The 144,179-nt window shown below is 35.3% G+C and overlaps 7 protein-coding genes and 2 long non-coding RNA genes across 15 annotated transcripts in view; 4 read left to right on the plus strand and 5 right to left on the minus strand.

The window, feature by feature from the left end:
• Positions 1-5,375, plus strand: part of LOC130054725 (uncharacterized) — an 8,767-nt gene extending 3,392 nt beyond the window's left edge. The window contains exons 3-5 of the mRNA XM_056165284.1: positions 1,547-1,631; positions 3,441-3,719; positions 4,730-5,375. Of these exons, the coding sequence (XP_056021259.1) occupies positions 1,547-1,631; positions 3,441-3,719; positions 4,730-4,959 (594 nt within the window). The 3' untranslated portion in view covers positions 4,960-5,375. The remainder of the gene's footprint in view (positions 1-1,546; positions 1,632-3,440; positions 3,720-4,729) is intronic.
• Positions 5,376-14,824: 9,449 nt separating this feature from the next.
• Positions 14,825-20,120, minus strand: LOC130054727 (uncharacterized). Its single transcript, XR_008803027.1, has 5 exons — positions 20,038-20,120; positions 18,782-18,839; positions 18,508-18,690; positions 18,177-18,323; positions 14,825-14,922 (listed from the first exon to the last, which is right to left on the minus strand). It is a non-coding gene; the product is annotated as an uncharacterized LOC130054727 (long non-coding RNA).
• An 11,685-nt stretch (positions 20,121-31,805) lies between these two features.
• LOC130054728 (phospholipid phosphatase 1-like) lies at positions 31,806-44,520 on the minus strand. Of its 7 annotated transcripts, none has more exons than XM_056165285.1 (8): positions 44,028-44,520; positions 38,216-38,311; positions 36,326-36,590; positions 36,014-36,177; positions 34,240-34,508; positions 33,484-33,541; positions 32,966-33,148; positions 31,806-32,720 (listed from the first exon to the last, which is right to left on the minus strand). In XM_056165285.1, the coding sequence occupies exons 3-8, from the start codon at positions 36,387-36,389 to the stop codon at positions 32,550-32,552; spliced, it is 909 nt and encodes a 302-aa protein (XP_056021260.1). In that variant the 5' UTR covers positions 36,390-36,590; positions 38,216-38,311; positions 44,028-44,520; the 3' UTR covers positions 31,806-32,549. The 7 variants fall into 7 exon arrangements, with proteins under 7 accessions (XP_056021260.1, XP_056021262.1, XP_056021261.1 ...); XM_056165287.1 differs by lacking the exon at positions 44,028-44,520 and adding an exon at positions 38,817-39,192; XM_056165286.1 differs by lacking the exon at positions 44,028-44,520 and having other exon boundaries at positions 38,216-39,192.
• A 3,619-nt stretch (positions 44,521-48,139) lies between these two features.
• On the plus strand, positions 48,140-59,624 carry LOC125651059 (uncharacterized). Its single transcript, XM_056165293.1, has 11 exons — positions 48,140-48,206; positions 48,365-48,406; positions 49,025-49,101; positions 49,413-49,484; positions 49,809-49,941; positions 51,498-51,592; positions 51,677-51,745; positions 52,203-52,347; positions 57,763-58,170; positions 58,256-58,624; positions 59,186-59,624. Exons 1-11 carry the CDS (start codon positions 48,191-48,193, stop codon positions 59,563-59,565), a joined length of 1,806 nt encoding a protein of 601 aa, XP_056021268.1. The 5' UTR covers positions 48,140-48,190; the 3' UTR covers positions 59,566-59,624.
• A 12,580-nt stretch (positions 59,625-72,204) lies between these two features.
• Positions 72,205-80,427, minus strand: LOC125650984 (uncharacterized). The gene is made up of 6 exons (XM_048879577.2): positions 80,077-80,427; positions 79,659-79,755; positions 77,517-77,693; positions 75,900-76,277; positions 74,719-75,144; positions 72,205-72,632 (listed from the first exon to the last, which is right to left on the minus strand). The coding sequence occupies exons 1-6, from the start codon at positions 80,392-80,394 to the stop codon at positions 72,247-72,249; spliced, it is 1,782 nt and encodes a 593-aa protein (XP_048735534.2). The 5' UTR covers positions 80,395-80,427; the 3' UTR covers positions 72,205-72,246.
• A 2,018-nt stretch (positions 80,428-82,445) lies between these two features.
• Positions 82,446-89,399, plus strand: LOC125650986 (uncharacterized). The gene is made up of 4 exons (XR_008803028.1): positions 82,446-82,614; positions 86,051-86,116; positions 86,720-86,774; positions 89,178-89,399. It is a non-coding gene; the product is annotated as an uncharacterized LOC125650986 (long non-coding RNA).
• A 1,668-nt stretch (positions 89,400-91,067) lies between these two features.
• Positions 91,068-95,078, plus strand: LOC125651058 (uncharacterized protein K02A2.6-like). The gene has a single exon (XM_048879654.2). It carries the CDS (start codon positions 91,068-91,070, stop codon positions 95,076-95,078), a length of 4,011 nt encoding a protein of 1,336 aa, XP_048735611.2.
• Positions 95,079-101,142: 6,064 nt separating this feature from the next.
• On the minus strand, positions 101,143-116,226 carry LOC125648968 (uncharacterized). The gene is made up of 11 exons (XM_048876057.2): positions 116,152-116,226; positions 116,023-116,064; positions 114,961-115,037; positions 114,802-114,873; positions 113,305-113,431; positions 113,090-113,184; positions 112,689-112,757; positions 112,475-112,604; positions 106,123-106,500; positions 105,299-105,670; positions 101,143-101,576 (listed from the first exon to the last, which is right to left on the minus strand). The coding sequence occupies exons 1-11, from the start codon at positions 116,165-116,167 to the stop codon at positions 101,194-101,196; spliced, it is 1,761 nt and encodes a 586-aa protein (XP_048732014.1). The 5' UTR covers positions 116,168-116,226; the 3' UTR covers positions 101,143-101,193.
• Positions 116,227-122,194: 5,968 nt separating this feature from the next.
• The window catches only part of LOC125648970 (dipeptidyl peptidase 3-like), a 43,303-nt gene continuing 21,318 nt past the window's right edge, over positions 122,195-144,179 (minus strand). Inside the window, exons 9-22 of the mRNA XM_056166147.1 lie at positions 143,903-143,977; positions 143,069-143,159; positions 142,166-142,314; positions 140,512-140,642; positions 140,352-140,410; positions 138,513-138,707; positions 134,800-134,906; positions 134,457-134,549; positions 134,165-134,227; positions 132,011-132,135; positions 131,649-131,769; positions 131,235-131,414; positions 127,502-127,664; positions 122,195-123,333 (exon numbers count right to left, since the gene is read on the minus strand). Of these exons, the coding sequence (XP_056022122.1) occupies positions 123,194-123,333; positions 127,502-127,664; positions 131,235-131,414; positions 131,649-131,769; positions 132,011-132,135; positions 134,165-134,227; positions 134,457-134,549; positions 134,800-134,906; positions 138,513-138,707; positions 140,352-140,410; positions 140,512-140,642; positions 142,166-142,314; positions 143,069-143,159; positions 143,903-143,977 (1,692 nt within the window). The 3' untranslated portion in view covers positions 122,195-123,193. The remainder of the gene's footprint in view (positions 123,334-127,501; positions 127,665-131,234; positions 131,415-131,648; positions 131,770-132,010; positions 132,136-134,164; positions 134,228-134,456; positions 134,550-134,799; positions 134,907-138,512; positions 138,708-140,351; positions 140,411-140,511; positions 140,643-142,165; positions 142,315-143,068; positions 143,160-143,902; positions 143,978-144,179) is intronic.

Here is a 144,179-nt window from a genome sequence, read left to right on the forward strand (position 1 = left end):
TGGTGCTACGATAGAAATATTTTTTCTGGCGACTGCCATTTATTCAATTGGCGATCCACAATTAGTTCATCTGCGACTGGAACTTGTCTGTGACAATTTGGCAATTACCATTTATTTTTCCGACTACGGCTGGTTAATTTATTTGTGGTCGCCACTTTTAATTTTGTGTGATCGCCTCTAAATCCTGTGGCAACCAGTTAATTTATCAGTTACATGCAATTCATATGGAGACCCTGAATAAACTGTGAACAGAGGGGAGATAACTGGGGACCTTTAAATGAATAACACAAATTTTTACGAGTAGAAAATAACGAGAGAAAAAATGAATGCCAAATAAATAGGAAGTGGCTTCCGCCAGATAATTTTGGCAGCCGGCATATAATTTATTTTAATTTACAAATACAATCTTTGCAGACCCAGTAAACCAAAGAGACAGTCGGCCAATGCCAAGATACATGTATAGCCCCGTGCAAACTGTTCTAATTATTTTCTAACCGGTCGCCGTGGCTCAGTGGTAGAGCGTGAGTTTGAGCCATGTCAAACCACAGACTTAAAATAGGTAGTCATTGATTCTTTGCCAAACGCTCGGCATTTAGAAGTGAGAATCGCGCGAGAGGCGATGGCACATGAAAGAACCCTCACCGCTACGTCCTAAGCGCTAAGCATAGGTCTAAATTCGTGGTACACCTGCGTACAACTGGTGACGTCTCAGTATGAGTAAAAACCTCTCGACAGGACGTAAAACAAACAAACAAACAAAAACTTAACCGATAACCTGCATTGCTGCCACTTTTATTGCGGATAATGAAATATATGCGCGTTTGGTAACGTATGTACACGTTGTAGGTAATCTTGTGGTAAAGAACGTTAATACAAAACCCCTGAAGTTAATGCTGACTTCCGAAGTACAACTAACGAAGCGATATTTCTATGGCACTTTTCTAACGATAAATGAGAAAATTTCTTACTTGATTGATTGTATCTTGTTTAACGTCTCTCTCGAGAATTTTTCACTCATATGGAGACGTCACTATTGCCGGTGAAGGGCTTCAAATTTAGGCCTTTGCTCGGTGCTTACGATTATTGAGCAGTGAGGGTTCTTTAGCTTGCCACACCTACTGTGACACGTCCATCCAGTTTGAAGGTCATTTCTGAAGACCCGTGAGATTCACACCTGATGCCGAGCGTTTGGCGATGGAACTGTCACTACCTGTTTTAACGACTTACGTCTGTCGCGGCCGGGATTCAAACCTCGGCCTTCCGCATGTGGGACGAAAGCTCTAACCTCTAGACCACCGACGCTTTCTTACTTGATGTGATATATATTATATTGCAAAATAAATGAATAACGATTTGGTCTCGGGTCGAAAATGCGAACATCAACCCTTTACATTTTCTTACCCATGCTCAAATTTCACGCATCATTTCAAGACATATTTCATACGACGGCGGCCAGATGAAGTATTTTTCTTTTGTGGCACCAACAGGCTTCTGTACAGTCGTAAAATTCCATTTAAAAAATAAATCCCCCCCCTTTTTTTTGCAGAATGTGTATTGTTTTGGTGGATCGTCATGCATTATTTCCAAATCTTGTAGCAGAGGGACATGCAGACTCGATGCTTCTTGCAAAGGTATGAAATAACTAGGCAACAGATCTTTTGAGTAAAATGCTGTCTCAAGGTCCACATGAAATCCCAATTTGAAAGATTCACGTATATGTAACAGCAGATCTGTGGCCTCTCTGGGGAAAATGTGATAAATCAGAGAGCTACAGACCCAACCATTATAAAAACCTGGAATTTATGGGACAACTTATTTTTTCGCACGATACGGGTGTCTATATTTCCGCATTTTAACATTACCGTGCCTGAAAATTTGATGTCAAAGAATCCTTGGCATATTTTACCTCCATGCTTATTAAAAAGTTCCATTCGAAGGAAAATTGCATAACTTCAACGAATTTCGCCAGTTTATGTAGCCATATTAAGTTGCCTGTCATTTCGAACCCCGTTGATTGTTGTAATTATGTATTGATGTAAATTCCCATTTTCCGTCTTATTTTTGATGATGAATTGAGCATAATGCACATACATCCTTTAACTCCTCCTCCAGACATATAATCAGTTAATTGTTGAGTTGATTCTTGAGATTATCCAATATTCAATCCTCTTTATACAACAATTGTTTTTAACCGAACTGGATTTAATTCACTCGAATTATACAACTGAAAAAGACGCATATGAAGAAATAGTTAACACAGCCACCGTTTCTCGTAAATATACATGGAAACATATGAATATGGAAACCAACGTGGTTGAAATTGATAGGCAACCTAACATGGCACACAGAAATTAAAAAGGATATATATGGTATCGATTTTTTAAAATAAAATCATGAGGCAGTTATGTAAAAATACGGATCTATAACACCCGACTCGTGTAGAGGAAAAGTTACTACGTAAATTGCAGGTTCTAGAGAGCTACAAATCTGCAGTGACCGTATAGCACACATCATACAAGATGCCTTGCCTCCAAACTATAATGAGAGTATATTAATTACATAGGTAATGAATGTATGAAACTTTGAAAAAAAAGTTTCACGTCTGTGTAGAATTTTTTTCTGTAGACAGGCGACATATGGCGCCTTCTGGCTACAGGCACCACTCTATTAACAAATCTTCTCACAAGATATAGCACAATTCTAAAGACTCGCCACGTTAAAACGGATATCATCAAAGTTTTAAGTTGATGATATTTACGCAGCAAATCCTGATTTTAACAAGATCACCTTTCTTCAGAAAATGCGAAGAAACATTTCTCTATTAAATTTCCTAATAATAGACACGTTTTTTTGGTGAATTTATTAGCCATCTAATGTTCTTTATAAAAAGAAAGTTTAAAAGGGAAGATAAAATCTAGGTTATGCGTGCTTTATTCATCAATGGTGTACTAATGTTTTCAGCATGTCTTGTGTAATCATCGCTAACAAGAACACATTTTTTATAAATATAGATCTTCACATGAGGCTAATTCAGAACGGTAGATTACATCCAATAGAAATATTGATGCTAATTATCCTGTTATGAAAAGAAGTATTCAAAAATCGCAATATATATCTGCACTTTAGTTTGGAATCCTATTGAATTCATATCGACAACATAGAAGTTTTCCCAATCATTAGTTTGCACTTTTATTTATAACTATGTTCTGTAGTGATAATTGGAAAGCTGGATACAATATGTGACAACATATTTTCCATACCATTCCATCTGCACAAACATAAAGTTCTCGTTAATTTATGTCGTGCTATAAATACGCTGGAATGCTTGAACTAGAAAGTTCCATTCAAGCAGATGCCAAATAAACCCCCCAAAACCCAGAACGTTTTATCTCTCAATTAACCCTAAGGATAATTTTTTAAATAAAAATTTTATTGTTCAGACCCAAGACCTCAGAAAGACACCAGTTCCACATCATCTCCAAAAAGTCAGGGTTACGGAGACGCTACGTATGACACTGCCAATTTCGTCCGAACAAACGCAGTTACAATCTGCAGCCAGCCTCTGTCCAACGACATCTTCAACTGCCCCAAGCGAACACGACGTTATATGTATGATACTGGCAAGGGCCGATGCGTTCGATTTTGGGGTTGTAGGAAACCTGGAAACAACTTCGACAAGAGGAGGACCTGCAAAGAGACGTGCATTACTCCTTACAAAGGCAAGTAGTGGGTTTCCTCTTAATCCCCATCGCAACAAGATTTGTGTGTGTACGTATATGACATTCATACCAGTTGTGATTCAAAAAGTAAAAGTGAGCTTAGAGCCCCAAGTGGAATCGGTGCAAAGTTATGTAGGGGAATTCAATACAATTTTGTTGCCAGACTTGCTTAATCCCATACCCAGATGTTTTTCCTCTTTGCTAGTGTCTATCTTGATTAAGATCGAATGTCCTTGTAAATAACTTTAATGTTATCTCAACGAAAACGAGATAATAATGTTAAATCGTAAACAGGTATCAAGGCCAACTTAAGTATATTTTGATTACTCTACACCCACGTGACTTTTAAAAAAAATTCTTCGATGTGAAAGACTACAAAACGCATATGTAGGCGTATCACTCCGGGGGGTTCGGACAAGAATGTCGATGAACAAAGGTCGACCTCTTCCTGGCTCAAATAGCTGGTCAATTTACACAATTACCTCGGACAAACATTTTTCGAATTACCCAATAATTCGAAAGCTTGCTCAGGCCAAACCTTATATTACACAATTCTCCCCTCCTATCTACTTTTATCTTTTTATTGATGCAATTTTCTTCATTTTTGTCAAAGTCATATACTCTTTAAATCGTTCGTAATTATTTTCTTCTCGTTAGAAACACGAAGTTCAAGGGAAATATGTGATATCCAGGAGAATTTAAGCTATAGATCGATAATTTGTTGTAAAACTATATTTCGATAATTGAATGAAGTATCATGTTTGTTCCCTACGCCGTCAGAAGCTAATTATGGGGTGAAATAGAGATGCACATTTATCAAAGGCTTAAGAGACATAGTGTTTAGAAGCAAATTCAAGGTTCAAATGCACCTCGTAAATAACGAGTATCATGTGCATGCACAATGTGTGTTTTATGAAGGAGGGGAAAACCAAACTTCGACCTTCTTATTGCTCTATCAAACTAAATTTTATAGTCAGGATTTTTTCTAACCGATTTTTTTTTTCAAACAGGCAAAATTAAAAGGCATCGGCTAAGACCAAGAAATGAGCAATGTTCACTTCCTGTTGAGAATATGATCGTTGTTTGTTCCGGAAAGCTGCGAAGACGCTGGGTCTATGACGTCATGAAAAACAAGTGTGTGAAAATCAAAGGATGTCCACGACACGGAAACAACTTCAAAAAACGGTTAGAATGCAAATTCAAATGCGTGCGCCGCAGGAAATGGAGGAAACTAAGTTGAAAATCTTACAGGGTTATTTAGTGTTAATAACTAAAGTTATAATCGTAGAGACAACTGAACGAAAGTGTTGCCTATCAAACATTCAATCGCAGCAAAACAAGTTCCCGTTAGTTGATTCAGTTTATTGGACTTGATGCGTTTCTTGAGTAAAATGGCATGGAGTGTTCCTTGAAGAGATGTCACTCGACGCCCATTCCCGTTCCTGTCAGCTATGGCGGCAGGACCGCCATTGTCACCGACACGGAGTCTTCTAGATTCTACGCATAAATAAACCACATCGAAGTACATTGTTCTCATCGCTGTGTGCAAAGGACGAGAGATTTTTTTCCCCTTTTTACAATCTTGTTATTTTTATTGATTTATGTTTTATATATGTTTTTTTTTAAATTGTTGACAATAAAATGAAGAAAACCTTTCTTTCTTAGTATTTATGACCGTTTAAACGATATTCTCACACCGGGTGAAAGGTAAACAGCTGAGAAACGCAATAAAAACATGTCACTCTTGAAAGAGAACGAACAACGATGATTTTTACTGTCAGCTAACAACGATGCCAATTAGAATCATATTTCCTTCCAAAACAGGTAGAATGTCTATTGTGTATTATGTAAAAATGAGATGGTGACACATGGTGTCAACAGGTCGTGACCGGAGAGACAAGGTGCGACTTCAAAATAAATGAAATAATCCTCAATCCTTTCTGTCAGATAGGATATAAACCAGAGATAAGTTGTAATACTCAGAAAACTAAACGACATACAATTCAAAGTTCACGTTATGACAATTTCGGAATCGTTGACCGAAATGTATTGTATATTTGGTTTTGTATCTATAAACATTAATTGTGAGTGACCACCAGCCTTGAAAATTACTCCGGTTCAGTGGTCAAGACTGGTAATCGTGTACTAAGTACATCACCTATTATATTCACCTACATGTAACTTCATCCATAACTTATTTGCCAACACTCGAGCAAGTGCTTGCTAGAGTTTCATTCACTATACATTCCTTGTACATGGCAAAAACGACCTTTAATGAAAATAATGCAATTACAAAGTGATTTTTTGATAACCGTCCTCGTGAATTATGTAAGATTTTACAAAACGACTTGTTTTTGTCGATGATAGGATGTGGTTAACCAGAAATTGTTAGGATAATATAACGTAAAGAGAATAAAGCAGATCTCCAAGGCTCCAGAAATCTCCGAGGCCAACATAGCATTGAAAAAGTTGGTATCCACGCACTTCTTACAGACGAATATCTATACAAAGAGCGTAGTGGAAAAAGCCATGGACACTAACAGATAAGGAAAAGAAAACCTTAAAGTTAAAATATTAAGTTTGTTCTTTAATATGATACCATTGCAAGCACACGATGTTTCGAGAACATACATATACATGTATGTATATATATATATATATATTATATATATATATATATATATATATATATATATATATATATATATATATAATGGATGATACATGTATCAAAAGGTATGTGCACTCACAAGACGGTAATTTAAAACATTTAGGTGCGTTTGAAATAGTGTTAAATATACTGATGTTTCTACTCAAGTCACTATAAATACATCTCTTACCGATCACACAGAGGCTTTTCTTCATATACATATACAGTTTAAATGTTTTAAAACAACTAACACGTCGTCATAAATCAATAACTCCACCCTCACGTGACTTCGTATTATTATGGGTTCAAAGTAGAAAAAAAACACAACTTTTCCACTTAATATAGTTTAATCAATTATATACCGGTATATACATACATACATATATACATACATATATATACACACACACATACATACATATATATATATATATCCACATTTTTAAAGCTGTCAGACAAACTGAATATATGTCAGCATCAGAAAATCACACATTTTCGTTACACAGCATAATACAAAATACATAAAAACTGAATTTTTAAAAGTTAAAAAAACAAAAAACCCGCTGCTTTATGATATAAATATATTAATTGTGAATATCATGGAAATCATTGTATAATAGATATATAATAGAGAAAATAGCAGTAAAGGCACTATTGTCCTATGTTTTCAACATATTTTATTGATGAAATCAAAAGGATTGGGAACAAGTTCTGACAACTTACTAGTCCCTCTCCTAAAATATTATATGTCATACAAGGTAATAATTTACAGGTAAAATGTACAATAATTAAATGAATCTACTAGTTTCATCTATTTTGTGAACAGCTGAAAAAATATTTATATAAGTTTGCAAAGGCAAATTAACATCACCGCACAACAATAGATTTGCAGCAATATTGACCAAGTCAAGCATAAAAAGGCGATTAAAAGAATATTTCTAGCTCTAGAGTAATTTTTACAAGCAAAAAAAGAGAGACATCTTGGTCATATCCACATGATCATAATGGAGAATTTGTAAAGTTTCGTTCATGAAGATCATAATGAAGTATAAAGTTGTGCCTTAGCTTTGTATGAATAATGTTGATGAATCGTTTCACAACAGAAAAATACGATGGTGGACTTGTGATGTCTGTTATTATATTTTTGCGGAATGAATTGATGGAGAGGGCTTCTCTGGCCTCTTCACTAATAAATTTCAATGTTTTATCGAATCAGGTACAAATGATTTTTTTAATAACTCTAAACTGCATCTTGGAATATAGAACTGGTCTTTGTTTCGTGTATTATAACGGGACATATTTTATAGAACTGGTCTTTGTTTCATGTATTATAACGGGACATATTTTAGAACTGGTCTTTGTTTCGTGTATTATAACGGGACATATTATAGAACTGGTCTTTGTTTCGTGTATTATAACGGGACATATTTTAGAACTGGTCTTTGTTTCGTGTATTATAACGGGACATATTTTATAGAACTGGACTTTGTTTCGTGTATTATAACGGGACATATTTTATAGAACTGGTCTTTGTTTCGTGTATTATAACGGGACATATTTTCATGTTTATTTGGAATATTATCATAAGTATTCTGGGACGCTACTATTGCAAATTTTGAACATAGTAGTTATTTTTGCGATATAACTTCTGCTCTGTAAAGTTTGCCAGCCTGTTTCTAAATAAAGGGATTCTCTAGATGCAAAAATTGGAAGATCAGTAACAACTCTAGCTGTAAATGACTGACTTTTTCAAGCTTGTCAGTATCTTGAACAGAACAGCCATTCCAAACAATTGAAGCATTTTTAAGAGGGTAACGGGTGGTTTCGTCCTGATTACCTATTCGCACTGAGTGGACAGTAGAAATACTCTGCTTATTCAAGGTTTTGAGGTTCACCACAAGCCGGTGCTCAAAGTCGTCATTTCTGGGGTCCCTCTTTCAGTGGACGACAAAGAGATCATACAAATGCTGATAAAACTAGGTGTTAAAACCAAAACTGAAATGAAATATAAACATATAAGAAATACCCTCACAACAACAAAAAAAAAAAATACTGGGGTATTAAACGGCAACCGATTCATTTACATCGAACCGCTCAAAGAAGGTACTTTCCTACCTAAAAAGAGCTACTGTGCTGGTCTGTCATGCAAATTTTATCAAGGAGGTCAGCCCAAAAAAGACACAAAGTTTTGCACTAATTGCTGGAGTAAAGATCATATCAGCTCGGAATGTCCGCCGGAACCGAAATGCAAGGTCTGCCTGTCGGAAGGTCATGGGCCTGGACAACAATCTTGTCCGGGTTACATTCATAAGCAAAGTGGAGTAAGACCCTTCTTTGGTAAAGAAGACCCACTGTTCAATTTCTATCCATGCGACATAAATGTCTTTAATGAAATCATCCGAACACGCATTCCAGTGTGTTAAAGCCCTACGCTCGGGTGACATTGTTGTCACAGAAAAAATCAGGGAAGCGCCCACCGCACGGGATGCCAAATTCATTGGTAACAAAATAGTACTAGTACTATCTGATAGTTGGTTAAAAACCAGAGAACAAGCCATGGAAGAAATCCTATACAAAAAAAGCTACCCAAGTTGAACATTTTGCAAAGGCGCTTGACAACAATATTGATATTGTTTTCTTGCAAGAAACCCATTATAGTGAACAAAATGTCTTAGAATTTGATTCAAGATGGCAAGGCAAATCCTTGCATTGTTTTTCAGATTCAGCTCATAGTAGGGGCGTGTCAATTCTGATTAAGAAAACTTTTGAATGTGAAATAATTAATGTTCATAGATCAATTAACGGCAGAAAAAAATCTTACAAACATAAAACATAATGATAATACTTGCTGTCTGGTAAATGTATACGCCCCAAACAATGAAAATGTTCGAACAGACTTCTTTAAAAGACTTAAAACCTGGATTATCAAAAATACTCTTGATAGGGACAATATCATTTTAGAAGGAGATTTTAACGGTGGTCTTTCTTCAGACGACAGACAAAATAGAGACAAAAAATTCAAAGTTTAAATTGATATTTTAAAAGAAATAGATTTTAAAGATCTATGGAAAGAACAAAATAATGGTAAAAATGGATATGCGTGGTGCGACGGGAATGGTAATGCTAAAAGCAGCTAAGATAGATTACATATTTATTTAAAAAATTGTCAATCTGGAAACCCAACAAATCTTCTTAAGAAAAGTGCCGAATTCAAATGGCAATAGGTCAACTGATCATTTAGCAATACGTTTTAACTTCTCACTGAATATTAACTCTCGAGGTCCGGGTTACTAGAAGTTAAACACATTCCTGTTACTGAATACAGATTATATTAAAGGATTTAAAGATTTACTCGCTAGCAATGAAAATGAGTTAAATGCTATTCGTAATGATAGAATGAAATGGGGAAAAATTGAAATATTGATAAAAAATTATTCTATATCTTTCGCAAAGCACAATAGCAATTGATATCGAGGACGAGAAAAAAAATGTGCGACTCATTCCCGTCTTTAGAGGAATGCTCAGCTGTAAAAATAATGAAAAACAATAAATCACCAGGATCCGACGGTATTCCTGTAGAGTTTTATAAGATTTTCTGGAACGATATCAAACTTTTTTTCTATAATACCTTAAAAATGGCCCATGAAACGAGAATGATGTCTTTTACGCAAAGAATGTCCATTGTATCGCTTATACGCAAAAAGGGAGATAAGGCAAATATAAAAAAAATTACCGACCAATTAGCTTGACTAATACAGATTACCGCCTTTGATTACAAAGCATATATAAAGGGGAGATATATCGGGACAAACGCAAGAACAATTTTAGACAGTTTTGAGTATTGTGAAGTATCAAGAAGGAATACTGATATTCTTAGATTTCCAAAAAAGCTTTCGATTCAGTAGAATGTAATTTCATATTGACGTATTAAAAAAGTTTAACTTTGGAAATGAATTTATTAAATGGATAAAACTTTTATATAAGAATCCTTTATTTCGAATAAAAAATAATGCTTGGATTTCGGAATCTTGTGAGATGCAAAGAGGAATTCTACAGGGATGTCCAATATCAGCTCTTCTATTCTTATTTGTTGTTGAAATTCTATTTTTAAAAATAAAATCTCGTGATGACATAAAAGGATTTTAAAAAAACAAGCCCACATGGAAAATGAAATAAAAATATTGCAACACGCGGATGACACAACGTTACCTGTAGCTGATGCAGAGTCTTTATAAAAGTAGTTAATAAGTACTTTCTGCACTAAATCTGGTATGAAACTGAATATTGAAAAAAACTATTGGAATTTTACTTGGACCTTTAAAATATCGATATCAATATTTTAAAAATATTGAATGACAAATGAAGAAGTAAAGTATTTGGGGATATACTTAGGACACGATCATGCTAAATGTTATAAACTTAACTGGAACGAAAAGATTGAAAAACTCACCAAGACACTAAATACATGGAAATCTAGAAAACTAACTCTTTTTGGAAAATGCAGTAATGAATACATTAGCATTGTCTAAATTATTATACAGTGCAAGTATTCTTGTGGATCCAAATGAAAATACACATGTACTACAAAACAAATCAACAAAGCTATCTTTAATTTCCTTTGGAATAAAAGAGAAAAAAAAAGAAAAAGAAAAACCCTTATTGGACAAATAGAAGATGGGAGGATAGGAGTAGTAGACATTGAAAGCAAATTTCAAGCCTTAAAAGTCATGTGGATCAAACGTCTATTTAGTTCAAATACGCCACAAAACGACTTTTTAAATTCTTTTTAAAGAAAATATAACATAAACCCAAGCTATATCCTGAGTCTAAGCACAAAGAATAAACAAGAAATAATAATATAAAAAAAAAACCTGTTGACAAATATTCCTACATGCTATTGCAAAGTGATCAGCTATTTCAATAAATGCTAAGCTTTACAGAATATCACACTTATATCGACCGATGAAATTTTGTCTCAACCAATTTGGTTAAACACACTCTTTAGGTACAAAAATGACACACTATCTTTCAAAAATTGGATTCAATGTAAAATATTTCATGTAAAGGACCTTTTTGATGAAAACGGAAAATTAAAAAAACTAGAACGTTTCAGTCAAACCTTAAAAGTGAAAGCCAACTGGCTATGTGAATACACAATTCTGGAAAAAAAATTCAGAAATATTGAAACACAATTTGCCTGCCAAAAATCCATATGTATAAACATGAAGGTTGTCGTAAAATACGTTTAAGAAATAACACAACTGTATTAATTAAAGAATTAAAAAGTCAAGAAATATATAATATTGAAAATTGTCTAATGAATGGGTTCGATCTCAGGGAGTACCAGGTGTGACGTAGAGCATACAGAGTAACTCGTACGCTGTAGCAGATCAGTCACGTAGACCCGACATACATAGTGTATCTGAATTAATACGGACTATTTGATATAAAATCAAATAATTTCGATTATTGTGCTTATGAAATTTGTTTTGCCAATATGTGAAAACAAATGGTCTAGAGAATTACACTGTAGTTTTAAAGAATTTAGAAATTCAATTTATATTTCTAAAGTAAGAAATATTTTAAACAAATCAGTAGCGGAATTCAATTACAAATTATTACATAACTTGACAAGCTGTAATTTGCCACTGAGCAAATGGCAAAAGGAACAATCCAGTTTTTGCCAATTATGTAAGGTTGTAGAAAATTCAAAGCATTTACTCTTTGAGTGCAAAAATGTACAATAGATTTGAAACACTGTTGGAAAATATTTCAATTCTAAAATTACATGGAAATTAATTGTTCTAGGTTTTTATTTACAAAAAAAACAACAACAAAAAACAACAATACAACAAACAGCTATAACAATGTGATATCTTTTATTGCTATGAAAATACATAAATTTAAAAAGAAATGTAGATTTGAAAATTGTGAAGAAAGCATACGTCTCACGACGAGACAGTTATTGTATGAATTCTATGCATGTGAAAAAATCAAAGCAAATTATTTCTATAAAATGCTAAAGGATATTGCTGAAAAGATATAATGTCTAATAAATATATTTTGTTTGTTTATATGCATTGTAATAAGATGATAAACTTGAAGGGGACAGTCCTTCAAGATAAACAGGTCAGGGACACAAACTTGGACTCTGATTTATGTGACCCCTGACTATATGTATAATATATTATTGTACAATATTATCATTCTTATCTTTTTATTTCTGAAATTGTATATACATGAATTATATGAACTAAATGCCTTTCGAATCCAGGGGGCCCCTGATCATATTGCGCCGCCATTTTAATTCGACAAATTTTACAGTAGTTATGGGACTTTGTTGAATTTGTACATGCTACACTATAAAAACACTCTGTGGACGCAACTCCTCAGAGACCGCTGTACGGATTTTGTTCAAATGTTGCAGGATTATTAGTTAAACTATGTAGTTGATCATATTCCACCTTAATTTTGATTCTACAAATGTTATAGGAGTTGTGGAACTTTTGTGCTTCAACTTTTTTTTTGCGGCGGTGGATGACATATAACTACACGTAGCAATCTTGTTCATTATCATTAATGGAAGTAAAATTTTCTGTTGCCAGTTTTAAAGTTTCTGCTCCGTTGATGATATTTGCCCAGTTAAAATTTTCAATTAAAGAATTGAGTTTTATAAATTAGTTAGCATTTTTATAAACCCATACTTTACGCTTGTATGCGCGGTAGTAATATATATTCTAAATAAGCAAGCTGTATGTGACACTATGATCACTAAGTGACGATTTCATTCTTAATATACCCGCTTCACATGATTGAATGTCTGTAGATGTCAGTATTGGGTCAATCAGTGCCCGATTCCGATTAGCTATTGTCTTTGATAACATCTTAAAAATATGGATAATTCATTATTAATAGAAAATATAAACTTTCCCAGTTTCAAATAGCTTTATACGAGATTTTTTTATTATGTCTAGAAATAAAATTCCTACAAAGGATATATTTCTATTATGCACAAAGTTTAATTAAAATATTTTGCAAAATCCTATCACGACGATTGACGTCACATGAGGATATAGCCACCTTAATGTCTGGCGATTCTCACGATGAAAGTTACCAATTGACTCGGAAATCCCCTTTACAGATCGGAATCTTCAGTAGCTAGAATTTATAGCAAATACATACTAAACAATTTGTCAACTTTTTAAAATTAAAAACCATAAAACATTCAAAAAAAAAAAAAATGAATAAAAAGTTATCACGCAATAACCTCCTTCCGCACAAAAATCAATGGTAGCAGAGGAAATTCAGAGATCAGTAGAGAAACCTTACTCTTAGTTTAATCGAGGACAGGGGAAGAATTCCGACAACCAAATATATCTAGACAAAATTTTTCATTGTTGTCAGAATCAACAACAACAGTGACCACGGATATTGTAAAGCAATGGCACAAAATAATGAAGAGGAGGATGAATTAAATAACCACTGAAGAATTAACGGCAAAATTAAACAGTAAGGTATCTACTTCATCAAGTATTTTCAACGCAGTGGAAGGAGTATCCAGATTTGCAAGGAGAGAATATCTTATTTCTAATGGAAACAGGTGATCTCTGCAATAAGACTTGGTAGATGTAGATCTGCCAAATGTTTCTGGGACTTGCGTTATTTCAAACAAAAAGAGGATGGGAAGATGCCCACACAATATCCCTATGTGATATTTTCATGTGCGCAGTGCGTGATGGCCCAGGAAAGTTGAACGAAGTTAGTCCCAAAATACAGGCATGGATATGTAACGTTATATTACATCACACAAAGTATTTGATAATAACAAATTGTTTTGATAAAATATAAAAACTACAAATAACCAAAAAAAAAAAAAAAAAAAAAAAAGTGAGAGGAAAAGGAACTACATAATCGTTTACACAGATAGAGAGCAATCTCTCACCAGAGGGCGTTACGCTACGCTCCACAACAGTGAAAGTGAAGCTTGCGTAGCACGCCCTCTGGTGAGAAAATGAGATAGAGAGATCGGGTTCGGGATACACCAACATTGTATCTGACTTGAACGGGAAAAATAAAATAAATTTTAAGGTGGCTCACTACACCCAGAAAGAGTTTCTCAAATCAGTGTACGAATTGATTTAATTATAAAAGCTATGATGATATATAATAAGTATATATGCCAAAAAATATACAAATTTGGATAAAAATATGATTTTCAAAACAAAAAAATTCAACACATATAAATAAAAGACTCTGGGGAATTTGAAGTCGAGATCTGCAGTTCACCAGCCCAATGCTTTAACCACTGAGCTACGATGACAGACAAACAAATCGGTCGGTACAAACATTTTCACAAAACATTTAAATCGCCATCTTGTGACGTGGTGTCATACAGCTTTAGTGTAGTGAGCTACCTTAAAACACTAACAGTAAATTAGAAACCAACACAATAGGATAAGTTCATATATTTTATTTTTCTTCTACGTCTTTATCTTCTTATGAAAGGTGGTGCAGCGCGTTCATTTTGGAGAAAATGTCGAGATCGACTTTGACCTAAAAAGAAAAGAGGAAAAAAAAAAAACCCACAATAAATTCGAACCATACAGTGTAAGTATACTCCAGAAAGTCATTGTGTAAATTTATATATATCATATACTTATCTTTTGATGAAAAGGTAAATTAAAACAGCTATTGAGGGGAAATGTCGAGACCGGGGTTGGCTTTTTAACACTGACGATTTTTATTGGTTGGTCCCAACGGTCACAGAGTTTTCACATGTTATTTAGAAAAGATGTTAAAAACCAGACAAATATTTTGCCAGTATAATAAACTATCAAAAATAATACGATTTGACAATTTCGACAAATTATATACGGGTATTAAAGGATCACTGGACAACCCAATGTAAGGAGATCACTGGTCAACTCAATGTAAGGAGATCACTGGTCAACTCAATGTAAGGAGATCACTGGACTACTCAATGTAAGGAGATCACTGGACAACTCAATGTAAGGAGATCACTGGACAACTCAATGTAAGGAGATCACTGGACAACTCAATGTAAGGAGATCACTGGTCAACTCAATGTAAGGAGATCACTGGACAACTCAATGTAAGATCACTGGACAACTCAATGTAGGAGAACACTGGACAACTCAATGTAAGGAGATCACTGGTCAACTCAATGTAAGGAGATCACTGGACAACTCAATGTAAGGAGATTACTGGTCAACTCAATGTAAGGAGATCACTGGACAACTCAATGTAAGGAGATCACGATGATTTCTGATGGAATGACGTTCATGGTGGAGCAAGCGCGCGAGAAAAAATATTATCAGGAACATCATGGGAGATTTACAGTATGTAGTCGTACTGAATGATGATTTCATGTTAGACATGGAATTTACATTAATTCCCCCTCTATCTGTCTATTGCTCAAAGTGGTTCTCTCTACTCTGCTTCCGGGGTACTGGTTTTTTTTTTTTTTTTTATCGCTGAATGTTTCCCACTAACAGCCTGCAGGTCGTCCATGCTTTCACGTCACAATATAATTGTTGACTTTTGAAATTTCGCGTGTAACGTTACGTGATCATGAATATTTCGAAATGGGGCGTTCTCTATCCGACTCGGAGACTATATAATTAAATAAGAAAATAGCTTTATTACTCTTTAATCCGATTGAGTTAAATTTAATAATTTGCATAAAATGTATAACTTATATAGCTTGATATAAAACACATATTTTAAAATTCCTATCATAATATCCAAAGATACATTTTTGGGGGTCTAGAATGAATCGCCTGATTACTCCTTGTTAGTTTACAGGATAGATATTCTAAAGAAATCGAAGACAATAACACACGTTTTCATAAAATCTCTGTAACTCTCGATTGTTGTAAGTTTCGCATGCACGTGATTCAGACACCTGTAATCTATCAAATGCATGGGTTGTCGATCTTTAAATATAACTACTTTTTGAGAAATGTCGCGCCTCAATGATGCTCAACGCAATTGAACGACTGGAAGCAGATGTATCACAATTTGCAACTGCAAGAGATTTCAATGTTGCCCAAAGCACCATATCTCGCCTTTGGAATAGAAAATCAATAGCATCGTTCAACAAAATATTGTCAAAAAGCGGATCGCTTCATCCAATTCCGTCATCTTCGTCAACAGCGTCATCTAGATAGCATATGTCATTACTGGAATTCGTCGAATATCAATCAGACTATTCGCAATCGACTACGGCATGCTGGGATTAGACCCGTTCCTGGCATTGTTCTGACTTCACAACATCGCCGGAACAGACTTCAATAATCTCAAACTTATAGAGTATGACCGCGGCGACGCTGAAGAATAGTTCGGTTCAGCGATGAATCTCGAATTTTACTACAGAGGCCTGATGGAAGACTCAGAGTGCAAAGTATGTGAACCAATGCTGTTATATCTGTAGATGATATTGTTGCCCGCATCGGGATCCGGGTTAGAATAGGTCCTCAATACTTCTTGCTTCTCGAAAAAGGCAACTAAATGGGGCGGTCCTTCGGGTGAGACTGCAAAAACCGAAGCCCCGTGTCACAGCAGGTGTGGTGCAATAAAGATCCCTCCCTGCTCAAAGGACATAAGTGCCGAGCATAGGCCTAAATTTTGCAGCCCTTCGCCGACTATGATGACATCTCCATGAAAGTTTTTCAAGCGGGACGTTAAACAATATACATCCATCCATTCGGCTTTTAGATGGTTGATAGACAATTTTTATTCTGTCCTGCACATTGATTTTGTCACTAGAAAAGCATTTTGAGCACTTGTATTTTGGCGCCCTTTAGTGTCCTTGTTAGGCCTATTTTAGCTTACTTTCTTGTTATGATGAATAATTTCTGTATGATTTGTGTACGCTTTTAAAACGTCATATTGCTCATCCAGACTTCAGTCTCATTTGTTAGAACCAGTATCAAGTCTTCTTAAAGTGTATTCCTTGCTTCAAAGAAAGGAAGCTGCACACTACCACTGACAGAATAAGGGATCATTGCTTTAAACACTAATCACCTGTAAACCACAGCGAAAGGTTTAATGTGTTAAGCGTACCAAATTTAACAGATGCAGATTCGATTACAGTAACTAAAATTGAATATGTTGATACACTGTAAAATCAAAGATCTCATTTAAAAACTTTTTGGAATACATGTAATTAGTAATTTAATTTTTTTTCTAACTAAACTGACTATCACATAAACTTTCATTACTGTTCTGTCAAATGAAACAGTTTTTACGCAAAGATCACGATTTTTTACAGAGTTATTTCTATTTGAAAAGTACCACAATGCCTAATGGAGATATAAATAATGATCGTCCTGAGGGGAAGTCAATCGCCGTTTTCGTCAGTTATGTGGCTTCTATCGATGTCTGCATAGAATATACTACTTAGTATTGACTTAATGAAACGGGATCTTGCTGTGTAAATTTGACTTTTGATTAGTTGTTTTCAAGGTATCATGTACGATTCTACTGATTCAAAAGGCCATTTTTCCCATGCGCGATTTTTTTTTTCCATTTATCTTTTCCCTTTTCGTAGAAATTTTTTTTTTTCACAAAGGAACTATTTGATGTCGGTAGCTGAGACTACTTCTTGATGTCCACCTGGGTTGTTTACCTGCAGTTAGTCTTGTTTGCGAGAAGATGCCGTGTGGGGTGGTGTTATTCCGGTGTCGACAGGTAAAACAGAACATTTCCGACTGAGTTATTTCTCATCAATTTAACAAACCGATTTCTAATTATTTCTCCAAATAGGATGTAGTGAAAATAATTACCGATGTGCGATACCTTTACAGCTCCATCTTATTGACTGGGTGTGACAGAGTTACGGCTCTTTCTCCGATATACTCTGTTGTTCCATTTTGACCATGTGCATAAATTAATGTTCGTATATCCTTGAACAATATAGGAGTTGAAAAGACCTGAAATAAAATTAGAATAAAGTTACTGCACCCAAGCTTGCATGGATGACGTAATCTTTCACGTTACACTTATTCACTTAGCTGCAATATTGTAGCCCTCTCTGATTTTCTTTTTTTAGGGGAAAACGTCAGAATTACAAAAAATTGGATAGGGCTACATTATTGCAGCTATTATTCACTATACCGTTGTCAGGGCAAAGATGATTCCTATTACTGCACCAGCAGAGATGTCTATTGGACGATGAGCGTTGTCCTGGAAACGACTCACTCCGGCATACAAAGCAAAGCAAAGCACCAACATCTGTACCAAAGCACAGAATAGACGCAACCTTCTCCATCGACGTGAGATACGTAGATGTATGTAAATCTGAAAACGAAGTATGCGTTATAATGTAAGGTTCAGGTAGGGGCTTACGTGATGGGAATTGTGTTATAATCACCTTTATACATGTACTTACTGCCAGGAACGTCATTCCATACCAGGCAGAGGCCGTATGACCCGAGGGAAACGATTTCCTGCAAAACATGAAGGTCAGGATACTCTTACATTCTTTACATACCCCCGTAGGATATTGACCAGGGGTCATTTTTCTACGAAGAAATTTGACCCCCTGGTCAATATTCTACGTAGAAAAATGACCCACTTTTTGTAGAAAATATGGCCTTGGGGTCATTTTTCTCCGTGTGGATTGTAGAAAAATGACCCCATAGAATAATGACCCTGTCATTTTTTGATACAAAAAACTGTTATGGTAGGAATATTCTTGTTAGGCAAATACATAGGGGTAAAACGACGCAGCCTTGTGATATGAGGTGTTCATTTCTAAAAACGTTAAAGTTTAAATAACAAAATTAAAAGGTTATACTACACTTTACATCAATAATACAAGATGTTTTATCCCCATTAAAGGAAAACAAATAACAAGGCTATAATGATGATATATTCTACGGGGGTCACTTTTCGTCGTTACACCAGCATACATACGACTGAAAATTTTATATAGAAGTACAGTGAAACATGTCCAATCTGATCTGCACTGAGATACAATTTCTTGGTAATCACGAGTCTTTCGGATATGACTATAAAAACGAACGTTCCGTGTCGCAGCAGGTGTTGGCATGTTAAAGAACCCTCACTGCTACGGCCCTGAGCGCTAAGCATAGGTCTAATTGATTGATTGAATATTGTTTTACGTCCCTCTCGAAAATATTTCACTCATACGGAGACGTCACCACCGGTGAAGGGCTGCAGAATTTAGGCCTATGCTCGGCGCTTATGGCCATTGAGCAGGGAGAGATCTTTATCGTGCCACATCTGCTGTGACAAGGGAACTCGGTTTTTACGGTCTCATCCGAAGGACCGCCCCATTTAGTCGCCTTTTACGACAAGCAAGGGGACACTGAGGACCTATTCTAACCCGGATCTCCACGGATGCATAGGTCTAAAATTGTGGTACTTCACCTACTGCTGTTGATGTCTCAATACGAGTACAATTTTTCGACGGGATGTAAAACAAATAACCATGTTGTTTCAAAGCATGTCAGCAGAGGCCAATATGAGGAAGGTTTGTAAAAATTCATTTAACCGAGATCTATCTATCAAGTGATAATGGGCTGCGGTCTCTTTCTTTGCTCGCTAATTTTATCCAATGACGAAATTTCTGTCACGGGTTGATGGTTATCCTGCAGTTGTAGGAGATGAAGTGTCACATACCTATCGTGCCAACACTCGCCGCAACATGGGACTTCAGTTTTTACGGAAGTACACTACTACATCGTCACAATGGCTGACTTCCTTTTAATACATGAATGAAAATATAAAGATCAGCAATATTTGTTTTTTCATTTTAAATTCATTGCTAGTTGAGTAGTTCAGTCATTTGACGTGTCGACTGCTGATCTGTAGATCGCGGGTTCGAGTCCAGCAGGGATTTGTTTTTGTTTTTAAAGATTACTTTCTACTAAAACTGCATTGTTTGATCAAATAAAGAAAATTAGAAAGTTTTCAGTTTCAAAATATTATTGCACACATCCTCCACTTTTCATTCATATCAAATTTTTTCCTCTTTAAGGTTACTTCCAAATGCCTAACGTTTGGCAAAGGAACACTATTATCATTTTACATCTTAGGTTGGACGCGGTCAAAACAGGACGGGGCTCGAACCAACGATATAATAATAATAACAATATCCTTTATTTATACAGGATTGAACAAATAGTTATATAAACTAGTTTACATTGTGGTCCTGTCTATAACATATATACATATCGAGAACATATATCACAATACATGGAAATACCACTAAATGAAAAGAGACAATACATAAGTATCACTGAGGATAAAAAAAATGTTTGAGATAGGCTGATTTAAAAGATGTCCCGGTTATTGCGGTCATTAATGTAGAATCAGGGCCGTAACTGCCGATGAGGCAGACGAGGCAACTGCCTCGTCTGATTTTTTGGCAAAAAAGAAAATAAAATTATATAAATGTTATATTATAGGATATATGTTTAAAATGAAGACAAGCACCTTTGTCTTTGACACCATATTACGATTCTTTACATAGTACAAATGAAACACAAACATGATAAATTGGGATTTAAAAAGTGTCATTTTCAGTCGTAAAGTCAATCGGCGGCCCCCAATCCCCTGCCTCCCCTGATTTAGAACCCTACTTACGGCCCTGGAAGAGGATTCGGGAACGTCACGAGTGAAAGCAGGTGATTTGATCGACGGGGGTCATTCTCTCACCAGAGGGCGTGTTAGTGCGAAGAGCGCACGAAACTCTGGGTAGAGAATGCGACGGGGGTATGACATACATTGAGGGGACTTTAGTGTGTGTGTTAGAATCCGGTAGGATGAGATTAGGTCCCCCTACTCACTCCCACCCCCTCCCCCCCCAGTGAATCTACAACAAAGAAGGGAATTAACTGCAGCCAGAGTTTGATATTACATGTATTGCTTACTCCTCCTAGGCACTGATCCCACCTCTGGTATATCCAGGGTCCATGTTTGTCTGATCCCACCTCTGGTATATCCAGGGTCCATGTTTGTCTGATCCCACCTCTGGTATATCCAGGGTCCATGTTTGTCTGATCCCACCTCTGGTATATCCAGGATCCATGTTTGTCTGATCCCACCTCTGGTATATCCAGGGGTCCATGTTTGTCTGATCCCACCTCTGGTATATCCAGGGGTCCATGTTTGTCTGATCCCACCTCTGGTATATCCAGGGTCCATGTTTGTCTGATTCCACCTCTGGTATATCCAGGGTCCATGTTTGTCTGATCCCACCTCTGGTATATTCAGGGGTCCATGTTTGTCTGATCCCACCTCTGGTATATCCAGGGGTCCATGTTTGCCCTCCTAGGCACTGATCCCACCTCTGGTATATCCAGGGGTCCATGTTTGTCTGATCCCACCTCTGGTATATCCAGGGGTCCATGTTTGCCCTCCTTGGCCACTGATTCCATCTCTGGTATATCCAGGGGTCCATGTTTGCCTAACTCTTTATTTTGTATTGCTGATAGGAGTTATAAGATTAATCACTGTTCGTTATCTTCACCTTTCAGTGAATTTATTGAAACGGGCTATTATTAATTGCTATCAATAGTCTGACAAATAGCAAAGTGAAGCTCACTGATTCAGAGTTTTATCTATTTCTAATCTACTGATACATTTAGTGTATTCGCTGTGGCCGTGTGGGTTGATATGCAGCCTGCCGACGAACTATGAACAACACTGAAGTGCAAAGCGTATGTGATGAGGATAATTAACTTACAAAATAGATTCTCAGTACATGTTTAGATTCATTATGTGTACATACCTCTCGGCGGAATCAACGGTCTAGTGGGGACTAGGAGAGTCAGCTGTACGTGTACCGAGCACTTCACACAAAATTAAATCCATGAAGATTTACAATACGCCGGTGAAACGGAGAGGGAGATAGAGAGAGATAGTCGACCGTCACCCTTATTTTTATTTACAGGTGAAAGATTTTGGAATGGGACAAAAAAAACACGACAACCTTTAAGATACTTTGGTGATAAGAGGATATTTGGGGGATGATAAAATAAGCGTAAACGAAGCCGTTAATGGGACATATTAAATTATACAAACGATATGCCACGCGCAGATTTGAATTTCTTCTGTAGTCATGTAAGACATGTAAAATAAATACATATTTTAGGAGATTTAAAACCAAACTAATGCAACGCTTTATGACACTAAATTAAAAAACAAATCAAACATTTACTGAAATCTGGGAAGGTATTATATATTTATATTATTTACTTTATTTTCTTATCTGACACTGGTTCAATCTCAAGTAACGTAGTAACTTTCACTATACATCTACCCTCGGTGAGTCTTCTCGTTTTACATAAATTTGGCTGATTTTGAATTTTAGTTTGACTTTTCAAACTATCAAAATCAAAATTTGACTTCTCATATAGAGTTTAATCCAGCCTCATTCTAGATCTGATTCTCCAAACATTCGTAGGCTAGTTTGTGGTTAGCACATTCCATCACAAGGTACTGGGCAAAAGAAAACTTAGAATAGCACCCGATAGGAAGTAGTTGTTCTTGTCGAAATCTGAACTTTTCGAAGTCATTGTCATAATACGAAATTTGACCTGACAGAAAACTTTCGTAAAGAATATGTCTAGTTTCAAATGAGAATACTGCATGTAGTTGAGGGTAACATTGAAAAATTTCACCCCTCGAAAAACCAGTGAAAATTTTCAATGTTACTCTCAACTACACGCAATATTTATATAGTGTGTAACACAGAAGCACTGCATTATCCAATGCATTGCTTGTTGCTTGTGCAAACTATCGATGACCAATTCTACACCAGCAATGTACATGTATATACAGTCAAAGTAAGTACACGTACGCGAATTGCATGAATCTATTATATATCGCTACCTAATTCACTATATAGCTATAAATTACGTCATAGAGGGACAAACTACAAACGTTCTATATTGCAATGTTAAAAAGGGAGATAACATATCGTCGAAATTGTCCTCCATATACCGGTATAACGGATTAGACACAAATCCCCCCATAATCCCCCGCTCGATAATGGTGCGAACATCCCTTTCAAGAGGAAGCAAACTACTTCAAATTTCGAAATTTTAAACATTTTTCTTGAAAAATGTAAGCAGACTGTCGAAGAATTTTTACTGTATATCAAATTAAAGCCCCTGTGTTGGCCCCCACTCACGCCCTGAAGATAATAGTCAAATCCAAGCCCCTGCTTTGGCCCCCACTCACGCCCTGAAGATAATAGTCAAATCCAAGCCCCTGCTTTGGCCTCCCACTCACGCCCTGAAAATGATAGTCAAATACAAGCCCCTGCTTTGGCCCTCATCCACGCCCTGAAGATAATAGTCAAATTAAAGCCCCTGCTTTGGCCCCCACTCACGCCCTGAAGATAATAGTCAAATCCAAGCCCCTGCTTTGGCCCTCATCCACGCCCTGAAGATAACAGTCAAATTAAAGCCCCTGCTTTGGCCCTCATCCACGCCCTGAAGATAATAGTCAAATTAAAGCCCCTGGTTTGGCCCCCACTCACACCCTGAAGATAATAGTCAAATTAAAGCCCCTGGTTTGGCCCCCACTCACACCCTGAAGATAATAGTCAAATTAAAGCCCCTGTTTTGGCCCTCATCCACGCCCTGAAGATCATAGTCAAATTAAAGCCCCTGTTTTGGCCCTCATCCACGCCCTGAAGATCATAGTCAAATTAAAGCCCTTGCTTTGGCCCCCACTCACGCCCTGAAGATAATAGTCAAATTAAAACCCCTGTTTTGGCCCCCACTCACGCCCTGAAGATAATAGTCAAATTAAAGCCCCTAGTTTGGCCCCCACTCACGCCCTGAAGATAATAGTCAAATTAAAGCCCCTGTTTTGGGCCTCATCCACGCCCTGAAGATCATAGTCAAATTAAATCAATTATACCCAGCTTTTGTAAGCAATAACTCCACTACATTAATGCACTCCTCAAGTGAATTGATGAGTTGGTTGAAATGATGCGCGCATCAAATCAGTTATTCCTCTCGTGGTTATTGACCTTTCATTTGAACCAAAGGAGTTTGTCTGAAAGAGCTTCGTACATTTAGCCCCATTTTTCAGTTCAGGGAAATTTACAGAGAGATAACGAAGAAATGATCTGGATCGTAAAACCTGGCACAAACTCTAATGTCAAAATCGTGAGTACTATTTTGATATGATATGCAAAAGATGTAACATTATTATAATTATCATGCTGGCTATCGGACTCCCCCCCCCCCCTTTTTTGTTTTCGTTTCAACAGATCAAAGGTCAATCACTCCGAATGTACTTCCAATGGAGATTGACACAGGTATTTTAAGCGCGTTATCGATTACTTTGTTATTTCATCAAAAAATAAATTCATCATTTTAATCAAATATCTGGACAAGCTTTCTTTATAACGATTATATAAGTTGGTGGTAAACTTTAGATAAAATATATTATTTCATCGGTTCCGTGGCCAAATGGATGGAACGTTCGCCTGGCAAGCTCATGGCCTCGAGTGCTAATTATCTGTATTTTCTGAATTCACCCTCCTGTGACGTCATGAGATTTTGCAAAATCAATGATTTATTTAGATTTTATGCATGATATTACCATAAATTTTGTTAGAGTCTTTTCCAATGGTTATTGTAAAAATCTTGTTAATCATAAAATGTTTCAAAAGTCTAAGTTATATATAAATAATCAATATGTTTCAAAATATTGATTCCAAGGGCAATAACTATATTTTAATTGAATCCTTTATCAAGTTCGTTATGCGACATATTTTCTTTATTTTTTACAGAAATACTCTTATATCGTTAAAACCGGCTTTTGTGAAATTTTGATAATGATGTTGAAGGAAAATTGCAATTTTTTAAAGTTGATGTCTGATTCTGTTTATCTACGTCTCGCATCTTAAAAAGTGTGATGACCTATATAACTTATTTGATAATTTGTTAGTTTTAACTCTATAGACCAATATTACGGATATTTTAAAATGCTTCATTCAATTGTATCTAGGACATCGTGATGTTGAAATATTCAAAACTTTGTGCAAATGATAAAGTATCATACATTTTGTGGATTCCTTTATATAAAATGAAATAAATTAATCTCATTAAATTTATATAAAATAATTTCATTTACATAGTTTTACTTTAAAACACCTACATATAAACATACCTATGATTAGAAACCTGTTCAGTACGGATTACTTCCGGTCTCCGGTATAACGGGTACCGATTATAACGTAAAATTTATTTTAATCTCATGAGATACGCTATAAAAGAAGATTATCAAATATGAAAAAAGATTGTATATGTCGAAGAGGAAAAGACATAGAGAAGAAATAGTGCTAGTGTTTGTTCGTGCAGTATGAGGAAATAGAAGGTTAGAGTGCAGAACTAAACTGACAGGAATCGTAACACTATTCTCTTTAGAGAAGTCGAGAGGCATAGCCTTCATCGACTTCTCTTCGCAAGCATTCATGTTTTGATTTCTGGAAAACGTGTAAATGCCGGAGTCGGTGACGGTTTATGCTTCGACCGACGTTTCGACTTAGATGTGTCTGGATTTACGCAATAGACAACTTGTTTTCAAACATTTAACAGTAATGCACAAAACCGTCACAAGGAAATCAACACTTGCTTGCTTTTAATCCATTTTCAACATGCCCCGGTCTCGGGTTTAAATCACAACTCCGTTTACGTGAGCCTACTTTCTCTTAACTGGTCCCCTATTGTGACAGCTCCCACGACACATCTCGTGTTTTCAAAGTGTAGCCGTGTGAAAATTTTGTAAATAACTTTTAAGTTTTATGATTAAAAAGAATTGAATTTGCAATTGATAAGATTGTATAATAAAGTTCTACTAGAAACTTATGCCAAAACAATGGCAAGCAGCTTTGATTTTATTTAATTTCCAATTTGATGTAATTAGTATTTTCCCGCCAAAAGTTTGGTGAGCGTTTGGCGCCTCTTATAGTCATGTGACTTTAGACCAGGGTTGGATTTTTTCATATTGTCCAGTGGGTTTGAATTGTTCAGACGTTTGAGTTTTAGTTATAGTTGGAGTTATTTCGCCATCGTGGTATGTCTGGTTTTTCTTTGTTTTTATGGAAGCAAAAGCATCGCAGTTGGCGCTCTTAATTATATTGCTAATATCTAACAAAGTGCATGTTTAACTTTTATTGCAGTTGCACCAAAGAAGCATTGAAATATAGTTTACAGCTTTACATTTGATAAATATCAAGCCTAAAGTCCATAACTTTGGTAAGTTATACTATTTAGACTGTTTAAGCAATATAAAAGTCAACTAAAGCAATAATATCAATATTTTGTAATTAATAATAATAATTATTATTATTAATTATAATTATTTATAACTTAGCATAAAGTTATATCAAATGATATTCAAGCACTTTAATCACAATTTTATAAAAGTGATCCACCGAACTTATTTATATTTAATAAGTGAGAAAAATAAGATTAAAAACAAAATATTGATATTATTGCTTTAGTTGACTTTTATATTGCTTAAACAGTCTAAATAGTATAACTTACCAAAGTTATGAACTTTAGGCTTGATATTTATCAAATGTAAAACTGTAAACTATATTTCAAAGCTTCTTTGGTGCAACTGCAATAAAAGTTAAACATGCACTTTGTTAGATATTAGCAATATAATTAAGAGCGCCAACTGCGATGCTTTTGCTTCCATAAAAACAAAGAAAAACCAGACATACCACGATGGCGAAATAACTCCAACTATAACTAAAACTCAAACGTCTGAACAATTCAAACCCACTGGACAATATGAAAAAATCCAACCCTGGTCTAAAGTCACATGACTATAAGAGGCGCCAAACGCTCACCAAACTTTTGGCGGGAAAATACTAATTACATCAAATTGGAAATTAAATAAAATCAAAGCTGCTTGCCATTGTTTTGGCATAAGTTTCTAGTAGAACTTTATTATACAATCTTATCAATTGCAAATTCAATTCTTTTTAATCATAAAACTTAAAAGTTATTTACAAAATTTTCACACGGCTACAAAAGTATACAGAATTATGTGCATTTTATCTTCCTTATGCTTATAGAAATTAATTGTAATAGTTCGTTCACTAAAGTATTGCGATAATTAGCCACAATATGGACTTAAATCTAAGCCCCGATTTCAAAAGCCAAGTTAATCAGATAGGTAGTCACGTGGTACAGTGACGTCATATGCGACCTTCGTCGATCAACTTGTTGTAATAGTAGTGTTAGATACTTTCAAAAATCGGGTTTTAGGGGTCTAATTTATTTACCATGGATAACATTTATTTCGATGTTGACAAATTTCCCGAGTCTTATATCTTTTAGCCACCAGTGCATACAAATAGCGACCCAAATGTAGCGAGGAAAGCGAGTATGAAATCTGCATAAATTTGCGAGTAAATAATGTTTACATGGGATCACTGTCTAAACACTATTTGGTAATGCCATTTCTGTAAACAACTGTAATTAGCGTTGTTGCTTTTCTAAAATAAACAGAGCAATTATTATTAAATTTATTTTTGGAGAAGTTAGATAGGCCTAAATTATGATACGATTATGTAGCATTGACAACTAGGCCTACTGTCACGGGTGCATTTCGGAAAAAAAAAAATATAATAAAAATGATCAAACTTATTGTGAAAATCACAATACTTTTAAATTATTTTATTCAAGCAATTTTATTAATCATTATTATTTGTTATCTACACATTGTTACTTAGGAAGTGGGAGCGCGGCGTGCTGTTGTTGTAAACACGTACGCGTTCCTTAAAAAAAAAAAAATGAAAGCATTATAATTCAATTCAAGGTTGGGAAATATAATATTTTATTATTTATAATTGAAAGTTCTATTATCTTTTATCTTTAAATTTCTTTTTTAAAACTACCAGTTGGTAGACACTGCTAGCAAAGTTCTGCCTATATGTTGTTACAAGGTGAAGGTCAGTTGGTGCGAGTGTGTATTGAATGTGATAGCAGAACGGAAAGCATATGCGGTAGGCCTATATGTAACAGTGCGAAGCTTCGATAGAACCATTTTCTCGCAGTTTATATACGTCTTTGTTCAAGAGCTTGTTTGAAAAAGTATAGGGACAAATTCTACTGGTTTTTTTTTTTATGGCAAAGTCGTTGTGCCGACAAAAAATATTCACGTCTTGTCCCTCATACCTTCCTTCGAAAATTGAAAAAACACAGTCCAAATCATCTCTACTGACAGTAAGTACACCCTTAAACGGCACAGAACACCCCAATGCAGTGTTATTTACAAGCCGTTAATGTGATAATTGTTTGTTTGTCAATTAAATCTAATCTGTTTATGAAATGGCTAACAACTGTTTTCAAATCTTCTCGCTCGAGGTCGCATATAACGTCACAGATAATGGCGCGTAAAATATCGAAGAAAATATGCATATCGTAAGATTTGAATTTCATCACTATCAAACTCGAAAACTACGCAATGTTTCTTTTAAAACACATGTAAAGTAGTTTTAGGCATGAAATGAATTAATTTTGCTGAAAAAATTAAAAAGTTTAAAAACATGCGATGTGTCCTTTAACGAAAACCCGGGACAGGAGACATGTTGAAAATGGATTAAAAGCAAGTAAGTGTTGATTTCTTTGTGACGGTTTTGTGCATTGCTGTTAAATGTTTGAAAACAAGTTGTCTATTGTGTAAATCCAGACACATCTAAGTCGAAACGTCGGTCGAAGCATAAACCGTCACCGACTCCGGCATTTACACGTTTTCCAGAATCAAAACATGAATGCTTGCGAAGAGAAGTCGATGAAGGCTATGCCTCTCGACTTCTCTAAAGAGAATACCGTAACACCAGAGTTACGCGAGCACCACTGATAGATTTGGTCACCTTAAACTACGGACCCATTTGTCGATGTTTCTGTATCAGGGGTTTATCTTAAGGTTGTAATTACATGTATGTGAAAATGACATAAAAAGTTATAAAAAATATCCTCAAATGGTTACTTACTTTGGTTTTCAGTGCCAAGCGAGCCAATAAATACCTTTTCGTCATATGATTCACGAACCCGAGGGAATGACACACACACATGCTTTACTTACATACTGTACATTGCTCAGTGTGGATTTGAAATTGTTTACATTCTGTACATGATAATATGGAAGCATATTACTCCCACGTTATATTTCTTTTTTCGTTTTGCCATCTTCAATTTTAGCTTTTTAACTGTTTTTGGGGCTTTTCCCAATTTAGTCTACGCTTTTCTAACATTTCCCCCCGGGGCTTTCTTCTGGGCTCTTCCAAATTAAATGTAGACTTTTTTCTTGACTTTTTTAACTTTAGTCTTGGCTTTTTCAACTCTTCTCTCATCGTTTCTAAGTTCCATCCAAGCTATCTAAATAACGGAATTAAAACACTCATGGTGCTCAATTCCGATGACAGGTTGAAGTTCATTTATTTTTACTCACACCATCCATCAGTGGTACATGAGGTACAATTACTAATAACAGAAAATGGTAAGTCGTCTTAATGAATCGTGAATATATAATAAGGTATACGAATAATAAAAAAAAAATACAAGAGATATACATACTACAGCTAGAACAAAAGTTTAAACTGTCATTGAGTATATTACAGTGGTGACTTGTCATGATCCCCAAATAGAAAATAGATCAATAAAAGAAAATTAAAGAAAGAAAAAGCAACAATAAATAAAAGACCCCCAAACACTTTTAAAGAGACACTACAGCTCATTTTGCGCAAAAATCATTACATGACAATTTTCCCAGCGCTTTTTCAATTTTTGTTGCATTGTTGAATGTATGAACTTTGCGAAAATAACACTTATCTAAAGTCAAAAATTCTCGTTTTAACGTAAAATTTAATACTTTTTGATGGCCTATACAAAAAATATCGAGTCTCCTCCTTTCGGTCTTCAGACGCATGCGCACAGACAGTAAACAGTGCAGCATGTCGTCCAGTGAGGAAGTGTAGTGGATAGATAGATCCAGAATTTTGACAGATTCTGTAAGAAAAGAGGTAAAAATAAAATGAGATAAAACTAATATGTGAAATAAAATTGACGTTGCGATCAGTATGACTGTTGGAAAACAAAAGGCTAGGAGAAACGATTATAACTCAGTGGCGGATCTAACTAGGATTTCCGAAAGGGAATGAGAAAATCAAATATTAGCCAAAGTAATCGGCTTTCTGGGTGCAAAATTTGGATTTTCACTCACAATTTGTGGCGAGAGGGAGGGGGATCCTGCCCCCCCTCCCTAAATCTGCCATTGGGACTAGCCGCGAAGACACTGCTTTTTAAAAGTAAACTTGTGCTATTTTTATCTGAACACACGTGTTGTAAAAACATCGGTCAGTTGGAACATGGAAGGGCTTCTGTTGAAACAATGATTTATATAATTACTTATTATAAGGAGCAGGGAATAATCTTATACTTGAAAGGTGAGTGTGGACCCCCTTGAAGATGAATTTAAATAATTTCCTACACAACACCTTTGCTGTCATTCAAAACCACGTGATGTAAATAAGCATTCAATAGTCCGAGTCAGCATGAAGAAACCTTTGAATTCCGGACGATCTTCAAAGCGCATTTGAGAGTAAATTGATGCATCCAATTGTTCAAAATTGTCAGTATCGATATGACATTTATCATTTTATGAATACGTGTTTTAAAAAACACTTTATTAAAATGTGGAAAATGAGCTCTTTAAAAAAAGGAAAGGAAAATAGCATACAAAGATTTATAGAATTTTACTAATTGTCCACAATTTATTTCAGAACGTCATTATATCAATTGGTCTCGATTCAGTGTTGAAGCATAATGAAATATTAGATTTTCATACAATCAACAAACCTCGATCAGTTTAAGGTGACAAAAGAAAAGACCCCATAGGGGAGAACAAATTTCCAGAAAAAGTCACATTGTTATATCAACTTTCATTGGTTGTTTTGCCGTTGCCGTGTGTGTGTGTATATATATATATATATATATATATATATATATATATATATATATATTGGTCAAAGTCATAAACTAGTACAAATATGGATGAGGTTTTTGTGTAGACTAAAACCAAGTCCGGTAGTTTTCCCCCCTTGTTAATCCGAATTGATCCTTTGAATAAGAACATAGATACACAAAACAGTTTTAAAAAAATATCCACTGAAGCAATCTATTGATGAATAGATATACGTAAACATATCCCGTACATAGATTGGCAAGTCTTGAGAAACACGTCTATAACATATTAAATATTTTAGATATGCGGGATCTTGGCTAGTGTTTCTAATTAGCCCAAACAGAAGTTTATCTTTATTCACAATGTACACTGTTTATCCAAACTATTTCAAGTCCTCAAGTGTCCTATTAAATCTCTTAACGTAAATAAAAAATGAGACCATCATACTTCATTGGTCTTTATTTCTGCATAAACAGAGTTCATCTGAAGGAGATAAAAATGATATTTGCTTTATAAAGTGTAGGAATGGATGACTGATACTACAAACAGTTGCTATTTGTCTAAACATAAATATTTCACATTAATCAGAGTCTAACATGTATAAGAAACGCTGATTGGTTAATAATACATACATTGAGATTCTTCATTGGTTTATACCATTACAATATTATTTCCTTGAAGTAAAAACGTACATTTCTGGAGATAATCATCAATTGTGAATGTTTTGTGACATCACAATGCTAAAACTAACCAATCACATTCACATAAAGCAGCCAAGGCTGTTCGACAACTATCGCATCAAACTTACTCATATGAATAGAAATTCCCTTCAAATCTTACCCACATTGTTTTAAATCACGTGATCAAACAAATTTTCATGACGCGCTATCGCTCGTCATTCATTTATCTGCTAACAACGGGACAATCATATTAGCATAATGTTCAAAAATTCATTGCACAAACTGTACGTGCATGGGGATTTTGATTGGCCTGTAGTACACACATAGGGACATTCATTGGTTAATACTACAGTCATGGAACCGTCAATGGTCAATATTGCATATACTGGGACCTTTATTGCCTAATATTATATGCATCGGAATACTAGATTGGTTAATAAATTCGGGGAAAGCACCAACAAGATTTGAAGTCGCAACATCAAGACAAAGACCAAACGTCCGTAGCATTCATGGTGCTTCCCTCCAATACCCTGCTTGGCCATTAGACTCCGTCTTTTCTGTGGATATGTGATTGGCCTGTTGAAGCTCCTTACAGATTATTGTGTCCATAGTTTCACTGAAGTTTGCTTCATCGTAGTGTTGACGAAAACCCTGTCTGATCTTAGAATTTTGATACATCTACACGAAAGAATAAAACGTGCAATACTCCCATTTCAATGCTAAATTCTTGTTACAGTGATAAGTAATTGACAGTATTTCTTTAATTTGGAGACAAATCAAATAAAAAATAATCATCAATTTCATGAAAACAATATTCATGAGCTATGGAATCGTCACACATTCGTGTTCGACGAAGGGGATTTGAATTGCCGTTTGTCGAGCAAAAGAAAATATCTAATATCAAATTTTGTCGATCTACTCACAACAATGACACTGAAAATTGTGCCAATGATACCGCCGCCAATGACGTCACCGCTGTGGTGTTTGTAGTCTTGGAGACGACTGATACTGATGTAAGCGGCCAGACAAATGGCTACCAACTGCAGCATTGGGCAGGCCACACGAAGCATTGGCCAGTGCCGACGAACTCGAATCTGTATGTATATCTACAAATTGTCGTGGTTTTGTTATAGAATATCAATATGATACAAACAATATATACCTGTTCTTAATATGCTTATTTTCTGAGGAATCGATCCCCGAAACATAAAGAAAACCTCGCATTTGCCAACATTACTTAACTCTAATTGGTCACTATATATTGTGATTGTTACAGAACCCCAATAATATCATATACTTATATAAATACGTGTTTATGTATGCTTTTTTGTTTTAGTTTTCCGTAAAAAAGAGTATAATATGACGATAAAACACTTTTATTTCCAATGTTTTATTTAGACCCTTTCCCAGATGTGATCAATCAACTTTGAACGTTACTCACTATCAAGTACGTCATGCTATACCACGCAGCACCGCTGTGTCCGGATGGAAAGGACTTCCTGGGAGTACAAAAATCAATTCATCGGGGGTTTTAAGTGAATCTTTGTTACTAAACAATTGAACTTCAAACACTAGCGTATAAATATAGGTGACAACAGTATGATTTTGTTAAATGGAACAGAAAAGGATTAGAAATATACATTGAATATTTTCTAAAGATTCACTCGTTGAACATCATACAATTTTGAGGTTAGTACTCGTATAATACCTGAGAAATATAGAATAGTCAATGAGCCGGGAGGGTAGCTGATACATCGTATTCATCAAGGAAATATGACTATGTTTTATTATTTGGCTGAATAATTCATCGGCTACTAGAGCTTATGAAACAATACTTGGTAAACCATCTAACTTTACAGCGAGTCGAAAGCGATTGAAGACTCGAGTTTTTGTTTATCATATATAATTAATTTAAAAAACCGTAACCATATAATGATTACCTTATACAGAGCTAGTCAAAATGGATTAAAAACTTAAATTTTCATCGGAGGACTAAATTTGATAACCTATGGTATTAATTTGGAAATTTCCAATTTATTTTTGGTTCGATGTTGGAAAAAAAAACCCAATCAAATGTCATATTCACCCCGAAGGCACGTGCAAGTGAACGTAACTTTGTATTTTGCCTAAGTTGTTGGATTTCAGCCAATCAGAAAGCTCAGAATTATCTAAACATATAATAAAAGAAATTACTTACTTTGCATCTAGCACACTTTCCAGATGTTTTCCTTGACATGTATAGCTTGTAACAAATGTCCTTGAACAGTTAGTAGCAGTGAAGTTCGGTTGACACACAGCAAAGAAATGAGGTCTCAGACGGCCAACGAACATCTTAACAATCTCAATAAATAGTACACACATTGAAAGCCCCATGCACAAGCCTCCGATCATACTATAACAGTTTTTCATAAATGTCTTCCTTTTCTGGGAATACTTTTTAAGAAGCATTGCCTCTGTAAATATTATCTGAAAAAAATAGAAGTAAAAATCAAAGTACAATATAGTTAACACTGATTAAAAGGAATTTCCTGCGGTCACCAACATTTGGTACAACATATAATCGAGATTCAACAACATACAGTATTATATGATTGACTGATTCCAAACTTTCTGGTTGACTGGAATCAAACAAACTAGAAATGTTCACGTGCACATAAATTCGAGGTTTAGTTTAGTCATTGACACCTTGAGAAACATCTCATTGGTATGGTACAGTTATATAATAATCAAGTAACAATATAAGATCAGGTAAATATAACAATGGATTTTTCTAACATTCTATCAAAATTAGATTTTAAAAATCCAAATTGGAACTATTGGTAATTATTTTTGGTCATTCAATGAAAACTCGCGTCTCTACTCACTTCTGACTAGGTCTTTCGGTATGATTGTAAGGAAAGGGTGCCTTTTATTGCGAACTGGGATAATAATTGTTGAATTATAATGACATCAAACCCGATCAAAAGATGACTGATCAGATTCTAGAAGTAGTTTCACAATAACCAAAAATCACAAAAGTCTTGCACTTTATCTGTATACAAAAATGACTGACCAGGCATTGTTTCGTATTCTCTAGTAGCCAGTTTCGATGTTTTAGATTAGTCAATCATATAATGATAGAAATAAAGACATTTTCGCGGTTAATACGATGCTTTAGAAAGTACATATTTAGTCATGCCGATTTTTTTTTATTGTAAAATAAAGATATGACAAAAAGACAATACCCTAAAAGTACAGTATATGCATTTTGCCCTCCGGACTCAGTGAATGTTGTACTTTTCAGGTAGCTAAAACATCATATTGACCTGAAAATGTCAGGTAGCTAAAACATCATATTGACCTGAAAATGTCAGGTAGCTAAAACATCATATTGACCTGAAAATGTCAGGTAGCTAAAACATCATATTGACTTGAAAATGTCAATAACTGTATACCGTACTGCATCTTTATTTCCCACTTTGGTTGGTTTTTGTTCTTTGCTACATTGTATAATCACAACTACAGATACATAATTGTTAAAAGTTAACATTAACCTCAATTTTACAGAGTTCTGAGTACATAAATAAACAAAGAAATCATATTGTAAAATTGATAATAGGTTATGTATTTCTCTTCCTTACCTCCGAGAAATTTTTTTTATAACCGACTTCCTTGTAACATTTTTTTCTCAGAAAGGTTAAGACGGAATTTTCAAATTGTTGTTTTGAATCGATTTTTTTTGTTTACATCCGAGTTAAACAAGTTTTGTTTTTTGTACAAACTTAGTTGACTATCTATCATAATCATATTTAGATAAAAAATAATTTTACATGTCAATATGCCTCTGGTCATGAGATTTTTACGACACTAAATGTTCCAGGACCCCGGTAAGATACTGAAACCTTTCCATTAATGTTCGTAAATAAGTTTGAACCACCCAAACTTTGAAAACTATGAATGAAAAGTGAAAACTATGAATGAAAAGGAATTACTATGACGGTAGGGGGCACTGTCGACAAAATGGTGGCCATGATAGTGGAGATTGATTCCTCTCTGTATGGATACATCAGGTTCTGGTCATCACAGAAAAAACCCCGCATGTAGGGCTGTATGACTGTCAATTTGTTGAAGGAAAACAGCAAAGCAAATGTCACCACTGAAAACGTAACAAACAATTAACATGGCATTATGTTTTCTTCAAGAGAATATCATGTTGCGTGTACATGTATATCGCATTCTTATTTTGATTGTTTTAAAACCTGAAATATAGAGACTACGCACAGCAATGCTTTTCTGTTGTATACCTGCTATAAAGACGATGACGTCAGTAATCACCTGGACAACACCTGTCCTGGACATAATCGCCATTGTGAAAGTCCGGACTAATATGATGTCATGTTAAGATCACAACTCAGTCACATGTAAAGCGCATCCCATATGCACAGAACGTCACATCCTGTATATACACAATGCTTCACAGGTGAAACGAATCACAAAACGTCACACATGTAGCCCGTCAGTTTATTGTGCTCTTCTTAATGTCTTCTAGATGACCGAATTAAACGTTACCTGTGAAAGAAAGCCGCATTAATAAAACATGAACTCCGGGGGTTGAAGGTTGGAAATAGCTTGAAGATTTATGAATATTTAACTACGGCCACTACCGAGGGAGATCCCTCTATCGATAAATGAAATCTTCTGTAGGAATATACACAGAGACTTTTAATAAACACACGGCTTGATGTGTCCATCAATTTGTTCTATTTTCATCATTTGTGTAAAACTTCAAAGGCAAAACTGCCTTTGCGTGCTGTATATGTTCCAGATTTTCAATTTCCTGTTGTTTCCTACTACGGTCGTGTAAACATTTACCAGTTTACTAAACAGTGACGTTACGCATTGAATTGGTAATACATGTACGTTAAAAATGTTTGAAGATGTGAACGCATTTTTTAAAATCTCAGTTTAAAAATTAAATCTTACTAATCAACTTCTGATGGCGTTGGTTTTCAAGTAAGAAATGACACAGCATGGCAGTACACAGTTCCAAACAGAAATTTTAACCGACCCATTGACATAATAATAGAGAACGCCACTATCAGATGCACTTACTATATAAAACTTACTAGTTCCCGTTTCTATATGCAATCCGCGTGTGTACAAAACAAAGACTCGTGACTGGAGTGATGGTTCAAGTTACATATCCTATCCAGAATAAAGATGTACGTGTTCACAATACCTATTATACAAATTATACAATCCTTTGGGATTTATTTTTCCTCGGAGACGCCGTGTGTTGCTGTGGTTTCGGCTGTACATTTACTTAGCCGTGTAAACAAGGGGCAATAAATATGCTACTTGTACAAACATTGTAAACAAAGTTCACATGATGGTAAATAAATGCTAGTCGGAATACCTTTAAGATCGCCCTTTGAAATACATGTACATGTAGCGATATCTTACAACTACAAATACGTAAAATCAGTTTTGTGTTTAGGACAAAATTTTCTGTATACCTGCCGACAGCGCGCGCGTACTTATTAATGTTATGACAGAATCCATTGTCCCTAAGTACCATCACCTGCGCTCCATAAAGAAACAATCAACATAATATATATGAACACGTCAAGCGTGTCAACTTTACATTAATAATATGACAGCCCTCCGTAAAACCTTGAAATTTTACTCTCTGTAAATATATACATATCATAGTGAAAAAAATTAATTATGTTTGTCTTAACGCTTCATTAATTCATAAAGCTCAAAACCATTCAAGTTTCAATTTCAACTATCTATCAAAATTGCCTACCTTAACACATTTTTGTATCGTGTCTATTTACCTAGTACGTTTATTTACATAAAGTCATTTTTAATCGGCACAAAGTCGTATATTGTGTGACACAGTTTAAAAGCGATGAGAACGAAGATAACAACGATAGCTAGCTACATATTCATTTCACAGCCATTATGTTAAAAACAAATCTAACTTAAAAGTCCCATATACCTTACTGACTCGGTATTAAATGTAATTGTGATATTGCATGCACACCATTTTTGTGTGTGTATATCATCGAGTTAAATCACTTAACGACGTAGCCTATATATTAAACAAAGATATATACCTATCAAACAATTTATAAAAATATTGATAAGGATTTTTGTCGCTGGAAGTAGGGAGAACTTATTAATCTTACCGTCTTGTTGGGATCTCCTGCTTGGAACTGAAATTCGGGTTTCTTTACGCCGAACACGTCAATCCACTCGACGGGACGGAGGTAAACATACAAACCCTGAAAGTAATTGGTGGTAAGTAATGTTGATTATGACCACATTTAGTGTGGAAATTAAAAACCAAACTATCTATTGACTAGTTCAATCAATGTATTTAACAACCCGTGTGTCGATATTTAAATCCAATTCCCGTATTTATTTAAATTGTTAACGCACCTATTCCATATGAAAGTGATAAACGAGACTTGGCATTGCTCCACGGAGAAAAAATATTGACATCTTAACCAATAAAACGGAAAGTTAACAAAAAAAAAAAACAACAACAAAAAAGCAAAAAAAAAAAAAAAAAAACTCAACGAGAATTTCTTTAATGCTTCTTCGTAACTTACATTGGTTGATTAAAGACAATGCTTAATGAACACTTTAAAATATTCCATGTACAATGAAGGAAATCTCAATAAACTGAATGTTATCAGTACATATGTACCAGAAGACAGGGCACAAAAACGGATGCTAGTACAACTTATCAAGCCCGGCAATGTAACATAACTAAAGGTTCACCACCTCACACTTCTTGTCCACCCGAAGCAGACATGTCCGTCACATGACTCGGGGTTCAGCACTGTACACCTTGCGTTCAGCCCGTGGTGACCCGTGTAAGAATAGGTCCTCAGTACCACTTGCCAATCTCTACCCAGAGTTATCGTTCCTTACACTCACTTACACGTGAGAGCAAGGAACGACAACTATGGGTAGAGATTAACCACTTGCTTGTCGTAAGAGGCGGACATATTGTGACAGTTTGGACAAAAAATTGGGCGGACATTAAGTGCAGGCGGACATATAAGGACAGTTTGGTCCAAAATTGGGGTGACATTGTGTCCGGCAATAATTAAAAACAAGAGACCCACAGGCCTTATCGGTCACCTGAATACTAGTAAAGTATCACTACTCCCACTGGCTATGAAATCTAGAGAAAAAAATCCTGTTCTGAATATCTAAGCTAAATTCTAATGTTCAGCAACAGTATAAAACAAGATGTGTTCTTAAAACTTCACTATCCTCAAAAGTGCATACACTGATGAAAGGCTTTAAATATTGTATTATCATTCGAACATCAAAAGATGTGACTAATTTGAACCCGTCCTAAAGTCGTAACTCCGGGTTGTGAAATTCACCATTTTTTGTACATCCTTTTCTGCTTAATTCCTAAGTATGCATTTATATTTTATAAAATATCAGCAAACTTATACATAAATACTACATGTATATACTTAATTTGGCCCCACCCTGGGATCAGAACCCCTACTCTGGGATCATCGAATTTTACAATTTTGGTAAAAGACTATCTGCTCTATCCATTTAGTTTCAATTTAGTATCAATATCACGAAAGAAGATGTTATTTAAGTGTTTTACACATAAACACTATATACCAAGTGTGGCCCCGCCCCGGAGTCAGAACTCCTACCACGAGGATCATGAAATTTACAATTGTGGTAGAGGCTTTTCTGCTCTACATCACACGAGAAGAAGATGTTTGAAAATTGGTCTATTTCGGACAGCTTTTGCCCTGCCCCTAAGGCCCTAGGGGTGCTGAAATCCTGAAATTTACAATTTATGTTCCCCTTGTTCCAAATGTTTCATACCAAATTTGAAAAGAATTGGAATGATAGTTATCAAGAAGTTAAAAATATCTATTGTTCACACATTTAATAACTGACCATTTTGGCCTCACCCTTATACCAAAACCCCTACCCCTGGGATAATCAAATTTATAATTTTGGTAAAGGACTACCTGTTCTTTCTAAATAGTATCGATAACACTAAAGAAGTTTTAAACGTGAACACTATATACCAAGTTTGGCCTCGCCCTGGGGTCAAAACCCCTACTCTGGAGATCATGAAATTTACAATTTTGGTAGAGGCTCTGCTGCTCTACATCACTATGCATTTCTTACACGTGTGCGGTTTTTTGTTGTTGAAAATTAGTCAATTTTGGGCAGGGGCCCCAGGGGTACTGGAGTCCTGAAAGTTACAATTTATGTCCCCATTGTCCCAATGATGCTTGATACCAAATTTGAAAAGAATTGGAATGGTAGTTATTAAGAGGAAGTTAAAAATGTTCAATTGTTAACGCACGACGGACGACAACCTATAGGTCTAAAAAGGTTTTGATAATTTACAATCACAGTACTAGTGTTGTCAAATTTTAAAACACACTCTCTCTCTTTCTCTCTATATTTCTACAACATAGCTTTCATTGAACGTTTACTAATGAAATGCCCTTTTGAAAATAAAATGAAAATAGATACAGTAATTTGAAACTAGACCTTAGTGACACATGGGGTGTTACATTGCATCAAATACTATTTCTTGGTATTTAAAAAAAAATCTCATTTAGACTTATATTTAAAATAAGCTCACTGAATAAGACACGCACCTGTCATCAATGTAAATGTATTTCAAAACGCCATTGCTTGCAACCCCCCCCCCCCCCCCCCCCACACACACACAAATGCACCGAGTTCCAACAACACCTATCAGTGTCGGAACCACAATGTGGATACAAGGTCAAATACAAGAATTACGCAAAGCACTAAAAAGACCAACGGCACGTACAAAGATATACCCCCCCCCCCAAAAAAAATCCCCCTCCCCCCCCAAAAAAAAAACCAGAAAGAAAAATAGAGAAAAGAAATCAATAGCAATAAACTACACTAAATCTATAAAGGTATTCACACTGCTAATTACATGTTTATTATTATTTTTGGCTTGCTAGTCAATGTTTTATACAATCTAATTAAAATTAGATGTTAGATCCGCTCGCGTACTCGCATACATAAAAAGTTATGTATGTGAGTACGCGAGCGGATCTAACATCTAATTTTAATTAGATTGCATTGTGTTTTATACGAAGCGAAATCGATTTTTAAAAATCTATTACTAGTATATCCCCCCTTCCCAGAGGGGGGACATATTGTATTTGTGTGTTTTCTTCCGCTTCTCACAAAGTTTGTTTAAGCCATAACTTTTTTGTCTTTTAACAAAGGCCTTTGATAGTGTACCATAAACCATAAGACAGTGCGTCGCTAACATTTCTGATGACCTTTAATGTAAAGGTCAAATAATAGGATATTTTGGGCATTTGCTTTGTACGGACCATAACTTTTTGTCTTCTAATATTTGGTATGTTGGAAAGTTAAATTTACTATCATATGTTCACAACACTGTTCCTTGGTTGAAGCACATATATCTATTAGTGACTGTTATATACCGTAACTCTTAATTTTCCACTTTAAAGATAATCTAAAACAATTGTCAAGAAAAACTATGAAAAATGGAAATTAAGACAAAAATCTATTCTTCCTGCTTAGTAACAAGATTATCTCACCAGGTACGAATTGACTTTTGCACTGATTAACTAACATAATTAGTGACCTCGTCCTACCTGAGATTAATTAAGTCTATCATTACTACTCCGGGCATTCTGGATCAGCCCATTGGACGAATAACACATGTCCTGATTCGCTTCTGATTAGCAAGCCAAAAGCAATAAACATGTAATTTGCAGTGTAAATACGGTTGTAGATTTAGTGTAGTTTTACATGTAGTGCTAGTGGTTTAGCAATCTTATGTAAACCTTTTCACTTGTCCTGAGGAAGGGCAAGGTCGTCCCGAAAATTGGACAATCTAAATGTTCGTTGTTCGTGTCGTTGGTAATTTTAGTGCGCTTATAGAACTACAAACCACCAACTTCCAGTTGAGATTGGTAGATGGTCAAATATTCATATTCCACTTGTTGAGAGACTTTGTACATTATGTAACTCAGGTAAAATAGCAGAGGAGTTCCACTTTATTTTAGAATGAAAATCATTAGCTAGTATCAGGAACAAGTTTTTACATCCCAGATTTTGTAATAAACCAAATATACTTAAGTTTAGTGAGATAATTTCAAACTCAAGATTTAAATCATTGAAAAATCTCTGTCTCTTCATAACTAAAATTTATGATGCAGTCTGTCCTCCATAACTTATATTTTCCGTTGTTTGTAGCTATAGGATGTATATGTCTTGTATTTTCTTTTTATTATTATTATTAGATTTTAGTGTATTCACGATTAATTAAGACGACTTACCATTATCGTTTATTATTTATTACCGATGGATGATGTGAGTGAAAATAAATGAACTTGAACATGGATTGTACTTGACTAGCAATACATACAAAACCCCCACACCTCTAATGTCTGTCAATCATAAAGCTAGGAAGGGACTTTACCCAATAATTGGTTACGCATCACTAGTAAATGTAATAAGGTCTAATAACAATGTAGTTTGTGGATAATATAGAACATCTACATCTCCATATTAAGATGCTGACTTGGATTATAAAATGAATGGTCTCAGATATTTATATAATGTACAGTGATATCTGTATAATGTACAGTGATATCTGTATAATGTACAGTGATATTTATAAAACTACAGCGATATTTATATAATATACAGTGATATCTATATAATGTACAGTGATTTTTATATAATGTACAGTGATTTTTATATGATGTACAGTGATATATATATATGATGTACAGTGATATTTATATAATGTACAGTGATATCTATATAAAGTATAGTGATATCTATATGATGTACAGTGATATCTTTATAATGTACAGTGATATTTATATAATGTACAGTGATATTTATATAATGTACAGTGATATTTATATAATGTACAGTGGTATCTATATAAAGTACAGCGATATCTATATAATGTACAGTGATATTTATATAATGTACAGTGATTTTTATATGATGTACAGTGATATATATATATGATGTACAGTGCTATTTATATAATATACAGTGATATCTATATAAAGTACAGTGATATCTATATAATGTACAGTAATATCTATATAATGTACAGTAATATCTATATAATGTACAGTGATATCTGTATAATGTACAGATATATCTATATAATGTACAGTAATATCTATATAATGTACAGTGATATTTATATGATGTACAGTGATATCTATATGATGTATAGTAATATCGTATAATGTTCAGAGATATCTATACGATGTACAGTAATATCTATATAATGTACAGTGATATTTATATAATGTACAGTGATATTTATATAATGTACAGTGATATTTATATAATGTACAGTGATATTTCTATGATATACAGTGATATCTATATGATATACAGTGATACCTATATAAAATGTAGTGATGTAGGCAAACTGTCTGTAAACTCCATAACTATTAATGCTATCTGAAATTGTGTTAATCTCCTAAATTCAGAAGCATGCCAAGTTTTGTCTTTAAATCGTTGTTTCCTGTTCGTCACCTCATCGTCATAATTGCTTAATTGTTACGTACTGATGGATCTAGCTAAGTAGATAAACAAATCAATGGCGCCTTTGTTCTTGATGATGTGCAGATACAGAATCATTATCTAAAGTCGATTGTTAATTCAATAAACATACTAAGCTCTTAAGAGTTTGTATATCGACTTCAACTTAAAATATACACAAAATGTTCTTAAATGTAAACACATTTTGTACAAGGAATCTCAGCAACCAAGAATGAAGAAGGGTAAAGAATATAAAAATAGGCCATCAGGCATATAACACGAACAGGGACATACGAAGACATTGCATACTGTACAAGACGAAGAAATAAATTCATATCATTCAAAAATATTTAAGGAACTGAACTCTGCTAAAATCTCCAAAATATGTTAATTGATAATTACCGTAATTATGGTGAATGTTTTCCGTATTATCCGTAGAAAATCAGGAAACAGGTATATACCCTGTTTATATATAATACACAGAGGAATTTACAACACTTGGATACCCACTTCCGTCCGTGGTTGAACTGACGATCTCCTATCAGCGTCTGACCAGCGCGCTAGATAGCTCGACCAATTAGGCAAGTTTTTAAAAAATAAATTGCTTTCGATGAGGATGGAATTTTCGCCACACCGTCACACAATACACAGTCATTGAGAATGGAAAAGAGACACCGTTGCATTATTTGACGTAAATTAAAGAGTATCCTATATAATGCACACTGTATTTAAATGTTTTCATAAAGTACATGGGTTGCAATTAACTCTTAAGCATTACAAGTGCCTGAAGTGAGGAAATATTGAAGAAATGCACCATATATGAATGCCCACTTCAAGCCCGCTAGACCACTCGACCATCACTTGCTTTCGATGACGACGGAATTCTCGCCACGCTGTCACACGCTACACGGTCGTTGCGAACGGAAATGGGATAGTCATTTGACGTAGAGGATCATACAAGATATACACTGCATTTGAAATATTTCATAAATCACTGACAGAAATGGCAATGACCTTTTGAATAAACATAATTACCCCAAGTGAAGAAATAATTAATGTAAAGCACATAAAGTTTAAGCACATATGAGTACCTACTTCCGCTCCTACCCGGGGTTGAACTCACGAGCTGCGAGACCAATTCTCCTAGCACCGTGTGACTAGCGCGCTAGACCATTTATAACAGTCTGAAAATTCTTGCCGCGTTGTTACACGATCATTGAAATCTGACGTTAATTTAAGAGGATCATGCAAGTAACAAATTGCATTTTTGAAATACTTTAAAGAGCACAGATTCCAATGATATATGGGGAACTTGGGAGATACCCTCTTTTAATAATAGTTAAGATAAAAATGATAGAGTTTTGGGCGAAACTTCATTTCTCTAGTACCACTGATAAATTGTCCGTTAAAATATATCATTTAGTCATTTAAAAAGACATCAAATGGTTAAAATCTATCAAAAATATATTGAATGAATGTGGACTCTCATACATGTGGACAACAGAATTTCTATATAATCCAATTTGGGTGAAACAGAAAGTTAAAAGAATATTAATAGACCAATTTATTCAAGAATGGAGGAGTAATATTTATCTTTTTCCCAAATATTTATATTACAGACTATTCAAAGATTCTCTGATATTCGAGAATGATCTCACTATTCTGCCTCGAAAATACGCACTAATTTTATGCAAATTTAGATATAATAATTTGAAACTACCCATTGAGTGTGGAAGATGGAATACTACTCCTAGAAGTCAACGTTTCTGTTATTTATGTAATAAAAACAAAGTAGAATACGAATATCATTACATTTTTGGTGGTAATGTTTATTTGTTGAATCAATGTTTCTCCACTTTATACAGAGTAATATAAAAATATTTATTACTGTACATGTTGTATATGGAGTATTCTGTATTTTGCAACCTCCTCTCTGTAATGTATGACTGTACATTTATGAGATAAAGCATTAATTGATTGATTGATTGAATGAATGAACTATTAAATAAATATAACTGTCCACAGTAAAGAAATATAAAAATAAAATGAACAACGATAAGAACAATCGTCAAGTTCTCGGGAGACCTGTCCCATCCTCAGGACAAACGAAAAAAAAAAGTTTTACATGAGATGGCTAAATATTTAACGAAAAAAAAAAATATATTCAAACATGCTAGCAGTGAACCTAAAGTTACAATCGTATTTATATTAAATATTACATGTTTATTGTTTTTGACTTGCTTTACAATATAATAACCCGAGAACCAATTCAAACTCGCCGATTCATCCAATGAGAAGATCTATAATGCACTATGAAATGAATAACTTTAATTAATCTCAAGGAGGACGACTTAATTAATGATGGTGATCACTGCAACTCGTACCCGGTGATATTACTTTTTCTGCACTGTTATAATTATTTTTTGAATCACTATACAGCATCAAAAAGTCAAAGGAAAGTAAACAATGTGGACCATCTTATGAAACAGAGGATTGGCCGCTTAGAAAGTGTTGACAAATTTATTTTTTGTGTAAACTTCACATAGGAGACATGTCAGGCAGCCCAGTTATCAGTGCCATGGGACATCCAGCGGAGAAAATCTCCGAATCTATTGATTAACATCTCCGTCAGCATGTAATGGCTTTACCGTCTTACCTGAAGGGCACGACTGATCACGCTAATAAAGCCTGCCTGACCATACCCTTCTTGTCACTATGGATATTATTCAAGAAATAAATTCAATTTTTGAAAATACATATGAGGGTATGAGCTGCGAAGCATCAAGCTGACATACCCCCATGAAGCGCATTAGCGCGCACTTCATGAAAAGAATGCCGATGTGAAGTGTTGCTGTTTCTTTCCCAAATGTATTTTCAAAACTGAAGAATTTCCAGCCGTTAAAATAGACATATTCTATTTACAAAGATTCATACGCGCATTGTTCATAACTGCAACGTATTCATTAGGAATGACTATAATACAATTTGTAAAGATATTAAAAGGTAAAAACATTGGGAATGTAAATATTTCACATTACACTAACAATCCATATGAGAGAATCGAGACCCGTGGAGAGGTTTGGAATGATAGGGTGAGTCAATGCCCTACAACTGAATCACTCATTCAGCTTTTTAACCGTATTTCCAAGTTCAATAACTTCATATTCAACGGTGAACACTACCTGTAAATCAGTGGCCAGGGCCGTAAGTAGGGTTCTAAATCAGGGGAGGCAGGGGATTGGGGGCCGCCGATTGACTTTACGACTGAAAATGACACTTTTTAAATCCCAATTTATCATGTTTGTGTTTCATTTGTACTATGTAAAGAATCGTAATATGGTGTCAAAGACAAAGGTGCTTGTCTTCATTTTAAACATATATCCTATAATATAACATTTATATAATTTTATTTTCTTTTTTGCCAAAAAATCAGACGAGGCAGTTGCCTCGTCTGCCTCATCGGCAGTTACGGCCCTGGTGGCAAGACTATGGGAACCAAAATGGCACCATCTTATGCCAACATCTTTACAAGGATCTCATTTGAAATACAACCTGTCGTTAAGTTGAATGCTGTCTGATGTGTTTCATACCAGTTGTTAGGCCGTTCTTTACATACGGATTTTGATTATGGATTACTCCGTTAATCTGATCAAAAGAGAGGACTTACGGCGGATGTGACCGGTCAATCGTTACTTATGTTTACGCATTAGGTTTGTTGCAGTCACACCATAAGAGGGGTTCATGACCTTTCGAATACCGTGGAGATCCGGGTTAGAATAGGTCCTCAGTACCCCTTGCTTGTCGTAAAAGGCGACTAAATGGGGCGGTCCTTCGGATGAAACCGCAAAAACCGAACCCTGTGTCACAGCAGGTGTGTCACAATTAAGAACCCATCCTGCTCAAAGATCGTAAGCGCTGAGCATAGGCCTAAACTTTGCAGCCCTTCACCGGCAATGGTGACATCTCCATAGGAGTGAAAGATTCTCGAGATGGACGTTAAACAATATACAATTAATCAATTACGACCTTTCGGTTACCAAGCGAACGCTTCACTAGTGACCTACGTACTGCGACCAGTGGACGTGTTCTAATTCCCTCCTTGGTTAACATATTGAATAGCAAGTTAAAAACAATGAACATGTAACTCAGGCTTTTAGCTATAGTTTAGTGCTAGCTTTTTTGTACATCTTTAAGTACTAGTATATATTTAGCCATCTTAAGTAGAAGTTTTTCGTCTGTCCAGAGGAAGGGGCAAGTCTTTCGAAAGTGTTGATGGTCATTTTAGTGTTTAGAACTCACACACACACACACACACACACACACACACACACACACACACACACACACACACAGAGAGAGAGAGAGACAGAGAGAGAGGGAGAACACAGTTTCTTCGGTGACTTTTTAAAAGTTTTATCTAGAAAGTGGACAAGACTTGAAAACTCATATATTATCAAAGAATTGTGTGAACGTGCAAAATTTGCGTATACTATTATTGCTGTCCACATTAGCTTAGTGCTTCCGTCTTATCTTTAACATCGATATAGGACAATGATCACACAAGAATGAAGTATATTTCAGGTAGAGTGCAGGTAGTTTTCTTGAAAATTCAATGTGACAATATCTGGAAGGCAAGATTCTATTGGTAAATTCTATGTAATTGGAAAGCTGTCATTTTATATTTACAACAAATAAAAAATAATGATGCACTGGATCATTTATCTCCCTTTATCACGCAGTATTGTCACTACTCTACGTATGGATGCCAGAAACAACATCTGGTAAGACGTTTCCTCTCTATCACTGCTATTACGTCATAAATGATTGTACAAAGTTACCCGGGTAATAAAATTTTCCATTTTCAGAATAAGTATAATGATACATGTACTAATGTTATGTTTTAATGTTGTAAGTCTACTTATCTCCCATCCATGATATTCTCTCGGTATACAGGAAGCTGGAAAACAGACATGTCTGATTTTTCTTCATGTACATCATCCCCACCTGCCTTCATAATGCTCTCTCTAACTTCTGCCTTCATAATGCTCTCTCTAACTTCTGCCTTCATAATGCTCTCTCTAACTTCAGCCTTCATAATGTTCTCTCTAACTTCTGCCTTCATAATGTTCTCTCTAACTTCTGCCTTCATAATGTTCTCTCTAACTTCTGCCTTCATAATGCTCTCTCTAACTTCTGCCTTCATAATGTTCTCTCTAACTTCTGCCTTCATAATGTTCTCTCTAACTTCAGCCTTCATAATGTTCTCTCTAACTTCTGCCTTCATAATGCTCTCTCTAACTTCAGCCTTCATAATGTTCTCTCTAACTTCTGCCTTCATAATGTTCTCTCTAACTTTCCGGACCAGCCACTCTCTCATTTCTGTCAGGTTTATGTTGTAGGTCTGAAATGCTTGCGCTGCTCTGACGTCACAGAACCAAGGCTTTGCGACAGGATAGAGTATTGCTCTGATGGAGAGGTAAAAATTTAAACATTAAAAAAAAATTATACCTCGACTGATCACGTGAGAGATCGCATATAAATTTGATCAATTGAAATCTGTTCTATATTTCTTACTTTTACTGCGTAAAAAACAACAACCGTGCCATTGAAATAAAAAAGGGTTATGATAAAGCACTTCCAAATGTATATTGATTAATAAAGAATATACAATTTCCTGAAATATTACATAGTGATAGCGTCACAGCTGATTATAGAAAGCCTTGTCATATAACAAAATTAAAAGAAACCCTGCCATTCTTCGCAAAATATACATTTCATCTTTTCTAGGTTTGTGCTGTACAGATGTTCAGGGCCGACAATGGTGATACGGGTTACTGGACGGGCTGCCTACCTACGCAGGTCAGAAAAAGTAAAACTCATCAAAATGGCCTATCCAGTATTTTCATCAATCTCTTATACAGAGTTGTCGATCCTTACAAATGTAGCGGTCAGTCGCATTCGATCGCCGATGGCCAGTTAGCTCAGTTGGTAGAGCACCAGACTAGAGATTAAGGGAGCCCGGGATCGACTCCCGGTCTGGTCCATTGCATTTTCTCCCTTCCTGTTACACAGTGCTCACAATTGTTGTGAGCACTGTAAGGATCGACAACTCTGTATGAGAGATTGTATTTTCATCAGAATTAACTATCGTGTGTTAAATACAAAATGATATCTGGTTTTAAGCAATGTACCAAAGTAAACAACAGGACGGTGATAGAAGTGAACTCGAAACGAAGCCAGGTTACAGCTGGGGAGGTAGTGTGCAAGGACTGTTGCTCGTCTGATATCTGTAATGCCTATGGCTGTGGTTCTCCGGGTGAGTAAGAAGTATTCAGGACTGTATGATGATAATGATAGAGAAGATGAGTTTCATTTTATCCTGAAATGTCCATTTTGCATCGATTTGAGAGAGAAATATATTAAGGGTTTCTATTACACAAACCAAGTGCCTTTTTAGTCAAGCTCCTTAGTGCAGACAATACTATAGAACTCATTAACTTGGGAAAATTCTTAGTACAAGCTGTGAAAATACGAAGTAAAGCGTTTTAAGTCAGTATTGTAATTACATTTACAGTGTATAGTATTATCTAATAACGTGTGCATCTCATTAAGGTGATTATATCATATCTATAATTTCTCCTCCTATCTTCTCCTGTCCACTCACCCGTTGTTACCTTATACAATTAGATATATTGTGAATATACATGTACTAAATGTATTCCGATGAGTTGTATAACTCAGGGACAATAAAGAATTGAAATTGAAGTGTTGGCTTGTTCCGTGTTTTACGTCCCGCCAATATTTTTCATGCGTTTTCAGACATGACCATCTGTACGTGAAGCATCACAAATTTAGACCTACATGTATGTTAACGCGCTCAGGTTCGTAGCAGTGGGGGTTCTTTAATTACCGTGTCAACGCCTGCCAGACACGGGACCTCCCCCTTTTAAAGGTCATATCCGAAAGACCCGTGATTCTCACTTCTAAATGACTATTATTACCTAAGTTCATGTCACAAGTTTGATGCAGTCATGACACGAGCGGGGCTCGAATTCACGGCCTCTCGATTACAAAGCGAACGCTCTACCATCCGTCTACAGAAATATAGATCTAGTTGACCATGTCCGTTGACGGCACGGAGGAGCCATACCATATCACTAGTTGACTTTATAAGAAATCTATCACATCAAATACCCTCATATAGATGGCTCAACAATTTAAAAATGACAATGTAAAGGAAATTTTATAGTTGAAAATCGCCGATAAAACAGCATACAATCAATTTTATCAATTTATACGATAACACAATTGCAATATACACTGTATGTAGATAAAGTCTGAGATATTTTTTTTTTTACTAAATGTTCACAGTATTCAGGTAAAAGTGATATTTTCTCATATCCATATCGACTACAGCTTCCGGGCAGCTGCATTATGACGTTCTCGGGTCTCTTACAGGACAGCCAATATTGTCCCATGATAGATTGCCACGTGATGTATGACGTCACATGAGGATAGAACTACCTTAAGTACTTCAAACAAAATTTAGCTAAAGAAAATTTGTATGTAAGGGATACAAGACTCCGATGGTCTATTATGTCAGATACGGGACTGGCACGAGCCATCTTACTTAAAACATTGTTCTATCTAAAACAGTATTTCTCATAATATTGGCCTGCTCTTAATAATACTGGACTATGTTCAGTACAGTATAAAAAAATAAAGTACTGTCAAGACAAAGAACTGACGTCACAACAATATGTTTTAAGAAATAATAAAAACTTTCCCAAGAAGTTGATTTAAATAGACACGATTTAGCATCGAACTTTAGTTTGTGAAATGAATATGAATATTTATCTTTGTTTTATTTAGAATATCCACATGTGCGTGGACCTATTTGTTTTGATTGTCAAAATGTTCTACATCCTGCCGACTGTCATAAAATAGTTCCCTGCAATTCCGGAGAAGTATGTATCGTTGATATAAAATAGAAAATTAGTATAGGTCTCTTGTAAGCACTGCACTGTTAAGACATAATCTTTCTTTTGTAGAAATGCTTTCTTCAAGAGAGAATCCTATTTGGACAGAGATATTATACATCAAAATGCGAGAAATCAACGGTAACTTGCATTCTTCGCTGTTTTTGTAATATTTTTTTCTATTCCTGGAATCATTGAATATTTGTAATCCTAAAATCCAAACAAAACATGTCAGAATGAACATGGTTTATTTTCATATTCTTTATCAAAATCAGAGAAGGAGAAAATGTTCTTTCAATGAGATTAAAGCAGTTATTTGGACAAAGAAATATTTCGTCTATCGAAAATTCGAAATTATATAAGAGTAACCAAACACGAAAGAGAAAGCAAAACTAAAGGTTTGCTCCACTTTCTATCATGGAAGTTTTGAAAAAATATTTTGAAAAAAAAAAACAACCCCATTACAATGTATTTACATATGTTGTAATTTTTGTACTCACCAACACCAGTAGATTTAAAAAAAATTATTATATTGTGACAGTGTTCCAGAACGAGATAGAACTATTTTGATTCGCACGTTATGTTGTCTGATACTTAGATGTGCCCCTCCCATTTGACTGGGCCAGTAGTGGGGAGGAAGCGACAACTCTCGGACCTGTGCGCTCATTGTTGTGATGGGGACCTCTGTAACCTTAACTGTACATCTGTAGTGACATCCAGCTCCCAACCCACAACATCTACTGGTAAGCCCAAATCACGTGTCTAAAATAAAATGTATTGTTCTGCGTCAATTATCGCGTTAGGCTACAGTAGACTTTTTCTCTAGATTCACCATTATTCGTTGATTACCAATTTACGTGGTTGAGGAAGACCACGAAATCGAGTGATCAACAAAGTACAGTCTTTATGTGGGGCAGATTTCCACACATTTACGACCCCCCCCCTCCCGAACGGTAACCTTTTTAAATTATGAGGATGAAGGGGAATAAAAGCTTATATTTGTAATATTCATAAACCGTATAAACTAAAAGCGTTAAGATTGTGTTTTTTTTTATAAACACGTTAAAACAATTACAATGTAACCTATTCATAAATATAATTGATTATGAAAGCATGTACGTGTGTATGAAATATTTCGGAAATCGGTGCCAACAGAAATTATCGGGATTTTAAAGACGTCATGGTAGTTTTTGTGAATACACACTTTACACCATAATTTTTTCTCTCGAAACATTAACAGTTATCCAAAATATTAATTTCTGAAACACCAATCTAATTTGGCGTACATGTACTCTGCAGTTGATATTAAAAGATGCTGGAGTTCGTCGTTAACAGTATCTATGTAGTCTTTGGTGATCAGGTCTTCCAACAATGTATTGGAATTCCCATGGGCACGAATTGTGTTCCTTAATTAGCTGACCTGCTTTATTCAAAAGCTTATATTTGAAAAAAATCTTGTTGTGGCCTGCAAGTCGAGAAATTTGATATATCAACGATGTTTTGTCTATTAACAATATTCACTTTCATTCATACGTCGATTCGATATTAAAGCATTCCAGTAAACTCGAAATAAAGAACACCAAAAAGACTTCCATATCTACTTCATATTTGATATTTTATTAAACATAGGCGTAAACGGCAAACCATTGTTAAAAACTCAACTTTCAGCTTCTCCATCGTCAACTCCCCATATTCATATAGCAATATTCCATTATCACCTGCATATGGTGTTTACATCTCTCAACTGATTCGATACGCAAGAGTTTCTTCTGCGTATGGTCAAATTTTAAACTGAGGCAGGCTTCTAACAAACAAGATTATATTACAGGAGTTTCAACAATCTCGTTTAAAGTCAGCAAAGTCAGCATTTCACAAATTCTATGGTTGTTATAACTATCTAATTCCTGTCATTAAATTGAATGCTTTCTGACGTGTTTATTAAACCATTTGTTAGGCCGTCCTTTACATGCTGATTTTTATTACGGATTACCCCGTTTACCCGATTTAAGGCGGATGTGACTGGTCAACGGGATTGCTTTCTCTTAGACACTTAATCCCACCTCTGGTGTTTTCAGGGATCCATGTTTGCCCTAATCTCAATTTTGTATTCTTTATAGGATTTACATGTATGAGATTGATCACCGTTCGTTAACTTTACTTTTTATCTTTACTCACTCTAAAAATAAGATGACTTACAATATTTCTGTTTTCCGTAAATTTCTCTATAAAATGGCCGTTTAAAACTGAACTTGAGTTTTCTAGTATTCATGTTTGGTAGCCTGAGTCACTGAAATGGTCCATTGCATTAGGGGGTATCAAGAGTGGACCAAAACTGTCATATACAGATCATCATGATCTCCATCCTCTTGAAATGAAGCAGACAAACTGAGTGCAAAGTTACATTGAGATGGAATATTTTACGATAATTGTGACATTTAAGGCCTTTAGAGCATGGGTTCTGATCCTGGGGTGGAGCTGAGTTAATCATATAATGGAAATGCAATGTTGATTTAAAGGTATTCTTTTTTATCCTTGATTACGCATTGTTGTAGAATTTATGTGTATTACTAGAGTGAACAGGAAAGCCTCTATTAAAATTGTGAAATTCATGATCCATGGGGCAGAGGTTGATGCTGTAGGATGGATTAAATTGGTCATGTAGACAAAATAAATTAAATCTTTATTAATCTTCTTTACTCCTGAAAAAGTAGCTGACAACGTGTGTCCATTGTTATGATGAGCATGAATGAAATTGATCGGCCCGAGTCACAGTGTCAGGACCGAGGGCGGGGCTAAATCGGTCATATGATCAATATGCATCAATTCGTTTAAAATATTCTTTACGTTTCAACATTATAATGAGCACAGCCACTTAAATGTAAGGTCCTGGGTCAGTTATTCGGGCCTTAAGATGGATGGCATTGGTTACGTAGTGAAAATACGCTGGGACTCTTTTAAAATCTTTTTTTAAATTCCTGAACATGCAGTATACAAAATGTATGCAAAGAATTGTGAAATGTGCGGCTCCTGTGCCAGGGGATGACGCATAGAGCTGAACCTTGTACTGAAGATACAATATGTATTACTAGTAAAGTTTAAATTATAAAGATATGAACAAGATGCAAAATGTTTCAAAACGTTACAGCTTAACATGTCATTGAAGAGAGAATTGGAGAGACGATCATTCTGTTGGTGAATAAAAGTGGAGTCACCAAGTGCAAAGTGTTTCCTATCATTCGAAAGGTCTTTAAAAAGAGTGTTGTTAAAAGCAATTACCCTGGAGATGGGATGAGTTGGGATCAACAAGTGTAAAGCATGAATTGATATTTGAAAATTGCAAAATTTGACGATCATAAACACAAATTGACCATATTTGCCTGACAAAGAACCCCCTTAATACACCTACTAGCCAGAAGAAACACTTCTAGATTTAGTTTCATATTGTGAGGTACTCGGGTGATTGTTAGACTTGATGGGTCTCTCATTTGATAAAAACGTCAGGAGACAAAACTTCTTATTCTACATGAGCCAAGCATTGAATTCCAAACTGGTCAACCCTGCCGGGGCGGTTTTACAGCGCCATCATCTGAAACTATTTCAAAATGAGGGTACTTTAAAAATGCGACAATTTCTTCTAAAGGTAAAAAAAAAAAAAAAAAAAAAAATCTTGACTTGAATGAGGCATTGTGGTACACATGTATTGAACGCGTCTCAAACCTCTTCGAACAATGAAAGTCAGTGAAATTAGCGTTCAATTAATTATTACTTCATATACGAGATCAATTTAGAAGATCTCAATCACAACATCCTGTTTACTTTCATTACGCATGTAGACAGGGCACGGAGAAAATCTATTTAAGGGAATGTTCAGCAAGTATATGCATGTATACTGTATATACACAGATTGTTCTGTGGCAAGTTGCAGAAAATACGTCATTAGGAAGCACAGGGCATAATAAATAGGCAAAATTGGGGACGTGGGCGTAATCATCGAGATATTTTGAAATATCAGCCAAACTACACTTAAATTAGCAAAGCAACGTTTTTGGTTATTGAATTCAGCAGTATGACTTGCTAATATGTGATTTTTAATCAACTTGAGAATTTCCTTCTTGGGTGATGACATAAAATGAAAGGTTTAGGAATAAGAATACACTTAGAAATAAAATATTATCAGGAGTGAGGGGGAACTCTGAAGTTTGCCTCACCTCGTACAAGTACTCAAGACAGTTGACATAAATATGCTCTGAGGTGGTTGTGAACTTTTACCATTTAATTAATGAAAGAAATATTCTAGAATTAACATGGTATATGTACATGTATAAAGAAATCTTGAAAACATACCACATGTATTTAAATAATATAAGTTGATCTTCAAAAAATAAAAGCAAATGAAATGGGTTCATGTGTTAAAGAGATGTTTTGCATTTATTAAATATAATGATCCCAGAACTGTAAATCGGTATAAGATACGAAAATGATTCAATATGCGCATTCTGTTCAATTTTTCTTTAACTGAGGAGGATTTAATACATATCAAATTGTCAAGTTGTGTGATGTAAGGAAGGTAACTCGTGCAAAACACAACCGAAACCTGTCGCGCATTGTTTTTAATATTCATTTACTCATGAAATAATGTAAGGTGATTTAAAAAAAATAATCCTTGTGTATTCATTTTCTCAGGTATTCCTGTTTACATTTCATTTTGCTGTGAAGTCAGAACAATCTAAATATGAAAAAAAGTGGAGATTTCGCAGTCTGCACTTTTTTTTTTTTTTTTTATCAATTTCCTTTTTAATGTTAGCTTTTAATAGATCTACGGATATTCTACAAATGAAAAAAAAATGAAGATAACGAATAGTGACCAATTTCATAAATCCTATAAAGAATACAAAATTAAGTATAGGACAAACACGGACCACTGGACACACCAGAATCGGGTACCTAGGAGGAGTTTAATGGGTCCTTAATCCTATTTATACAAAATATGAACTCAATTTCAAAACTTACATTGTTTTTTTCTGATCACAGGCAATAGGATCGCTTGGGTTCGAATTTACTATTAAAGAGTAAAGGTATAGAACTCTAAATATACGGTATCCAAGTTATCTGATGTAAAAACAATGAATGAAATGGCATAAAATTCTACTCTGTATTCTGATATATTCATATATAATCAATCTGCATTACTACCAAAGTTCATCCCGAAATTCCGTATACTTCCCAAGATATGCACAAATTAATCCGGAAAAATGTTCCATTATATTTTGGTCGACTTTTAGCTGGACTTTGAGCATTGCAACAAGCTATTACATAGAATGTGCAGCATTGGGTATCATTTCTTACCCCAATTCATATAAACGGAAGTCCGTAATAGCTCCAAGTGATTGAAAATTGTAAAATCGTCTGCCCTTTTACTTACCACAGCCATTTTTACTCGCTGCCACCAATTACCCCAAAAGGATGAAGGATCCATAACGATTTGGAGACTCAAATCCTAATTTTTATCAATATTAATTCATTATACATGTACATGTAGTTCATGAATTATGCTATTTTTATCCAAACCATATTAACACAGGTGTTTGACGATTTATAATAATAATAATGTCAATTTGGGTAGTTTATGTATGCATACATTATGCAAATAAGGCCAACCCCCGGATATGCTCGAGAGTTAAATTGGTCAAGTATGAAAAACCTAAATTTCGTCCTATTTCTTTCATCAGGAATACAATAATTTACATTCTATAAGTTATCATATGACAGCATTATATATAAATAAACCATGATAAGTTTGGAAATAAAGTCTTCATCATTAGTATGTCGTATCCACCTTTTAGATTCTGAAAACTGTTCTAGTTGGTTATCATTTAACGTCCTGCTTGATAATTTTTCACTCATACGGAGACGTCACCACTGCCGGTGAAAGGCTGCAAAATTTAGGCCTATGCTCGGCGCTTATGGCCTTCAAGCAGGGAGGGGTCTTTATCGTGCTACACCTGCTGTGACGCGGGGCATTGATTTTTGCGTTCTCATTCGAAGGATCGACCCATTTAGTCGCCTCTTACGACAAGCAAGGGGGTACTGAGGACCTATTCTAACTCGGATCCCCACGAGGCTCTACAATACCATAAATGTATGCATATCTTTTTCAGTACCCCCCACTGCACCTTCACCATCACCAGCACCGCCATCTTTTGTTGCCTTCCACGTAAAATCAAGTCACAAAGCAACACCGGGACCGATGATATTTGATCATGAAATTACCAACATTGGCAATGCATACAATAACAAAACAGGCGTGTTTACCGCTTCTGTTCCTGGCCTTTACGTTTTCTCTTGGACCATTGAGACGTATGGAGAATTCACAGAGGCAGTTCTAGTAGCTAACAGTGTGCCTCAAGGGTCTGCCAAAGCGCAGGAAGCGGCAGGTTACTATGATACCACTACGTCATTTGCCCTCCTAGAGTTACAAGCTAACGATAAAGTTTATGTTAACATTACCCAGGGAAGACCTCTAGCAGAACACACCATGTTTTCAGGATGGAAAATCAACCAATCTGGTACGTCGGTTACTGAATTAGATGTGTATTTTCAGACATATTTTCGCCAGTAGATTTACTTTGTATTTATTTCTACTTATTTCAGTTCCAACACCAGGGTTTTATGCCTCTCTAACAACACAAAGCGGGCATGATATTCTGTTTGACCATGTGCACCTCAATAAAGGCCTTGGTTACTCCAGGCTTACCGGAAGATTTACCGCGCCTTACCCTGGTTTATACGTGTTCATGACGTCAGTATTAACCTATGGGGACTCCGCACTTACTGCTGAATTTAAATTAAGTCATCAAACCAGACCTAATATCTATTTGGACTCTTCTTCTGGTCTCTATGATGGCAGTGGATATATGACGTTTGCTTGGTTAAAGGAACACGAGTACGTCTACATTCGATCAGAGAAGGTTTATCCATCATCTATGTTTGCTGGCTGGATGGTAATGAATTCTACGAACGGTAGGAAATAATTCATCAGCATTATTCGAAATTTTACAGAATGACATGGGGTCTCTTAAGTAACTCACATGACCTATTGCAGCAGATTTTGTCCGTTCGTCGAACATATTGCACTTCTCAGATTATTACTAGAGCAATCTTTATATCAAAATTTGCTTGTAGCATCTATGGGACAAGGTGATCACAAACTATGAATCTCGTGGTCCCCGTCACACTAGGTACAAAAATAATTTCTGGACATCTAGCAGTGATAAGCAAGAGGAGGCCTCTACGAACACGTGAAAATGTTCTCAAGGCGGTACTAAACATGACATATAGATGTTTTAATAAATCTTTAAAATATTTATTTTTTACCCTGATTATGACAAACGGAAAACATGGAGGGCTCCACCAAAAATATGAAAGCTATGGATTAAGACCCAAGGGTAGGGATATATACCGGTAACTATAATAGTGTTGTAGGCGTTACCTGGAGTTGTTGACGTCTCAATGTGAGCAACAACAAAACATTCTGAACGGAGTATGATAAACAAACAAAATTAATTCTCATTTATTCAACAGCTGTTCTATCCTATCCGGCATTTATGGCTAAACTATACTCCAGCTCAAGGCGATCTCCGATCGTGTTTGATCAAGTTTACCCGAACTATTCTCATGGATACTCTACTAGCACAGGTGTCTTCACAGCTGACAGGAACGGTGTGTACATCTTTCTCGTCAACATTGAGGCCCATAAAATGACAACCGTAACAGCCATTAAAGTGAATGGGCAAGAGAAAACTGAAACGAGGTCGGACGGGCGACACGAATCCTATGACGACACATGCGCCGTGTCAGTTCTACAGTTGAATGAAAATGACAGAGTATCCGTAAAGCTTAAATCTGGAACGGCAGATGAGGGGCAGACGATATTCTTTGGATTTTTGCTACATGAATCATAGTCTTGAGTGTATTTAAGAAGACGATAAATTAAACAACAAATCTTCTTCTTTACTAATAATCTAGTTTATTTGTCATATTGTACTTATAATTAGATTTCAGATGAAGAACATCTACCGAGGTTGTTATGAATGCAAATTCATTTAGATATATTGACAATATCTTCGTGGTCTTTGGTGATCAGGTCTTCCAACAGTCTGTTGGAATTCCCATGGGCACGAATTGTGCTCCTTTGTTACTGACCTGTTTATATATTCATATGAAGCAGAATTTATTCAAAAACTTCTACGCGAGAAGAAAAAATATCTCGCCGTGGCCTTCGATTCGACATTTAGATATATCGATGACGTTTTGTCTATAAACAATAATAGCTTTCATTCACATGTCGATTTGATATATCCCTGTGAGCTCGAAATAAAAGACACCATAGAGTCGTCCACTTCTGCTTCATACTTAGATATTTTATTGAAAGTAGACATTAACGGCAAACTGACAACTCAACTGTATGACAAACGGGATGATTTCAGCTTCTCCATCGTCGACTTCCCATATTTATGTAGCAATATTCCATTATCACCTGCATATGGTGTTTATATATCTCAACTGATTCGATATGCAAGAGCTTGTTCTGCGTGTAGGCAGTTTTTAAATCGAGGTAAGCTACTGACAAACAAGTTGATGGTACAGGGATTTCAACAGTCTCGATTGAAGTCAGCATTTCGCAAATTATATGGTCGTTATAACGATCTAGTTCGTCAATACAACCTATCATTGGGTCAAATGCTGTCTGACGTGTTTCATACCGATTGGTAAGCAGTTCTTGGCACACTGGTTTTGACTGCGGATAGCTCCGTTTGCCTGATCAGGATATAGGGCTCACGGCGGGTGTGGCCGGTCAACAGGGGATGCTTACTCCTCCTGGGCACCTGATCCCACCTCTGGTGTGTCCAGGGGTCCGTGTTTGCCCAACTATCTATTTTGTATTGCTTGTTGGAGCTATGAGATTGATCACTGTTCGTTATCTTCACCTTGCATCGACGACGTGTCAATGAATGACGTCATTGATGACACAATCAATTTCTATTCTTTGCGTATGGGGATACACATCGAATACGTTTGAAATTGTGCAGTAAAATCGAAAAGACCAGAACGAGGCGCCACAAAATGTTTCCTGCAGTGAATGTGTAGTACACATTATCAGTGTTTATGGTATTTTAATAGAAGATTTGGTGACCCATATTTTCACATGAAAGTGAATCATAGAAAGCCTTGATATTACAGTTATTGAAAAAAGAACAACAAAGAAATGCCATTACTCCAAAATACACCGACTATATCTTCAACAGAATATCGGAACATTTATGCAAATCAAACTTCTACAAGAAATATACCGATTTCATCATCAAACACTTATCAGAATAGTGATGCCTATAAAATTCCACAGGAAAAATAGATAGACGGGCTTAATATGTAATACATATTGAGACCCTATTGGTAATTCATGTTCAACCTGATGAGTATTGCCTTATAAATCAGCTGTTAGATGTCTACTTTATATAAATCAGCTGTTAGGTGTCTACTTTATATAAATCAGCTGCTAGATGTCTACTTTATATAAATCAGCTGCTAGATGTCTACTTTATATAAATCAGCTGTTAGATATCTACTTTATATAAATCAGCTGTTAGATGTCTACTTTATATAAATCAGCTGTTAGGTGTCTACTTTATATAAATCAGCTGTTAGGTGTCTACTTTATATAAATCAGCTGTTAGATGTCTACTTTATATAAATCAGCTGCTAGATGTCTACTTTATATAAATCAGCTGCTAGATGTCTACTTTATATAAATCAGCTGTTAGATATCTACTTTATATAAATCAGCTGCTAGATGTCTACTTTATATAAATCAGCTGCTAGATGTCTACTTTATATAAATCAGCTGTTAGATGTCTACTTTATATAAATCAGCTGTTAGATGTCTACTTTATATAAATCAGCTGTTAGATGTCTACTTTATATAAATCAGCTGTTAGATATCTACTTTATATAAATCAGCTGTTAGATGTCTACTTTATATAAATCAGCTGTTAGGTGTCTACTTTATATAAATCAGCTGTTAGGTGTCTACTTTATATAAATCAGCTGTTAGATGTCTACTTTATATAAATCAGCTGCTAGATGTCTACTTTATATAAATCAGCTGCTAGATGTCTACTTTATATAAATCAGCTGCTAGATATCTACTTTATATAAATCAGCTGCTAGATGTCTACTTTATATAAATCAGCTGCTAGATGTCTACTTTATATAAATCAGCTGTTAGATATCTACTTTATATAAATCAGCTGTTAGATGTCTACTTTATATAAATCAGCTGTTAGATGTCTACTTTATATAAATCAGCTGTTAGATGTCTACTTTATATAAATCAGCTGTTAGGTGTCTACTTTATATAAATCAGCTGTTAGATGTCTACTTTATATAAATCAGCTGTTAGATGTCTACTTTATATAAATCAGCTGTTAGATGTCTACTTTATATAAATCAGCTGTTAGATGTCTACTTTATATAAATCAGCTGTTAGATGTCTACTTTATATAAATCAGCTGTTAGGTGTCTACTTTATATAAATCAGCTGTTAGATGTCTACTTTATATAAATCAGCTGTTAGATGTCTACTTTATATAAATCAGCTGTTAGATGTCTACTTTATATAAATCAGCTGTTAGATGTCTACTTTATATAAATCAGCTGTTAGATGTCTACTTTATATAAATCAGCTGTTAGATGTCTACTTTATATAAATCAGCTGTTAGGTGTCTACTTTATATAAATCAGCTGTTAGATGTCTACTTTATATAAATCAGCTGTTAGATATGTCCTTTATATAAATCAGCTGTTAGGTGTCTTCTTTATATAAATCAGCTGTTAGATGTCTACTTTATATAAATCAGCTGTTAGATGTCTACTTTATATAAATCAGCTGTTAGATGTCTACTTTATATAAATCAGCTGCTAGATGTCTACTTTATATAAATCAGCTGCTAGATGTCTACTTTATATAAATCAGCTGTTAGATATCTACTTTATATAAATCAGCTGTTAGATGTCTACTTTATATAAATCAGCTGTTAGATGTCTACTTTATATAAATCAGCTGTTAAATGTCTACTTTATAACTGTTCCGCGATCTTTCTTACTGATTTTGCACTTCTTGTTTTGCTAATGAAAAAATAACTGATAATTTCATTTTATTAGATTAAAATTTATTAAAAAAATATCTTGCAAACAAATTCATTTATAAATGAGGGGAAACATTTTACATTTGAACAAAGAGTAGCAGTGGACAGTCTTGCACTATAGGCAACTTTCTTTAAAAATGTAAATCCTCCTTATTTGAAGTGATATTACATATGAAAGTAGACATTAACGGCAAACTGACAACTCAACTGTATGACAAACGGGATGATTTCATCTTCTCCATCGTCAACTTCCCATATTTATGTAGCAATATTCCATTATCACCTACATATGGTGTTTATACCTCTCAACTGATTCGATACGCAAGAGCTTGTTCTGCGTATAGTCAGTTTTTAAATCGAGGTAAGCTACTGACAAACAAAGTTGATGGTACAGGGATTTCAACAGTCTCGATTGAAGTCAGTATTTCGCAAATTCTATGGTCGTTATAACCATCTAGTTCGTCAATGCAGCCTCGCATTGGGTCAAATACTGTCTGACATGTTTCATACCGAGTGTTAAGCCGTTCTTGGCATACTGATTTTGACTACCGATAACCCCGTTTACCTGATTAGGATATAGGGCTCACGTCGGGTGTGACCGGTCGACTGGGTATGCTTACTGCTCCTAGGCACCTGATCCTACCTCTGGTGTGTCCAGAGGCCCGTGTTTGCCTAACTATCTATTTTGTATTGTTCGTAGGAGTTATGAAATTGATCACTGTTCGTTATCTTCACCTTTCATATGTAATAATGTGTACAATAATTTTAGGATACATATTTTGTGTAAGTTGATATGCAACATGTAGGTGTCACCATTATTCCAAGGATAGATGGGTGCAAATACGAAACTAAGACATGTGGTCAGTTGCTGAAGAAATTCTGGTGAAAACATGCATGGTCCAGCAAAAGGTATGTAGCTGAGAGGGAAGGTGGATGACCTCATATGAAAGGCAGATTTTTAAGACGGACAGACAACCCCGGTTATTGATTGTGCACAGTGTCTAAATCCCCTCGTACGGTACTGTGATGGTGTGGGGGTGGTGTGGATTGGCCCAAATGAGAGAAAATCAAAGCGAGATAGTGGCACCTGCTCAGAGAATGTTTTGTGCACCAGCAGCATTATTTATAGATTACATGGAATTTATAGTCATAATTTATTAAATACACCAATATGACATACAAGCATTGACATAAAAGGAAAATATGATTTTTCATTAGTCTGTCATAATCTGACTTTAATGTATACCCCCAACCGACATGTTTCAGAGCCCCCCCCCCCCCAAAAAAAACCCAAACCAAACCCAAAAAAATCCTGTCCCCTGCCACCAAAACCCAATCGTCTGTATTCCGAGAGCGATACACATCTAGACATGGCCATACACAGACAAGTCGAACCTCTTCCAGCTAGAGAGCGGTTCTTCCACAAATCAGAATTTAGTATTAACAGCCTAATCTAATGTTCGCTCGGCAATATGCGATATCCTCATTGACGACATATAAGATTAAGCATAGACCCTGCCAATTCTCCTTTTTGTCAGCAAAACATGTATGATTCCGAATAAGAAGGTGTTATAACAATTCTTCCTTTATGCAATAATCGAGTACTGACATGGTATAGTCGCCTCGGCCAATCAAAAGCGACACGCGTTACAAATTGACCTGGTGCGTAGTTGTATAGGGAAACAGTGTGCTGTATATTTCTGACCGGTTGTAGAATAGAAATAAACTCCTTGTCTTTGTTGATAGAGTAAGATGGTCTCCAATGTTGTTTGAAGTGTAAAAGCGTTGACCAACGCCGCGGTCTTTATGTTTCAAAATAGCATTTCTTGACCTCCGAGTTTATCCTGCACGATACACGAAAACCAGGCTTTTATTTTCTAATTACGGGATCAGTAATCACTTGCAGTTTTACTTGTGAAGGAAATTTCTTGATTTCTGACATCGATGGTTTCTTGACATACACTTAACTGATAAACAATTGCCAATGAATTCAGACTCTCTATAATGGAGGAATATGAATGGATCATTGACGATACAAGAAAACATTGACGCAAGTGCCAAATTGGTCGCAAAAGGCCGATCCATACACTTTTATAAGAGTAAAAACTTGTTTACAAATTCTAAAAATCTCGAAAAAAAGTTGTTAATAATATAAACATCTTACATTCATTATCATTTGATTGTAAATTAACCCAGTACTCATTTCTGCCTTTGATTCAAACGCTAATCAAGATAAAGCACACAAAACAAAGGAGACATCTTTGAATCTACGTACTGGTATAACTAAATTGACCTAGTTCCCTGTCTGTTGTGCCATGTGCGTTTATCAGGCGCAGTGTTGTGGATTGTGTACAAAAATATATTAACATTTTAATACACGATGAATATCTATTCAATATTACTGAGCTTTACCGATAATTCAATTTGAACGTTAGTAAGATGAAACAGAAATTGCTTTTACATCAAAAATAACTTGTTGGCCAATCCCGCAGAAAACATTTCCATCCCACGAAAACTCAGCGTCAATCTTTAGATGTATATCAAATAACGGCTAGCCCCTTGGCGGCCCGTAAAAGAATGACCGTTGGTTGTGAAGTGTAGCGGACGATATGGATAGTTTTCTTCATTGATAACATTTCTAATTGAATTAAGTTTTTCAGCTTCAAAATGGTTTTACTTAAGCAACATTAACAAGGTGATTGTTCTACTAACAGTTTTAAATGTGCAATCCATCACAAATTTAAAGTGTCCCGGAAGTCCTGGGTACAAAAATGGTAAATTGGTTCAGAAATACCTTTGAAAAAATAAGAATATAAAATCATGATCGTGCGTGCATTCAATAGTGAGATATTTCCCCTCAAAGTAAACTATTTTCGCACATGCCCGAAATCATTTAACTTTCGGTTTTACTATATGTAGCCAAAATGACGTATGACGTCACAACACATCAGTTTCGAACAGGCAATTATGTCGAATGCGAGCGACACCTCCGCTTCTCTGGACGATATCGACCTCCACATGTCGTTTGAAGTGATTATCCAACCGAGGACGAACAGGACATCGTCCTTTACCAATTTGAGCTTGCTGCTACGGATTCTTCTAACGATTCAGATGAGTCAAATGGACAGGACTCTGAATCTGAACAATATCGCCCCGGAAACACACCAGAGGTGGGATCAGGTGCCTAGGAGGAGTAAGCATCCCCTGTTGACCGGTCACACCTACCGTGAGCCCTATATCCTGATCAGGTAAACGGAGTTATCCGCAGTCAAAATCAGTGTGCCAAGAACAGCTTAACAATCGGTATGAAACACGTCAGACAGCATTTGACCCAATGCGAGGTTGTATTGAATGCTAGGAACTAGCGAAATAGTTGAGAAAATCAACACATGAAATAATCCACCCACTACATGTAGCTGCGTGACGTTGAAAAAACAGGAATCATTTGAAAACACAGACAATTCAGTTTATTACACCTATACCTTTATCATTATATAAAAGTAAATCAATATATTTTGCTGATTCCATACCCAGCAACTGTTTAATTGCATCACGAGTTAATTGTTCCCCATATACTTAGAACGTCATTAAGTACAGCAATCCTGGCGAGTAGGTCCCGGTTTTGAAACGTTGTATAAGTTTTTTTTCTGGTTTGAATGTTTGTATCTGTATAATAAAACGGTTAAAGTATATCATTGAAAGGGTCAGCAAAACTCCATTTCATCGATAGCAAGGCTTGCTTTAGGGAAATGAAATCTTGTTGACTATCGATGACATACTTTAACTGTAATATTCATCATGTTGAGGGTTTTAAACTTGTATTCTTCAACACCAGACAACAACCTGGAAATTATGGATTCTCTGTAAACCACAGCGGGGTAGTAGATGATAATCATTCCGAATCATGATTTCAGTTTCTTAAACTTGAATTTGATAACAAAGGAATTGACGATATCGACATAAACAACATTCTTCGTCATAAAATGTTCATTCTTTTATTCCAGCATATTTCAAATTCAAGTCTCCCTCTTTATGTCCTACAGATATACTTCTACTATTTGCATATAAACAAACAGCTTAGAAATAAACTTTACAGTGCCTAGAAAGAGACCATCTTATATATAGCTCTGACATCTACGTGTTCTTTTTCTTCTTTCAACTATAAGTCCATCTGGAAAAATCATTACTGGTGATGTCGATATAATTAAAAATGGGGACCTGAAATCACGTTTTTTTTAAAAAGGTCCTAAATTCAGAAAAGCGTGGTCTTTCAATTGGGGATAGAACTTAATTTCTACTATGAAGTTTGTCGAAGATTATTCCAGACGTTGGGATAACTATGAAGAACTTGATACCTTGTAAGAATAGATAAAAAGTATAAGAGAAATATTAAAATCACGTATTAGACTGTTGAAAACAAAAGTGTGTACCATCTATTCCTCTGTATTTACTCAACCAAAAGTAATAAAATAATTAGATGAGGAATATTATTTTGGTTTCAGCTGCCAAAGCTTTTAACAACATTGTCTTTGTAAGGCTCATTATTACAACTGTATTATAAACGAACTGTAGCATTAATCTCCATTTGATTGAAAGATTCTCGAGAAGGACGACTGTTAGTTCCCGAGGGTCTCTACAGCCCAGTAGCTAAGTACTTCGTTACTAGCTTGAAAATACGGATGTATATTTAATTGCTGTTATAAAATTTAGAAATTCATTTCAAAATTAAGGATTATCTCCCTCATGCATAGCTCTTATCCTTAGACGAATTTGACTCCACTTTTTTTGGCACACTGTTTTTGGCTATAATAGCTCTAAAACTTCATTGTTATTTCGGATTTCAAACATTTCGTATGAGCATCACTGAAGTTTTACATTATGGCCCAACTTACGGCTAAATTCACAACAGACGTTTGACCAGTTGTTAACTAGAGGATAGTAAATATAACCAATGATCAAATTTTACCAAGGTTTTGATCAACCCAGTCCGAGTGGACAATCTAGATTGATTGAAACATGTTTGATGTTATACATTGTCGATTTCAGCTTCTCTATCGTCAACTTCCCAATTTTTGAAGCAATATTCCATTATCACCTGTATATCGTGTTCATGTATCTTAACTGATTCAATACACTAGAGCATGCTCTGCGTTTGAACAATTTGTAAATCGAGGCAGGCTACTGACAAATACGTTAATGTTACTGGGGTTTCAACAGTCTCGTTTAAAGTAAGCATTTCGCAAATTCTATGGTCGTTAAAATGATCGTATTTGCAAATATTACTTGCTAGACCGTTCTTAACATGCTGATTTTTACTACAGATTACGCCGTTTATCTGATCATGAGAAAAGGTTCATGGCTGGTGTGACCGGTTAACATGGGATTTTTATTCCTCTTAGGCACTTGACCCCACGTCTAGTATGTCCAGGGATCTGTGTTTGCCCAACTCATACTTTTATACTAGAAAACTGACAAGATCAGCAAGGTCTGAGGGCTATCAAAGAACATCTGTATTAGATTTGACTACGGATAACTCCATCTACCTGATCAAGATATAGGGTCACGGCGGGTGTCTGGTCGACAAGGGATGCTTACCCTTCCTAGGCACCTGATTCACACCTCTGGCATATCCAGGGGTCCGTCCAAATATCTATTTTGATTGGTTGATTGTATCTTGCTTAACGTCTCGCTCGAGAATTTTTCACTCATATGGAGACGTCACCAAGACCGGCGAAGGGCTTCAAATTTAGGCCTATACTCGGTGCTTACGGCCATTGAGCAGTGATGGTTCTTTACAGTGCCACACCTACTGTGACACGGGTCATCCGTTTTTAAGGTCATATCTGAGGACCCGTGACATTCACACCTTATGTCGAGCGTTTGGCGATGGAACTGTCACTACCTGTTTTAACAGACTTAGGTCTGTCGCAGCCGGAATTCGAACCCCGGCCTACGGCATGTGGGGCGAACGCTCTAACCTCTCGGCCACCGCGGCGGTCTCTATTTTGTATTGCTTATATGAGATTGAACACTGTTCGTTATCTTCATCTTTCATATAATTCTTGTTATCACTTCTGGTTTACTAAACACAGAAGGTTATATGATCCGTAATTTTATTTGGTGTGTCAAATGCGGTATTTAATATTCTTCACATACTTTTTAATCCATTCTGACAATGTATCAAGCTCTTCTTTTTCATATTTAGCCCATCGTCTAGGATACTCTTCGATAGAATTCATAATGGAGATAAAGTTCTGTCGCCAATTGAAAAACCAAGGTTCTCTGTATTTGGGACCTATTAAAATGTGATTTGAGGTCCTCAATTTAAACAATATCAATATCACCAGTAATGGGATGTCCAGTTGGACTGAAGTTGAAAGAACACGATGAACAAGAACATGTAGATGGATTAAGTATAAGATTGTGTATATCTAGGCACTGCAAACGTTGTTTAGAATTAGAAAGTTTGGATGCAATAGTAGAAGTATATTTTTTAGGAAATACAGGGTTTAGACTTGAACTTGAAATACATGTATGTTGGAATACAAGACTGAACTTTTTGGGATGAAGAATGTTGCTTATGTTGACGGTATATATTCTTTGTAAGCTTAAGGAACTGGTAACATGGTTCAGAGGGAATATCATCCATGCCCCGTGGTGGTTTAAAGAGCTTGTAATTTGCAATATCCAATAATCATAGAGTTCAGTCTATATTCTTGTGTTGAAAAACCCAAGTATATACTAGCGCTGGCTTCATCAAATAACGTATTTAAAATTCTCAATGGAACAGAGTAAAGTTTTGTGCGAATATGATGTGCATCTAATTGTCTATTGACGTAAGGCAAAAGTGAACCAAGCGTGACATGTATACTTGGTATCTATATGAATAATGTCCATGACTGCGTTTTCGTCTTTGAGTATTTGGAAAGAGACTCATCACATTCACGTTATTTCTTTATGGACTAGTCAAATTTCCTACATAATATACATTATCATTGCATCCATATGGAAATGCAGTATCTAGAGTCTTGATCCAATGATATCATTTTCTACGGAAAGTGGTATTTAATGTTGGACTATTTGTATGATGGTAATTTCTTTCTCTAAAATCCTGACTCTCATGGAGAAGATGGAGTTGTCTAGGGGGAATTAGATTGATCAGAATATAATAATGATAATAATAATTGGTTTTATATAGCGCTTCCAGCGTATACTGCTCAAAGCGCTTTACAATGCATTATTACCCCGGCAGACCTTATATCAATCTAGAACTTTCTCAGCCTCCTAGGAAGCATACAATGTAAGTTCTCATTACAAGCACTAGAGTACTAACCTTCTAACAATATTTTTCACTGTCTAAATCCAGATACCTCTTTTACATTTGGGTGGAGTGAGGACATTCATGTAAAGTGCCTTTCCCAAGGACACAACGTCGGCCCTGGCGCGGCCAGGACTCGAACCCACAACTTTTCGGTCGAGAGGGTGACGGCCTAACCACTAGGCCACCGACGCCACTATATATATCCTATAGTAGAGTTGAAGGTCACAGCAAGATTTTTTTTTCATGTAGAAACTTTTGTTTGAATAAACTCTACTTCATAGAAATATGAAAACAGATCAGCTAACAAAGGAGCAAAATTCGTGCCCATGGGAATTCTAACAGATTGTTGGAAGACCTCATCACCGAAGACATTGTCAGTGAGAAACTTCAACATAATATTCAGTTCAACTTAACAGTACTTTGTCTGGAGTCAGAGTGAGTGGTGTGTAACAAAGTAATTTTTTTGGATAATTGATGACTAGATACGAATATTTTCTTTTTCCATTTTCGTTGAAGAAGCAACTGTATATGATGTCAATAAGTATAGTCTTTAATTTATCGCGAAGAATGGTCGTGTAAAGTGTTGGAAAGTCATACGTTTTGATTTTCTGAATTTGAGAAAAGGTTTGCGATTTCAAATTTACTAAAAATTCTTTAGAATCTTTTACAATCCACATTTGATTTACACCACTTTTGGCATATGTTATGGCACAGAACGTTTGAAGTTTCTCCTTCACAGCTTTTATATTTTGGTAAGGAGCACATATATGGAAATATAAGGGCGTAGTACAATATTTACTCGATGTAATGTATCCAGCAATGTATTTTTGTAAGGGTTTTTGTGAAGTTTGGGCATCCAGTTTAGGTACGGTAACTCATATTCATCCATCCCATTGACTGGGATATTAAATGTGTCTAAAACTGAAGCATAAATTTGAAGAATTTGGCACACTGATTTTGACTACGGAAAACTCCGTTTACCTGATCAAGATACACGTATAGGGCTCACGGCGGGTGTGACCGGTCGACAGGGGGTGCTTACTCCTCCCAAGCACCTGATCCCATCTCTGGTTTGTCTAGGGTTCCGTGTTTGCCCAACTCTCTATTTTGTATTGCTTGTAGTAGTTGTGAGATTGATCAGTTTTCGTTATCTTCGCCTTTCAGGTAGATTATCAGCATAAAGTTCCCAACTAGGAAGAGTTGGTTTTAATATGTCCAATATCATATTAGGTGAATTTCCATTGTCTTTTAATAACAAAGTTATTAATTTTATAATCCTATATGTCAAACAATACATATTTACTTGTTTAATGCAGAATAAAGAACCAAACTTTGTTGGATTATTATGTCATCTAAGGTTTAAATACCATGCGGAAAAATATGCTGTAATCCAAAAGTTTAAAATGTACAGCTTTGATAAAATGTGGACTAGATGGAAGTTTAATCTAGCTTTTGTAAATTCTTTCTTTTATTTTACCCAAGATAGGGCTAACAATAATAATATAAATACAATCCGTGATTGAGGAACATTACCTGATCAGAATATGGGGCTCACGGCAGGTGTGACCGGTCAACAGGGGATGCTTACTCCTCCTAGGCACCTGATCCCACCTCTGGTGTGTCCAGGGGTCCGTGTTTGCCCAACTATCTATTTTGTATTGCTTGTAGGAGTTATGAGATTGATCACTGTTCGTTATCTTCACTTTGCATTGAACAAAGAAAAAGCGTTGGACTCACAAACACGTTACAATCTCATTTCTGGGGGAAAATATTGTGCCTCGTGTTTTGATTTACTAGGAAATATACAATCTGAGAATATTACCACGGCATTTATTTTGCAATCGTCGGTGCTTCAAAACAAGCCCCATTTTTTTGTTCTATTTTATTTTAGACTTCGACCATTAGTTCTTCGTACCTAGGTAATTTATTATAACTTCAGCTGCGATCTCTATCACGAAAATTAATAATCTGATTTACCCCCCCCCCCTTTTCCCTCCTATAAATTCTAAAAAATGGGAGAGATTATTTCTCTAATAAATGAATATATAAGTGCGTGAAAACAAAAAACTGTCAATTTACAACTTTATTAAGATTAATTGATAATGAAGAAGTTCAGGTTACAGTTCAAAGAGAAGTACCCCGAAAAACATTGATTCACCACCACTAACTGTTCCATATTTAAGTTCAACATATACCTTATCGCCAGAAGATAGTTGGAGCACAGATACAGCGGTGGAAGTTTCGTCATAAACATAACTACGACCGTCCGATCTCGTTTCAAATATATCAATGCCGTTCACGTTCAATGTAGCGCGTACAAGATTCCATTGAGCCTCTATATTGTACAGAAACACGTATACTCCATCACGATCTGCAGTAAATATCCCAGTGGTAGTTGAGTAACCATGGTGATATCCGGAGTAAGTTGTACCAAAGACGACCGGCGTTCCGGAAAAATCTCCACTTAGAGAAGCAAGGAATGCTGGGTATGTGGACCTGGACACTACAATAGTACAACTGTATGATATAGATATAACAATGTTAGTTTAATTCTATGACAAAAGTTTAAAATTGCTTCGTTGAATACTTATGTTTCGTTATGTTACAATTCTTGTTGATTCTTGATCGATTAGCTTTGTTTCGTTTGTAAATTTTCAGAATTATTAAACATCAAAAGACAACAAAATTATACCGTAGCTGTGCGTAAATTATTGGTTAATTAAATTGCATATGCATATAAATAATAAAAAAAAACCATTATACGACTCTTTGTGAAAGAATTCACTTGTACATGCAGTTTTGCATTTAGTTCATATGTAGTTTAATGATATTTAAAAAAGATTGAAAAGTGTAATTAAACACAAGAAAGAGCTCGGTGAAAGGTGAAGATAACGAACAGTGATCAATCTCATAAGTCCTATAAGCAATACAAAATAGAGAGTTGGGCAAACATTGTCCCCTGGATATACTAGAGGTGGGATCAGGTGCCTAAGAGGAGTAAGCATGCCCTGTCGACAGGTCACACCCGCCGTGAGCCCTTTATCTTGATCAGGTAAACAGAGTTATCCGTAGTGAAAATCAGTGTGCCAAGAAAGGCGTAACAATCGATATGAAACAGTCAGACAGCATTTAACCCAATGATAGGTTGTATTGACGAACTAAATCGTTATAAGGACTATAGAATTTGCAAAATGCTGACTTCAATCGAGACTGTTGAAACCCCTGTACCATCAACTTGTTTGTCAGTAGCTTACCTCGATTTAAAAACTGACTATACGCAAAACAAGCTCTTGCGTATCGAATCAGTTGAGATATATAAACACCATATGCAGGTGATAATGGAATATTGCTACATAAATATGGGAAGTTGACGATGAAGAAGCTGAAATCATTCCGTTTGTCATACAGTTGAGTTGTCAGTTTGCCGTTAATGTCTACTTTCAATAGAATATCGAAGTATGAAGCAGAAGTGGACGACTCTGTGGTGTCTTTTATTTCGAGCTCATAGGGATATATCGACATATGAATGAAAGCTATTATTGTTGATAGACAAAACGTCGTCGATATATCAAAATGTCGAATTGAAGGCCATAGCAAATGATAGGTTGTACTAGCAACGACCATAGAATGTGCGAAATGCTGACTTTAAAAGAAACTGTTGGAACCCCAGTCAATTCAAATCATTTCATTTTAATTTATCGACACAGCATAATCAGGGATACTGTGTAGTTCGTTGAGTCTATATGGCAGGTAATGTTGAAGGTTCAAACATTGCTTTTTCGTCATTGTGCAGTTGCTATCGTAATTCTACCATGAACTCTAGTTTTCTGGGACCTACATGACCGAGTGGTTAGAGCATCGCGCTCCAAATCACACGGCCTCTCACCTCTGTCGGCGCGGGTTCGAATCTCACTCGCGCCGGTAAGTGAGAAAGTTTCCCAGTTTACTTTCGGAAGGTCGGTGGTCTCTTCCCAGGTACATTGTATCTGGGTTCTCTCTTCCACCAATAAAAACTGGGTGCCACCATATAACTGAAAAATTGTTGAGTGTGGTGGAAAACATCAATCAATCAATCAATCTAGTTTTCTGTTGGTATAATTATTGTTAGAACTTCCCGTTTAATTCCAACTTAATCATATTTGTGTTTTCCCCCCTGGGAATTAGGCATAAAATGGGAATCGTCTTTTAGTATTTCTCTAAGTGTTTTGTATGTCATTTGGTATATCTCATATTGGGTTGTGTGTTTGTATTGGTATTTTCTTCCCTATTACTAAACAAGAGTAGTAATTGAAGTCTGATATGGACGTTCTGTACTTACTAAGCTCTTTCTTGTATTTCAGGTTTTTCATGAACCCTTTATTTTTGCGAAGGAACATGTAAAGTACATATAAATGTACTCAAACAAGTAAGTCATGCTTTTTTAAGGGAGCGAACCAAAACAGATGCTATTGACATAACGCTAAACATTTTCATTCCCATATTTTGTAACGTTGTAATGCCTATTTAAAATCACTCATAACAGATTTAAGGTTTTCAATTATTTTCTAATATTACATTTTAGTGAAGGCAAAAAAAAGGGGGATTCTTACCACTCATTTTATCTACTAGTTGCCATCCCGCAAAAACAGAAGTGGTAATCAATGCATCAGGATTCACGTCGTTATCAGCATCTACATACACAGCATCACCAGTATCTAACCAAGCAAATGTCATGTAGCTCACACTGTTGTAATATCCGTTCCAACGCACCCAAACTTTCGGCTGAGACGTTCCATTACTGAAGTGAAATGTGCAACTGTACCAGGAGCTTCCATTGCTAAGAGCTGACATCATGAAGATATAAAGACCAGAACGAGGCGCCACAAAGTTTCCAGTTGATGTGGAGTACGCATTATCTGTGTCTAAAGTTTCGTTGTCATACACGATATGAGAACTATTTACAGAACCTTCGTTCTTGTACTTGATAAGAGAACTACTTACAGCACGTGAAAGGAGAGCATTAAACGCTGTGTCATCTAAAAAAGATAAATGGATATTTATTAGTTTATCAGAAGTATCCTACCCCGGTACTACTGGACGTTGATATGGGATTTCTCGGACTCCATGAAAAGGTGAAGATAGCGAACAGTGATCAATGTCAGAATTTGTATAAAGAATACAAAAGTATAGGTTGGGCAAACACGTACCCCTATATATACCGGAGGTTGGATCAGGTGCCTAGGAGGAGTAAGCATCATCCTATGGCATGTAAATAGGGGTATGGTTGTTTGTTTTACAACCCACATGTGTATGCTTAGCGCTTACGACCGTTGCAATGAAGGTTCTTTAACGTGTTAACACCTGTCGTGACACGTGACTAACGTTTTTAATGTCATATCCAAAAGACTCGTGATTCGCACTTCTAAATGCAGAGCGTTTGGCGAAGGAACAATCACTATTTATGTTTACGTATTAGGGTTGACAGGACCAAGGCACGAGCGGGGTTCAAACTCATGAACTTAAGGTTACGAAGCGAACGCTCTACCACGGATATACCGCGACCGTTTAGAAAGAAGTATGAAATCTCGACCTTCAACAACGAATCATTTCAAACCACTACCATTTGCGACTTCACAGTTTTGTTGTGGTGGCCTGAGGACCACTGAGAAGGAAAGTGTACGTTTACAATCACAGAAATCCACAAACAGAAGTCTGAAAAATTGGTATTACAGGTTGTCTAAGTCGATCCATTTATTTTTAAATAGCTTTTGAAACCGTGTAGATAGTTTACCTGTTTTATTGATCTTCCAGCCAGAGAACATAGTATGTCTCGCTTCTGCACGTCCTGTAATGACCCTCACCGACAATTTATCGTTTACTGTAAGGTTAAGGACGGCAAAAGATGTAGATGTATCGTAATTAAAAAAACTTTGATGAGCTTTGGACAGTCCCGCCTGCATTCCGTTCACAAGGAGAGCCCCTTCTGTCAATTGTCCGTATGTCTCTATCGTCCAGGAGAACACATACAATCCTGTTGTGGATACAGTAAAAACGCCAGTGACATTGTCGTATCCACCTCCGATATTTGTGATCACGTGATCGAATATAATGTCAGTTACATTTGTAGAACTGTAAGCCACGGCATGGAAGGCAACATGTTCCAACATCACTAGAAAACATTGAGAGCAGGATATTTATCATGATCAGCTAAACATAGCAATGGTACAAGTTATTTTTTTTATAGTAATGCTAGGGATATCATTTTACACATATCAAAGTTGAAGCAAGTTTTTGGAATATTTTCTATTGCTTGTCCATCTGTATGTTGTTCTTTGTATTGTCTTAATATTTCAAATTTGTGTTCATTTTCTTCGTTTAATATATTCTACAAAACTGTACGTAGCGTCAGCGGTGACAAAGCAAATTGGGAGAAGAAAAAATTCAACATGTTTTCCGTAGCTTAGTCTTCACAGAAGGGAAATTATGTAATATTATAAATGAGAAAATATGTCTCCATTAATTGAAAACATTCTACAGTCAATAATGAGGTAGTAAAAAACTAATGTTATAGTAAAGTATCCCTATATGAAATAGATATCAAAGATAGTGATATCACAGCTTTCTAAAAATGTTATTTCCTGGGACTAGAATTAAATTTGAAATATTAGAATGAATGTAGACAACTATTAATGTAGATTCTCTAAAACATTATATATGATAAGGTAAAAACGAGAAAATTGAGGTGAAGTGTTGAAATTTCAAACATATATTTAAAAAAAAACCCCACACCAATTATTACGTAGCAAAACCATTATAGTATTTACTATCAATTTCGCACCATTTCTTGAAATTTGGCGTGAAAATGACGCATGTACTGTTTCTTGTCATGTTTTCCTTGACTAAAACGTCATTTCATCCTTGTTTTCTTTTTCAATAGATAGAGTGAATTTATGAAGAAGAATAAAATTTCTATCAAAAGCGAGAAACAAGTATAAAGTAACAGTTCACAAAGTGGCTCTGTATTAGTTTCATAAAGGTTTCCAAAAACTACTCTTTTTTCTCAAAATTTCAAAAACCTTTTTGAGAGTCGAAGAGTGATCACTACAGCACATATCTATGATTTACCAATATTTTTTTCTAAAAGTAAAATGATAACTGAATTAAGATTTTAAAAAACTAAAACATGGATCAAGAATATGTCTACTCACTAAATTTTCTAATATGAAATGAATTGATAAAGCTGTATATAAAAGCTTACTTTCCTTGTTGTTTACGAAGATTTGTCTGAACTTTTATATTATTTTAACGTTCTGAATTCAAATAGGTAATTTTACTATAAAGTTTGAATATTTGTTATCAAACCAGGGAACGTGGTTCTTGCGATAGTAAGACCAATAGAAGTGTATACCTGATGGCTCACATCGATATGATAATGATGACCACTTTCCACCGGGAGGACAATTGATGATATTTTTGGTGCCTACACCAGTATAACCAGGATTACATTCGAATGTGACTGATGGAGGGGAAAACGTCTTGATTGCCACTCTTCCATTTTCTAAGTCTGGAGCTGGATCAGCACATCCTTGAAAAGCAGATAATCAAGATCTTTATACAGATTAAAATCTTTGAATGAATGAAAAAAGTCGTAATTTTCAATCGGATTAGTGTAAACTGGAGTTTAAGTACATTCTGCTGAAATAACGGAAAAACGATTCGGGAATGAATTGGAGGATTACTTTAATCTACACAAGAATACAAAAAAAAAATAATTAAGCTATGCTTTTTAGATATCGACATGATTATATACTGAGTAAAATAAGTTTAACAATTGAAATATCTAGTATAATACATTTAAAGAAAAATATATCGTATATTTTAAATAAATTGAAATTATGGATTATCATCACGTAACTAATGATAATGTCAAAGGTTAAAGAGGATCGTATTTCGATATTAAGAAATCGACACAAAACAGCTGAGGGGCGTGGATTGGAAAGTAACAATCAGTATCATTCTTTTGTATGGCCTCTAATTGCAGCACTAACAGCTATACAACAGCCTATCGTGCTCTCTATCAGGTCTCTGATCTCGAGCATGGTGATCCGGTCCTAATCGTGCAGCAGAACAAACGTCACTTACGTTACGTTGTTTACGTTATGTCGTTGTCTTCAAGAATGCCTCAAACATGTTCAATTGGTTTAAATTTGGCGACCTTGCCGGTCAATTCAAGACTTCAGCGTTTTTCTGACATTGGATGTCTTGTGTATGCCGTGTGGCGTGGTAATGTGCGTTATCTCGGTGGGAAATGCCCTCATGTCGTCGCCGCAGAAAGGGAATAACAACAGGATCAATGAGATCGATCTCATTGAAGTATCTTTAGGAATTTAAAGCCCCATTTATTGTCACAAGATCTGTTTTACCCTGGTGGCTTATTCCGTCCCAAACCATAACATTACCCCCACCATAGCGGTCACGTTGATTAATGGTGTCTGAATCATGTCGATCATCATTTCTACCTCTCCAAATACGAAATTTTCCATCGGCAATTTGACTCGTCGGTAAACGGTACCACATTCCATCGCTGTTGAATCCAGTGATACGTATGTTGTTCCATGTAAGGGGGTATTAACGATGACATTGAGTTAGTGATACTGCAGAGAGAAGTGTTCGAGCCCAAAGCTTTGCACAACGTAGCCTGTTTTACACTCTGTCCACATAACCCTGCTCCAGTGGCACAGCATAACTCGTCTGCAACTTTAGAAGCAGCCATGGAACGATTACATCTTGACGGTGTGATGATGAGATGATCATGGCTGTCAGTCTTTTTCGCAGACGTCCTGAGCGCCACGGATCAGAAACATGTCCAGTAGTTTGAAATCGGTTCAGAAGTCGGCAAATGGTGGATAGACGGACATCAAAGTGTTGGGTGAAATCTTTTTGCAAACACCCAAACACTTAGCATCCTTATGGCTCTTTGGATTTCATTTTCGGAAAGTCTTTGTCATTTTTCCATTCAATTCTTCAGCAGTTCTTTATCGCGTTTTATTCATAGGCGTACTTGAAAACATTTTCGTGTAAAAATTTCTAAAACCATGCGGATTCGAACATAACTTATTGTATTGTAGAATTTTTATCGCATTCAATGACGTTATTTTCGAGTGCCAGTTTTCAAAAATGTTTCTGTTTTTTTGGTTACATTTGTATCTCTTGATTTTATGGAAACATGGTAAAAAATTAAGATATTTTTATTTTATATTATCCCTATATAAATACATTTGCTAAATTTGTTTTGCACAGTACATAAAAGAACACTAAACCCAAAAAGAAAATAATAATAAAAGACAAAATAGATAAACAAGCAAATTCTTTTTAAAGTTTTGCTTTTCGCCTCAAAATTTGTCCTTCTATGAGCATCTTTCACATTTTATTCCCCATGTTCTTTATACGACTGAATTCATATTTGCAATTGAAAAATAACGGCAAAGATCATATTGAATAATGCATGAATTATTGTACCTTGTTTCATTTAAATAAATAATTCTTTTACCTACTGCGATGCAGACAAATTCCTTGGAACGTGTACGGACACATTTGGAGTACTGTTTGCACGAGAGCGTCCCACATTTCTTACCTGTGTAATCAAGCTGCAAACACAAACATGTGCAAAATGAACCTTTATCCGCGATATATCATGATCATATTTGATTTCAATAGCGATAAACTATGATTTTATTTCTGATATACTACTATTTTTTCTTTCTGTAATAAACTTTTATTTCATTTGTGATATATTATATGTATTTCTCGTTACATTCTAAGATTTTATCTGCGATACTAAGTATACAATGAATTCTAAAACAAGAGAATAATTCCAAAAAATAAAGGTTCTCTGAAATTTGATATAAAACACGAGTAGTTTAAATACTTGCGTAACTATCTGTAGAAATTCAACGTGTGAAACTTACGACACCAGGTATTTCCTTGTATATAAAGCTGCTATCGTTGTCTAAAGTCAGGCTTTCGTTTTTCTTCTGACTGTTCAATTCGCACATAAACGTCGTGGGGTTAAAGTTAATCGACAAACATATGGCATAGGCTTCGCATTCTTTGAAACATAAATGGATTCCGATTTCAAATATCACCATGAACGTAGAATTTGGTAATTTCTTTCCGATCTCCCCGGTATCACTGGGACTGATACACGTGTTCGTCGTAGTAACAAGTCGAAATAAAAATAAAAGAACGAAAACATTCCTGTTTGTAGATTTACATAAAATAGCCATGATAAATTTGATTAGGGAATTGAATTAATACTAGACATCTCTGGCTGCTTTCTGCTGATGCCTTCTGAGTTTTTTTTTTATATACCTGTACACTGTCAATGGGCGTGTATTTAAAACATATTTCTATTCAATTTTCATTACCGGGTATTTTATTGCATTATGATATATTATTCATTCGTTTTCCGAATATGCATTGAAATTTTATACTGTATTGTATATCACATTACTGTCAGACTATTCTAGGACGTGCAATTGCAAAACCTGATTGTAAGAAAATCTAGATTAAAAACAAGCACTGTAATATCAGATTGGTGTGTATAATTTTTGCTGGTGAGCAGCTGTCAATGAAATCTTGATATGTAATAAAATGTGTCGAAATCTAATGAGAAGAATAAAAGATGTATGGAAAATCGTTTTATTATTACTAGTAATGTTTGACAGTTAATCATACCAATCTCAATATTTATCAAAAGCGATCTGAAATGCATTACTAGTGGCAACAAGATTTAGAATATTTAAATTAACACGTGGCGTATTTCACATAGATTTTCATCGACTATTTCAAGTCTTTTAAAATCTCTTGCACTTTTCCTTGTTTAGAAGTTGAAAACTCGGGTAGATAATCGGAGTTCTGGGAGAGATTCTCCTAAGCAGTAAGTATTTCTATTACGATGGCTTTAGAACAGACTACAAAAATTAGTTCAAAACTATCAGGATAAAAATAATGATATATATATATATATATATATATATATATATATATAATCCAAATAGAAAGAGTTGATATCACACAGTCAAAATAATTCAATAAAAAAAGCAGGGAAATATACAGTTCCAAAATATATTTAATTCACTAGCGCTTATCCATCCTCAGGTGAAAATAAATCACTAGCGCTTTCTGGATTTTAATATCCATCCAAATTGGTACCGTATAAGTTTTACATATATATATATATATATATATATATATATATATATATATATATATATATATAATTCAATAAAAAAAGCAGGAAAATATACAGTTCCAAAATATATTTAAATCACTAGCGCTTTCTGGATTTATTTAAAATTTGTATTCACCTGAGGATGGATGTTAAAATCCAGAAAGCGCTAGTGATTTAAATATATTTTGGAACTGTATATTTTCCTGCTTTTTTTATTGAATTATTTTGACTGTGTGATATCAACTCTTTCTATTTGGATTATATATATATATATATATATATATATATATATATATATATATATATAAGCACTAAGTTTGAACAATTCAACAATACCCGATACCTAAAAGTGTCAGATCCACAACATGGATACAAGGTCAAATACAAAAAATTATACAAAGCACTAAAATGACCAACGACACGAACAACCAGATTGTCAAATTTTGGGACAAATCGTCCCTTCTTCAGAACGAAAAGAATTACATAATGTGGCCAATATCAACAGAGAATAGTAACAAAAAATATATATAAATACATTTAGCACTACAACTACACTAATCTGCAAACGTATTTACACCGCAGACTATATGTGCTTTTGGTTTTTAGGCTTGCCAATCAATGTTAAAAGCGGAGCGAATTAGGGCATGCCTTATTTGTTCAAAGAGCTGATCCAAAATGTACGAAGTGATAAAAATAGACTTAATACACCGATCCACTGTCGCAGCATAAACCCCGCCCACCATGGTTACGTTATAGCAACAACGGAGACTCGGACAAAAAGTAAACAATGGCGTCGACGGCAAACGCCTTCGAGATAATCCCGGTTAACTTTTGTTAGATTACTTTAAAATTGTCATCATTTCATCCCTTGTGAAGGAGAAGGGTTGATTTTGATCATTCATTTTTATTTATATGCTTTCAAATTATTTCATTCCACTCACAAAAGCGTAGAAATCACATCGAAACGACAGGCCCCGCGTTCTAGGATGACGATCCTCACTCGGGTTTTGTAATGCTTAATTCTCATTACTCTTGCCAAACAGGCTGTTGAGATTTGTTTTCATATATTCATTCCATAATTTACATTCCTTTGTCAGTACACCCCTACTAACGTGTTCGGAACATATTCTTTATCGGTGTTAAGTAGAGCGTAAAATCAAAGACTATCGAATGAAATATAATCTCGCTGCTCCGAGACTCCAACGCGAGCTACCTGAGACCCGGTGAATTTTCTACCGGATATGGATGTGCTTTAAGGAATTCCAGTGTTAATGTAAGTATCAATTAGAAATTATGGTATATTGTGTTTTATTTGTTTTTGCAATATATAGATCTACGTATCAATGCATTATTTTCCTAATGCCATCAGCTAATAAAGCTTAAATAAGAAATGGTAAGAAAGAGTTATCGTCCTTAGATTTGGACCTAGGCCAACTTTGAAAGAACTCTTGATTATCGTGAAAAAAAAAAAAAATGAGAGGGCGTCTTTCTATTTCAAAGTGCCATAATTAAATTTTAATGTTGCATAGGGATTGTGTTCAAATTATCAAATACTGAAATGTTGCACACAATTTACCATTTTCACTCAGAAAATACTATAGTCTGTTTCATGTTTGAGGTATATATATATATATGTATCTGTGAATGTGCATGTTACAAGCAAAGAAGATGCATTGCAAGTATCTTAAAACTTCTAAACTTAATATTTCTTTGGTGGAAACAGAATCATTTTCCTAATTTAGCAGTATAGAAAAAGTGGATTTATTTTATGAAGAAAGTAAATTTTATTGATTGGATCAATTGTGGTGACCAGGGGGTGTATACTACCCATTCATAATTGTTTGAAATGTAAAGATTTTAATAATTAAACTCATTGATGCATGCAACACACCTAAGAAAATTAGAATGAATGAAAAGTATATGACATGTATTTGTATGATTATCATTTGGTACATATGTAAATGAAAAATTCCAACTTTTCCTTATATGATATGATTTAATAATAATACCATATATATATAGCACCCTTTTCATACACTCTGTACGCTCAAAGGTGACCAATTATGGATTGTTTTAAAGTGGAGGGAAAGCAACAATAAATGGAAATTAGAACATGACTAGATGTTGTACAATGCATGTATATATATATAGTAACCATTGCCAAAGTATATAATGTACCAGTGATAATTCTAAAAGTTGATCACAAAACTGCAAAGGACATCAGGGGACAGTGCATTGTATTTAACAGGATCCTCCCTGTATCTAATGCAGGATTGTAATTGTCATTTATAACATGTATATCAAATCTGGTAAAAAATGTGCATATTAGACACCAGTGGACAATGCGTTAATTAAAAGAATTTTATCAGATCATGCATCAATCTCCTTATATGTAGCAAAATATCGCAGTCTTTAATTTATATAAAATCATAGTAGAAAACATTTAAAATTCCTGAGTGGTGCAGGTCTCATACTCATTTACAGATTGGCAGTTTATAGCTCTGAGTTTCTGTAACCACACACATGTATTACCAATGTTTATTTATGCAAACATTTATGACATATATTACTCATTAACACATATATTAATGTGACGGGACAATATACATAGATTATATACATCATAACTTTTTCCTTTATTGATACATTAAGCAGTAAATATTTTCATAAGTCATTTCTAAAAAAAAACTTCTCCTTTTATGAATGAAATACCTACATGCATTTCTGATCTTTTTAATTAATTTAGATTTACTTACTCCAATTACAAACTTATAATTACAGAAACACACATGTAATAATATCAATAATCTTTTTCATATTTAGATTAGTAATGTATCTGTATGTTAGAGAACAATCTGTACAAAAATTTAAAATCTTAAATCAAATATTGAATCACAATTAGGATTACATTGCACAACACTGTAATTAACTATTGTTTTAATATACATCAACTATATTTTGTCTGTAAGAAACCTTTGTTGTTTCATTTTTAGTATTACATTTCGTAACATAATAAAACAGTTAAGTTTCAGAAATCAAAATTGAGCGATGATGATGATCTCATCCTAGCTGCAATAATGTAGCCCTCTCTGATATATATATATATATATATATATATATATATATATATATTTTAGGGAGAGGGCTACAACTCCCTAGGATCTCCGTAATGGTGCAAATGCGGGAGTGATTCACTCCCGCAACATTTGCGCTCATTCTAAACATTTCCTGACTTTCTTTACGTAAATAAAATGATATTCTATGTTTCTTAGTCAATATATAAAATTACAACCTGCAACTTAAGATTTGTGAGGCTCTATTCTACCGTTTTCAACAATTTCGATAAATTCCAATTTCTCGATTCATATTTGTGCGCCATGTTTGATGTACTGAAGTATAAACTTCCGATTGTCAAGTCATTTGCATATGCCATATAAAGTAGTATTTACATCAATGGACAAGTATGGAGGCGAAAGCTATTTCGTCGGTATTGAAAAGGTTTGAATTTAATATCAAGTTAAAAACCGAACAGCAGAGTGTAAATTCTCTCTGCAACAATATGATTTTCCTATCTTTGTCGAAGTGGCTCGAGTAACTACATTTTTGCGCTGATTGTCAATGTTTAGGTTTTTCATTAGATCCACCTACGAGATCTCGCGATAACAAGCATGGCGGAGCAGACGAAGAATTTTGCATGCTGTACATTATATTTAACGAAAAACACCTTTATTAGACATGCCCGAGCACAAAGTTGGTACTCCTTTTGGTGTAAACAACATTTGGGACTAATACACAGAGCTTATTATCGGTTATTCATAAAATTATTTTGCACCATTATGGATATCCTATGGAATTGTAGCCCTATCCCGAAAACGTCAGAATTAAAAAAAAAATTGGATAGGGTTACATTATTGCAGCTAATCTCATCCAGAAGCTGTTCTAGACATTTAGGAGAAGAAATTATTTTGCATGATCATATTACATGGATTTTTTTTTCAAGTTTGGCCAAGTTAGGATCATGGTGTGCACTGAGTATTATTTAACCTAAAGTAAAGAATTTTGTAATTATAAGCTCTCTTTAATGAAAAGCTGACTGTGCAATGTTAATCATTTTACATGTTTTAGTTTGTGCTATATATTTAACTGAATTGCCTTGTAAAAAGATTTGTGAATTAAATACAATTGTAACTGATCAAAATATTTATTATATTGCATGTTGATGGAGTTTTGAAAATTTAAAAGCATAAATTAAGGCGTCAAATAAAAAATGTGTTTCTGACCCTAGATTAAACACACTACCCCTAGTTTTTAAAATAAACATATATTGTTGAAGAGATCATTGAAGAAACATTGTTTGGGGGACTTGACATCTGTAATTCAATTTTATCTATAATAAGTAATTTTAATCAAACTAAATCTAAAAGTTTCATTGACAAGTGAAAATAAGTTCAATAAGACATAATTAATTTGTTTAAATGGAGATTGTGATCAGAATGTTAAAACTTAATTGTTTACAGTTAAAGAAAAAAGATACGAATTAATTAGACTGGTATATTCGACTCGTATTTGGTACACCTCAATACAAGGAAGTGTATCATAGAGAAGTGGGATTCTTTTTCTCTTGCCATTATTTTGACTTACACAGCAATATATATTTTTAGCCTAAATTTCAAATCATAATACATATTTGTGCATGTGTCTGCTTTCAGTGTACTTTTTGGGGACTTTGAGTGATTCACCACCCTCTGAACAAATGTATTTTGAGATCCTCAAAGGTATCACATCTTCCTATAATTGAATGTAATGATTATGTTTTCAAGATTTTAATTAAAAGGAGATTATTCTGTCTACAAAGCGAGATCATTTTATCTGTCCTTAAATTTTTAACCAAGCTATACACTGCATGCAGATAATTATGTTTCTTAAAAAATTGTTATAGTATTTAAATATCTTTTTATGCATGGTTGTATATGTACATGTAACAGAACTTATGAAGTACATGTATATGTGTTCAGTGTTTTATTATGTAAAATCTACTTAGGAGTACAACTACATTTACAAATTATAAACATGCATACAAAGGCATAAACACAATTTCTACCTCAAAACTTTCATCAGATACAAGTCAAAAAATTTAAGATTATAAGAATAAAGCTAATAATTATACATGTAGCAGATCTTAGAACTTTTTCATGAAGAGATAAATTATTGTTTATGCTATCACTTTGCCTGTATTTCTGTCTTGTTATAGTACACTTGCAGATGATACACACTGTTTCATGGAATACTGAATCTTAATTATTGACAAATCGTATAATTTCATAATATTACATTTTTTGTTGCATACTAAATAACTGCATGATTTTTTTTCCTTTTAGAAGTCATATGTTTTAATTGCTGCCCATCAAATAGTACAGTGTCTTTGTGTAAATTGTAAGTATTCAGTGTCTTAGTATAAATCGTAAGTATTTTGAAGCATGATGTTACAGTTCGTTTATTATGTCTCCCCTCTTCCAGGGGGATCGAGCACAGTCACTTGTTTCATACTTGAGTCCCCCCTCCTTAATACTACCGGTATTATTAAGGAGGGGGACTCATGTATGAAACAAGTGCCTGTGGGATCAAGACATATTGTTTTTGTATTTTCTGTCTGTCACAAATTCTTGTGAACGCTTCTTCTCCTATATGGCTTATCTGATAGACTTGAAACTTTGTACAATGCTTCATTTCAATATGTAGATGTGCATATTGTTGGGACGGGAGGATCCAGTTATTTTCCTAAAAGTTATAGTGGATCTAAGAAGCTTGTGAATGCTTCTCCTCTGATATGGATCATCAGAGTTAGACTTAAACTTTTCACAATACTTCAATGCCATTTGCAGATTGGCATATATTGTAGGGATAGGAGGATCCAATTGTTTTCTTAAAATCTAAGGGGTGGAGGGTATAAAATAATTTGTGAACACTTCTATATAGCTTATCGGAGTTCATAAATGCTTATATGCTTCTGCTCATGCTTTCTCCTAGCTCCATACCATACAGTACATTAAAAGGGGCAGTTTCATTTGGAGAACTTCCAATTTGGGGAGCTCAGGGAGACATTTGTATTTCCTAATAAACAATCTTTAGTTTCAAATTGTGATTGTGGTATTTTTGTTTCTCTTCTATAAAATGTTAATTATATTAAATATCTATTTTGAAAAAAATCATAAAATATGTATGTAAAGTTGTAAATAAGATTTTTATGCCCCCTTTTTGTCCTTTCTGTCATTCTGTAATTCTGTCATTCTATCTGAAACTTTAACCTTGCTAATAACTTTTGAACAATAAGTGATAGAGCTTTGATATTTCACATGAGTATTCCTTGTGACAAGACCTTTCCATGGGTACCAACATTTTTTACCATTTGACCTTGGAGTTTGACCTACTTTTTGAAAACTTTAACCTTGCTAATAACTTTTGAACAATAAGTGATAGAGCTTTGATATTTCACATGACTATTCCTTGTGACAAGATCTTTCCGTTGGTATTAAACCTTTTGAACTTGACATTTAACTTACTTTTAATTTTTTTTTTTTACATTGGTCATAACTTCTAAATGGTAAATATTAGCGCTTTCATACTATACATGAGCATTTCTTTTGACAAAATCTTTTTACTGGTACCAAGATATTTGCCCTTGTGACTTTGGCCATCTTTGGAATTGGCCATTATCGGGGGCATTTGTGTTTCACAAACACATCTTGTTCTTTCTGGTAAAATAGGCATAGTGTGTATGCAGTGTAGATAGAAATAAATCACATAGCAAAGAAAAATTCCAAATCGATTTTAGCTCACATGAGCTGAAAGCTTGAAAGAGCAATTCTGATCAATTTCTGCTGTCATCAGTCCATCTGTACAACCTTTTCAACTTCTTCTCCAGAACCATAGTGTTAATTTCAGCCTAACTTGCCACCCTTCACAGGGGAGATGATCACAAAATAGGGTGGTGTCATTAAAAGTCTTCTCAAGAACCACAGGGCCAGAAGAGCTGAAATTTACATGCAAGCTTCCTGGCATAGTGTAGATTCGGATTTATTAAAATCATGACCCCTAGGGATAGGATGGGGCCACAATAGGGGATCAAAGTTTTGCAAAGGTATAGGGAAAATCTTTTTAAAATCTTCTTCTCAAGAACCACTGGGCCAGGAAAGCACAAATTTACAAGAAAGCTTCCTGACATAGTGCAGATTCAAGTTTGATAACATCATGGCCCCCGGGGGTAGGATGGGGCAACAATTGGGGATCAAAATTTCACATACAAATATATAAGGAAAATCTTTTAATTTTTTTTAAAGAATCACTGGGCCAGAAAGTCTTACATTTATGTCAAAGCTTCCCAACATAGTGCAGATTTAAGTTTGTTAAAATTATGCCCCCCCCCCGGGAAGGGTGTGGCCACAATAGGGGATCAAAGTTTAACATACAAATATATAGGGAAAATCTTTTTCTCAAGAACCATTGGGACAACGAAATTTACATTTACATGAAAGCTTCCTGACATAGTGCAAATTCAATTTTGTAATAATCATGGTTATGGGGTTAAGTTGGGGCCACAATAGGGATCAAAGCTTTACATGCAAATATACAAGAACAATCTTTAGATATGGGCCAAGGTAACTCATGTGAGCAATGTGGTCCATGGGCCTCTTGTCTTTAATGCTATTGATACTAAATTGAAACAGAATAGATATCTAGAAGGAGTAATTAAGACAATCAATCAGTATTCATATTTCATACTGGAAAATAAAATTTAAATAGCTTATATTGATCATTGTGAATTTTTTCTTCTTTCAGAGATTCATTTTGAGGAAATAGCTGGTGTGCAGTGCACATTCCTAAATTAATTCATCAGTTTACATTAAGGATCTACCTTCAAATCCTGTAATCTGGGATGCTCTAAAGTGCATGTCACAGACTAAAGTTATAAAAATAACTTCCAAGAATTTTTAAGAAATTGTTATAACTTTAAAATGTATGTATATATACTGATATTGAATTAAATTTTGTAAACTTTCAGCATCTGATTTTATGTATATATAGACATATTGTAAGGATTTTCCACTCTAAAGGTTTAATTTCTTTAATATTTAAGACTAAAAAAAACTTTTATGCAGATACAGTGGTGTAACATTTTGTCTTACTTTCTGATCAATACATATAGAAAAGAAAACTGTATATTTCAATAAATGTGGAAAATTTTCAACCATTGAATTTCCATTTATGAGCAGTAACTTGTACATAGTACATGTACTTCTTAACCAACTTTGATACTGTATAACTATAACTACCTGCTTGCATGCATTGCAGAGCACAGCCGTAGTAATAATTCACATTTGCTGATGAATTGCTTTAGCATAAATAGTAAAATTGGTATGTTAAGTTTTAAATTTATGAAAATGCATATTAGGCTTTTCACAGATATTTCGTTAGATATATAGAAAATATGTATATATTCATATAATTTGAATAAATCCTGCTAATCTAACTTCTTCCTAAGTGAGGTGTATGGCACGCCATGTTTATATCTACCGGGTATTCCTATAAGAATTTCGTATATAATTTATGAAATATCTTCTATTTCTGATAAGATATCTAATAAATCTTATAAGATATATATCTCATATAATTTACAATTTATAAAATATTTAAGATATATATTGTAAATTATGAAAAATATCTTCTAAGCTTTATAAGATATCTTGTATATCAAATGATATCTTATCATGTTTAACAGATATCTTATAAAAATAGAAGGTATTTTAAATTTATTTTAATGATATCTTATAAAACATAAGATATCTTAAAATGTTTTATAAGATTTCTCACAAGCTTTATAAGTTATCTTGGATATCTTATAAGATATCTCATAAACAATTTAAAAAAAAATATAGCTCAAGCTTTGATACATCTTATAATATACATGCTTCCTGAGCTTTTCACTAATTCACAATCATCGCCGGTATGACAGTATAAGTTTGTACGTAATGATGATACATGTCTATTACAGTATATAGAAAATGACTATAGCTTTGACAGATTTATTTCCGGTTTCCTTCACTGCGGAATTTGACCTCACCTCTAACCTTTTAATGGGTAAAAAAACCCACGTGGTGTAAATTTAAATAACAATAACGTTAGTAGGGGTGAGTAGACTGATTAATTTTTTTAACATTTCGTAATGATTACCGTTTCGGTAAATTCGATTGTGCTAATTTGAAAACGTCAAAAATTAAAATTCCCGCCATCTATAGAGGCTGCCATGATGCGGAACTCTTTTGTATTCAAGACCACAGACATCGAACTATTTGGACGTCACACCGTCTGTTCCGGTTTTTATGAGATTCTAAGATCATCAAAGATGTGCATGTGGTAGATTGTGTAGGATAATCAGTATTATAATGATGTATATCGTAGATGTCAGGTAACATTCTATGTACGAACTGATATGTATAGGTCGTGACGTCACGGGAATAAACAGCATGGCTCGCATCTGAGTTTTCTTTATATAAACTGAACTGAGAACATAACATGGTCTCAGAAGTGACTTTTTAGGTGTATTTTGCTGACGAGAACTATTTGCAGTTTCACGGAGTTAGTGTACAGTTTGCGTGCACAGTTACATCCAGTGTTATCGGACATATCTGTCTTAGTGTTTTTCGCGCCGGTACAGACTCTTTGTTTATGATGGCGTCGTACCAGGTTCAACCGCCAGAAAATTTCACCTTCACGAAACCTGAAGAGTGGCCGAAATGGGTTAAACGGTTTGAGAAGTTTAGAGTTGTTTCAGGCCTAAGCAAGAAAGATGAGGCAATTCAGGTGAACACACTTATATACGCCTTGGGTAATGAGGCCGAGGACATTTTCAATTCATTTGGATTAAATGAGGATGACGCCAAGAAATATGAAACGGTTAGTGACAAATTTCAAGCACACTTCGTTTCACGTCGAAATGTTATTTTCGAAAGAGCCAAATTTAACCAAAGAAAACAACAAGAAGGGGAGTCCGCAGACAGTTTTATAACTGCACTTTATACCGTAGTTGAACACTGTGAGTATGGACAATTGAAAGATGAAATGATCCGAGATAGAATAGTTGTTGGCATAAGAGACAGCAAATTATCAGAAAAACTTCAACTGAATCCAGATCTAAAGCTTGAAGATGCCATAAACCAAGCCCGTCAGAGAGAAGCTGTTCAAAAACAACAAGCTATCGTTCGCAATGAACTGAGTTCTTCGTCAGGAGGAGCATCAAGTGTAGATGTCGTCAGCAATTTCAAGAAACATGGACAAAGAAAGAAACACTCCTTTCAATCGGGAAAATCCAACAAAAAAGGGTTCACAAAACCAGCTAGTGGACACAATAATAAGGGTGCTAAACCAGTATCCTGCCACAGATGCGGAAATTCGCAAGCTCACAGCAGAGAGGAATGTCCCGCCAAAAATCAGAAATGCAACAAATGCCATAAAATTGGACACTTTGCTCGAAAATGTCAGAGTCTACACGAAATTGCTATTGAATCAGATGAAGAATTCTTAGGGGCAATACACGAAAATGCAAATTCCAGTGAATGTAAACCATGGCTGACAACTATTGAAATTAATGGACATGCAGTCGAATTCAAAATCGACACGGGTGCCGATGTTACTGCTATTCCGGAGAAAACTTTCAATACATTAAATGTGAACAACCTTCAGTTATCACAGAAAATTCTGAAAGGTCCTGGCAGAAACACTTTAAACGTAATTGGAAAGTTTCGTTGTGAATTATTTCAGGAAAACCGCAAAACTCATCAAGACTTGTATGTTATTCGAGGCCTCAACAAACCACTTCTTGGGAGACCAGCTATTGAGAAACTAGAAATAGTCAAACAGATTGCAAGTTTGCAGCTGCACTCTGATTACAAGCAAAAATTTCCTTCACTCTTTCAAGGACTTGGAAGATTACAGGGGGAGTACGAGATAAAGATGAGAGAGGACGCGCAACCGTACGCAGTCACCGCACCAAGGAGAGTGGCCTTACCCTACCTTGAGAAAGTCAAAGATGAGCTAAGTAGGATGGAGAGCTCAGGAGTTATCTCACCTGTAGATGAGCCTACGGACTGGTGCTCAGGTCTTGTGGTGATCCCAAAGAAAAACAACTGTGTTAGACTTTGTATTGACCTGACACAACTCAACAAGTGGGTCAGAAGGGAGAATTTCCAATTACCAAGCACAGAGGAGACCCTCAACAGACTCACAGGAGCCAAAGTTTTTTCAAAGTTAGATGCTAACAGTGGATTTTGGCAAATACCTCTAGATCCAGCATCTAGACTTTTGACCACATTTATTACACCATTTGGGCGATATTGTTTCAACAGACTACCGTTTGGTATCTCATCAGCCCCGGAGTACTTCCAGAAAAGGATGCAGATGATTCTAGCTGGGTTTGAGGGAGTCTTATGTCAGATGGACGACATACTTGTGTTTGGAGCCACCCAAGAGGAACATGATGGCAGGCTAGAAAACGTGTTGAGAAAGCTGTGTGAAGCAGGCATAACTCTTAACAGTGCAAAGTGTGAGTTCTCAAAGGACCAAATCACCTTTGTAGGACATGTCATAGACCAAAATGGGATTCAACCTGATCCGAAGAAGGTGTCAGCAGTCAAAAACTATGAAGCACCGCAAAATGTGACAGACGTTCGACGCTTCTTAGGAATGGTGAATCAGCTCGGACGATTTACTCCTAATCTGGCAGAGCATAGCAAACTGTTGCGTGACTTGCTACACAAGGACAACGAATTTACATGGGGACCTCCACAGGAGCAAGCTTTCAGCAAGATTAAAGAAGAACTGAGTAATGAGACAGTTCTCGCTCTGTATGATCCAAAAGATCCAACAAAAGTGTCGGCAGATGCGTCGTCATATGGATTAGGAGCCGTACTTCTCCAAGCGACAGACAGCAGCAGCAATCATTGGAAGCCAATTGCTTATGCGTCACGATCCATGGGCCCAACCGAGCAACAATACGCACAAGTAGAGAAAGAAGCACTTGCTGTGACGTGGGCTTGTGAGAAATTCTCAGATTTCCTGATTGGCATGAAATTTAACATAGAGACATACCATAAACCCCTGATATCTCTACTGGGATCGAAAGCTATTTCTGATCTACCACCAAGGATACAGCGTTTCCGCATGCGACTCATGAGATATGAGTATGAGATATACCATGTTCCTGGTAAAAATCTTTACACAGCTGATGCACTCTCTAGAGCACCGCAGCAAGAGATGTCAAAAGAAGAGGAGGAGTTCCAGACGGTGATGGAAGCATACGTAGACTCCATCATAGAAACTCTTCCAGCAAGCGAGTCGCTACTAGAAGAAATACGACGAAAACTACATGAGGATAGCGTGTTACGCATTGTCATGCGGTACTGTGAGGAGGGTTGGCCAGGATTTGAAAAGCCACCGATCAACATTGTCACTCTTCCATTTTGGCAGATAAGAGAAAAACTCTCAGTCTGTCAAGGCTTACTTATGAGAGGAAATCGACTCGTTATTCCTACAGCTCTAAGAGCTGACATGTTGCAGAGAATCCATGAAGGACATCAAGGAATACTGAAGTGTCGGGAACGAGTCAGAAATTCTATTTGGTGGCCAGGGATTAATCGTGAAACCGAGGACCTAGTGAAAAGCTGTTCTGTCTGTGTGAAAAACAGACCAGATCACGCAGAGCCTTTACGACCAACCAAATTTCCAGACAGGCCATGGAAGATGTTAGCAACAGACCTATTTCACCTGAAAATTGACAATTATCTACTCGTCGTTGACTATTTTTCCCGCTATGTTGAAATAGCAAAGTTGGAAAGCACCACATCACAGATCATAATAAATCATCTTAAATCGATGTTCGCTAGGCATGGTATACCGGACACATTGGTGTCTGACAATGGACCACAATATGCCAGCTCAGTTTTCCAGACCTTCTCCAGGAATTACGGATTCCGTCTCCAAACTAGTAGTCCTCACTATTCACAAGGAAATGGTGAAGCCGAACGTGCTGTGCAGACAGTAAAACGTTTACTAAGAAATGCGACAGACTCGTACCTTGCATTGCTTGCATACAGAGCAACTCCATTGAAGAATGGATGCAGCCCAGCTGAACTTTTAATGGGGAGAAAACTCAGGACCACTTTGCCAGAAAATCCGAGAAACTATTACCCAAAATGGCCAGACTTAGGAAAAGTACGTCATCTAGAGGAACAATCCCGTCAGAACCAAAAACTTAACTTTGATTTCGCAAAGAAAGCAAGACCTTTATCTCTGTTGAAAGCTGGAGAAACAGTATGGGTGAAGGGAGAAGGAGGAGGAACGACCGGAACAGTGGTAACCAGGACACAACAGAGTGACCGCTCTTACATCATTGAGACACCCAAAGGATCGATTCGCAGGAACCGTCGTCACTTAGCACCAGCAAGCATGTTGAAGGATGAAGTATTCGCGAGTGACACATTTGACCAAGATATGGACATTCGTAACAATGTGAATCCTGTGAGTGAAAATGCGCGTAACAAGACCAGTGAAACAGTGTCGCACACTACCCGAAACCAAGTCGCGACAAAGTCTGTGAACGAGAAACTTACCTGTGTTGATCAAAACACATCGCGCATCACCAGATCTGGTAGAGTGTCAAAGCTGATCGAGAGACTGAATTTGTGACTTGGATAATGACTACCATACATTGTAACTGTTAGTTAATGCATACTTTAGAATCAAACCGATAGAAGAAATTTTCTTTAAGTTCTTTCAGTTAATGTGTTTATTCTAGTCATTATAGTTTCTAGTCATAGTTTCATTTATTTGTTGTTTAAAAAAAAATGTGAGTATAATGTTTGTTTGAGTGAGAATAATTCCCTGTCATGTGTTATTGAAATATCTTGAAAAGAAAGGGAGATGTAGGATAATCAGTATTATAATGATGTATATCGTAGATGTCAGGTAACATTCTATGTACGAACTGATATGTATAGGTCGTGACGTCACGGGAATAAACAGCATGGCTCGCATCTGAGTTTTCTTTATATAAACTGAACTGAGAACATAACAGATTGTACGAATAAATAGGTTGATTCTTTTCTGTCAAGCAGTTAATCATACTAATGCGAAGGGGAGTTGTGAAAAAAGTGGGTTTTTTTTTTAAATTCCTTACCCAACCAAGATCTGAAAAGAATAGACTATGTAAACTGTGGATCCATCATGACAAGTTGAGGTTCAAGACATTATATTTGTATGAAGAAACGTATACCGTCTGCATCGTCTGCGAATCGACTGAACGTCTTCTTTTCTTAATTTCTTCTTGCGAAAAAATGGGCTCAAATCTATACGGCTCCAAACTTAACTGTTCGTTACTTGTCATGTTTACATTGCTGCTGATGAAATAAACCGAAACCGACGGTGTGACGTCACGAAATTAAACTTCAATGGCCGCTCTCTTATCGGCATGTAATTTAAAATACATGATAGATTAATATTGATGTATCGTTAAGCAGGAATTTTAGTTGTCAAAGATTGTCATTTACGATATCAGAAAGTAATACTAACCATATGGTTAGAGTTGCCTTTCCCTTTAAATTCTTTTGAATAAAAAATATCGTTCATTCAATTCATGTACACAACAGCCCAAACACACATTATAAAGTCCTTCAAATACGAAATATCATTTAATTGTGATTTCTTGAGCTTGAGCGAGGTTTCATCTAATATATATATATATATATATATATAGTTATGTTAGATTTGTTGACGTGATTATGTTAGATTTGTTGATAGTTATGTTAGATTTGTTGTTAGTTATGTTAGATTTGTTGTTAGTTATGTTAGATTTGTTGATAGTTATGTTAGATTTGTTGACGTGATTATGTTAGATTTGTTGATAGTTATGTTAGATTTGTTGATAGTTATGTTAGATTTGTTGTTAGTTATGTTAGATTTGTTGTTAGTTATGTTAGATTTGTTGATAGTTATGTTAGATTTGTTGACGTGGTTATGTTAGATTTGTTGTTAGTTATGTTAGATTTGTTGTTAGTTATGTTAGATTTGTTGATAGTTATGTTAGATTTGTTGACGTGGTTATGTTAGATTTGTTGATAGTTATATTAGATTTGTTGTTAGTTATATTAGATTTGTTGATAGTTATGTTAGATTTGTTGACGTGGTTATGTTAGATTTGTTGATAGTTATGTTAGATTTGTTGTTAGTTATGTTAGATTTGTTGTTAGTTATGTTAGATTTGTTGATAGTTATGTTAGATTTGTTGACGTGGTTATGTTAGATTTGTTGTTAGTTATGTTAGATTTGTTGATAGTTATGTTAGATTTGTTGTTAGTTATGTTAGATTTGTTGACGTGGTTATGTTAGATTTGTTGATAGTTATGTTAGATTTGTTGTTAGTTATGTTAGATTTGTTGATAGTTATGTTAGATTTGTTGATAGTTATGTTAGATTTGTTGACGTGGTTATGTTAGATTTGTTAATAGTTATGTTAGATTTGTTGTTAGTTATGTTAGATTTGTTGTTAGTTATGTTAGATTTGTTGTTAGTTATGTTAGATTTGTTGATAGTTATGTTAGATTTGTTAACGTGGTTATGTTAGATTTGTTGACGTAGTTATTTTTATATTTTATATATATATATATATATATATATATATATATATATATATATATATATATAGTTATGTTAGGTTTGTTGACGTGGTTATGTTAGATTTGTTGATAGTTATGTTAGATTTGTTGTTAGTTATGTTAGATTTGTTGATAGTTATGTTAGATTTGTTGACGTGGTTATGTTAGATTTGTTGACATGGTTAGATTAGATTTGTTGACGTAGTTATTTTAGATCTGGGCACTCTAAACCATTACATGTTCTGATTCGTGTTTCAGCTCTCATTCGAACGACCGAGAACTCCCTCTTTTAATATCGAGTTTTTAACAAAGGAAGAAACACTACTTAATTTTACGACTTTTATCTCGCATAGATCTTTAACTCATAACCTGTCAACCATGGAGCGAGTCCCTTTACCACTGCTTGTGCTGTTATTATATGGATGTTTTGAACTAACCTGTCATGCTATATAAGATGCCCGTTCAGTTATAGTTCATAATATCTAGTTACATATGTGATATAACTCACTTGATGTCGGAAGAATAAGTCAGCAATGGAGCTAATATTCTGACCTTTGCAACGTACTGATAAACTGATATACCTGTGTGTAGGGAATGCAGAGAACTTTTACCTTTCCTGTTCATTGGTAGCACACACACACACACACACACACACACACATTTCACTGGTTGAATTTAATATATCAATGGCCGATATTTGTCACGCCAAGGGCAACTATTATGTGGGATTTTGAACCATACGAGCTTCAGTCCGCTGTTTAAGACTATACGATGCGCGTAAAGGTGTTACTTTGTTAATAGACTAATACCTAATGATGCTCCCGTAGTATTTGTTTGATACAGGAATTCTTAATTTATATATGAACGCAGTGTTCAGAAATACGTAGTTCAAACTATTAGTATTATTTTCTCTGTACACATTTTCAAAAACATGTTGTACATCTTTGGTTATATATCTGTCATATAATAACAACTAAGAATGTTGTATTCCAACGCTGTCGGAAATCATGTCTTGAAAATTGTTGTTTAAATCAAACTCTGGAGATCGACCTAAATTTGGAGGGGGAAGATCATCGATGTTTGGACTATTTTTTAAAAAATGTCTTAAGGAAAAGAATTTTTCCAAAGAAAAACGTCCACTCTGGATAGGTCGGGGATGGAGTTACATTGTGCCTAATGCTTCTGGCTGGAATGTCCTGGAACTTGCGATAAAGTTGAGAATACCAAACACAGGAAGTGATCCACCAAGTACCTGTGTGTCGTTGAAAATAAATAGGAATAATTCGAAACAATCAATTTCATTTTATGATACGTCTTATGAATTTTCATACTTAGATATTTTATTGAAAGTAGGTATTAATGACAAACTAGTAACTCAACTTTATGACAAACGGGATGATTTCATCTTCTCCATCGTCAACTTCCTATATTTATGTAACAATATTCCATTATCACCTGCATATAAAACTTATACGGTACCAATTTTGAAGCACCAGATGCGCATTTCGACAAATAATGTCTCTTCAGTGATGCTCAACCGAAATGTTTGAAACCGAAATAATAATGAAGTTTTAGAGCTATTTTATGGAAAAACAGTATTGTTCTGTGCATGATCAGTTTTTAAATCGAGACAGGCTACTGACAAACAAGTTGATGGTGCAGGGGTTTCAACAGTCTCGATTAAAGTCAACATTTCGCAAATTCTATGGTCGCTATAACGAACTAGTTTGCCAATGCAACCTATCATTGGGTCAAATACTGTCTGACTTCTTTCATACCGATTGTAAGACCGTTGTTGGCGCACTGATTCTGACTAGGGATAACTCGTTCACCTGTTCAAGATAAAAGGTTCACTGCGGGTGTGACTAGTCGACAGGGGATGCTTACTCCTCCTAGGCACCTGATCCCATCTCTGGTATATCCAGGGGTCCATGTTTGCCTAACTCTTTATTTTGTATTGCTTATAGGAGTTATGAGATTGATCGCTGTTTGTTATCTTCACCTTTCATAAAAAGAAAATCGATACATTTTGCCGATTCCTTGAAATTCAATGTAGAATGAGTGGTTTTCCTGCAACAAGGTATGTCAAGTAGATGTACCGATACACACCTACGCAATCTGATAATTTTCGGAACACATAGCAACTTTTCATCGAATGAAATCAGGAATATTCATTATGAATGGAATTACATCATGAATTAACTGGTCCCTGTATAATTAGAACATCAATAATGAAGAACGAGTTTACGATAACAAACTACAACAACCATGACGAGTGGGTACCGGTTTTAAACATTTTTTAAAAATTTTGGTTACAGTATTTGTATCTGTATGGTAAAACGGTTGAAGTATATCATTTAGGGAGTCAGCAAGATTCCAGTTCCTCGAGAGCAAGCCGTTTCCCGAGGTTTGCTTTAGGGCAACTGAAATGTTGTTGACATACTGAATTGAACTGTAAGTTAACTTTTGGATTCTAAACTATAACTGCAAGAGTTCCAATAGGGGATTTTCGAGTTCTTCCATTCCGTGCATATTTTGTGTTTTAGAATGCACCTAAACCACATTTTTAAGGCATGGTTACTTCCGGTTTATCTGACAATCAGACGATAGTTGCGTAATACGTTCATTTACCTTACTTTATTGGATATAATGCCTAAAGTTAAGATCCAGCGTTATTGGTGTGTGGCGGAGGGGTGCAATGCAGATGACCGAAAGAGGGGGAAGTATGGATTCATGGATTCTGTGGAGTTTTTCCCTTTCCCCACCAAAGCAAAAGATCCTTAACTACGGAAGAAGTGGCTTAACCCTTCGCGTCGGAAGAACTATGAGCCGAAATACCATCATCAACTATGTTCTTTACACTTTGTAGACGGACGACCGAACTCTCCTCATCCATACCCAGAACTTATATATATATGTATATATATATATATATATATATATATATATATATATAACGTGTAGTGTAAACTTGATTTACTCAACCTTACAATTATGAAAATTCTCAGGTGTCTCGCAATGTTGATTGTCCAACTTCTTTGCTCCGACATTCTGTCAAACTATACAACAAATGCATTGTATCCCAATCTATTTTCCAACCTCAATATAGAAGTTGATATGCGCATTGCGTTTTCGTCTGCTTTGGTGTCTGTGTGGACGGTTGGTTTGGTGTCTGTGTCGGCATTTGCTCTCCTTTCTGTGTGTGCGTGGGCTTGTCTCTGTCGATGTCTGTTTCTCTGTGTGTATTGGCGTCTGATTTGCTTTCTGTATAAGCGACTGATTTGCTTTCTGTGTACGCGACTGGTTTGCTGTGTGTGTAAGCGACTGGTTTGCTGTGTGTGTGTGTGCGTTTAATTTGCTGTGTGTGTAAGCGACTGGTTTGCTGTGTGTGTGTGTAAGCGACTGGTTTGCTGTGTGTGTAGGCAACAGCTTTGCTGCGTGTAAGCGTTTGCTTTGCTGTGTGTCTAATCGTCTGCTTTGCTGTATATGTAAGCGTTTGCTTTGCTCTGTGTGTAAGCGACTGATTTGCTTTCTGTGTCGGAGTTTAAAGATGTGGAGGAAGATGAAGGATATCGTTTTAAAATGTTTTAATTATGCATCGTGCACTGTTCGTTATCTTCGCCTTTCATCCAAGTTCTTTAAATATGTTCATCACTTTCGAAAACTTTCAAGATCTTGTGTTTTCTTATGTTCAAGTTCTTCAAGAATTCAAATCGTTATGCAATCAAATTAAAGTTGAAGATGTATTCTATATGTTAACTCTGCCGTGGTTTTCACTTGGATTGGTTTCGGTCTAACTTCTGGGGGAAATGTTATACTTTGATTTACTATGAAATTTGCTATTTGGGGATAATTTATCACGTAATTTATTTTTCAATGTTCGTAGGTTCGAAACAATTAACATTACTCTCTTTTTTTTCTATTTCATTTTAAAATTTGACTATTTGTTTTTCATACCAATTTGATATATAAGATTTTCAGCTGCAATCTTCGAAACCAAAATTAATTATGTGATTTCAGAGACAATAAAATAAAGGAGATAATGTGCAGCGTTTCTTACTTCTATCAATCAACGTATTATTGCACTAAAACAAAAACTATAACTTTTCAACTTTATTACGATCAAATGATAGTGAATAAATTCAGGTTGATTACACTTCAAATAGAAGTACTCCGAAAAACATTGATTGACCACCATCGACTGTTCCATATTTACGTTCAACAGATACCTTATCGCCAGAAGATAACTGGAGAACAGATAGAGCGGAACTGTCGTCATAACCATTATTACGTCCGTCCGATCTCGTTTCAAATTTATCAATTCCGTTAACGTTCAATGCAGCGCGTACAATTTCACTTTGAGCCTCTATGTTGTACAGAAACACGTATACTCCATCACGATCTGCAGTAAATATCCCAGTGGTAGTTGAGTAACCATGGTGATATCCAGAATGTGTTGAACCAAAGACGACCGGCGTTCCGGAAAAATCTCCACTTAGAGAAGCGAGGAATGCTGGGTACGTGGACTTGGATACTACAATATCACATTTGTATTATACAGATATATCAACGCTAATTTGTTTCTATGACGAAAGCTCAAAATTATGTCGTTGAATACTTATGTGTTGTCATGTTGAAAGGTGAAGATATCTAAGAAAGCCCAGAAGGCTCATTCGAGATTCGAAATTCAAAATACGAGATTCAAAATTCAGAATACGAGATTCGTATTTCGAAATTCAAAATCCAAATTAACCAATCAAAATGTAGGTCACAATAGATTAAAGGGTGGAGAGTACATTCATATAAACTTAAAATATGACAGAAAGCTTATTCTTCTATTAGAGAGATGAGATGGACTGGGAATTCATACATTTGAGAGAAATTATTGCCACCCAAAAAAATTTATCAAAAGGGGGGGGGGGGGTAGTAATATCTATACTTCAGGTGCCTGTGAATGATAGAGGAAATTCGAACCATGAATAATTATTTCTCTCATCTATGTTGTCTCTTTTTATATTTGTTTTATGTTTCACAGGAAGCTTAACTACGTCGTCATTAGTCATTACCACAGAACACTAATTTATCCACGTTTTAAGAAAATAGCTTGTCCCATTGATTCATATTTGTACATTTATATTCTATGTTCGAGTATATGTATAATCTCAGGAACCGGTAATTTTGTCCGTAAGAGTACGTTATACTATATCACCCCCTAAAAATATTAGGAGGTGATATAGTATAGACCCCTAGTATTATTATATTACAGACAAAATTACCAGTTCCTGTGGTATGTCATTCTCTCACCAGAGGGCGCGTTACGCAAGCTTCACATACACCTCTGTCAACGCTTGGAATCACGTGACAATATAATCACATGATATAAGCAATCATTCTCGGTTTCCTTTCCCTTTAAAAGTTCAGGCAACAGGTGATACTTCAGGCTCTTTTCATAGCCAGTTGAAACTTGAATAAGTGCATATTTACCATTTAGCTGTTTGTCTCTTATTTTACAAGTTTTATCGTAATTTTAGAGCCTTTCTTACTTTTGATTCCATGTTTACATTTAAATCTCCACCACGTGTATATCCTACATTCATACGCATATTACGAAGCAGTTCCAAATTTATGATCAGAAAACGGCGATTTTAAACAATTTACACTAAGCATCAATTTGATTACACCAAAAACATATCAAAATATAACTAAATATTTAGTCCAAAACATAAATGTTGGATCAAAGAAACTTTTACAAGATTTCTGTAAAAATCCGTTGACAGAGGTATAGTGCGAGGAGCGCACGGAACTCTGGATAGAGAATGGTGGTACGTAGGCTGATATAATATGAATCAGTGCATAGGATCATTTTTAAAACGTGTATAGATTAGTATACTGCCGTTATCATGCACGTAGTTCAGCTTCCTGGAGTCTAAAAATGTTTTTAAAAAAGACACAACATAGATCCAAGATAAATATATATTCATTGTTCGAATTTCATCCATTGTTTATATACATGGTATAGATAACTGAAAAAAAAAATCAAACTAGAATCAATTGTTGGAAGGGTATCATCGGTTAATAAGCTTCATATACGATTTCACTTTAAGGTATATCACAATGTCTATTCGTCATTACTTGACCTGGTTATCACATACAGTGCAGAGTTAATATGCGGGAGTTGAAACAAGTTTTCTGTCTGCCTCCTTTACCGCTTTCTACGTGCCTGTCTGCATCCTAAGCATACATCAAAACATTTATAGTTTTAGAAGAAATGTTTCGCTGTTTGGTAAACATATTAGAAGAAAAAGCTTTCTATCATATTTTAAGTTTACATGTATATGCATGTACCCTATATTCTAACTTTTAATCTATTGTTACCTACATTTTGATTGGTTAATTTGGATTTTGAATTTCGAATCTCGTATTTTGAATTTCGAATCTCGAATGAGCCTTCTGGGCTTTCGTAGATATCGAACAGTGATCAATCTCATAAATCCTATAAACAATACAAAATAGATAGTTGGGCAAACACGGATCCCTGGACCCACCAGAAGTGGGACCAGGTGGCTAGGAGGAGTAAGCATCCCCTGTCGACCGGTCACACCCGCCGTGAGCCCTATATCTTGATCAGGTAAACGGAGTTATCCGTAGTCAAAATCAGTGTACCAAGAACGACCTTACAATCGGTATGAAACATGTCAGACAGCATTTGACCCAATGATAGGTTGTATTGACGAACTAGATCGTTATAACGACCATAGAATTTGCAGAATGTTGACTTTAATCGAGACTGTTGAAACCCTGTACCATCAACTTGTCTGTCAGTAGCTTGCTTGGATTTAAAAACTGACTATACGCAGAACAAGGTCTTGCGTATCGAATCAGTTTAGATATATAAACACCATATGCAGGTGATAATGGAATATTGCTACATAAATATGGGAAGTTGACGATGGAGAAGCTGAAATCATCCCGTTTGTCATACAGTTGAGTTGTCAGTTTGCCGTTAATGTCTACTTTCAATAAAATATCTAAGTATGAAGCAAAAGTGGACGACTCTGTGGTGTCTTTTATTTCGAGCTCACAGAGATATATCGAATCGACATATCAATGAAAGTTATTAATAGACAAAACGTCGTCGATATATCTAAATCTAAATGTTACAATACCTGGTAATTCCAGGTTGCTGATATTTTCCTGTAAGTCGTCAGAATTTTAATAAACCAAAAGACGCTGCATAACACAGTAATTGTGCTGAACTTGTAGATAAATTAAAGAACAGTTATACTGTAGTTATGTGTACATTATAGAAAAATGATACCATATAAATAAAAAATAACTTTCACACAACTCTGAACTTTAACAAATTGTCAACGCAGTTTTCCATCTTAATAAAAAATGAAATGAAAAATAGAATTAAGCGTATGAAAGAGCTAGGTCAATTTGAATCCTTGTATCGATGCAACGTATATCATGATAACTGTGCTGCTCCATATTTAAGGTTTCTCTTTGTGACACGCTCTTTATATAAGGTTCAAGCAGTACTCTTTCATTTAATTGTACTTGTGACTGTTAATCTACTAAGAACAGACGATTTTGTTGTTGGCATATTTTTCGGAATTTTCTATTGAACTTCTGCTTAGATTTAATTTCTTTTGAATTAAAGGATAAAAAGAAAATCGCTCTTTAGTACCTTCCTGAGTTTTCATGGGGTATATTTCATCTTGAATTATATGACCAGCAGTTTGCCTATCGTAGTACTTAGAATTTCAAAGAAAGCCCGGTTCTAAAAATATTCTTTTAATGTTCACATCGAAATCTGGTGAAGGTACATGTATCTCGACAAGCATTTTGTGAACATCAGAGTATCGCACGTTTTGCACTTACGAAACTCTTCACGTGTTTCAGTTTTGCTTATGCGCCCTTCATTTTAAGTTATAGGACACACACACACACACACACACACACACACACACACACACACACACACACATATATATATATATATACATTGTAAACAACATATACATGAAATTGTATGTAAAATTCAAACAAATAAGCCATGTGTCTTGTATGGTACGTCAACTTCTTAACATTATTGCCAAAGTGTTTTAGATTTTCCTTCCTCCCTTTTTGCGAAGTAATAATGTCTATTTAGAATATAGTTGTTTTGTCAATTTCGGGATCCCAGATTAAAGGTTTGCAAATACTTGCCAGTGTTATATTTAATGAGACTAAAATAGAATACTTAGTAATTACCTCTCATATTATCTACAAGTTGCCATCCCGCAAATACAGAAGTCGTCCTCATTCTTGGTGCATTTACATACACATTGTCACCAACATCTAACCAAGCAAATGTCATGTAACTGGCACTATCGTAATACCCTGTGCGCGAGTCCACCCAAACATCCGGTTGAGAATTTCCGTTACTGAATTGAAATCTGCAATTGTATGCGTAGTTGCCATAGTTCAGAGCTGACATCATGAAGACATAAAGACCAGAACGAGGCGCCACGAAGTTTCCAGTGGATGTGTAGTAGGCATTATCTGTGTCTAAAGTTTTGTTGTCATACTTGATATGAGAACCACTTACATCACGTGAAAGAGAGGCATCAAATGCTGTGTCATCTACAAAAACAATAAGTCTATATTCATTGGAATTATCAAATGTGTCATTACAAACGCCACCATTTGCAAGTTTACAGTTTTGTTGTGTTGGCTTACAGGAATAGTTTAGATTGATTGATTGATTGATGTTTTCCGCCACTCTCAACAATTTTTCAGTTATCTGGTGGCGCCCAGTTTTTATTGGTGAAAGAGAGAACCCAGATACAATGTACTTGGGAAGAGACCACCGACCTTCCGAAAGTAAACTGGGAAACTTTCTCACTTACTGGCGCGAGCAGGATTCGAACCCGCACCGACAGAGGTGAGAGGAGAATAGTTTAGAATTACAGAAAACCATATGTAACAGTATTATGAAATACAAACATTATGATCTAAAGAAATTGAATATTATTAGCTATCTAAATCGATCCACCTGCATAGAAAAGATATTTCAAGCCGTTTAGATTTTTTACCTGTTTTATTGATCTTCCAGCCAGAGAACATAGTGTGTCTCGCTTCTGCACGTCCTGTAATGACCCTGACCGACACTTTATCGGTTAATGTAAGGTTAAGGACGGCAAAAGATGTTGTTGTATCGTAATTTGACGAACTTTGATGGGCCTTTAACAGCCCCTCCTGCATTCCGTTCACAAGGAGAGCCCCTTCTGTCCTTTGTCCGTATGTTTCTATCGTCCAGGAGAACACATACGATCCTGTTGTGGGTACAGTAAAAACTCCCGTGACATTGTCATATCCACCACCGATATTTGTGATCACGTGATCGAATATAATTACTCCGCTGCTTGTGGAGCTGTATGCCACCGCGTGGAAAGCAACGTGATTCGGCGTTACTGTGAAATATAGAAAGTATGTATCTTGATAATGCAACGGTTATGAACATTAATTTGAGTGAGCTTTGATGAGCAAAATTTGCCCATTGTTTGTTTATCTGTATGTGCTTTTCTCGACGTTTTACATAATTGCTTTCATATTCAACTCCAGTTACCTAACCCATTTAACTTTCTTATTCCGATTTGTTGTTTTACGTTCCATTCAAGAAATGCCACCAGCTATAGAATGAGTGTCACAATTTTGACCTATGCATGGCCTAGAGTGACACCGGACCTCCATTTTTAAGATCACATCTGAAAGACCTAATACCAAACGGTTGGCGAAGGAACAGTGACTGCCTATGTTAAAAGTTTAAGAGCAAGGAAAGGTAAAGACAGCGAAAAGGTCTGACGTGGCATCAAATAATTGAACCCTGTTGCGAAATAAGCTTCCTAACCATTAGACTACCGCGTAATTAATTTGATTAAAAATTGTCTTCATAGACGTATGAAATTCATTTTTGTTATTGACGCTATCTTCTCGGAAAAAAAGAAAATATACTGGGTAATATATGAACATTGTGTAGAAAGCTTGTAGAAAAATATCTTACAATACCCTTACCAAAATATAAGCCCTCTGGCACACAGTTGCTGCAAATTTGCAGCGCATTTGCGGCAAGTTTGCCGCAACTAGTTGCGACACATTTGCCGCAAGTATACTTTTCGTATGCAAATTTTTCCTCTGGCACACAGTTTGTGGCACAGTTGCGGCACACACTTGCTGCACACTTCTGGCACAGTGTGCGGCATATTTGCCGCAAGTATACTTTTCGTATGCAAATTTTTCCTCTGGCACACAGTTTGCAGCAAACTTGCGGCACACACTTGCTGCACACTTCTGGCACACAGTGTGCGGCATATTTGCCGCAAGTATACTTTTCCTATGCAAATTTTTCTTCTGGCACACAATTTGTGGCAAACTTCTGGCACACAGTTTGCGGCAGACTTGCGGCACACTTCTGGCACTGTCTGCTCGAAATTAAGGGATCCTATATAAACTGTCATATTACAAAACAAAAACACAATTCAATTAATATAATTTCAAGAACAATGACATATCAAGTAATTAACATATTCAAAAATACTAATTAAAAAAAAGAGAGATTCAAAAACAGAAATGACCAGGTTCTTGTAAAATATGTTATCTATCATAGGAACAACAGTAGAAACATACTGGAAAAATGACAAATTAAAGGTAGAATTTTTCAACAAAAAAAGAAGAAAAAAGAAAAGAAAAAAAAGAGAAGCATTTTTAAAATGTTACATGTAAATCTTCAATGTTTTTATAACATCTATAATGTACAGGGTTTGGAAAATGTTAAGTAAAAGCTGAGTTGGTTACATAAAGTACCATGCTTAAAAAATGTTCAACTTCACCATGCACATGTAAATTTTTCAAAGAATGCCTGATCACTTCTGAGGAGACACATGCACATTTACAATGCTTCCATAACAGCTGTTCAAGGTCTGAAGAATGTCAAATAAATGCTGTAAGAGGAGTTGATTACAAAAAATAGGTACCAACTATTCAGGAAATCCTTTAAAAAATGACAAAGTTCAACTAAATGTAATTTTTTTGAAAAAAGTCTGATCACTTTCATAAAGACACATGCACATCTTCAATGTGTTCATAACAACTGTACAAAGTTTAAGGAATGTCAAGTTAGAGGTGCATGAGGATTTGATTACACAAAATAGTTACCATCTATTCAAGAAATGCTTTAAAATGACTAAAGTTCAACTACATGTACATTTTTTTTTAAAATGTCTGATCACTTTCAAAAACACATATGCACATCTTCAATGTATTCATAACAACTGTACACAGTTTGAGGAATGTCAAATTAGAGGTATACGAGGAGTTGATTACACAAAATAGATACTGTCGATTAAAGAAATGCTTAAAAAATGACGAAGTTTAACTACATGTAAATTTTTCAAAAAATGTCTGATCACTGATTACACAAAGTAGGTACTATTACAGGGACGCTATTGTCGCTTGCCCACCAGTCATTCAGCATTTTATAAACTGTTTGCACATTGTGCAACCCGACCAAAAATATAAAATATAATTATAACAAGATGTGCGAGAAAACTTAAAGAAACTGCAACAGCTTCTAATCCACAAATATTGCATTGTGCAATGTTAAAAAGTTCTCGGTGAAGTCCCACCCTGGCCATGAGAGTACATTTTATTTGGAAACTGCTGCATAAAGAATTTCTTTCAAGATCCAAGAGAAAAATATCAACCCACTGTGGCACTTTTCTGGCCTAAGGTCAGGTTGTGATTTAAATAGATTTGTGAATTTTGGCCGTTTTAGATCAATCATGTCAAATGAAAGTTTTTAAAAAATAAAATCCTTATTAAACTAGCAAGTGCTATACAAATGATGCTATAAATGCTAGAATTGTACATACAATTAAGACAAAGGAGTTGACATGATCTTAAGGACATGTAATTAAAAAGGAGGTCTATCATTTGCATAACATGACTATGTGCATTGTGCATCAATAACAGGTTTCAGCAACATTTGCAGACAAGAATGAAATATATTCAAAATTCACACATGTAAACTATGCACTTTTCCTCAGAAAAATCTGGAGACAATCTACATGAATTTTAAAGTCAGTACTGTGAAGGACTTTATATTCTGATAAATTAATACAGACTTGTGGGCCCTTATTAGGGAGAACACTGTAAACATTTACACAAGTTTCTCCATCATAGATGAATGGGAGAATAATAGGACTATCTCCATGCTGTCTTCGCCTTAGAATCAAAAACATGATTGAATTCTGGACCTTCTTCTAATCTTCCACTTGTTCAGTACTTGGTCATCACAATCACATATTGTTCGCAACAACTCTACTGTCCCATCCATTTGTTGTGATAAACTGTAAATAGTTTTTCGGTTAAGACAGAGTGCCTTTACTCACAAATACATGTAGCAGTCTCATCAGATTCACTTGGCAAGTGTGTATAAATTGAAATGTCATTCTTTTTTTAAAACTAAATAACACTAAGTAACTTCATTAGTGATTTATACACATTAATCCAGGCCTGCATGTTGGAACTCTCAGATATGGAAAGTTGAAGACAGCCTATCAACACACCATCACAACTTCTGTATCTTCACGACTATCATGAAATATATTCTGAAAAAGATATAAAATTGTAAATAATTACGAGATACCATTGGCCGTCCTATATACAAGTTTGCAAGGCGTTTAACATAGGAGGAATCATTCAGGGGTGTGTACATGTAATTACCGTTTTTCAAAGCCGAGAAATAATCAATGTTGCGTTATAGCCCATTGGGCTAATAAATGCAATATTTGATGTACAACTGTTAATATCATGCTGACCAGACTTTACATACAAATTAACTTTATTGTCAAGACAAGATCTTCAATCCATTTTAATAACGTATATGCATTGATGGAGTGACAAAATTGAGATTCTGGAGGTCACATCCCTGATCATAATGCAGTTTAACTTTTCTAACTGGACATCTGGGTTCAAATCATAAGCATTTGAATAAAAAAAATAATCAACCATTCATTAACACCATTTACTGAATAAACTATTCAGTTTTGCAAATATAACCCGAGTAGAAAGTAAACAAAAAATAGCATAATTATTACGGAAATAGGCCTAATTATTTGTTTGTTTTTCGGCCTTTTCCCCTCTCTCTCCATTTTTTAAGTGCCTATATGGTCCTGTCCAAATGTATAAGAAGAAAAAATCCGCGATGGCTACGATAATGCAACTAGAAGGAGTCTAATCTATTCTCATACAAAGGAAATTTAAAAAAAAAAAAATAAATTCCACATAATTTCAAAGAATTGAATGAAGAATGTAAATTTATAAACGTAAACACTGACTTAAGATTTGACGCAACAACATACAATGAGCGATGGTCAGTTTCGTTTTGAACAATATATTACAGAGTTTATAATTATAAGATACACAGTAAATCACTTACTCAATGATTGGAAGATTCTCCTCAGAATATCTGCATCAACTCCTGTTCTCGATTCATGTTCAAGATGTTTACCGGTATAACATCATGGCGTCTGTTGATATCAACTTTCCCGCTCAGCATATAATATTGAGTGAATCCCACACCCGACGCATTGAACCCGATCTCTATTTGCGATGCATAGAGCCGTAAAGCCCCATGAAGACCTACTTTGGTATACAGCTTAGATTATTCTAACTTAGTATCAATTAGCATTCCACAAACCAGAATAACGTACCTGGATAAATTATACGACATAAAGGTGAATTTTTACCACTCTCATTTGATTAATTTCAACTCACAAACCCAGTATCTGAATTGTAATCAATGTTCAGATATACATGTAAATAAAGAAAAGAAAAGTTCTCTCTCTCTCTCTCTCTCTCTCTCTCTCTCTCTCTCTCTCCATTTATTTAGATATAGATATTTTTTCTTCACTTTTTTTTCTAATTAGATTAAAATTTCAGATAACTGTGCACTTACATCTTATTTTAAAGGGGCATTAGCTGTGAAAGTGATGACAACCATTTTCTTTTTTTCTTCTCAAAATCTCTCGATGATATTGAAATACATATTGATGACTAATAAGAACATTTATTTTTTATTATGTACAAAAACAAGAGAATTAACCCTAATAAAACTACGTTAGATAACCGCTTTTAATGTAAAGAAATATATACGGAAGATGTATTCACTGCACCCAAATCAAATCATTTCTCAAATAAAAACAAAAACAGCATATACATTTTGCTGACAGCATGCAAAGGTAACTAGAGAATAATTATACTGTCTTGCAAGACAATAATATTCAATCACCAAAATCACATATTCATTCAGAGGTTAAAAGGTGTTTGAAATAATTAAATACAAGTGTAATTATTACTTTAATATATAATAACTATTATAGGGCAACTTTCATTGAATTCAATATTTGGTGACAAAATGACCGCTAATTCCCATTAAGACAAGAAGATGGAAGGGGTACACAAGAAATGTTGCATATATGTTCTATTATAGAAAATGTTGTGATGGATATATTGAAATGGCTCTTTTATTCTAAATATTCAAGAAAAGTCGTGAACTTTGGTGCCCTTGCTGTTTCAGTTCTGAAATTTTAAGAAAAAAGTTGTGAACTTCTGGCACACGATTCTGAATACCAAAGAAAAAGTTGTGGTACACTTCTGGCACACAGTTTTGATTCTGAATACCAAAGAAAAAGTTGTGGTGCACTTCTGGCACACTGTTTCATTTAGGAAAAGTTGTGGCGCACTTCTGGCACACTGTGCCACTAGTGGCACACTGTGTGCTGCTAGTGGCACACTGTATGCCGCTAGCGGCATTAGCTGCACACTTCTGGCAAACAGCTCTGGCACACTGATTTGTTTTCCGCAAACTTGCAGCAAACTTGCGGCAAATTTGCAGCAAACTTTACATTTTGGTAAGGGTACATGTACATATATACGTTTAGAATTGTTAAGCTGATATTGACATGCACGTCTTCAGAGATTTATTTTATTGATACTAGGGTCTAAATACGGAGAAAACAAGCGTTCATTATGAAGAAGCATATCATGGGAATACTTTTCAATAAAGAAGCTTCCAGACTGGCATATAATCTTTTCATGGGCGCCTTCGCCATTGAATGTTTGGAGATGAATGCTAATGAACATTCGAAATACTCATAAAGACAATGCCTGTTTTGTGAGTAATTTTGAAATACAATCACCAACTTATTAGGAAAACAGAAGCAAATCTGCATTAGAATGAGGATCTTCAGATTTTAGCCTGTTAATGCTGATTTAGCGCCATATATTCGTTTCATTGCAAACCTACGACTGCTAATTATTGAATGAGGTGGACATGGTCATGTTTAACTGAATTTCATCGTTGTGCATTGTGTGAGAGCTGGGTACCTGGAACGGTGGGCCTAGATGCTGAAGAACAGTTGGCGTTGCAGAGATCCCCATCACAACAGTGAATACACACACCAAGTAGATCTCGCCTCCTGCCGACGACTGGTCCAGACAAAAGCGAGGAACAACCCTAGATAAATCCGTTTTACGACAATTAGGAAGCAAAAATGGATTCATTTCTTTGACGTTAAAAGTTGCAACAAAGAAAACATACCAAACGAGGTTCACACTTGGAAGTAAAATATTTCTGTTCGAAGACGTTTCTTTCGTGTATAAGACATTTCTAAAAAGAGAAGAGTGAAATGATGAAAATAGCACTGGAGACAAAAAATGAAATACCCTTCCATGTTGAATAAATGTATAAATCTTATATCTTTGAATGCACGATTGTTGATGCACCAGCGTTCTGTTCACACCTGAAAGTTATATTGAATTAAAAGTAAAATTTTATGGATTGTTTTTAAAATTGAACAAAAGATATCAATAATTGAAACACGCTCAAAATTGAAAATCAAATACTTGAATGTAAATACACCAATTTGATTCTATATACATCAGGTCACAGATCAGGTTTAGCAGGAACTAAGACATCTAAAAGCTTCTACTAGGACGTACTTGATTGAGGTCACACGGAGTGATGGTGTGACAGTCCGTTGGATCCGCAACATCCTCACAGTCAAAGCAGATAGGGCCTCGAGTATCGGGGTACTCTATTCACCAATATTTAAAAAAAACCAATGGTTTCATTCAGATACTACACGACAAAGAACAGACATGCTCGATAAATTCTATTATACATCTTGTTCGTTTATACTTTATCCTGTACTAACTAGGAGTTCCGCATCCGTAGGCGTTACATATATCTGTGGTACAGCAGTCCCTACACTGTACAACGCCGTCAATATACTGACTCCGTTTGGTGGTTATAACGGTTCTATTATCTGTCGCTCCACATTCCTGTAAAAATGTTAATCTTCATTTACATTATGATAGGTAAAATCGGAAAAAGTAGCAATGCATTTCTACAACGTTTGGTGGCGGTACATTCGGCTTTGATTCCGTTCATAATTGTTTTTCAAAGTTTCTCGACAACTTCCATTGCTATTGGAATTTAAGGTTTTCATTTTCTTATGAAACAAAGGTAATGGTGAAAGTATTTTCACTTCAGTATTGATTTAATTTCATTCCTCGGCTAGATAGCACAACAAAAATAACGCCGTATAGGTAATTTTTGTTATCAAAATTGCAATATTCAGCTCTCTTTCTTTCTATCACTGTCCCACGGTTCGGAGTTATCACACGATGCTCAACATTTGAAAAAGAGAAGAGTGTATATGGAAAAGACGTAATTCATTACGAATTTAACTCCACTTTTTTTGGCACACTGTTTTCCCCTAAAGTAGCTTTAAAACTTCATTGTTATTTCGGATTTCAAACATTTCGGTTGATCATCACTGAAGAGACATTATTTGTCGAAATGCGCATCTGGTGCATCAAAATTGGTACCGTATAAGTTTTACATGAAGATTGTTTCGGGTGATCACGATTACTGCGGCGAATAGATCAGTAGAACATTTGATTTGTGATGTGGAGGTCGTGAACTCAAATATTGACCACATAAGTCCAGAGAATATCAAACAAGGAAGTTCAGACAATATTCAAACTACTGATTTGTAACGTAACGCTTGGTATTTGGTGAAGTTTCTGTGGTATATCGAGAATCTTTTGAATGAGAAAAAAATCGCAGTCGTTTGCACGATTCAGAACCACATTGTCTAGGACAGAGTTCATGTGCCTATCTTTGTAACCTCGCTCAATTAAACCTCCTGCTGTTGACATCTTGTACAACCGATCGACCGACCGATCTATTAGTATCCATCCCACCATTCACAAACTCACCCATATATCTGTCTATCTACGTACCAAATAATCTATCAAAAAAGTGAAGATAACGAACAGTGATCGATGGAAAGGTGAAGATACGGAACAATGATCAATCTCTTAACTCCCATAAAGGATGAAAAATGGAGAACCCTAGAACATACCAGAGGTGGGATCAGGTGCCTAGGAGGAGTAATACTCACCTGTCGACAACATCTCATAAATCCTATAAAGAATACATAATTGAGAGTAGGACAAACACGGACTCCCAGAAACACAAGAGGTGGCATCAGATGTCAAAGGACCTTTTCGTCTCTTTTACAAATTAGAACTGATAATTGCACATCTTAAACTGCATTTGATCTTGATTTTTCCTTTGGATGCAATGATAAGTTTTGCAAGTCGGAACTTTAGATTGTGGAAGCTTTATCTGAATGAAGACCAACCTTTTGTGGATAACATCCAGTCCAATAACCAATATCGCCATTATCTGCTCGGTACTGCTGCACTGCACACACCTGTCAGAATAAATTGAATTACTAAGCTTCTTCAGATAACTGTACAAGTTAATGTTGTTATTAAGTATTGAACATAATATATGTTACCTCTCCATTTTGACAGCGCTCAATTTTATTACACAGCCGAGGTTCAGTAATATCGGAACATCTCAGACATGTTAAACCTGATAAAAATCGAAAACAAACTTTTGGAATTATGAATGAGACAAGAAGCTCATAAAACCCCGAATCGTTAGTCGGGTTAGAATAACCTGAAGAAATGAAAACTTACGGTTCATATACATACATTCATTATTACTAACGGGTCGGGACACTTAAAAACTTTGACAGGGAATGTGAGTCCATATACCCTGCCAAGAATCCATATAACTAATGTGTCTTACTGCAGAGCGATCATTATAGAAAATGTCTCATGTATTTGTGTGTTTACAATCGTGCAGACGATAAACATCGGTATTACGTCACGAGCGTAATGGTATATGCGTAAATCATTTAAAGTAAATACATGTAAACGTAATTTTACAAATAATTTCTGAAAATAAATGATACATTTAGAAAAAAAAAATGTTTTAATATGCCTTAATTTTACTCTTCAGTAGGACACACACACACACACACACACACACACACACACACAAGGACAAACATTTACTTTGGGTTGCCTTGAAAGTAACAAAATTTTGAAGGACCTCGAGGGGAGGGAAACATTAACTTTTGTTGGCAGTACGGTGACCGAGTATGCAATCACTCTGGAGAACGAGGTCACAGTATGGTGATCCAGTTTACAACAACTCTGGAGGATGATATCATAATTCATTTCAAAATTAAGGATTATCTCCTTCCAATATTTCAGCTTGAGCATCACCAAAGAGACATTATTAGTCGAAAAGCGCATCTGTTGCATCAGAATTGGTACCTTATAAGTTTTACATCATAGTATGGTGACCGATTCTACAACCACTCTGGATAATGATATTAAAATGCCGTTGTTTAAAGACGCGAACAGAAGAATAGGAATGGTGGGAAGGGTTCACACTGGTATTGTCCAGGTGAGCTAAACCTATCACAACAGAAACACGTTTTATTGTACATTATCATACATTGAAACGTCATTGAATAGAGTATATTACTTTTACTGAACGTACTTACCTAGAACGCATCTTCCAATAACTGAGGCACAGTATAATAAAACTGCAATACAAAGTAAATCTTGTTTTAGTTTTTAGGGACAGAGCACATACCAGTCACTGTTGTAATGTTTTGTTGAAATAAACTTACGAGGTACGTTTTTCATATTTCGAATATTATATCTGAACTTGGCGTCAGTTACGTTCAATTACACTATCAGATAAGAATGCAAAGGTCGATGGAATTTCCTTTGTTACATATATGAAGAACTTGACACATTGTCAGAATGGATTAAAAGTATAGAAGGAATATTTAGTTCATATTAGATACATTAAAGCAAAAGTGCTTCTGTGTTTAGTCAACCAGACGTTTTGAAAGAATTAAAAAAGTTACATGAGGAATATGTTTTGGATCCAGCTGTAACAACATTGTCTTCGTTTGTAAGCATCCTTATTACAACTGTATTTTAAACAAACTTGGCATCAATTCTACAATCGGTAATCCTACTTGGTAATATGTTAGTAATATGTCTATTGTCTTCATTCTCTGTCTATTGTCTCCATTCTCTGTCTATTGTCTTCATTCTCTGTCTATTGTCTACATTCTCTGATTATTGTCTACACTCTCTGTCTATTGTCTCCATTATCTGTCTATTGTCTTCATTCTCTGTCTATTGTCTACATTCTCTGTTTATTGTCTACATTCTCTGTCTATTGTCTACATTATCTGTCTATTGTCTCCATTCTCTGTCTATTCTCTACATTCTCTGTCTATTGTCTCCATTCTCTGTCTATTGTCTACATTCTCTGATTATTGTCTACACTCTCTGTCTATTGTCTCCATTATCTGTCTATTGTCTTCATTCTCTGTCTATTGTCTACATTCTCTGTTTATTGTCTACATTCTCTGTCTATTGTCTACATTATCTGTCTATTGTCTCCATTCTCTGTCTATTCTCTACATTCTCTGTCTATTGTCTCCATTCTCTGTCTATTGTCTACATTCTCTGATTATTGTCTACACTCTCTGTCTATTGTCTCCATTATCTGTCTATTGTCTACATTATCTGTCTATTGTCTACATTATTTGTCTACTGTCTCCATTCTCTGAATATTGTCTCCATTATCTTTCTATTGTCTACATTATCTGTCTATTGTCTACATTCTCTGTCTATTGTCTACATTCTCTGTCTATTGTCTACATTATCTGTCTATTGTCTCAATTATCTGTCTATTGTCTCCATTTTCTGTCTATTGTCTAATTTCTCTGTCTATTGTCTACATTATCTGTCTATTGTCTCAATTATCTGTCTATTGTCTCCATTTTCTGTCTATTGTCTACATTATCTGTCTATTGTCTACATTATCTGTCTATTGTATTCATTCTCTGTCTATTGTCTACATTCTATATCTATTGTCTACATTATCTGTCTATTGTCTTCATTTTCTCTCTATTGTCTTCATTATCTGTCCATTATCTCCATTTTCTCTCTATTGTCTACATTCTCTCTCTATTGTCTACACTCTGTTTATTGTCTACACTCTCTGTCTATTGTCTACATTATCTGTCTATTGTCTCCATTCTCTGTCTATTGTCTTCATTTTCTGATTATTTTCTTCATTCTCTGTCTATTGTCTACATTCTCTGATTATTTTCTACATTCTCTGTCTATTGTCTACATTCTCTATCTATTGTCTTCATTCTCTGTCTATTGTCTTCATTCTCTGTCTATTGTCTTCATTCTCTGTCTATTGTATACATTATCTGTCTATTGTCTCCATTCTCTGTCTATTGTCTACACTCTCTGTCTATTGTCTTCATTATCTGTCTATTGTCTACATTCTCTGTCTATTGTCATCATTATCTGTCTATTGTCTCCATTCTCTGTCTATTGTCTTCATTTTCTGATTATTTTCTTCATTCTCTGTCTATTGTCTACATTCTCTGATTATTTTCTACATTCTCTGTCTATTGTCTACATTCTCTATCTATTGTCTTCATTCTCTGTCTATTGTCTTCATTCTCTGTCTATTGTATACATTATCTGTCTATTGTCTCCATTATCTGTCTATTGTCTACACTCTCTGTCTATTGTCTACACTCTCTGTCTATTGTCTACATTATCTGTCTATTGTCATCATTATCTGTCTATTGTCTACATTATCTGTCTATTGTCTCCATTCTCTGTCTATTGTCTACATTATCTGTCTATTGTCTACATTCTCTGATTATTGTCTACACTCTCTGTCTATTGTCTCCATTATCTGTCTATTGTCTACATTATCTGTCTATTGTCTACATTATCTGTCTATTGTCTACATTATTTGTCTACTGTCTCCATTCTCTGAATATTGTCTCCATTATCTTTCTATTGTCTACATTATCTGTCTATTGTCTACATTCTCTGTCTATTGTCTACATTCTCTGTCTATTGTCTACATTATCTGTCTATTGTCTCAATTATCTGTCTATTGTCTCCATTTTCTGTCTATTATCTACATTCTCTGTCTATTGTCTACATTATCTGTCTATTGTCTCCATTTTCTGTCTATTGTCTACATTATCTGTCTATTGTCTACATTATCTGTCTATTGTCTTCATTCTCTGTCCATTGTCTACATTCTATATCTATTGTCTACATTATCTGTCTATTGTCTTCATTTTCTCTCTATTGTCTTCATTATCTCCATTTTCTCTCTATTGTCTACATTCTCTCTCTATTGTCTACACTTTCTGTTTATTGTCTACACTCTCTGTCTATTGTCTACATTATCTGTCTATTGTCTCCATTCTCTGTCTATTGTCTTCATTTTCTGATTATTTTCTTCATTCTCTGTCTATTGTCTACATTCTCTGATTATTTTCTACATTCTCTGTCTATTGTCTACATTCTCTATCTATTGTCTTCATTCTCTGTCTATTGTCTTCATTCTCTGTCTATTGTAGACATTATCTGTCTATTGTCTACATTCACTGTCTATTGTCTTCATTCTCTGTCTATTGTCTTCATTCTCTGTCTATTGTCTCAATTATCTGTCCATTGTCTACATTCTCTGTCTATTGTCTACACTCTCTGTCTATTGTCTTCATTCTCTGTGTATTCTCTACATTCTATGTCTATTGTCTACATTCTCTGTCTATTGTCTCCATTTTCTCTCTAGTGTCTTCATTATCTGTGCATTATCTCCATTTTCTCTCTATTGTCTTCATTCTCTGTCTATTGTCTTCATTCTCTGTCTATTGTCTACATTATCTGTCTATTGTCTACATTATCTGTCTATTGTCTTCATTCTCTGTCTATTCTCTACATTCTCTGTCTATTGTCTCCATTCTCTGTCTATTGTCTCCATTCTCTGATTATTGTCTACATTCTCTGTCTATTGTCTTCATTCTCTGTCTATTGTCTACATTCTCTGATTATTGTCTTCATTTTCTGGCTATTGTCTTCATTTTCTCTTCTATTGTCTACATTATTTGTCTATTGTCTCCATTCTCTGATTATTGTCTACATTCTCTGATTATTGTCTCCATTACCTTTCTAATGTCTACACTCTCTGTCTACTGTCTTCATTATCTGTCTATTGTCTACACTCTCTGTCTATTGTCTACATTCTCTGTCTATTGTCTACATTCTCTGATTATTGTCTCCATTACCTTTCTATTGTCTACACTCTCTTCATTTTCTCTCCAATGTCCCCATTCTCTGTATATCACTAAAACAACCAAAAAGGACCGGGTACAGTTTCTATTCTCTGTATCTTTTTTATAGCCTCCATTATCTAATTGAGAATCTTCGGATGAACAAACTACGGTTCACAGAAACCTAGGATGCGATTGATGTAGTGATATGTACCTATTTACTACATTTTTCGCCGAAACTGCTGTTTACTCTTTTTGCATTCCGCCTTTAAAGTTTAAAGATGTCAACAGAAAACTTTTCCATCGTACTGCAATTTGCAACAGATTGCCTATGTATACATTTTGATTTATAAGACTAGTAACTAAAAACACTTTAATCCTTACAACTGCTTTGTGTTTTCCATGTTGAGAAATATTTTGTTTTTGATCACATGAATGTAAATATTCGCTATGACGACAATCCGATCAAGTCCAAGGTCTTTGTGCAAGATGCGAACCGCGTTGAAAAGCTTTGAGTGCTGTATATGATACCCATCTCCGTTTATCTTTTCCGTTCTCTATCCATGGTCTCCATTCTCTCTTTATGATTTACATTCTCTTTTTATCGCCTTTTAATATTATCTGTTTATGGTCTACGTTCTTTAATTTTGATTTCCATTCTCTGTTCATAGTCTTCGTCTTCTGCTCATGGCCTTCATTCTCTGTACACGATCTTCATTCTTTGTTCATGGCCTTCATTCTCTGTACATAGTCTTCATTCTCTGTTCATGGCCTTCATTCTCTGTTCATAGCCTTCATTCTCTGTACATAGTCTTCATTCTCTGTACATAGTCTTCATTCTCTGTACATAGTTTTCATTCTCAGTTCATGGCCTTCATTCTCTGTACATAGCCTTCATTCTCTGTACATAGTCTTCATTCTCTGTTCATGGCCTTCATTCTCTGTTCATGGCCTTCATTCTTTGTTCATGGCCTTCATTCTCTGTACATAGTCTTCATTCTCTGTACATAGTCTTCATTCTGTGTTCATGGCCTTCATTCTCTGTTCATAGCCTTCATTCTCTGTACATAGTCTTCATTTTCTGTACATAGTCTTCATTCTCTGTACATAGTCTTCATTCTCTGTTCATGGCCTTCATTCTTTGTTCATGGCCTTCCTTCTCTGTACATAGTCTTCATTCTCTGTTCATAGTCTTCATTCTCTGTTCATGGCCTTCATTCTCTGTTCATAGCCTTCATTCTCTGTACATAGTCTTCATTTTCTGTACATAGTCTTCATTCTCTGTACATAGTCTTCATTCTGTGTTCATGGCCTTCATTCTCTGTTCATAGCCTTCATTCTCTGTACATAGTCTTCATTTTCTGTACATAGTCTTCATTCTCTGTACATAGTCTTCATTCTCTGTTCATGGCCTTCATTCTTTGTTCATGGCCTTCCTTCTCTGTACATAGTCTTCATTCTCTGTTCATAGTCTTCATTCTCTGTTCATGGCCTTCATTCTCTGTTCATAGCCTTCATTCTCTGTACATAGTCTTCATTTTCTGTACATAGTCTTCATTCTCTGTACATAGTCTTCATTCTCTGTTCATGGCCTTCATTCTCTGTATATAGTCTTCATTTTTTGTACATAGCCTTCATTCTCTGTACATAGTCTTCATTCTCTGTACATAGTTTTCATTCTCAGTTCATGGCCTTCATTCTCTGTTCATGGCCTTCATTCCCTTTTTGTGCTCTTCATTCTCTGTTAATGACCTTTAGTCTCTCTTTATAATTTACATTATCTGTTCATGATTTCGATTCTTTAATACATGTTTCATAGCATTCTCTGTTTATGGTTCCCATTATCTGTTCATGGCCTTAATCCTCAGTTTTCGATCAAGGTTTATATTGCTCATTTATTCAAAGTTATTCGCGTATGAAAATGTTAAAGACGTCACATTTCAGTTTTATAAATGCTTAATCTACAATGGTCTTTACTTACTGTAGAAATACTTAAGTTACAATGTTTTTTAATTACTGTAGGATCCCGTGGGGATCAGGGTTAAAATAGGTCCTCAGTACCCCTTGCTTGCCGTAAGAGGCGGTCCTTCGGGTGAGACCGCAACAACCGAGGTCCCGAGTCACAAGAGGTGTGGCACAAAAAAGATCCTTCCCTGCCCAAAGGCCATAAGCGCCAAGCATAGGCCTAAAATGTGGAGCCCTTTACCGGTAATGGTGACGTCTCCATGAGCGAAATATTCTCGGGAGCGACATTAAACAATATTCAATCAATAAATTACTGTAGGAAAAGTTTTACTTCTCAGAAAAGCGTGAACAACTTGAGAGCAGAAGAAATAACGTTAATTAAAGTAGGGGTCTAGTAGCGTGACGTCATGTCCGGATCAAACTCCGGTATTGGTTCACGTACTTTTATTATCAAACGTATTTTTACATTTACCTGGATGTTTTTTAAAATTTAGTAAAATGAATACAATAACACTCAATCACTTATATTTGAGTAGACTATGGCTCCAATCTTCTTTCCATTTTTTGTCATCTAATTCACACATAAAACCAGAGGTACATATTTGTTTAATTGATATACAGGGGTATTACATGTTTTAAAAATTATCTGTAAATAAAAAGAAATTCATGATATGCAATAATGCACTTGTGGAATTAAATAAAACAATTCTGCACTTGTTATATATTTGTTATCTTGTTATATATTTGTTATCTTCTATTATGCGAAAATCATCTTCAAAATGGCTATTTTGGCCAAAAAATGTAAATATAAATTGAGATGCTGTGAAAATATTATACTGAGAAAGGGCAGATTTTTTAAATGTATTTTAACAAGCATTCACATGTGAACATAATATATGAGTTTGAATGAAAAATCACAAATCAAATTTTCAAAATATTCATATTAGTGGTGTTGCAGTGCCGTATTTTTGACTTGTATTGTATTGTATTGGGTTCAATTTTGTACCACCATTATTAAAAAACATGAAACTGTGTTAAAATTTCACTTTTAATTATTTAGTTAGACATATTTATGTCGTATTTGAGGAAAAAAATTGCAGCATCATACCTCAAACAAAATTTTATGGACATATTTTAGAACTTCTTCAATGAATTCTGATATTGCCGTTTGACAAATGGGGGTACACGTAATAAAAATACCATAATTTACTCATTATACTGACAACCCCCCATTTTTTTGTTTTTATCATACCCTCAAATGAACAATCTAAGTATTTAAACTCAATTTTTTTTTTTAGAAATCACAAGTAGGTCCTTGACTAGGGACCTCCCTTAATCATTATTGTTGTTTTAGATACATTGTATGATGTGTCACAGAATTATTTGTTCCAAAGAAGATAAATTATCATCATTATTTTAATAGTAAAATGCATGTTCAATTCTGATTATTCAATTAATTTGAATTCCTTAATATTCATTACATATCTACAATGCAAATGGCCAGTTCCTGACATTATTCAGTTTGAAAGTGAAAAGCACTTGAATCACTACACTAAAGTAAAAGGTTATAGCATGTCACGTGCACATTTCAGAAGGTGAAATAGGGCTTTTCCTTCTCCCATAACTTCATCATTTTGTGTTCGATGTCCTTCTCTGGAAATCGTTCAATCCAAGACTGGATAAGCCCTGCGGCAGTGGCGTCATAGCTCCTCAACTCAACTGTGGTTCCTGAAAAAAAAGTCAAGATAAAATGAACGTATTTGCATTTCTTCAATCGAGGCCTTCCTCCAATCATGTTGTTTATACACATCACCTACAAAAAACCTACATGTATAAATACATGTAGCAATGCAGCAACATGGACAAAGAAAGACAGTTGCTAACACATTTGATATTTGAATATGTTTTAATTTCAACAATCATCAAATCATTTGACGAATAAATGACCAAGATATATAAATGAAAATGCAAATATAAGGAGTTTCACCCTTGGATTATGTTTTAGATAAAATCATATTTCTTAATAGCTTCCAGGGGAAATGTCTCTACCACTGAAACCTACCATAAACCTGGACCAAATGTCTCTATCACTGAAACCTACCCTAAACCTGAACCAAATGCTGGCATGGGAATTGGATCACTCGTGTATAGTATAGGATACATATATTTTTTCTATCTATCACCCTATGTATCTAAACTTTCAAACATGGGGACAAAATTCGGTGAAATTACATTTTAAGTTGCTCCTTGGGTAGAGCTTCAATAAATTTGTATGCCACAAAATTTATTTTCAATTAAGCATGCATAAATTGTATCTCAAGCTTAATAACGCAGCAAATGATCGATCTTCATGATTTGGTGTACACTGGGCAACATTGACTTATTCTAAATACAATGACTCAATTTCTAGCTATTCTTATACGGAACGATAATGGTATACATTTCTATAATCAAACATATACATATATTCAATCTACACCATGGTGTGTGCAAAATTTTTCATAGATTTAAAACGAGAATTTATTGTTGAACTTGAGTACAGTGGCATAAGATCGAGAACATCAGAATTGCATGTGTACCATCCGGAAAAACTAAATCCGATATACCATATCATGATCCTACCGAATACTAGACGGCTGATCTCCAATATGGTAATAAACTGTTAATCTATTGAAATATAAACTTGGATCCTCCTACCAATGTAAAGTGTTGGGTTCTACAAACTCAGATCCTCCCACCCTAAAGTACAACATTGTGTTGTGTAAACTTAAATCCTCCTACCCTCTAAAACTTCATTGTTATTTCGGATTTCAAACATTTCGGTTGAGCATCACTGAAGAGACATTATTTGTCGATATGCGCATCTGGTGCATCAAAATTGGTACCGTACAAGTTTTACAATATTGTGTTGTGTAAACTTAGATCCTCCTACCCTTAACTACAGTGCTGTGTTGTACAAACTTAGATCCTCCTACCCTTAACTACAGTGTTATGTTGTACAAACTTAGATCCTCCTACCCTTAACTACAGTGTTATGTTGTACAAACTTAGATCCTCCTACCCTTAACTACAGTGTTATGTTGTACAAACTTAGATCCTCCTACCCTTAACTACAGTGTTGTGTTGTACAAACTTAGATCCTCCTACCCTTAACTACAGTGTTATGTTGTACAAACTTAGATCCTCCTACCCTTAACTACAGTGTTATGCTCTACAAAACTTAGATCCTCCTACCCTTAACTACAGTGCTGTGTTGTACAAACTTAGATCCTCCTACCCTTAATTACAGTGTTATGTTCTACAAAACTCAGATCCTCCTACCCTTAACTACAGTGTTGTGTTGTACAAACTTAGATCCTCCTACCTTTAACAACAGTGTTGTGTTGTACAACCTTAGATCCTCCTACCCTTAACTACAGTGCTGAGTTGTACAAACTTAGATCCTCCTACCATTGACTACAGTGTTGTGTTGTACAAACTCAATCTAATTAAAATCAAATCATAGAATACGCTCACAATCGCTACAATAGGATCTGACATAACCCCATAGGGGGTCACGTCCGCATGACCTTTCGCTTGGAATATTCATGAGAACTATCAGCCAGTCAAATTGCGCCATACAGACAATGGTGGCTATTTAGGCGGTTCCTGGCAATTCGTAAACAAATTTCTGTAATCTCTCTCCCACGAAGTTTATTCCACACTGTAAAATTATATATTCTCGCATAACGAATTTTAAACTTTCGCAATAATGCCTGATCTATTCCGTTCATACAAACAACAAAACGTACGATATGAAATACACCCAAATTAAATTAATTGTGAATTCCGATTTATGTATGAATAGGGATGGGAACGATTTGAATAGTTTTCAAGATGGTTTACTTAAATAACGCGAGGAATATAACGCCAGTCGACGTAAACGGTGCATTGTGACGTCGTATCTAGCTGCGATATGTTTTCTCAAACTTCCACCAGAGTTCGTTTGCTCACAAACCAAACTCTTCCACTTGGGCATTATGGGATAGCGATTTCTTAGGCCGCGTATACTGTGACGTCACTGTAGAATGACGAAAAAACATAACGTCAAACGTAAACAACTTTCAAAACAAGAACGTAAACATCAAGTTCATTACTTTACACAATAATTTGAACAGAGTCTCCCTACTTTTTAATGATCTTTTGATCATGTTATGTTTAAAATAAAATCTATACTTTTATATTAATGCTGTTAATAATATGATTACGGTGTGACCGTTGGGGCGAGCGCAGCATATCTGAATATATTTTCAAAAAATTTATATTGAAAACAAGGAAAACTGATCTGGTTCACTGTCCATACGTAGGATTACTGTCTTGCTCTTCTCCAATCTCTACCCAGAGTTATCGTTCCCGCTACGCTCCACTAATGTTGTAGCGCAGCAATCGGAACTCCTCGAATGTCTCCCGCACTCAACATAGATCTCGGATGTAATACGATGGCATCCATGAGCGAATTTGATGCATTGTCAATTGTGACGTCACAGCAATGCATCAAATTCGCTCATGGATGCCATCGTATTACATCCGAGATCTATGTTGAGTGCGCGAGACATTCGAGGAGTTCCGATTGTGTAGCGCAGCGTAATACGCCCTCTGGTGAGAGATTGGCTCTTCTCGCCAATGTAGGAACCAGTTTAGCGGGAAATGCAAAGAGCGTGTTGTGACGTAGCCTGGTAGTTGTGACGTGACTGTTTACATTTCTTTAGACAATATTTTAAAAAGAAAGGGGGAAGAATATGATTGTCATCCTTTCCTTTCAAATAAGAAAATTCTTGTTAGAGGTTGAGAATTAGCTCGGAATATGATTACGGTGTGACCGTTGGGGCGAGCGCAGCATATCTGAATACATTTTCAAAAAATTTATATTGAAAAGAAGGAAAACTGATTAGGATTCTCGCCAATGTAGGAACCAGTTTAGCGGGAAATGCAACGAGCGTGTTGTGACGTAGCCTGGTAGTTGTGACGTGACTGTTTACATTTCTTTAGACAATATTTTAAAAAGAAAGGGGGAAGAATATGATTGTCATCCTTTCCTTTCAAATAAGAAAGGTTTGTAATACTTCAAAGATTTTTTTAATTATTATTTTACGAATCGGACCATCCACCATTTTGTACGAGGGACTTCTGGGATTGGTGTCAAAAAAAATTCTTGTTAGAGGTTGAGATTTAGCTCGGATTATTTCCCGCGCTCTAGTCATTAGAGCTCGCAGTACGAGCCAGCGCTCTGCGCTGGCTCGCTATCAATATCTTCAAACTTTTAAATGCGAAGTACTTCTTTAGTGTTATTTGCCTGCGTGATAATCGCGGACTCACAATATACAAATCTGTATATTGTGCTGCGTCACATAGGAGAGGTCTATTCGTAGGTGACGTAATGAGGCCTCGACGGGGAGTTTGATGTTTTCTTTCAAACCAAACAATCGCAGCCATTTTCCTTGAATTGTAAACACCGACGATTTCAAAGCCGACGCACTGATTGGCTGGCATAAAGTTCATCTGAACATAACCCCTAATCGGGTTATGTCAGATTTACTTACGCAGAGTATACGGCGCGGATCTAGGGAGTCTGATTTTAATTAGATTGGTACAATCCTCCTATTCTTAATTACCGTGTTGTACAAAACGTAGATCCTCCTACCCTTAACTACAGTGTTGTGTTGTACAAACTTAGATCCTCCTACCCTTAACTACAGTGTTGTGTTGTACAAACTTAGATCCTCCTACCCTTAACTACAGTGTTGTGTTGTACAAACTTAGATCCTCCTACCCTTAACTACAGTGTTGTGTTGTACAAACTTAGATCCTCCTACCCTTAATTACAGTGTTATGTTGTACAAAACTTAGATCATCCTACCCTTAACAACAGTGTTATGTTGTACAAACATCCTCCTTGGTTGCTTCCTTTGCAGGACAATAGAACGGAGGCTGAGGAAGTGTGGCTCATCACGATCATGGACATCAGAGTAGTAATCGTACATCTTCTTCCCGGATTCAACATCTCCAAGACTTTTGTAGACCTTAAGAAGCAATGTTTATTTTTTTTTTATTTGCAATGTGTATTTATGGTAAACGTAACATACATTTAAGAGTCAATCCATCAGAAAACCATGCAAAATACAAAAAACTCCAATACCCCCCTCCCCCCTTTTTTTAGAAGTAAATTTTCTCTCGAAAGCAGGTAAAAAAAAAAAGAAGATGAAAATAAAAATATATTTTTGAATAATCCTAGTTCCGACATATGTAAAGATATTGAGTTCGGCAAATAAAATCCACATGGCGAAAATTGAATTAAAAACACTATATATAAGTACAATTAAGTATGTTTTGATTATTAAGGATGATTGTAAAAAATGTTTTCATTGCTTATTATTTTCCATTTAGAACCTCATTCATTTCCCCCATTAAAATATAATTGACTTTTTTTAAAGTGCTGTTGAAAATTCTACAAAAATGTATTAATTAGGTTTTTTGGCATTGTTATCTCCCTTTGTTAGACCTCTTCAATACTGTTTGGTGAAAAGGGCGGTAGTACAAACGATGGAAGGATGTACTCTCAGTATTTCATGCTATTTTTCTCCTGGAAGTTGTTGTGGAACATCGCTGCACTACGAAAGTTTGACTTTAATTTTGACTTTAGAACATAAATGTATACATAACCTTTTTAAAGATTTTTTGAATATTTGAAGATTTTTTTTAAAAGGCATTATCAAAACCCTAATATGTAAAACTTATACGGTACCAATTTTGATGCACCAGATGCGCATTTCTACAAATAATGTCTCTTCAGTGATGCTCAACCGAAATGTTTGAAATCCGAAATAACTATGAAGTTTTAGAGCTAAATATAGCCAAAAACAGCGTGCCAAAAAAGTGGAGCCAAATTCGTCCAAGGATAAGAGCTATGCATGAGGGAGATAATCCTTAATTTTGAAATGAATTTCAAAATTTTATAACAGCAATTAAATATACATCCGTATGTTCAAGCTAGTAACGAAGTACTTAGCTACTGGGCTGTAGAGACCCTTGGGGACTAACAGTCCACCAGCAGAGGCGTCGACCCAGGGGTCATAATGTAAAACTTATACGGTACCAATTTTGATGTACCAGATGCGCATTTCGACAAATAATGTCTCTTCAGTGATGCTCAACCGAAATGTTTGAAATCCGAAAAAAACTATGAAGTTTTAGAGCTAACTACAGTGAGCCAAAAAAGTGGAGCCAAATTCGTCCAAGGATAAGAGCTATGCATGAGGGAGATAATCTATCTCATATAATATATCATATGATTTTTAAACGCTAAGCTCAATAATATGATTTAATGATGTTTAATAGTCTATTTTGACTATAGATTAGACTGTATCAATAATTCTCTCATTCACTCTTAAAAGTATGGAAAACCATTATTGTCATAAACTTTATTTGTATAAAAGTACGATTCTAACAATTTTTCTATGGAAAGCCATCTGTGTTATAAATACATATTTTGGGTTTATATTGTTCCTTTTTGATAGTTCTTCAGACTTTTTTTTATTATATATGTTCTGTGAATTAATTAGTAATTAGAACATGTTTCTTTGTTTCAGTCTTTTACCACACACTCACACGCATACATGTACATGGTTTAGAACTGGCAACACTTCGAAAAGAATAAAGTCTACTGAATTCCACTGACATCTTTGTGAAGTTTTATACATGTACAATATCATGGTTATACTATCTGCGAATGAATGGTCAGAATAGGCACTATGCCAATTTTTAGGAGTTATCTGTCGTTTGATATGTTGCATGTTTGATTACGACTGATGTTATATTTACAAAAGGACTGTCTGTTGTAACTTTGAAATACATTTGCGAAAAAAAATAAATTTAGTTTTAGGGAAATAAATTACGTTTGATATTTACCTTTTCTCTGGTTTTTTACACATGAAAGTCGAAGATAACGAACAGTGATCAATCTCATAACTCATATAAGCAATACAAAATAGATAGTTGGGCAAACACGGACCCCTGGATATAACAGAGGTGGGATCAGGGTCCTGGGAGGAGTAAGCATCTCCTGTCGACCTGTCACACCCGCCATGAGCCCTACATCTTAATCAGGTAAACTGAGTTAGCTGTAGTCAAGAACAGTGTGCCAAGAACGTCCTAACAATCGGTATGAAACAGTAAGACACTATTTAACCCAATGATAGATTATATTGGCAAACAGGATCGTTATAACGACTTTAAACGAGATTATTGAAACCCCTGTACCATCAAATTGTTTGTTAGCAGTCTGCCTCGATTAAAAAACTGACAATACGCAGAACAAGCTCTTACGTATCGAATCAGTTGAGATATATAAACATCACATGCAGGTAATAATGGAATATTGCTGCATAAATATGGGAAATTGATGATGGGGAAGTTGAAATCATCCTGTTTGCCATAAAGGTGAGTTGTTAGTTTGCCGTTAAGATCTACTATCAAGAATATATCTAAGCATGAAGCACAAGTGGACTACTCTGTAACGTCTTTTATTTCGAATTCACAGGTAGATATCGAATCGACATAATATTGATGAAAATATGCAAAATACAGATGGCGATGCGTATGGCGGCCATGTTGGAAATACCAATTTTGGTGGGGGGTTCAATTACTATTTTGGATGTCAACCTACTCACCAAATTACATCAAGATGTCGTAACCTACGATTTGGATAGTATTGCATGAATTTTTGCTGGACAGGCTCATAATGAGAAGGTAGTCATTGGAAAAAAATTTAACTCGAAAAGGGAAAACTTTAATTGACTGAATAAGAAGAAACACTACTAGGTATTACGGTGGTAAGATAACTGTTAACAAAAGATACCCATATTTTAAAGTAGATATTTTCAAAATTAATTGAGGATTTAAATGAGCTCTTTGGTGAATTGTTAGTGGGTGGTCATATTTCAAATGCTCATTTATTCGATGGCATATTCTCTTTTTATATAATTCTTAAAGCTGTATGGTCCGAATTACAATATTTTTTTCCATCTCGTAAAAACGCTATTACATCATCGCACGTATGTAGTTATGAGACTGTACGTCATATCATAAATTATTTCACCTGTTTTAACCCAAATCATTTGATGTTTACAAATAACCGCGTCAGACTGCCATTTCAAGTGACAGTCACGTGACCAGTTCAAACTTTCAGATCATCGGTGGTCTTATCTGTGTAAAGCTGTGTATTTTGTTATAACAGTACCGTACCATAAGTTTAATAGAAATAAAAATATCTAATACCTCTTAGTAATTCGTTGTTTTACGCTCTTTCAGCCTTAAAACTAGACAGTTGTGTACGAGTTAATACATCATGTTGGGATTCCCCTGACGCGCGTGGGTCTATTTATAGACATCTATTATAGGATGATTTATATATGTAGCCCCTATATTTACTTTCTAAATGATATTCGCACTGTTTTCTTTTACATGCAGATGTTTTCAAGCATGTAATTAAGGGAAAGTTAATAACTTTATAAAGTAATTAATCTGCTTTAAGGTAATTATGTACAAAAATAATACATGAACATCGGGTCATACAGCTTTAATAATTAAGTTACCTGTAGCTTTCTCAGAAAGTTTCCGATAGCAGGCTTGCCGACACTAGTAATTTTGGATCTGTTCAGTTTCAGAAGAATGTCGTCTTTTCCATCCTCCCCTGTTGTCTTGGTGATGGTCACAAGACCTTGGCTTGCTTCCAGCATCACTCTTAGGATGCAGAAACTGGCCTGCATGTGTGGCTGTTTCATTTTAAGTCAGAATGCAAGTTATATAAATTTGTGCCAGTTTCATTCCGATTCAGTATATTAGTTAGATATATAAAAAGATATGATATGATTTATTTATTCCAAACAGGTATAACATTCAACATGAATCTGTATCTTTCGAAATCACAAAGTCAGTTGCATAAATGTTTACATGTACATTTCCCATTCAGAATATCAGTTTTATATTTACATGTATACATATTTTACCTGTCTCCATGCACGAGTCTCTGGTGAGTAAAATTCAAGAGCAAGCAAACCAGCTCGAGCCATCGTCAACCAGCTGATATAAATCACATCATCTGCAGAATCACCAGTAAAACCGAATATCCTGCAAAAAGATGACCAGTCCTTAGTTGTGCAATTTCAGAAAATCAAGAATAAAACTATCTTTAAAAAAACAAATATAGACTACCATTGAAACTAAAATGACCTCCAAGTAGTACGTTCTTTTATGAGAATTCCAAAATAAAAGCAATGGAAAAAAAGAACAGAAATAGAAGTATTTTTAAACTTTACTCCAGAAACATCCTGCATAAATCAAAGAAGAGTTTCTGAAACATCTCTCTTACTTAAGTACGTCTGTACTTAGACAAAGATATATTCCCACACATTCTGCTCGACATTCCTCATAAGACGAAGATATTGTGGAGAATTTGCTGTCCCAAGTTTCATTCTCATTGTAACACTGTGTAATCTGTAAAACAACAAATAAAACACATAAACACTGCGAGCTGTAGTATATTGTGTATAGGCATTTTGGTATTTTTTAATTTCAAGGTTACGTTTGCAAATATGTCATGTGTTTTCACTATATAATGAATTTGTGAAGCTGTTCTTTCGCTCGATCGATCAATCGATCGATCGAGAAAGAGTTAGTTGTGAAAGAGATAATAGTGAAGTCTGAATCGTTCGTATATGCAGGCCAAATTATGAAGACAAAGGTTTTACAGAGGTACATAGAACTGACACAGGGTAGATGAGGGAGAAGGTGATCTTCTCCCTCGGGTGGAAGGATGACTTCCATGAAGTTTTTCCCCAGGTAGATCGACTCAATTCTCTCTATGAACACAAAATCATCATTTCGAGCTGGGTATTTTTTCGTTATGGCCAATTTTACAAAATCGTGACAATGCCTGGTAACTTTCATTTCTGATACTGGTAGCTTAGCAAATGAGCAGTCACTAACCATGTTTGATATCCGAGGTCTGACGGGGGTCCGATATGAAGAATGTAATTCTAGCTTGTTGCCTCGTTGCGAGGCGATCGCCCTACCCAGCAGACTATCGCGACTGTTCAATAAAGTTTTGTGCAATAATTGTTTGGGTGTTGTATACAAGGTTGAAGCTACATTTCATTTGCAATTGTCATCGACCTTTTACAAATACCACCATGAATACGTATTTTCACAGCTTAATATAAAGGATAAAAGTTATCAATAGGGAAATTTGGATTTCGCATGTCATTGCCATACTACAAAGTTTTTCATAAATGAAGTTTGCATGACAACCTAACTAGATGGCCACTGCCTGAAAATTGTGGACAGGCCTACATCAGACGAGTAAGACAAACATATTTGATGTTTTGGCCATTGTGTAACTTGAATGTCAAAGCTGAATACAAAGCAGTTCAATTTACTTCATTTTAACGTAGTTCCACACTCCTGTGACGTCATAAGATTTTGCAAAGTCAATGATTTAATGACTTGAACATAAATTTTGTTGGAGTCTTTTTCAATAGTTATTTTTAAAAAATTGTCAGCCATAAAACATTTCAAAAGTCTTAGTTATATTTGAATAGTCAATGATATGTTTCAAAATATTGAATCCAAGGACAATAACTCCGTTTTCAATAAATTATTTATCAAGCCCATTATGCGATAGATTTCCTTTATTTTTCACAAACATTTTACCAAGGTGATAAGGAATCATTATCTGTGTCTTTGTGAAATTACATAAAATTTTAATCCATGAGTGATTTTGAATAGCTCAGCTGTATGGTGCCAGAATTCGGTTTTTTATGGGGGTATACATACTCTAGAAGCTATAAATTTGAAATTATTAAGGAAAGGTATGGATTTTTTTCGATAAATAAGTATAATAGATGTACATCTACTAATATAAACAGAAAAAAATGATATGTAAACCATGGCGTAAGGAAACTGTGTCCACATTTATTCGTTTTTTTAACATTTTGGAGAACAACGCTAATTCAATAATTCTGCACTTATTATTCTAAAACTTAATGAACATATTGAAAATGACATGTGCTTTAGTTATTAAAATGTTTCTTGATAAATAAATGCAATTAAACAATTTTCTTGTTGTTTATATTTTAAAATAACGACAAATAACTGTTTCCAATGAATTTCATAAAAATCTACATAGGGATACATGACTTCAGTAGTGTCTGTAATGAAAATTAATATGGAAATCCTTAACTAATTTGCATTTTTTCATTACTCTGAATGTTAATTTATTGATTCCAAACAAAAAAATGCTACCTAAACCCCAAAAATCCAGGACTAAGGACCCACCTTAAGGAAGAAATTCTGACACTCAGCACTAAAAACTCTCTAGTGGCATGGTCCCCTAAATAGCCATTATGATAAACATGTCTTCACTCACTTCCTACCTTCTAAATAGCCATTATGATAAACATTTCTTCACTCACTTCCTACCTTCTAAATAGCCATTATGATAAACATGTCTTCACTCACTTCCTACCTTCTCGTTTGTTTCTGGATTTACAACAGTTTCCTTGTCGAAATTGTAAGTACCGTCGTCATGCTGCAAAGCGGAATAATCGGATAATGCTGGTGTGGTGAAAATCTTGGTTTTATATGTAACATTTGTTAAAAATAGAATCGTCAAAATTTCTATTTATATAAACAATAAATTTGGTAAATGATTTAAAAAAAAAAAAAATAAACATGCAGCCAAACTTTGTCATATTCTATACCATAATTTCTGAAAGGGATTTAAAATACTTAATAAACTACAAACTTTGCATATCTACCTTGATGAAGAACTTTCCACTGCCGTGTCCCAATAGTTCATGGAGACCCAGAAGTACTTCAAAGGACGGGATTTGTAACTTTAGGAAGAGTTCCTAAATGTTTCAAAAAAGTGTATAATCAACAATTTACCAAAAGGGGACTAATCTAGATACGTGTATGTTCTGAAAGTACATACAAACAGTTCTTTGATCTAAGAAATATGACACAAGCAATTGAATGTATATCATGTAAATAGTTTTCTCTGATAGCGTTTTCTTTATTTTTCAATTAAAGTTAGGACATAGTTATAGTCAATTCAAAATTTCTATCGAAATAATACATAAAAATAGCTTTCCAATTCACCTGATCTTTCTCATCTAGAAAGTTGACTTTGTCCTCCTTATAACCAGCAATTAACACATTACCAAGCGAGACATTCTTAAAGCCCTCATCCTGTCTGATGTCCTCATCTGTGAAAAAACAAAGCCAACAATATTTTTTATTCGACTCGGATAGTAAATGATAGAAGAACGCATGTACACACAAGAGCTTATTTCTATTTGGATCCTTATTCTGTTTTTGTAAGAGATACTATATTATAGATTTCTTCTAGGCACCTGATCCCACTTCTGGTATATCTAGGAGTCCGTGTTTGTCCAACTCTCTATTTTGTATTGCTTATAGATAGGAGTTATGAGATTGGTCACTGTTTGTTATCTTCGTCTTTCATACTAGATATAAAGGGCCATAATTCGTGTGGAAAGAAACCAGAGTAGCTGGGGGGAAATATGTCTCCGTGCTGATACCATAGCTCTAACAGGGTAGCGATGGTGATCGTATTGCGTCTTCGCTATCCAGAAAACATCTAACAATTTTCCTTGATTGTGATTGAAATATGCATACAACAAGGTGCGCTTTTGTGTTTTTTTACCCTCACCATAGCCCACAGACCTCATCTCCTTTGTATCTACCATTTCCAATTATTCAATCCTCAACATGTGGCTGCACAGACAGTCAGACCAAACAGAAGAACAGATCGCACTTCATGGCCTGCTGACATTTTTAGCTCGGTACTAAGATATATATAAAACATCACCTAATGAATATGAGCTACCGTACCTATATTGGATTCCTAAACTTTATAAAAACCCTTACAAAGATACATTGCTGGATTCTGTAAGTTTTATCAAGCCCATACATGGATTCTAAAAAGCTTTTAATAAACTTGAAATCGCAAAACTTTTCTCAAATCAACAACATCAAAACGTATGACTTTTCAACACTTTAGTCCCGTGGGGATCCGGGTTAGAATATGTCAAACAATAATTACATTATTCTATATGTAGTGTTTTGTCTCCGATTAGACATGCGAGAACATGTTTTGTGTATGATCAAGTAATTTATGTATCAATATATCATTATTGCTTGCATATGGTGTATATGTATCTCAAATGATTCGCCACGCAAGAGCTTGTTTTGCGTATGATCAGCGGTTGAGTTTGTGGCAGGCTACTGATGAACAAGTTGATGTTACAGGAGTTTCCAGTTTTGTTTAAAGTCAGCGTTATATTATAATTATATAGTCATTATAACGATCTAGTTTGCCAATACAACCTGTCATTGGGCTAAATGTTGTCTGATATGCTTCATACCAATGGTTAAGGTTGTTTACGTTTTGTGTTGATACATTGAAATATATTTTACTGTTACTCTTTTTTATTTTCATTTATCTATTTTTCATTGATTTAGGTTATTTTTGTTAAAACGACGAACGTAGAATTTAGATCAAGGGCCATTAGCACTTGTCATTTTCTCCATAACAAAGGTTATGAAGGAAACATATATTAATGTAACTTTTCCACATTCTGTGGGTGATTTATATCACCGTCAACTTTTCAGTTTTTGATGTGAAATTAAAAAATCAGAGGATTAGAACATTGTACTAAAAGGGTCAAGTTACCCCTTTAGATACCTATAATATATGTATTGAATACAATAGATTACAAAAGAAGGAAATTCAGTTAACATAAACATTCCTGAAATTAAACAAGCCAATATTAAACGAACCATTTTAGTTGCAAAAACGAACTGTTTCAGAAAACATATATATACTAGCTGAAAAAAGAAACTGTGCATTATAAAATTTAGTATAATTTTTCTATATTGATTGTTTATATTTATAAAATCGAAACAATCGATAAAGGTGATGTTTTGGAACAATATCGGATAGTACCCGACTCAGATGCAGGGACTTTTTCATGGTTAGTAAACACATGTTGTTTATTGAAGTGTTCGTACGCACGAGTTTTACTATTCAATACTGTTTGGAGTAAGAAGTGTAAAGGGTTTGTTTGGACACTATTCGTTAAGGAAAGCACTTTAGTTTTGACAAAATTTACCCTTCTGTCATGCCACGACTCAGCAAAAACCAACGTAATCGTGCTGTTGGGATGCTTCAAGCTGGAATGGCACAAAATATCGTAGCAAGACACTTTGGAGTTCATTGGAATACCATCCAGTCATTATGGAGATGTTTCCAACAATCTGGTAACACTCGGAATCGACCACGTTCTGGACGTCCTCGTGTGATGTCGCGTCGGCAGGACAACCACATAAATCGTTTCCAGACAACAAGTTTGACTGTTCGTAGTATTCCTGGACTTCGACCAATCAGTCCAAGAACTGTGCGTAATAGTCTGCGCGAGCACAGCATAAGACCAAGACGTCCAGCGGTGCGCCCAATACTGCTTCAACGTCATCGTATCGCTAGACTAGCAAGGTGCAGACGACATCTGCGATTCAGAATACAGGACTGGGCCAATATTCTGTTCACTGATGAATCCATATTTCATTTGGATAGCAGTGACGGCCGTTGTAGAGTGTATCGTCGCGTTGGGGAACGGTACCAGGACGCTTGTGTTGTGCAGCGTCGACAATTCGGTGGAGGTAGCGTTATGGTGTGGGATGGAATAACAGCACGTGGAAGGACCCCTCTACAAATTGTCAATGGAAATCTGACCGGCGTACGCTATCGAGACGAAATTATTCAGCGCCATGTTATACCCTTCATACAAAGACAGCAAAATCACATCACTCTGCAGCAAGACAACGCAAGGCCACATGTTGCACGTGTAGTCAGGGACGTTTTTTGTTCAACAGAATGTCGATGATTTGCCTTGGCCAGCTGTTTACCACGATTTATCGCCAATCAACCACGTCTGGGATGAAATGGAACGACGTCTACGCTGTTTACCAAATCAGCCAGTAACACTGACTGATTTAGGCCAGGCTTTAACCAACATCTGAAACAACATCCCTTAAGCATTTCTGAACACTTTAGTGGCATCAATGAGTCGCCGTTGTCAAGCATGCGTGAATGCAAATGGTGGTCACACGCGTTATTAACTTTGTTAATTCAATACCAGTGTCTTTCGAGTGTGCTGAAATTGACGTTATTGGACATTAACATTAATGGATTATGAAATGTTGTAACGAATACATTTGTTAACAGTATTACAAAAAATGAAATTTGTTAATTCTTTTTTTTTAATTATTATTTTTATATATATATTAAATAATGCAGAAATAATTAGTGACAACCTATCTAAAAATGAGAAAAAAATCAGCTCTTTGAAATTTAAAGCCTATTCAGACATTCACAAGCTCTGTGTGATAGAAGCTCTGGTCCCGTGGGGATCCGGGTTTGAATAGGTCCTCAGCACCCCTTGCTTGTCGTAAGAGGCGACTAAATGAAGCGGTCCTTCGGATGAGACCGCAAAAACCGAGGTCTCGTGTCACAGCAGGTGTGGCACAATAAAGATGTCCCCCTGCTCAAAGGCCATAAGCACCGAGCATAGGCCGAAATTTTGCAGCCCTTCACCGGCAGTGGTGATGTCTTCATATGAGTGAAATATTATCGAGAGGGGCATTAAACAAGATCCAATCAATCAATCAATTAATCAATTATAAGCTCTGATACATGATCTTCAAAACATTCAACCAAATCAGGTCAAATATTGTCCTATATTCCCAATATGAACTTCAATGAATGATATGTAACGGCAATAACATCTTACAGTTAGGAATGTTGATTCCCGCAGGAATTCCGGATCCTCCGAAGGTCAATACATCAAGGGAGGTGAAATCCGGACGCAAGAACTTGTCCTTCTCGAAAGCGGCTGGCCAGGGCAGGAGTGGTAGCAGGTGTTCCGCTTGATTGACGAGTTCTGTAAACTTGGCGCTCATCTCCTTGTTCACCACTGCCACAAAGCCTGTACACAGCAGTTATTTAAACAAACATTCATGAAAAGAGACTTTCTAAGTCCTAAGGGGCAATCAACGACTGTACACAGCAGTTATTTAAACAAACATTTATGAAAAGAGACTTTCTAAGTTCCAAGGGACAATCAAAGTCCAGATATCTAATTTCTCATTTGATATCTTACTAAATTGATTGGTTTTGTTCCATCACATTAGAACATTAAAAATGACAAATTCACATTACCCACATCTACTAATGAAAAATTCAGTCATTATAGCAAAATGAATTTATGTCAAAACAGTTATCGAAGCGATATCTAAATAAATTGCTTAAGAAATAAAGTACACATTTTCGTGGGTGTGGCAGAATGACCTCTGAGGTTAATTTTGTGTAAGAACAGGTAGTAAGATCGCGCAGAAGTCATACAATATATATTTGACAGCTGATTCAAGGAAATACACAACATCTAATCAGGTCAAAGATGTAAAATTAATATGGTCTCAAGAATCATTATATTTCAATGCAACATTTTAATCGACATATGTCGACCTATCATTGGGTCAATGCTGACTTCAATCGAGATTGTTGAAACCTTTGTACCATCAGCTTGTTTGTCAGTAGCCTGCCTCGATTTAAAAACTGACTATACGCAGAACAAACTCTTGCGTATCGAATCAGTTGAGAGAATATCTCAACTGATTCGATATGCGAGAGAGTATGATCAATTTTTAAACCGAAACAGGCTACTGACAAATAATCTGATGTTACAGGGGTTCTAACAGTCTCGTTTAACGCTTGTGAATTTATGGTCGTTATAATGATTTAATATGAAAATACAAGCTACCACTGGGTGGAATGCTGTTTGAGGTATTACATACCTATTGGTATGCCGTTCTTTACACACTGATTTTGATAATAGATTGCTTCGTTTACATGATCAAGATATTGGGTTCACGACATGTGTGACCGGTTAACAGGGGATGCTGACTCCTCCTTGGCACCTGATTCAACCTCTGGTATGTCCAAAAATCTGTGTTTTTCCTCTCTTAATTTCGTATTATTTATAGGATTTATGAGATTGATCACTGTTCATTATCTTCACTTGTTCATTTTAACCAACGGCGCTTTGAGATATGTTTCACTGTTTTAATGATATTTTGATGACCTACTTGGTATATATTGCAGAATAATGGACGCGATATTTTTTATTTCTATAACAACTGTGGTATATTGATAGATAAAACGTTGTCGGTTGTCAATTAACTTAAATTAAAGTCCACAGCAAGATATTTTTCTTTTCATGTAGAAAGGTTTGGATAAAATTTACATGTCAGCTAGTGAATGAGGACACATTATGCTCGTGGATATTCCTACAGACTGGTGGAATTTTTTTTATATCCATAGGCTACACGGATACTGTTCATGAGGAACACCAACATTTTCAAAATACCTACGTCAGAGTAGTCATGCATAGAATCAGAATGGTTTCTTACAAAGTAGTCTTTGGATGACTGATCACAAGATACATTTATTCCCAAATTTTATTTTTATTAAAAACCGCTGTCAGTAATATCAAAAAGCATAGCATTTAATTTTTACACGTACATGACTTATATCACCATGGAAAATCAAAATCTGAAAATCAAAATGATACCTTCAAATTCACCACGTACTCCAAAAGGGTCCCTGTAAGATTCAATAAACCCAATGTACCTGTAACAGAAAAATGTTTGAGAAAACCTATCCCACAGATTTACATCGTTTAGTATTGAAGTAAATAAAACTGCAGGTAGTAGATAATTTTGAAAGCTAACGTTTCCACAATTGGTCCCTTGTTTTGGATCCAGTGTCGAGAACCCTCTTTATGTTGAGGAATGGATCCTGTTGTAAAGGAATTGATGTATTCATTCAGCATCTTCTTCTCTGTTTCATTGGCAGCATAATTCTGTGCAAAATAAATCAGTGGTTCGCAGAATAGTGAGAGTCTTTTCAAGAAAATTCAGTGTACTTCATACTATATGACGTCACAGAAATAGTAAGTCGTGACATATTGTTCTATACTTGTATCTAGGGGAAATGTCATGATATTGCGTCGTAATTTACTGTCACTGTTAAGTGTTAAGCTGTTAATATGTAAATATACCTGCCAAATGATAATTTTTCTTTGATATCATATAAGCTTAAAATGTTTTGATATATTATATGAGCTTTGGTAATCTTGATATCATAATCACCCCCAATGTACATAGGCATTTAGAATAAAAAGTCAATCGTGTGTAAATAACGACTTGGACAAGTGAAAGATGAGGTTCGCTTGCTGATATCATTTGAAATCAGTAGAGGAAACATATATCACCTGATCCCACCTCTGGTGTGTCCTGGGGTCCGTGTTTGCCCAACTATCTATTTTGTATTGCTTGTAGGAGTTATGATATGTTATCTTCACCTTTCCTGTATCTCTTGCTTGATAAAGGTACGCACTATTCTAGTTCTGTTATAATCGATCATTGTTTCGACTCTATGTCTCTAACTATTGTATATTTCAATCTTCTACGTGCACCGAGACAACTTATTGCAAGAACTTTAGAAAGTATAGATATCGGGTCACGTGACTTATACAATTATGTGACAATTAAATGGGGATATCCTTTCTGGTATATTGAATATTTCTAACTTCGTCTATCTAATGAAGATCTGCGTAGCGTCAGGGATTTTGGGGATTGCATTACAGATTGTTTTGAAGTGTCATTTTCACTAAATTTGGAAAGTTCGATTAGCCTTAAAACTGCTGCGTTTTTCTATTACCCTCAGATATTCAAATCTCAGAATTTCTACGTGATGATTTTTTATGAATAAACTTGTGGTTTTCGTGAAAATGAGTTTTTCAATACATTCGTCTGTAAAACTTTAAACCTTTATCAAATCCCTGTCCTACTCCAATAGGTCATTGTTTGAACAAACTTCAATCTAAACTGCATGAGGATGATAGCTTGCTGCTCTAAAATGTTGTCTTGTGGTTCTTAAAAGATCTCTAAAGGATTTACTTACATATTGCTATATAAAATTCTAAACCTCAGTTGAGGTTCCATCCTGGCCCCGGAGACCAATGCTTGAATAAACTTCACATCTACAGTATCTAAGGGATCTTTCACACAGGTTTGGACTTCTCTGGTTAAGTTGGGTTTTTTGCTTTCGAAAATATTTTAACCTTCACACTATCTTCATAAATTCCCAATTATCTTCCCTTGGAAAGAAGAATAACATTTTGTCTAAATTGAATTCGATTCCCTTCACCCAAAAATGCTTGTTGTGGCAAATATGGTTGAAAAGCGGTTATGGAGCTTTAAAGGTTTAAGAAGAACAACAGAAAAATTCAAAAATGAACTCTTTGAAATATGTCATCAATTCTTAATCCCAGGGATTTACAAATTCTATGATGGAATTTTATAGTAGTACTTTTTAACATACCACAGCTTTGGTAAGGTTTTCCAAGACTAATGCCATCAGATCAGAGTAGTCTCCCCTAGTAACTTTAAAGATGCAAGGTTTTCCAGTTTCCTTGGGAGTGAAGTCATGTGATCCAAGAATGAGTTTACTAACCCCTGGCAAATCACCTCCTGTCAGTTTGTAAAGATTACATTGAATGAATACTACAAAAAACCTTAGTAATAAAACAGAATTCTCACCAACAACATTCAAACAACCAATTGAGTGGATATTTATTGTTCAATATGAGGAATACACATATAAAGCAAAATTTAAGATTTCTGTACTGTTGAAATTTCAGGAAAAGGATTGTTTGTTTCAAGTCTCTTTGAGAATTTTTCACTCATATTGAGACTTTTTCAGCTGCAGGTGAAGTACCGCAAATTTAGACCTATATTTAGCGCTCAGGGTCGTAGCAGTGACGATTCTTTAATGTGGCAAGACCAGCCGCGACAACAGGACTCCGTCTTTGTGGATATATCCGAAACATCCAATATTCTCAAATCTAAATACCGAACGATTGGCGAAGGAAAACAATCACTACCTATGTTCAAGTCTTTAAAGTTTGACGCGGCCATGGCATGAGCGGGGCTCGAACTCACGACCTCCTGGTTCTGAAGCGAACGCTCTACCTCCGAGCTACCGCGACCGGTTATGAACAAAAATATGAAATTGTATTTCTGGATAGTAACATGTAGACCGAAGGTCAGTGACTACTAATCTAAACAGTATTTTTGGATGGTAACATGTAGACTGAAAGTCAATGACTACTAATTTAAACAGTATTTTTGGATAGTAACATGTACACTGAAGGTCAATGACTACTGAAGCATATCTGGATTACACTTTTTTAAAAGCAATTCTAAGTTTTCATTATCCACTGACCTGAGGAACTCGAGCTGGCTAGTCGCACTTCATAACAATCTTGTTCCCCCTCCTGTGTTTTAAACAACCTGGTGTTGTAGGGACTGATATCCTGAAATTTATTTCACTTTTGTACAAGTTGAAAACACCAATTAAACACATCAAACTTCAATTTGTAATATAAAATGTTCTACATGTCTTAAAAGAAAGCCTAACCACGTGACTCATGTTCTTGAAGTACAGGCTCACAGCGTAATTGTTCCTTAGAAATGGCTATTACCAACACTCACTCAGTGTCTGGAACGAGGTATCAGCTTAGGTTCGTTAGAGAACTAATGTTCTATCCGAAGGGGGTCTGGTTTTTATTCACATAACAAGTATTGGCTTAAGATGGTTTGATAGAGTCTCATGTAATTAGACTTTCATCCCCTTATTGCAATAGAAATAAGGACTAGCTTTATCAGCCTTCAAAACTAAAGATAAGTTTAACTTTTCCGATGAATACTATTTGGTCTCTACAGCCCAGTAGCTAAGTACCTCGTTACTAGCTTGAAAATACAGATGTATATTTAATTGCTGTTTTAAAATTTAGAAATTCATCTCAAAATTAAGGATTATCTCCCTCACGCATAGCTCTTATCCTTAGACGAATTTGACTCCGCTTTTTTGGCACACTGTTTTCCCCTATCATAGCTCTAAAACTTCATTGTTATTTCGGATTTCAAACATTTCGGTTGATCATCACTGAAGAGACATTATTTGTCGAAATGCGCATCTGGTGCATCAAAATTGGTACCGTATAAGTTTCACATGATAATCTTTCACCGTTTTCTATTAGCAGTGATCAGATCTCACCTTGGAACTCATGAACTCTTGGGCAACTTTGGCATCCACTAAATCGCAGTTATCAGAGTAGTAGCTAGTAGTTCCCTGTAATGAATTAAATCAATATAATTCCAATATCATTTATTACAATTGTTTTGATTGGACAAAAATAAAGCTGAACAAGAGTTTACACATCAATAAATCCGAAAACGCGATGTATTCATACACGCCTGAAAAGAAATAACACAGTGCGGGGAAACTATTCAAATATTTGCAATTGTTAATAAAGTGAACGAATTGGAATTAG

This window comes from Ostrea edulis, chromosome 5 (genome assembly GCF_947568905.1).
Source record: "Ostrea edulis chromosome 5, xbOstEdul1.1, whole genome shotgun sequence".
Taxonomy (NCBI): domain Eukaryota; kingdom Metazoa; phylum Mollusca; class Bivalvia; order Ostreida; family Ostreidae; genus Ostrea; species Ostrea edulis.

What these genes read in the sequence shown, in the direction of transcription:
- LOC130054728 (XM_056165285.1), bottom strand. Translation starts at nt 36,389, where the DNA reads ATGGCGATTATGTCCAGGACAGGTGTTGTCCAGGTGATTACTGACGTC. An exon ending in ATAGCATGACGTACTTGATA is followed by an intron (nt 33,149 to 33,483) that starts GTGAGTAACGTT and finishes GACAATTTGTAG; the next exon opens with ATATACATACAGATTCGAGT. An exon ending in CAATTTTCAGTGTCATTGTT is followed by an intron (nt 32,721 to 32,965) that starts GTGAGTAGATCG and finishes TCTTTCGTGTAG; the next exon opens with ATGTATCAAAATTCTAAGAT.
- LOC125651059 (XM_056165293.1), top strand. An exon ending in AGTATTGCTCTGATGGAGAG is followed by an intron (nt 49,102 to 49,412) that starts GTAAAAATTTAA and finishes CATCTTTTCTAG; the next exon opens with GTTTGTGCTGTACAGATGTT. An exon ending in ATGGAAAATCAACCAATCTG is followed by an intron (nt 58,171 to 58,255) that starts GTACGTCGGTTA and finishes TACTTATTTCAG; the next exon opens with TTCCAACACCAGGGTTTTAT.
- LOC125650984 (XM_048879577.2), bottom strand. Translation starts at nt 80,394, where the DNA reads ATGGCTATTTTATGTAAATCTACAAACAGGAATGTTTTCGTTCTTTTA. An exon ending in ATTTGTCTGCATCGCAGTAG is followed by an intron (nt 77,694 to 79,658) that starts GTAAAAGAATTA and finishes CTGCTTTTCAAG; the next exon opens with GATGTGCTGATCCAGCTCCA. An exon ending in ACTAGTAGATAAAATGAGTG is followed by an intron (nt 72,633 to 74,718) that starts GTAAGAATCCCC and finishes GTACTATTGTAG; the next exon opens with TGTCCAGGTCCACATACCCA.
- LOC125651058 (XM_048879654.2), top strand. Translation starts at nt 91,068, where the DNA reads ATGGCGTCGTACCAGGTTCAACCGCCAGAAAATTTCACCTTCACGAAA.
- LOC125648968 (XM_048876057.2), bottom strand. An exon ending in TATTGGAAGATGCGTTCTAG is followed by an intron (nt 115,038 to 116,022) that starts GTAAGTACGTTC and finishes GATTTTTATCAG; the next exon opens with GTTTAACATGTCTGAGATGT. An exon ending in CCAAGTGTGAACCTCGTTTG is followed by an intron (nt 112,605 to 112,688) that starts GTATGTTTTCTT and finishes GGATTTATCTAG; the next exon opens with GGTTGTTCCTCGCTTTTGTC.